At 45.8% G+C, this 107,443-nt stretch overlaps 4 pseudogenes; 1 reads left to right on the top strand and 3 right to left on the bottom strand.

Moving 5' to 3' along the window:
- The window catches only part of LOC146398941 (uncharacterized), a 5,322-nt pseudogene extending 3,442 nt beyond the window's left edge, over positions 1 to 1,880 (bottom strand).
- Positions 1,881 to 18,335: 16,455 nt separating this feature from the next.
- LOC146398939 (sushi domain-containing protein 4-like) lies at positions 18,336 to 79,215 on the bottom strand (annotated as a pseudogene).
- LOC146398940 (cyclin-dependent kinase 17 pseudogene) lies at positions 65,346 to 66,922 on the top strand (annotated as a pseudogene).
- A 1,592-nt stretch (positions 79,216 to 80,807) lies between the features above and the next one.
- LOC146398938 (mitochondrial import inner membrane translocase subunit Tim29 pseudogene) lies at positions 80,808 to 81,590 on the bottom strand (annotated as a pseudogene).
- Between the last annotated feature and the right edge of the window lie 25,853 nt (positions 81,591 to 107,443).

Here is a 107,443-nt window from a genome sequence, read left to right as displayed (position 1 = left end):
CCCCAGCTCAGACCTGTGCTAGCACAAGTTAATCTCAAAGTGGTACCAGAGAAACATTTCATGCATAGAGTTTGGTTGGTTACCTGGGTTGGGGAAACAATAGCAGGTGAAACTATTGTGGGAGAATTGGTGCTTCTGTGCCCATTGGCTTCTGGAAGAAGAGGCAGGGGGTCATGTTTCACAGCAACCACAACCACCACATCCACAGGCTCTGAGGGGTGGATACAAAGTCTTTTGGGAGAAGAGGGGCCACAGATTTCCCCAGACCCAAACACGGACTCATACAGAGCATGCTTGTGCTCAGCCTTAGATTTCATGTTGGGCCCAACCTGGCTGACTCTGGGGAGGATATAGGTGTTCCCCAGCCAGGGTGGCTGGGGGCAGTGGTGGTGGGAGGAATGAGTGGGGGTATGGTGGGAGTGGTGGCAAGCCACCCCATTCAGAGCCTCAGTATAGCAGCCTTGCTGGGCGGGCGAGCCCAGTTTACTACTGATGCCCATGATGCTGTTGAGCATGGTGATGGAGACTGCCCCGATGCAGTGGTTGGTGTAGGTCTTGGAGAGCTTGGCCACCTTGGAGAGCATCTACATCCTGGTGCCCAGCAAGTTCTTGCTGATGTCTTTGTCCTCGTACCAGGTCATATCGCCCTCGCTGCAGTGGTCACGGGGCAGCTGGAAGAATGCCTTGCAGAGGGGTCTGTGCTTCGACAGGTACTTGACGAAGCTTGTGTAAGGGCAGAACTCGGTTCCTGTCTCATACATGAGGGGCAATTTCTCCTCGTCACTGCTCTTGGCATGCTTCTTGCTCCAAGACAATGAGCACAATTTGTGGTAGGGCCCGAAGTACTTAAGGTAGACGAACTTGCCACCATCCTCATCCATCGCCAGCCCAAAGGAGTCCTTGAGCTCACGCTGGTTCTCACGGCCTCACGTGCAGAAGTACATGCACGTCTCGAACCAGACCTTGTTGAGCAGCCTGAAGGGCATGTTGGTGCTGAAGATGCTGGAGATTTAGAGCTTGCACAGGTCGGCCCCCGTGATGGATTGCTTCTGCACCTCTGGCGGGGCACCCTGTTCCTCGAGCTTGCACATGACCACAGCCAGTCAAGTTGGCGCTGCACAGCTTGGGGTCCTTGGTGAGGTCGAGCGTGCGGCAGTAAGGGGACTCATTGAGGTAGTGGTTGAGGGAGCTGTGGATGATGATGAGCAACGACATGCTGTAGAGCTGGCCACTCTTGGAGTGGGCCTCTGCATAGAATGCATAGAACAAGCACAGCACGTGGCACAGAGCCCCCTTGTCCATGGTCTCCAAGTCTGGGCTCTGCGCCTTCTTGCTCAGGTACTCCTGGAAGATGCGCAAATCATAGTGGGTTGCCAGCCGGGTGTTCTTGCTCAGCTGGGCCCGCTCGGGGTCCCATCCCCTGGGCGGCCCACCATGGGCCTGGGGCGCCAGCAGTTGCAGTGGCGCCTAGGGCTTCAGCATAGAGCTCTGGTCCATATTGATCATATGGACCAGCTCAGGCTCCAGCTCCTCCCCTGCCAAGTCCTCAGGCTCCAAGGGCTGGTCCCAGTCCAGCCCCATCTCTTCCTCCTCCTCCTCCTCCAGACCCCCACCTCCACCCTCCTCCTCCTCATCCCCTGTTATCTGCACCTCCTGGATCTCCTTCTCCTCTTCCTCTTCCTCCTCCTCCTCACCAGTGCTGCAGTAGTGCAGGTGGCAGTGGCGGCGGCTGTGGCCCCCAGCACCGTGCTCGCCCTCACCCTCCTCCCCATTGTTCTCCTTGGCAGCAGCGGCAGTGGCAGCGGTGCTGGCGCTGCGGCCCGTGCTGGTGTTACAGCCCCGGCTGCCACGCATTCTCGCCATATTGCTGTCTCTCTGCCTCCTGTAAGTTACTCACCTTCCTAGTGTCTGCCTGGAGAGGATACAACATCTAAATCACAAGAGGAGAGACCTCTGTGGGTGTGCCTGCAGCACTGCTGTCTATGGTAAACAGCCTGCTGCTGACACTTTATAAAAGGAAAACTTTATCTCTCTTCTTGATCTGAAAGTGCCAACCAATGAACACTATCTAAACAATACTAACTCATAAAATGTTACTAAATGAAAAAAAATCCTGTTACAGTTTATAGAGTAAGATCCCCATTAAAAAAAAATAACACCACACAACTGTGTCTGAAGATACACGAATATGAAAAAGTCTGAAAACTCCCAGGATACCCCATGGTGTATGCCTACTTTCACTGTTGGTACTGTCTCTAGCTTTTGGGACTTGTATAGAAAAGCAGAAAAATACAAATGAAAAGCCAAACATGGGTGTTCCCATCAACGCTTGGTGGAAACAAATCTGACTAGCATCCATGCAGACACAGGTTAAACCCCTGGCCTAGCTCAGTGGGTTAAGGATCCAGCATTGCCTCAAACAGTGGTGTATGTCACAGACATGGCTCGATCTGGCATTGCTATGGCTGTGGCTGTGGTGTAGGCTGGTGGCTACAGCTCCAGTTCAAACCCTAGCCTGGAAACCTCCATGTGGCATGAGTGAGGCCCTAAAAAGAAAAAAGAAAGAAAAAAAGAAAAGCCAAACACAGCCTAGAGAGGTGCTGAGCATAGAATAATGGTGCTCACTGGCAGGGGTTCAGGACACTGCTTTTGGTGCCTGGTAGGCCTGGGTTCAAAGTCAGATTCTGTCATTTACCAGATAAGATTCTGGGCAAGGGGCTTTATAGCTCCAAGTCTCAGTTTCTTCTTCTTTAAATTAGGGTTCATTGTGCTCACCTTACAGTGTTATCAGACCATAAAAGTGATACCATAAAGTCTTTCACAAAATGACTGCCAACAGCAAAGTAAATGGGCATTGGTTTTAACAAAAATAATCACCTTTATTGAGATCAATTGCACATAATAAAATGCAATTGAGCTACACAGTGCTGTGGCTGTAGCCTCTCCTCCCATCACCACAGATTAAATTTGCCATTTCTATAGTTTTGTGTAGATGAAATCACAAGGATATGCTTCCTTCCCTTTTTGAGATTCAGTTGGTTTGTTGTTCCAGGTATCATTAGTTTGGTTCCTAAGAGCCCCAAATGTCTACGAGCAGGTAAAGGCTGTACAGTGATGAATTATCCAAAGAAAGTTCTAACCTTCCACTTTCAGTTCCTGGGAGGTGATCTTTAGGATGCTGGAATAGCCTGCTTCATGGGACTGTTTGCCCAACAGTCCCACAACGTGATCTATGATGGATGGGTCTTTGGAACACACTCTATCAATTCCATCCTCTGGGAGAGGCTGGAGATGATCATCCATGTGGCAATAGGTGATCAAGCTCCAGTATAAACTCTGGAAACAGTGCATGAGTGATCCTCCTGAATCAGCAGTATTCTGTACACTCTGCTATGCATTGATGCCGGGAGGGGGGTGGGTAACACATCCTGAGAAAATGGAAACTTCATGTTGGAAACCCTTCCAGATTTGGCCCTATGTGGTGGGAACACTTGGTTGATTCTAATTTGTATCCCTTTGCTGTAGGAAAAACATAATTCTAAATGGAGCACTTTCCTGAGTTCTGTGAATTGTTCTAGGAAATTATGGAACCTGAGAGTGGTGGTGGAGACTCCCAAATTTGTTTCTGAAGTGAGGAGGGTGTGGGGATTCCCAGACTTGTGGCTGGTGCCTGAGCTGAGAACGTCTTGTAGGAATTCTGCCCTCAGACTTTTCAGTTTGGCAAACTCCCTGCCCATGGATAAATGCATTGTGGTATGTACCATGGAAGGGTACTCAGTGATTTGAAAAAGGACATACTATTGATGCATGCATGGGACACAGAAATGAATCTCAAAACTATTGTGTGTGTGGGTTTAATGCTGCAATTCAGCAACTGACCCAGATAACAGGTGACCACGGATGCCCTCCCCCTGGGCTTATTGCACAGAAAAATGCCATGCCAGGAAGGCAAATTGCCATGGTTTGTGGGTGAGGAGGGTGAGAGCTTCATTGGGAAGTGAAACATTGGTGGGGCCCAGAGGATAGAGTGATATGGAAGCCATGAGGGCACTTCCTTCTAACACAGATGGACAAGCCTGGCAGGAAAATGGACACTAGGGCTCAGGGAAAATAAAGCAAGGCTAGGGGTCAGTGAGAATTTGGACTCACCTGTAAGGTGTGAGGTGACCCTAGCATTTTCAGAGCTGGATGTGGGTTGCCATGTGATGAAAGTAAGGTGGTGGAGTCTCCACTGTGGCTCAGTAGAAATGAATCTGACTAGCATCCATGAAGACTCAGGTTCAATCCCTGGCCTTGTTCAGTGGGCTAAGGATACAGCATTGCCTCAAACTGTGGTGTAGGTTGCAGAATAATCTTGGATCCTGAATTGTTGTGGCTGCAGTGTAGGCAGGTGGCTAGAGCTTTGATTCAACCCCTAGCCTGGGAACCTCCATATGCCACAGGGATGCCCCCCCAAAAAAGATCAAAAAAAAGTAAGGTGGAAAGAAAAATTTGCTCCCTACTGTTGTACCAGGTTGAAGACTAATATTGTTGTACCCACTGGAGAATAATTGGAATGGTTGGGCAAAGGATATTTGCTCTGAATATAGCTGTCAGCAACCCATGCACATTTCAATACCCAGTGAAGTGCTTTTCAGACTTTTCTCAACAGCAACTGAAAAATAAATTTTGCATCAATACTCAGTATGCATACAAATGAAACAAAATTTCACCAAACAATATGTGCTCTTACAGCATGCAGTGCATTCTAAAATTTCCTTTCTATCCTGGTCTACGGTTTCTTTTCCTTGCCATTCTTTCTTTCTTTCTTTTTCTCTTGATCTTGCCCTCTTTCTTTCTTTCCTTCCTTCCTTTTGCTTTTCAGGGCCACAGCCAAGGCGTATGGAGTTTTCCAGCCTAGGGGTCAAATCAGAGCTGTAGCTGCTGGCCTACACCACAGCCACAGCAATGCAGGATCCAATCCAGGTCTGTGACCTATAACACAGCTCACCACAATGCCAGATCCTTAATCCACTGAGGGAGGCCAGGGATCAAACTGCATCCTCATGGAAAATAGTTGGAGTTGTTACCAATGAGCCACAATGGGAACTCCTAGGATTTCTTTTTAAAAAACATACTGGTGATTAAGCACTAATTTTTTTCCTGGCTAAATACATTTGACCCCTTCCACATCCTATAGTGAAACTGCTTTTCTGGGTGGATGGGGGCGGGGGGCATTGGTGTTTCTGCAGAGCTGCAGGGATGGGCTGTGGTGTGGCTCTGACAGTGAGCCTGGGATGGGGGGAGAGCAGTTATGGGGACTGGCTCTGCCTCTCAGGTCATGTGGCCATAGGCACATCTTGTCACCTCTGACCCTGACTTGCCAACTCTTCAGAGGGACTGGCCACACCTGCCCTGCCTCTGAGTGGCCCTCAGAGTTGAGACCAGGTACTTGAAAGCTTCTTGGAGCTGCTATGAGCTATTTGAGGGAAAGGAATTATGTCCCTGTTTTTGTAATGCGCCCCACACCCTTCCCACAGACACCTGGTAACCACTGCAGTGGATGCATATCACAAAGCAAGCATGGGAGTGTCACAGCATAGGTGATTTTAAAAGTCTGAGCATCCCCTCCAAGGCAGGTAGGACTACATATTTTAGATACATGGTCTGTAAACATCACTCAGGTATTCTTTGTAGGAAGTTATTATGCTCATCATATGGGTGAGGAAACAGAGGCTCAGAGAGAGGAGAATGTTGCAATGATTGCATGGGTGAGAGATTTCAAAGCCCAGAGCACTCATTAGCCCCTGTCCCCCTGCCCACTCTGCCCCACTGTGAAGTCCTTGACCTTCAACAGCCAGGCCCAGGGCATTTAGGGAAGTGTGTTAGCTGCAGACAGCCATGGATGAACACTGCAGCCCGAGGTGCCCCTCAGTGCTCTGGAGAGCTCTCATGTATATAGATATGTCTCTGTCATTGAATCTGGTTTCCCAAATTATGATCATTGCAACTGCAAACACGCAGGGCACCCAGCTCAGCTTTGTTCAGACCCTTGACTCCTTATGGCAGACATGGTTGTTACACCTGCTCTAACAAAGTTGGGAGGGTTGAGATGGCTTTCCCAAAGTCACACAGCCGATAAGGAGCTGAGCTGAAACTTGAACTCCACTTGATCCCCAGACCTCCAATTATGACAATTTCAACCACTATGTCTTGGAGATTTAAGGAACAAGAAAATGGGAAGGAATAGAGAAGGCTGATGCTCAATTCTGAGGATATCATGAGTGCTCTCAAGGAAAGCCAAAGTGCAAGAAGAGAAACATAGACTGAGAGAGCTGAGGGCCAATCAGGTCAGAGTGTACAGCATAACCCAGATTCCAGCAACCGCCCCCCAAAGCATTCTATTATTCTCTTTTTTTCTTTTTTCTTTTTTCTTGTTAGGGCTGCACTCATGGCATATGCAAGTTCCCAGGCTAGGGGTCAAATCAGAGCTGAAGCTGCCAGCCTAAGCCACAGCCATAGCATCACCAGATCCAAAGCACATCTGCAACCTACACCACAGCTCACAGCAATGATGGATCCCTGCTAGAACAGCCTTGGCTGTGGACTCTCCTCCAGGCAGGTGGATTTTTCATAAACACTTTGTTGTCAATCTCAAGAAGAGGAGAATTACAGTCTCAGGGTTCTGACAGCATGGTGCCCCAGAACACACTCTCCATGCTGCTGTCCCATGTGCATGGTGGGGTCACTGGGGGCCTGCCAGCCAGAGGAGGAGACTGGAGGGGAGGGTGGGCAGCTTCAGAGAAGGGAAAGTCTTTATAAATAACTCCATCCTCCCTCTGCCTTGAAATCACAGCACTATGACAGGCTATGAAATTAAATGAAGAGCAGCCAGGGCTACGGCATCAGTGGGGAGAGAGGGTGCAGGATGGGGATAAGCTGGAGAGGCAGGTTAATGATAACTCAGGTAAACAGGTGACCCCTGAGAGGAGTCAAGAAGCCCTGGGATGTGCACTTGTCTGAGTGTGTGTGTGTATTTGTGTGTGTGTGTGTGTGTGTGTGTGTGTGTGTGTGTAAGATATACACACAGAAAGAGAGAGAGGGAGAAGGCCATGAAATCCACTTGTATTTCATCCCTCCCTCTTTTTTTTCTTGATTTTTAGGGCCACACTGGCAACATATGGAGGTTCCAAGGTTAGGGGTTGAATTGGAGCTGTACCTTCCAGTCTACACCACAGCCACAGCAACATGGGATCCAAGCTCCGTCTATGACCTACACCACAGTTCATGGCAATGCTGGATCCTTAACTGGCTGAGCGAGGCCAGGGATTGAACACACTTCCTCATGGATAGTAGTCAGATTCATTACCCACTGAGCCACAATGGGAACTCCTGATCAGAGTATTCTGAACACACTTGGCCCAAGCACTTCCAAGCCAGCTACACAAACTCTCACGCACACAAACACAATTTTCATCCTTAAATCTTGGCAGCTAAGCTGTACAACCACATGAGATGAAGTCAAGAGAAGTGTGCAGCCTGAGTTGGTTTCTCTGGAGCTCTCAATGTGACCCTGATAAGTGGCATCCTGTGGGTTAAGCTGACTAACTAGACCAGTGGCTCCTGCCCCAGTGGCCACACAGCCACCTGGGGAAAACATTCTTGGCCTGGGAGCTTTCCATCAGTTTGATTCAGATTGAGCCCAACCTCTTTCTTAGGAAGATTTTGTCTTCTTGCTCATGGCCTTCCTTCGCTTATTTAAATAATTGCCTTATATTTTTTCTCCTAGTCTAACTGGGGACAGACTCTTGCTCACTTAAGGACAATCCTTTTAATGTTTTTGTCGTTTTGCCTTTTCTAGGGCCACTCCCATGGTATATGGAGGTTCCCAGGCTAGGGGTCTAATCAGAGCTGTAGCCACTGGCCTGCACCAGAGACACAGCAATGTGGGATCCAAGCTGCATCTGCAACCTACAGCACAGCTCACAGCAATGCCATATCCTTAACCCACTGAGCAAGGCCAGGGATCAAACCCACAACCTCATGGTTCCTAGTTGGAACCACAAACCTGTTAACCACTGAGCCACAACAGGAACTCCCAAGGGCAATCCTTGAGTGACATTTTCCACTATAGTCCCTTCTAGATATAGGACTGATGTTTTCACCAGCTCTTCTGGGATTCTCTTACAGAGAGAGACTTGATGTTAAATCCAGTTTTTCCTTCATAGGAGGGGCCAGTAGTTACAGATGCACAGAAAGCTATTCCAGAGCACAGGCTACCCATACCAAGAAATCTGCCTGGGCTACTCAGATTCAGCCAGAGTCCATTTACACAACACTAACTGAGAGTTCTCCACACAGAGAACTTAAACATCCCCAGATAAACAAGGAGAAAGTGCAAATTATGACTTAGGGCCCACATCTATTTTTGCACAGTGCATACCAATGTGGTTTTGCTCTTTAGCTAGGGCAATGCAACTACTAATTCCTTGACACAGAGCTACCCAGATGCAAGAATTTGTTTCCTGAGACTGTTACAAGAAATAAAGACCATTAGGAATTTGGTTTTCCCTTCAGAAATCCAGCAGGCATGATGGGGCTAGATGTGGAGTGTTTAAGCACTGTCTCTTAGAGCATAGTTTGAGCAGGACTGAAGAGGTTAAAGCAGGCCCAGAGAAAGGGGGCAGGCATTCAGGTGGGCTGGAATGTGCTAAGCTTGTGTCAGAGACTTTTATCATCAAGATTGTGCCATCAAGATCTTATCACAAGCACAGACTCAGCTTGGATGAGGAGCAAGTGTAAGAAATAAATCAGAACATCAAAGAATGAACTGTGAAAGGCATAAAGTACCACACACCAGCTGGCAAGAGAAGAAATTAGTCACAGAATTTGATCACTTGGAAGATACACTTGTAGGACAATATGAGCTGAGGATGTCTAGAGGAGCCACGGGATGTCAGTGGGCCCTCAGGGACAGGTGGATTCCTGAAGCTCTCAGCAAGCCTAGCCTGGCTCCATGGCATGTGTCTGGGAGGTGTGGGGGATTGAGGCAGGATAGAAGGATTGATGGATTTTAAATCATTGCCTAGTGGTTCTGCCAAGTTCAGTCAATACTTCCTCTGTCTTAAAATTAAAAAAAAAAAAGAAAAGAGATGGGTAGAAAAGAGAGCATAATAAAAAGAAGAGTAGGGGAGCAGAAAAATAAGACAAGGTAAGAAGAATGCAAAGAAGGATAAAACAGTTTAATAAGTGCAAATTATGGTCTCAGAGCCAATATTAAAAAGATTTCAGTTGGGAGCGATGGGAGTTCATGTGTTTGTGTTTACTTCTGTTTCTGGGAAGATGTAATAGATTTTTTTTTCTTTTCACCTTACTAAGGATGATTAGAAACTTTACACCATTTATATAAAGTCTACTTTTTTATATAAACAAAAGGCTGTGAAATGTGGAGGAAAGAAAGTAGATGAGCTGGGAACTGTGAGAACTGAGGATGATATGGTGGGGAGGCTCCACATATCCCAGACAAGGAGCTGAAGAAGCGACCAACAGGTGCAGACAAAATAAAGAAACAAACAAGAAAAGCCTGCTCTCGAGCCAAAGGCTGGGGAGAGAGGCAGGCTAGAAAGACACAAATCTTTTAGACAGTAACCATTCTACTCCAAATGCTACAGAGAGACAACCTGTCAACCAAGGTCTAGGGAGGAGCATGGCCTTCTGACCTCATGAGATTTGGAAGAGGTACCCCAACACCTATGCCACAGTGGTGACTGGACAGGTCAAATAGGGAGCCTGAGTTATCATCTCAAATAGCTGGTCACAAGGAATCCCTGACCCCGACCGAGGTATGAGTAGACGTCACATGTAAGTCTGCAACTCCAGCCCTCACTTGGCAGTGAGGGACACTTGCTTCAAGTCTCAGTGGGGTCTGACCTGTACCCCAACTGGCAGGAAGAAGGCAGTGACTCAAGGATCTTGCCTGACTTCTTTAAGTGACTGAGCTGACATGTAAACCCAGGTCTGTTGGCTTTCAATGCCCAGGAGTTTAAGCAGAAGCCAGGGTCCCCTCCAGGCATGTGGCACCCACTCTAGGCATGGGGCAAACCTGAAGCTGATATCTGGAAACCATTGTTAGGGGCCCATGTGGGGCTGGGGAGGCCAGAGCCCCCCAAGAGGCCAGGGATGCTCATCGGAGACAGTGTTTGGCCAAAATGGAGAAGCAGGTGCTAGGATGAGGGGACTTGTGAATTAAGGGCTGATGTTAGACAAGCATCTGGTTCAGTGACTACAAGGATGGCTTGTCAGCACTTAGACACAGAAGTGGTGGTGAATAAAAATCACTGATCCTGAGTTAACAAAGAATGAGTTATGCCAGACTGACCTCATTCCTCTCCATGGCTTTGCCCTTCTGATGATCTATGGGAGGTAGAGGGGAACTCATAGATGGCCACACTATAAATATCTGCGGTATGCCTCCTGACATTTGCAAGGACACCTTTGGAATGTGAGCTTGATGCCACCAAGGAAGGCTGCTTTCAGGTGAGTTGAGTACTTGTGCCCCAGGGGGCCCACTTAGCCACCACAAGCTCAGAGGGAGTGTCAGGAGCAAAGTGGAGATGGTTCAATAACCAATAAGGAAAATGTCACTGTGAACTGCTTGCAGAGAAAGCAAAGCACCTTGGAGCAGGCAGATTTAACTTTATATCTGGGGTGTCAGAGGGGTACCAATAGCATTGGGTGGGTGAAACCATAGCAGTAACAGCTGACACTGTGGAGTCTGCTCTAGGCCCCCCTACTCACTGTGCATAGATTAATCAGTTGCTCCTGACAAGCCTATGAAGTAGGTCCTGTTATTTGCCATGTTTTACACTTGGGGAAACTGAAGCAGTGAAAGGGGTCAAGGCCAACAGACCCCTGAGACTGAGTCCCTTCCGTTATTTATTTATCTATGCATTTATTTTTTTGGCCACCCCGAGGTACCTGGAGTTCCCAGGCCAGGGATAAAATCCAAGCCCCAGATGTGACCTAAGCTGCAGCTCTGGCAGTTCTGGAACCTCAACCCACCAATCTGGGCCAGGGATTGAACCTGTGTCTTGGTGCTCCTAAGATGCTGCTGATCCCATTGCACCACAGCAGGCACTCCAGGACTGAGTCCCTTTAGACTGAGATTGCCCTCTATGGTGGGGAAAGTGTACCTATTTTATGCACAAAAAGATGGCCCTTTACAGCAAGGGGCTCCCCATACACAGCTCTGGGAAACCCTCCCTGCCCCCCAGGCAGAGTTTGGGATCCCTCCATGTGCTGGCATGGTACCAGGGATGTGGTGCCATTGTCACACCCCACAGCTGCCCTGGTTTATCATTTCCTGTGTGTACAGGCCACGTCATCCATTTAGGGGGGACCGTCTGTGTGTACCTTAGTGATGCTTCAGAGTTTTTCATCAATGTTGGCAGGTGTTGGGGACTGAAGATGGAAGGTGTGGCAAAGCATGGAGGACAGAGAGAAGTCCTGGGGCTGTGGAGCCTGAGTGTTCACATGTGCAACAGAATCACTGGTAGAGGCCAGCTGAAGGGACAACAAATGAAGAAGTTTGTCAAATCCCCAGTGTTGTCTCAAGGGCAGCTGTGGAATGTTCTTTCCTGAGTCCTTGAATGGCCTGGGGAGAGGACCCCATAAGAGATGCCCCGGCCTCTCCCATTCTCCAGCCCACAAGCCAAGAAGCCTGCGAAGACTTTGAAGTTTCTACTTGTGAAAATCGGGCTGCTTTCCTTGTCCTTTGCACAGCTCAGAGCTCTGAAAGACACAGAGGATAACTATGTGCTTATTGCTAAGGGAAAGGAGCCATTCAGATAATGCCACATACTGTCTGATTCCAGCTATGTGACATTCAGGAAAAGGCAACATAATGGAGACCATCAAAAGGTCAGTGGCTGCGCATTCCCATTGTGGCTCAGTGGCAATGAATCCAACTAGTGTCCTTGAAGATGTGGGTTTGATCCCTGACCTCACTCAGTGGGTTAAGGATCTGGCATTGCTGTGGCTGTGGTGTAGGCTGGTAGCTACAGCTCTGATTTGACCCCTAGCCTGGAACTTCATACACCACAAATGTGGCCCTAAAAACAACAACAACAGTAACAACAACAGCAAAAACCAAAAAAAGATCGGTGCTGCCAAGTGTTCAAGGGGAGAGAGGGGTGAGCAGGTGGAGCCCAGGGCATGTTCAGGACAGGGACACAGCACTCTATGACACATGTCATTGTGCAGTTGTCTAAACCCAGAGAATGGATGACACCAACAGTGAACCTTGATGTAGAGGTTAGTTAACACTAAGTACTGGCTCATCAGTTGTAGCCAGGGTACCTCACTAAGGCAGAGGTTACTAATGGGCAAAACTGCACTGAGAGGGGGTCATATGGGAAATCTGTATTTTCTGTACAACTTTTCTATAAACCAATGACAGCTCTACAAAGAAAGCCTCTTTGAAAAACAGAGCTCTGTGTCTGACCTGGAGCATGAGCTGGAAACAGGGCCAGCCCACTGATGTGAAGTCATAGGAATGTGAGAACTCTGGGGAAGGGCAGATCCTCACTGCCCACGGTGGGTTTAAAAACAGGCAGCACCAATGTCATCATGACACTTGTCAGCTTCCTTCCTGTCTCCTGGGCCAAAGACACAATGGGCAAGCAGGCTTCATAGACCTGGAAATACTCCAGTAATACTGTGTGAGCAAAATCAATCTGATAGATTTGTTTGGGCATTTAGTTGCTTGAAGTCATCCTAGCCAAATGGACTCTGTGATGGGCACCTTTAACACCTGTTTATGGCTGAGGAGTCCAGGTAACTGCCCCAGGAGGGCAGAAGTGCTGAGGCTGGTGGTGTCTCTTGTCCCTCACCCCCATCGCAACTGATGTGGTGGCAGAGTGTTTAGAGCATGGAGCTCCCTCCTAAGGGGATGTTGGGCAGGATCTGCTCCTAAGCCCCAGATGCTCATTGGGAGGAGGAGCTGGGAGGAGTGTGGACATGGAGGGGAGGGGCAGGAGTGGGCTGCTAAGAGAGACCTCAGGCATGGGGCTGGGTGATGTTTGACTGGATCTTTTTAAAAAGCCAGGAAAGAGGAGTTCCCCTCATGGCACAGTGGAAACAAATCCAACTAGGAAACATGAGGTTTTGGGTTCGATCCTGGCCTCACTCAGTGGGTTAAGGATCCGGCATTGCCATGAGCTGTGGTCTAGGCTATCAGCTGTAGCTCTGATTTGACCCCTCTTCTGGGAATCTCCATATGCCATGGGTGCAGCCCTAAAAATAAAAAAGCCAGGAAAGAGAATTTCACCATGTAAAAGCTGAGGAATTCTTTGAGGCCATCTGTTCCCCCTTCACAGGACCACTGAGCAACCAGGGCTCAGAGGTTTCTGAGACACACAGTGGTGCCCTCAGCTGGATCAAGGTGTCCCTGACTCCTAGGCTTTGCAGGTGAGCAGACCTTCTCCTGTGCCCCCATCTCAGCCCAGCTCTTTTCTGCTTCCCACTCCCCACAGGGAACCACCATCCTCAACCTGGCACCAGCCTCCAGGTCTAGCCCTGAGTTACCTCTCCATCCCCAGCCCTCAGCTGCCCATGCACCCCACTCAGATTGCTCCAACCACACTGCTATGTCTGCTGCAGCCTCTGAGAGCCCAGGTTGGGAGACCTTGTCCTTAGCATCAGAGATCTGGGTTTGTCCTGCTTGTTTGCCCCAGTCCTCATTTCCACTGGATCAGAGATGGCAAACTCAGCCTGGCCCATAGCAGGTGCTTTATAAATATTTATTGACTGAACAGGGTTTATAAATATTTCTTATGGGCTCTAAGCAGACATTATCAGCTTCCTTCCTTCAAGCCCCATCCCCCCTCACTCCAAACTATATCTTTTCTCCTTTTTTGCTGCCCTGTTGCATAGGGAGCTCCCAGGCCACGGATCAGAACCAAGCCACAGTTGCAAGCTAAGCTGAAGCTAAGGCAGCACTGGATCCTTAACCCACTGTGCCTGGCTCAGGGATTGAACCTGTATCCCAGCACTCCCAAGATCCTGATCCTGTGGCACCATGGTGGGAACTCCACCCCAAGCTCTTCTTGCATCTGCTGGTGCTGACGTTTCTTTATCCCAGGGTCTTGAAGGACCTGGGACCAGGGTTCTGCATGCTCTGAACACACAGATGAGGCCCTGAACAGGGCCAGTTCGGCTGGTACTCAAGAAACTGGGCATGCCTCTGGCCACTTAACACTGCACACTGCAGGTGCCCAGGGACAGGTTTCCAGCCCGGTGAATGCTACCTGCCACAGCAGCTGAACATGGCCTGGCAATGCCACATGCTCTGTGTCACCTTTTACGGTTTCAGTGCAATGGTGCCCAGCATCAGCCATCCTGCTGAGCAACTGCTGCACCCGGGGGCCTGTTCTGCCTGCTGGAGCAGCATCTTTGCCTCCCACTTCCTTCTCTATCACCTTGAAATGCATGGGCATTAACTTTTATGCTCTAATTTGAAAACAGAAAATAAAATTAGGGAAGCAGGTTAGTGTTAATCTCTGGGACTGCCCATGCAGGTGACCTGAGTCCTTCAGAGTCCTTGGGGGAATTTCTAAGGTTGTCCTGTCTTCTCACCTTCACTCCCCACCCCAGCAGAACTTTCTGTAGCCCTCAGAGAGGGGCTGTGCTGGGAAGGAGAGCAAATGCCCCAAAGGCTAAGGATGACAACTTCCCTCCACAAAGAGAAGCCAGGCAGGTGCTCCTAGGAGGAGGGGCCAGAGGAAAGGGCACATTTTATCCCATCACTCTAGGGCAGCCCAGACAATCTTTGTCTGCAAGCACATTTGAAGGACCAAGGCAGAGGCACACACCTATGGACACCCACCTGAGTTAATCACCTACATGATACCCTCTCTCAACAAGGGAGAGAAGTGGACATTTATTGAACACCTCTTGTGTGCTGTGACACACCTTAGCTGTCATCCTCACAGCTCAGCATGAAGGTAGAGGTAGACCATCTCCAGAATCTTCATGGACATACTGAAGTTGGTCATGGGGGGGGGGAAGCTCAAGTCCACAGCTAGTTAGTGGCAGAAGCAGGGTTTTTTTTTTTTTTTGTATGTTTTAGGGCCACACCTATGACATATGGAGGTTGCCAGGCCTGGGGTCAAATCTGAACTGTAGCAATTGGCCTATACCACAGCCACAGCAACTCAGGATCTGAGCTGCATCTGTGACTTACAGCACAGCTCATGGCAATGCTGGATCCTTAACCCACAGAGTGAGGCCAGGGATCGAACTTGAATCCTCATGGATACTAGTCAGATTCATTTCTGCTGAGCCATGTCGGGAACTGCCAGAAGCATGTTTTGAAGCAGGTGATGGCCCATTCCAAAGCCTGTGTTCTCCCAGGATGGCACACTGGCTCTGCAGGGGATGGCTTGGGGGATGGCTTGGGACCTGGGTGTCTAGTAGGAGGGCTGTGTCACACAGCTCTGTGTGGGGGATTGGGCTGCAGGCTGTGGCCTGTGAGCCTTTGTGTGTCACTCCCAGCTGTTCTGGGCTGCTGTGTGGTTGGGGGCAAAACCCTTCTGCTGGAATAGGAGGCAGCTCTGGCTATGAGCTAGCTGCTGAGATGGGTGTAATTAGTGGGATGCAACCTTGCAATGAAATAAAATTTCCATGGGAGCTTCCCTGTGGCACAGCAGGTTAAGGACCCAGTATTGTCACTGCAGTGGCTTGGCTTGCTGCTGTGGGGCGGGTTCGACCCCTAGTCTGGGAATTTCCACAGTTCCAAGGTGTGGCCAAAAATAAATAAATAAATAAATAATGAAAGAATAGTAAAGAAAAAAAGCTACATGGAAGTGAAGTATGAATACGTCTCATGGTTAGAATGGGGAGTCAGTCAGCCGGAAAACCACTGCCCTGCAGTTCCTTCATACACGCACCTGTGCAAACCTGCCAACACCATGGGTTCTTGGCACTGGCTCCTGATCACTGTCCTGGGGGTGCCACCCTCTCCCCAAACAGAAAGAGCTTTAGGGGGAGCAGGTGGCTCTGTCACAGCACCCTTCTGCATTCCAATTCACAATCCAGCCAGGTTTGTTCTATTACCTACTAATTCCTGAGGCTGGCTGAGAGGGGTTGGTGCTGTCCATAGCCAGAGGGCCTCCGGGACTTTTACATGAACAGTCAGATTCACCACATGCTTGGGTATCATGAGGACATTTTCTTGCCACATAAACTCACTACAATGACAAAAAATCATGGGAAACAGTATTTGCGAGTGAGACTCAGATGTGGCCACACACTAAAGGACCAAGGGGATGACCCAGGTAATTTGGTTGGACAGCGTCTGATGCCATCCCTGAGCAGGTGCTTCCTTCCCACCAGCTTAGAACAATGTTGACATGGACGTGGGATGTATGTGTCACTTGTGTTGTTACCTGTCTCGCAGGTGTGCAGGCTGGACGCTTCTGATCTCTACTTTTGGAGAAAGAACATTCTCAGGAAGGAGAGGACAAGACCCAGAGACAGCCCTGTAGGCCTCTTGGGTGGGAAACAAGGCACTTACCTGGTGGTCTCTGAGACACACCCTCCACTTACGTGGGATCAGGGTAGGACAGGTGTGGCATGGGGAAGAGCTGAGACCCGCCCAACAGGGATCCTTGGAAGGCTGCTGTGGCCAGGGTGGGGGTGGGGGTAGCTACTACAGTGAACTCTGGCTCCCCCCACTCCCACACCCAGCCACCCACGCTCTCTTTGAGCTGGCCAGATGGGGTTTAAGCATGGACATGTATGAAATCCAGCTTTCATGGTGAAACACCATTATTATTACCAACCACCTTTACCCACATGCTCAGCACACTGCTGCTGCTGCTGCTGATGGTGGCACCCCCACCCATGGCACTGGGTGAGGCACAGTCTGTCTAGTCCCCTCCCTCCTTCAGCCTCTGGTTCTGGCCCTGCACTGTCTCCACCCCCCACATCACTGTCACTGCCCGCCCAACTCCACTCTGCTATTAAAGTCATGCTTCAAACTGTCATTTTCTTTTTAATTTTTAATAAGTCTGTGTTGAGAAAAAAAAATGGGGATTTGGTCAAGCTTCCAGCTCTCATGATTGTATCAGCATAGCAATTTGATGAATCAGAGTTTTGTCTGTATTTGTCTAAAACCCAGAGGAGAAAAGGAATCAGCTCCACAGATCAGCATGTATTTGAAGAGACTCCTCAGGACTCAGGGAATTCTTTTTTATCAATCACCTTCTTAGGAACAACACCCAGTGGGCACCGGGAGAGCATGCAGAGGGGAAGCTGGGTTGACAGGGAGGTGAGGCAGCCAGAGGCACCAGGAGCACAAGCAGAAATCATCTTTCTTTAGGCTGGGTGGCCAGCCTGTGGACCTGCCAGGACAAAATTAAAGGAAAAAAAATCCCACCTCACATTTTATTTGGAGCAGGAGGAAAGTGCTTTCAGAAACAATTTCTGTTTTGAAAAATTAAATATGGCTGATTTGGAAGCAAGGGCAACAACCCTAAGAGGTAACTAGACAGGGACTAAACGATTGAGATAAACTTTTGAGTAGGATCTTTTAAAAATGCCCCGACAAACATTACTGTGATAACTTCTCCACCACGAGATGTATTTGGACATATTCTGATCATGTGTAAGGTTGCAAGATTTACCCAATGCCATGGATCCCTGTGGTAGACCATGAATACAAATATGATATCTCAGCAAAGGACAGTCCAGAGGACAAGAACTCTTCTTTTTGAAGGAATTTACAGAGGCAGAGTCTGCCCGAGTCTTTCTTTTTTCACTGGAACTGCCAAATCCCACTTTAGTCTTGCATTGCACAGAACTGTCCAGTGCAAGAAGACCATCCAAGAGACATGTGAGAATCTTTCCCTCTGGGAGCCCACAGGGGGCACTCTGCTGCTCCTCCTGCCGAGGCTGATCCATAATCTGGAGTCCAGAAGACAGCTTGAAGCAGATTTTAGAAGTGATTTACATAATGTGACATGTTTTCAGAGGACGCAGGTAGTACTCATAACATAAGTCAATGGGGGATGTGGGAGCCAGGCTGAACACCTTCCTCTAGGACCATGCAGGCTTTCCCCTCATCCTTTTGTTCCTCACTCATCCTGTAGATCCTCAAGTTTCATGGAAAAGCCCTTCCCCCACCGTTTGCCAGCCTCACTGTTGAGTCCGAGGATGTATGATGTGATTAAGCTGTCCCCATGTTGATAAATCAGAAAACATCCCCCATCCCCCATGCTCTGTCCTTCCAATGCCTCAGTCCATGTACAATGTTAACATCCCCCAAGGGGCAGAAGAATCATCCAGACTTTGCCCAGTTATGGATCATCTTCCATTAGGGGGATCTCTGTAAAAGAAGAGGTGGTTATTATGTTAATCCACCAAAAAACACTGCCAAGATCTGGAATTGGGAGTTTTAGTAACATATCTACAATCAATCAATCAATTTTTAAAAAAAATTTAAGTCACACCCAGATGGGCAGTATCTCTGGAGCTCCGGGCTGCAGGTTTGATCCCTGTGGAGCACAGTGGGTTACAGGCGGATCAAGCATTGCCACAGCTGCAATGTAGGTCACAGTGTGGCTCCAATCTCATCCCTGGACCCAGAATGGCCAAAAAAGGAAAAAAAAATTCTTGAAATCAGCGAGAAGAAGAAAGAGTTAAGCACATAAACCAAGCCCTCTGCACAACATTATCCACTGGAACATCTCACACCCAGCTCATCAAAAATAAATTCTAAGGCTTCAACCATGCACCCTAACAGTCATACAAACCAAAAGGATGGTATGAAGTAGAGGAACGCTATGGGTAACCAGGAGAGACCCTGTTTCCACTCATGATTGTTGCTACTTCCTGTCAGTATCAGCTGGAATCAGTGCTTTGCTTGGCAAAGTGGGGCCGGTGCCTGCTCCCCCAGCAACAGAGCCCTAATTCACCTGATGCATTTTTACTATTTTCCCATGAGCTGCCATCTGCCTTTCCTTGCGATAGGCACATATACATCTTTCATTTTATACCTGGTACACATCACCTGTTGTATCCAGAACCTCTCCAGGGCTGGGCCCTCCTGCCTGCATCTGGGGCTTCACTTCTATCAGGTGTGTGTCTTCTGATCCTAAGCACCCCTCTCAGAAGCCCTGCCTAATTAAGTAAGAAAGGAGAAGAGCCTCCTGGCTCCCATGGATGGCCTGAGAGCCAAGTGTCTCCCACTGCAGCCTGTGGCTGGGTGCTTTTTTGTGCCTCCTGAAATTTCAGTTAATGGGCTCAGTGCTTGCAAGAGGAGGCTCATTCCTTCCTGAAGTGGCCTTGCCCATGGCCTCCACAAGCAGAGAGAGCAAGATGCCTTTATGCGAAGGTGGAAGCACTGATCTGGCTCTGAGCTCAGGTCAGGGAGGGGGCTGTTCAGGGGCAGCTCAGGCTCCTGGGCAGATGCTTACCATCGGTGATGGTGATGCCCAGGCTGGTGGATGCCACCTCCCCTGCCATACTGGGAACCATGTCAGGATTGTCAGAAGTGGGGCGGGTGCCCCCTTGACATGTGGGCTTTGACTAGACTCTGGAGAAGCTCCAAAGAGCCTAAGATGCTGTCACAGGTTTCCAACTCCCCTGGGCCAGTGTCTGTGTCCCCTGAGCTGGGGTACACTGGGGGGCTCTGGTGGTCCATGGGTAAGGGGCAGCCTGGCCCAGGGAGGCCAGGTACCCAGGGCCTAAGGCACTCAAGCTGCCACTCACAGCCTCATCATAGGACGGGAACACGACAGGCACACCATCCACCACCACAAAGTCAGGGTTGCTGCTGGAACTCCTGGGAGGCCCCCTGTGGGGAGGAAAGCAGTGTCAACCTGTCAGGGGACACAGGATCATCCCCCACTGCAAGTTGGGTCCCCAGAGGAGCCCTTCTGGGATGTGGTGCAGGAGCTTGAGCTTCCCTGGCAGGTCCCCTATGGCAGCTGGGGTCCCCCAGGCCCATGCTGCTGGCAGGAGGGGTTTTCTTTTCCTCACTCCTGCCCTCTGGCCTCCCTCTGCTCTTCCTCACCTCCTCTGGTCCCCACAGTCTCCTCATGCTTCCTTCTCCCCAATTTGGCCTCATGGCTGTAATGTCCTGGGCAAGGGACCATGTGGCCCATTCCCACACATTATCCAAAAGTGGCCCTGTAGTGTCCCTTGGAGGGCTGCTGGAAATGGAAAAGCTTGGCAAACTATGAAACCCAAGTGTCCCTTTTCAGTTACCCCTGGGCTGCTTCTGCCTCTTGTTTGTTTTCTGCTACAGTATAAAAATCACACATTTTTCATCAAGACAGAAAAACAACAAGAACAGGAACAAAAAGGAACTCGGAGCACCTGGTCAAGGTCTCTGGGCTCACGGTCGCCTCCTGACCCTGAGGGCACCTAAGCTTCACCCATGCTGCCCAGGAGTGTGGGTTACACTCATGGCTCCCAGCCTCGCCCTGGGCCTCCTGTCCCCAGAACCTGCAACACTGAGTGGCTGAGTGTGGGCATGTCTGTTGCCAAAGCCATAGCTCCAAGGACCACTCTGCTCCTGGCCCCAGAAGCACCAGGGGGGATAGTAAGTGGCCAGTGGACCTCAGATCCTTAGTCCTCTGTTTGGAACTGGTTCTGAGTGAGGTGACCAGAGGTAAAAGAGCAGAAAGAAAAGATAACCCAGCCGGGGGGCAGCCCCACACCCAGTGTGCCAGTACCAGGGGTTCCAAAACCTGAGGAACGAGACTCCAGACACTGGCATCTGAGGTGGAGGGAAGCCTCAGGCCACCTCCCTCTGATGCTTGAGTTTGAGTCCACTGGCTTTTCCCTTTTTTTCCCTCAATACATTATTTTTTTTCTTTCTACTGTACAGCATGGTGACCCAGTCACACATACATATATACATTCTTTTTTCTCACATTCTCAATCTCCCAGGACTCAGCAGGATCTCATTGCTAATCCATTCCAAAGGCAAGAGTCTGCATCTGTTAACCACAAGCTCCCAGACCATCCCACTCCCTCCCCCACCCCACTGGTCTTTTAGAGCATCTCGTTTAGGGATTCTGGTGGAGGGGGCTGGACCCACCCTTCTTAAGGCCACCCAGAGACTGGGGGAGCTTGTGGGGCCCATGCACCCCCCCAAAGGCAGGAACCCAGAGGAAAGGCAGAGTTTGCTCCAATTCTGTCTTCTCTGCTCTTTCACAGCCCTTGTTAGTAGATCCTGGACAAGCCAAGCTGCTCACCTCCCTGCCTCCGTGGCCTTATGCTGGCCTCCTTTCTCACTCTGGCATCCCTCCCTCCTCACCGTCCCTTTCACTTACAGGCCCCCTGGGTGAGCACCCCAATGCCTCTGTGCTCCCTTTTGCCTTAATAATGTCCAGCACCCAGACCCTCTGAAGTGGCAGCCCCTCCTCACCCCCCACTCCTCAGTCTGTCATCAGCATCTCTTCAGCACCTAGCCCTCTGGGACCTGGAGGAAAAAGTCATTCCTGGACCTGCCCCTGAGAATCTTCTTATCAATTTGCATTGCAGAGACCAACTTTCCTACAACCAGAGAGGAACCCAAGATGGAAAGACTCAAGGGGTTTTAAAAAAATGAAATTTTGTGAAAGAGTTTTAGGGAAGTTTTTCTTTTAGGGCTGTACCTGCAGCCTATGGAAGTTTCCAGGCTAGGAGTAAAATCAGAGCTGCAGCTGCCAACCTATACAACAGCCACATCAACTCAGGATCTGAGCTGCATCTGCAACCTCCACCACAGCTCACAGCAATGCCAGACCCTCAACCCACTGAGCGAGGCCAGGGATTGAACCTGTAACCTCATGGATACAGGTTAGTCTGCTTTGTTATGCTGAGCCACAACAGAAACTCAAACTCCCACCCCTGTACTTTCTTTTTTTGTCTTTTTGTCTTTTTAGGGCCACACCCACGGCATATGGAAGTTTCCAGCCTAGGGTTTTAATCAGAGTTACAGCCACAGCAATGCCAGATCTGAGCCACATCTGTGACCTACAACAGAGCTCACGGCACCACCCACTGAGTGACGCCAGGAATCAAACCCACTACCTCATGGTTCCTAGTCGGATTCATTTCTGCTGCACCACAAAAGGAACTCCCTCCCCTGTACTTATTAAATGACTTCTCCTTCCAGGAACAGTGATCCACCAGCAGTGGTGCTGAGTGGCTCTTGGTTAGAAGGGTGCTGCTGCGGTTTGTTCCAGACAAGCCACCAGAGGGGAAGGGGCACTGAGGGGGCCAGGCCACATCCAAGGGACCTTGACAAACTCCTCTCAAGTGGTGATGACAGGAAGGATGAAGACACTGACCGCATCTCACCTGTGCAGCACAGGAGCATGGGGACCCCCCACCCTCTGCCCATGGGTCCCCCCCCACATGCTCAGGTCCTACTTGCAGGTAGAAGCTCCTGAGTCCTGCCCTAGCTCCCCATCCAGAGCCTCTCCCCCTGCCTGGGACTTGCCACATTTCTGCACACTGGGTTTCTTCTTCTTCTTCTTCTTTTTTTTTTCTTTTTGCTTTAGAGCCACACCTGTGGCATATGGAGGTTCCCAGGCTAGGGGTCAAATTGGAGCTGTAGCCAACAGCCTATACCACAGCCACAGCAACACCAGATCCAAGCTGCGTCTGTGACCTACACCACAGCTCACAGCAACATCAGATCCTTGACACACAGAGTGAGGTCAGGGATTGAACCCATGTCCCCATGGAACCTAGTTGGTTTTGTTAACTGCTGAGCCACAACGGGAACTCCATGCACACTGGTTTGGAACCCCTGTTGAGTCACGCTCCTTGGATTTTGTCCCTAATTCATTCTGTGTATTTCTTATCCTCCTTGTGGCCTGGAAGTTCCAAGGTAGGTAACAGGCCTGCACATCGTGGACAATGGGGGTGCCCTGGGGGTGGGGGGGGGTGCAGCCCTGACTGTGCTCCCCCCCAATGATACCTGCTCAAGACCAAAAACCTGGGGCAAGAGGCAGACAGGGGCTCCTGGGGCAGGGGTGAAAAGAGGAAAATGAGTCTGTCTCCAGCTTGATGTTCTGAACTTGGACAGCCCAAAATCCCCAGGAATGTGTTTTTTCTTTCTCCCCTTTTTCCCCTTAGGAGCTTAGCTCTTCCCTCTTCAAGGCTGTATGTCCACTCTCTGTGGCTTGGGGTGGCTCAGGGTGCCAAGGGTCACCCAGGGCTGTGGCACTGACCTGGGGGGAAAGTGGGCCTTGAACTTCATCTGGAACTTCCTGGACAGGATGACGAGCAGCAACACCAGCAGCATGCTGGTGGCTGTGAGTGCCATGATCTTCCACATGGTCAGCAGCGTCTCATGGGAGCTGGGCCATGTTTGCTCTGCCAGGAGAGAAAACAAAGCAGCATGTGAGACACCTGGACCCCACTGGCATGGCTTCCCATGTGCTCATTGGCTGGACTTGACTTCTTTCTCTTCCCCAGCTCCTCTGAGCTGGTCCTCATTTGGAGGCCTCCAGATGCCTGTTAACAAGTGCTTCCTGCAGGCTGCCTTCAGGGGAAAGGCATGTGCCCAATGTGGGCAGAGCTGGGGGTGGGGGGTGCAGGGGGCATGCTCTGGCTCCCTGGTCTCCATGTGCTCACTCCCCTGGTGTGAGGAGACCAGTTCTAATGTTGGTTTGCTAGTAATTTGTTTTTGTTTTTCTTTTTTGGCCACCCAGAGGCATGTGGAGTTCCTGGGCCAGGAATCAGATCCAAGCCATAGTTGTTACCTTAGCCACAGCTGGGGCAACAAGCAACACCAGATCCTTATCCCACTGTGCTGGGGCCAGGAACTGAACGTGTGTCCCAGTGCTTCTAAGATGCCTTAAGTCTCATTGTAACACAGTGCGAACTCCAGGAATTAGTTATTAAGTATGAAGCATGGGTGGTTGCAAATAGCTTAATGTTTTTGCAGAGAGATCTGGTCTTATCCACAATAATATCATTTGTGTTCTGATAACACACCCCTGAGTGGAAGAAAAAGGTGGAGATATGCATCACTGGGTCACATCTGGGGCCTATGTCCCTGTCAGTGGAGGGGACAAGTTGGGGTGAAGGCAGAGTGCACAGAGACCAGGTCCTTTCACGGGTGATAGGGGTTTAGGGATCCTGTTCAGAGGGTCAGCATTTTAACCTGGGCCCAGGCAGGTTGATCAGGGCTTGAAATCACCAGCTGCATGCATCCTCAAAGATGAGTTTCCAGGTCTTGTTCCTAACACTGCGTGTGGGGGAAGAGGGACAGGGCTCAGGGTACAGCCACCGGCCACTCAGTGTGGTCTGGATCTGGACAGTCCGGGGGTGGCCTGGACATGCTCACCTGACTTGATGCAGTAGACTTGGTAGGAAAGAAACCACTCCCCATACTGGCAGGAGATGTACATGTAATCACTGGTGAGGCTGTAGCCGGGGTTGCAGTAAAACTCCACCACGGTTCCATGGTTGTAGCTCACACAAGGCCGTGGGTGGCAGATGAAATCACTCGGTTCACCATTGGAGGGAAGGGGCAGACTTGGGATGTGGGGGAAGATAAGAGTTTCAGAACCACATGCTCATCCTTGCCAAGCCCTCAAACCTGAGGTCAAGCCCAGATTACATGTCTCTCAGAGATGGGCTTATACGTTCATCATCAGACCTATTCATCATTGGCTTATTTACCAGCCAGCGAACATCAGCCCCCACTGTCCTTTCTGGGGAGGTCAGACAGAGCCTGTGATGAGATTCTGAGCATGCGCTGTCATCACACAGCAGACTGAAGCACATCATAAAGGCAAGGTTCATTTTACATGCAAAGGGGAAGACTAGTTAAGACAAAGTGTTAAGCTACTCCATTAAGGATGCCCACTATTATGTGCCAGACCACCTAGTAAATAAAATGAAGATGTCTATGGACCAAATCTTCACTGAAAACAACAGCTCTGCTGAGCATGTCTCTGTGGCTACAGGAGTCATTTGGGGCTGTCCAGAGCTCTGAATGTCACTAGACTGATTCTCAGATGCCCTCCAATGACACATATGAGGCTGTTCTGGTGGCTCTGCATGCAGGCCCAGGCCACAGCCTCCTGGGTGCCCTGACCAGCAGGGAGGAGCCCTGGGTCCTGGACTAGGTTCTGTCAGCAACACACTTTGTGACCTAGCAGAGGTTCCTTCACTACTTTAAGCCTTAATTTTCTCCTCTGTGAAGTGGAAGCTTATCCTACCCCCCCTTTTTTTTTGCTTTGCTTTTTAAGGCCACACCACAGCATATGGAAGTTCCCAGCCTAGGGGTCAAGTTGGAGCTTCAGCTGCCAGCCTACACCAGAGACACAGCCATGTTTGATTGGAGCCTTGTCTGTGACTTACACCACAGCTCATGGCAACACTGGATCCTTAAACCACTGAGAAGGGCCAGGTATAAAGCCCATGTCTTCATGGATATTAGTTGGTTTCATAACCTTCTGAGTCACAACAGGAACTCCCCCAGATGCATTTCTACATGGAAAAACAAAATGACACCTCAACCACCTCCGTCTGCCTGGCATTATTAGCACTCGGTCGCCCACCTGGCCAAAGATCCAGGAACTGGTTTTCCTGAGACAGGCTGCATTCCAGACCTTCTGAAGGAAAAGGCTCCTCACATTCCTGTCCCAGTATCCTTATTCTATTCTTTCCCTTGTTTCTGCATTTATTTAGCACACATTTTTTGGATGGCCACTGAAACTCGTTATTACATGGATCCCATCCCATGGGGCTTGCTAAAGTCAGATGATAAGTAAACAAGTGAATACTGATATGGCTGGATATGCCTTCTCTCTCTGCTGAATAAAACATTGACACCAACACACACACACACACACGTGGAGGTGACATGGTGACCTGCATTTCCACCCCCTGCCCCTGGCCCTGGGGGCTGGTTGGCTCCTGGGACCCAAAGGAGCCAGATGCTCTTTCATGGCCAAGAAGGTCTGAAATGTAAGCTGGCACTGGCAGTGGACAAGAGAACCAGGGCTGCAAAAGCTTCTAAAAGGCAAGGCTACCTGGCTTCCCCTGCAATGGAGATGGGCTGGGGACAGCTGATGTGTCCACCCCATGAGGGAGACACTGATGAGCCCCAGATACCAGAGCAAGGGCCCCAGGCTAGAAAGGGAGGCCAGGGTGTGCTGGGGGGTACATCCTGGGCAGAGGGGATGACACACAAGAGGGCAAGCTGTGGGCATGAAGACAGGAGGGGACTTGTGTCAGGAGGGAGGAGCAGCTGCCCACAGAGGAGGAGGGGCTGCCAGGGAGGTGAACATGCCGCTCCATGAGCCCCATGCAGGGAGCTGAGATTCTGTCCTAAGTGACAAGTACTTATAGTGGCCTAGACCTACTTTCATAAGCAGCTGCGAGAACAGGGAGCAGAGGTGATGAGGTTGGCATGGGGTGGCTTGGCAGGATAGTGGCAGTGAGTGACAAGTGAGGAGCATGATGGGACCTCTTTCAGAACCCCCTGATTCTACAACAGGCCTTGCCAAGAGACAGAATTAGGGGGACAAGGAAAGAATCAAGGATGACCCCAAGATTTCTGACATTAGTATCTGGGCGTGCCATTCATAGTATAGTATAGTATAGTGCCATTCATAGTATAGGGGTGCCATTCACCGTATCAGGTTTTTGTTGGTTTGTTTTGTGGGAAGAGAGGGGTGCCGAGCATCTGGCTTTACATTGCTCATGTCCAAGCTTCCAGTGAGACCATCATCCAAGTGTCAACCACCTGCAGAAAGTGCCATAAAGAACTCAGGAGTCATGAGCCTCAAGATAAGACTTAGGACCACTGGGCAAACTCACAGAAGGGGAGAGGGTAGAGAGAAAAGAGGAGTGGTCCCCACCCAAAGGCTGAGAAATTGGATGGATTGAAAGAGGCAGTGGCCAAGCTGAAGGGGATGTGTCACAGAAGCCAATAGATGAGCTGTTTGGAGGAGGAGGCAGTGGTTCCCAACAAGCTGAGAAAGATGGGGACAGGAGAGGGAGCCTGTGATAGGGATAGAGTAGCAGAGGTGGTTGTAGAAGCCCCAGTGGGGGATCACAGATAAGGCAGGAAACCTGGGAGAGGTTGAGGGACCACTGTAAGTTCATGAAAGCCATCAGCACAAGGCAGGCTTGCTTGACTTGTGGAGATGTAAGAACTGCCTCAGGTCATTGGGTTGGGGGTGGGAGGAGGTCTGCATTCAGATTCAGACCCAGGGCAGGAGTTTGAGGACCACCCTTCTGCTGATTTGAATACACACCCAATGGGATACTAAGGAGGATCTGCTACTCTAAGAAAGGAAGAGGCTGTCTTTTCCAAACCTCCATGTCCCTTGGATGATAAAACTGTAGCCCACTGGAGATCCTTTGTCAGAAACTTCCTTGCCTGCCAGCTTGCATCTCTCTCAAGCATCCTATCTCGATAAATCTGTTTCTTGCCTATCACTTTGTCTCTGGCTGAATTCCTTCCACATAGAGGCATGAAGAACCTGAATGTCAGTGAGTCCAGATGCAGGATGAGTGATTATAATTTTTAAAACCATGGATTCAAGGCCCAATCTGGCTTTGGGTTGGGTTCTTGTCCAAGCACATGGGTTCAAGTCCCAGTCAGTGTTCTGGCTGGGTTCAGGCCATTAGTTCTGTCAGTTCCACCTGGATTTGGCCCTGTGGGAGTTATGGTGACCTTGAGGACACAATCTGAGCAGAGCCCCAAGTGGCCAGTGGAGAAGGGGTAGCATGTTCTGAGGAGTGGGGCACAGGGAGGAGCAGTAAATGACTCATTAGAGAAGCTTTGCTGAAGGAAAGCAGCCCAAGGGCAGTGGGAGGGCCAGGAAGACCCTGCCCACCCCTACAGGAGCCTAGACCTCATTTACACATCCTCTAGGGAGCAGCCAACACAGACGACAATGCAGGTGATGTGGAATGGGAGGAGGAATGCAAGGTCATTATGAAGGTGAAAGATGTGATCCTAGGCACATAAGTAGACAGACTGGCCTCCCTTGGTGCACCCCCTGCTGGGATGCAGGTCTGTCAACATCCAGGGGAGCCAGGGTGAGAATTATGTTGCCAGAGTTTCCAGTGGGAATTTTGACCTTCCATTCAGCACTTGCTCTTCCACAGCAGTCCCTGAACCATCAGCTTTGGGATCAGTTGGGGGCTTGTTAGAAATTCACAATCACAAGCCACAGCCCAGTCCTACTGAATCAGAAACTTCATTTTAGCAAGATCCCCAGGTGCTTCAAGGTACAGTCTGAGAAGCATGGACCCAGACCACGAGGACAATGATGAGGAGGAGAAAAAACTCTCTTAAGGCTTGAATCTGGCCCTCAGCTGGCCTGGCAGCACACAAGGAGGTGGTGGGAAATCCAGCAATGAATCCAAAGGCATCACCTTCAGACCAGCAGCACGAGGCCCACACCCCTCCCAAGAGCACAGGCACTGCACTGCACACATGGGGAACCACCAAGGCTCTGCCTGCAGGAGTTCTGCTGGCTTCTTTTCATCAAAACTGCCACGGCACCTGGGAGTTCCCATCATGGCACAGTGGTTAATGAATCCAACTAGGAACCATGAGGTTGTGTGTCTGATCCCTGGCCTTGCTCAGTGATTTAAGGATCCGGCATTGCTGTGAGCTGTTGTATAGGTTGCAGATGAGGCTCAGATCATGCATTTCTATGGCTCTGGCATAGGCTGGCGGCTACAGCTCTGATTGGACCCCCAAGCTTGGGAACTTCCATATGCTGTGGGAGAAGCCCTGGAAAAGGCAAAATGACAAAAAAAAAAAAAAAAAAAAAAAAAAAAAAAAAAAAAAAAAAAAAAAACTGCCGCAGCACCATGAAGATGGCCCTGGGGTCATCTAAGTTAGGTTAATGGTTCCAGGAAGCTGCATGGCATGTTCCAAATCCGAAACCCAAGCTATTTCCAAGGCTATGTCCAAAGCTTGCTTTTGGCTCAGGGAATATATGGCACATAACACTTTCCACTTTTAGGCTCCTCTAACAACATGGAAGGCCAATGTATGTGTCCACTTAGGGAAGCAAATGATGACAAGGCTGAGGCTTTGCTTATTTCCAGGCTGGATGGAGCCTGGTGTTTACTTGCTTAGAAGTGTGCTGACAGGTGAAATTTAAGATCAATATCATGCAGCAGCCCTGGGGGAGGGGTTCTGATCTGCTTCTAGCTCAGAGTCACCACCTTAGGGTGTCCCTGACCAAAAAGGTGAGGCATCCAATGACTGTAAAATTTCAGTCCAAAAAAAAAAATGGATTTCACGTAATAAATCCAAAGTGTGTCTGGTTTGGTGACATGGTGAAGCCACAGAGGAACTCACAGTTGAGGGAGCAGGTATAAAACTGATTTTCTCTGACAGCTTTTTGCAGCAAAGACTGGCTGGTGCTGGACTCTAAAGCTGACCTGTATTTCTGGGCACTGATGAGGTGTGCTTCCTCCTTTGTAGGGACCAGAGCACCAGACCAGTCCTGCCTCACTCACCACATGGTGAAAAGAAATCACGTGACATCTGCAGCATTACCATGTTTGGAAGTCTGCGACCATCTTCCCAAACAGGATTCCTACAGTTGTGACACCTGACAGTCATTGGGCAGCTTAATTTTTTGGAAGGGAGAGAAATCAGGGGCCCAAGATTAAAGTTAACACAAATTAACACAGAAAGCACACAGGTAGGGAATTCTCATTGTGGCTCAGTGGTAATGAACCCAACTAGTATCCATGAGGACACAGTTTTGATCTCTGGCCTGGCTCAGTGGGTTAAGGATCCGGTGTTGCCTTGAGCTGTGGTGTGGGCCAGATCCCAAGTTGCTGTGGCTGTGGCATAGACTAGTATGTGCAGTTCTGATTCGACCCCTCACCAGGGAACTTCCATATGCTGTGGGTGTGGCCCTAAAAAGGAAAAAGAAAAGAGAAAAAGAAAGTTCACAGTAAAGGAGCACTTAGGGTGAGTCTCTCCTGCCTCTTCCTGCAACCAGTGAACCTTCTCACCATTAGAGATCATGCTGAATATAAAATGTGGCCAGTGTATCCTGGCAATTTTTAAGTTCCTTCCCCACAAACTGGACCAAGGCACCATACTGATGCATGAATGTGTTGATTTTCCAAACTTTTATTTTCCCTCTCATAATTTTTTTTCTTAAATTTCTCATGCCTTCTCCTTCCTATCAGCAAATCCTAGCAGATGATGGGATAAATAATTGAGCAGCAAGTTCATCAAAATGGGAAGCAATTGGTTATGCTCTGTTCCTAACTAACTGTGACTACACACACATGTGTTGTATAAGTTACATGTATGTTTATGGTCCTATATTGCACATAGAAAATAACCAGCCAGGTTTCCTGCTCACAAAAGTGCTTCTAAGGTTTACATACATATTTCTTAGTGTTCTGCTAAAAGAGAAAATGCTAGTCTGTGAAAAGTACAATGCTTTCCTGACATCTGAATGTTTTTGAAAACTGCTGTCTCCAGTGAAAATAGGATAAGAGGGGAAAATCAGCCACCAGAAGAGAAAAGGAGAGAGTGTGAGAGTGAGAATGTGAGAAAAGACTGGGGAGACATAACTCATCCATGGACTAAAGGAGCTTTGTATAGTACAGAGCTTACACTTCCCTGGGTTCAAATCTTGGCTCACACACTTAGGAGCCCTGTGACCTTAGGTATGTTATTTAACCTCTTTCTGAGATAATATTAGTTTCCATCTTCTATAAAATGGGAATGATAATACCTATACTGCAGAGCTTTTTATAACAGTTAAAAATAATAGCTGTAAGTCAGCAAGCACAGTGCCTGACACAAAAATATATGCCCAATAAATAGATAGCTACTCTTATCAGTAACTATATTATGTATAAACATAGTCGCTATATTACGAGCCAATGAAATAACATGTAAGCAGAAATGAAAATGACAACTTTTAATGAGCTCTTATGGTGAGAGCGGCAGGCACTATTCTCCTTGATCCTAACAATTTTGCACAAGAGATGTTGTTATTGTCTCATTGTAAGGGAATCGAGGCTCAAGAAAGTGATGTTACTTGTCCAAGTTCAAATAAAGGGAAGAGCTGGTATTTGACCTTGAGCGAGACTTATTCAGAGGTTGTGCTCTCCCATGGAGTCTTGCCATGGGATTTTAAGTGTGCACAGGGGCAGGGGAGAGTAGGCCACACAAAGACCAGATGTGAAAGCAATGGTTTCATGATCTTCTTGGATGTGGGCTGTGGAGTGAGGTCAGCATTTGGAAACGCCTTGGAGCCTCTAGAGGGAAACAAGGTGAGATTTCCCTCCTGTTCATCCTCAGGCATTATCAGGATGCTGTGGGTGAAGCCAGAGGAGAGGCCAGCTCAGGACAGGGCTGTGGGCAAAGTCCAAGGAGGCTGGCCTACTGGGGTTTGGGAAGCCTTGAAGACAGACCATTACACCAGATGCAAGAGGTGGAAGGAAGACAGGAGGGGCAGCTGCTGCTTCTCATGCCAAGCCAATGAGAGCATGTGGTGCCGATTGGGTTGTGTCCCCCCAAAGTTGTGTTGAAGCCCTAACACCAGGTATCCATGCATATGGCTCCCTTCGGCAACTGCAGAGGTCAGTAAGGTGAGACGAGATCATATCACAGTGGGGCAGGCCCTCCATCCAATATCATAGGTAGTCATTTTTATTTACTTATTTGTTTATTAGTATTTGTTAATAATATTAATACATAAGTATTTATTTATTTATTTTTGTCTTTTTAGACCTGCACCTGCACCATATGGAAGTTCCCATGCTAGGGGCCAAATCAGAGCTGCAGCTGCCAGCCTACACCACAGCCACAGCAGCTTGCTTCTGAGCCACATCAGTGATCTACACCACAGCTCCCAGCAATGCTGGATCCTTAACCTACTGAGTGAGGCCAGAGATTGAACCTGCATCCTCATGGATACTAGTCGGGTTTGTTACCACTAAGCCATGATGGGAACTCTGCTATTTTAAAAAAAAATTGTATTGGCATATAGGTGACTTACAATGTTGTGTTAGTCTCAGGTGTACAGAAAAGTGAACCAGTTATACCCATACATATACCCATCCTTTTTCAGAGCCTCTTCCCATAAGGTTATTACAGAGCATGACAGGTGTTCCTCTACTAGGAGGAGAACCACATGGAAAGCAGATGGCCACATGAAGATAAGGTCTCATAGGGACAATGACACAAGACAACAGAGACAGAGAATGGGAGGGTATAGCCATAAGCCAAGGAAGGCCAAGGCCACTCAGAAAGAAAGGAACATTGTGGCTCAGGGGGAATGAGACCAACTAGCATCCATGAGGATGAGGGTTCGATCCCTGGCCTCACTCAGTGGGTTTAGGATCCAGTGCTGCTGTGAGCTGTGGTGTAGGTCACAGACTCAGCTTGGAACCTGCATTGCTGTAGCTGTGGTATAGACTTGCAGCTTCAGCTCCGATTCTACCCCTAGTCTGGGAACTTCCTAAAAACCCATAAAAAGCAAAAAGCAAAAAAAAAAAAAAAAAGCAAAAAAAAAAAAAAAAAAAAAGGAAGGGCTCTACCCTGGGTCTCAGGAACATGATCCTGTTGACACATGGACTTCTAGCCTCCAGAACTGTGAGAGGACATTTCTCTTGTTTTAAGTCACCCACTTGTGGTATTTGGTGATGGTAGCCCTGGGAATCGAGGACCACCTGTGTCTATCCCTGGCTGGGGAAAAAATGGCCAAGCCCTTAAGACAGGTGCACAGGGAAACAACTAGGAACCAGGAGGCCTCCTGGCTCATGTCAGAAGGACTCACTGGAGTAACTAGACACAGAGATTTCCTCAAAGGGATGTAAAACACACAGAGAGATTTGTACAAGGGAGTGGTTATGTCCTGAGATACGCTTTAGTGGACAGAGCAGAGTAAAGGTGATGTGAGATGACTGCAGCCCATGCCTTCAACCTTAAGGACCCCTCGGGGAGGTAGGAGGCTCTCCTATTGGGAAGCAGCAGAAGGAACAAGGCTGAGGAGAGAGTCACTCACAGTTAACTCAACGGGCCACCAGATATTTAAAGGTTGACTACTATGAGCAGGATGTTCCTCTTGCATGCTATTTTAGTCATGGCTGTCTATAGAAGTCTTGTCTTCTCAGCTTCCTATATATTTACATTTCTTCCCAATTCAAAAAAAAATTTTGGGATTAAGATTTTTATGGTGTGAAAATACAGATTAATGTTTGCACCATTGTAGGGACTAGTTTTAAAATCTGAATTCCAATATAATTGGCTTCATCTTAGTAGTAGTAGTAGTTTTTTTTTTTTTTTTTTTTTTTTTTTTTTTTTTTTTTTTTTTTTTTGCTTTTTAGGGCCACCCCTGCCCCTGTGGTGTATGTAAATTCCCAGGCCAGGGACTGAATTGGAGCTACAGCTACTGGCCTACACCACAGCCACAGCAATGTGTCAGATCCAAGCTTTGTCTGCAACCTACACCACAGTTCACAGAAATGCCAGATTCTTCACCCACTGAGTGAGACCAGGGATCGATCCCACATCCTCATGGATACTAGTTGGATTCATTTCCACTGAGCTATGATGGGAACTCCTTCTTTTTTTTTTTTTTTTTTTTTTTTTTTTTTTTAATGGCTGCACCTGTGGCATAGGGAAATTCCCCGGCCAGGTATCAAATCCAAGCCATAGTTGTGGCAACACTGGATCTTTTAAACCACTGTGCAAGGCCAGGGATAGAATCCACACCTCTGCAGCATCCAAGCCACTGCAGTCAGATTCTTAACCCACTGCACCACAGTAGGATATCCCAGCTTCTTTTTAAAATTCCAGCTGTTTCCACCTCCTTAAAGCCTGGACCAATTACCTCCCTTCCCAGAAGTGGGAGAGATGGTGTTATAAAATGAATTTGGTTCTCACCCACCGAAGAACAAACAGGCCAGCATGTGAGCAAAGTCCCAGACTTTTCTGCAGGAGTCCCTGGTGCTGGGAGGAGGAGGTGGAACAATCAGATGCAGGGCCATGTCCACCAAGTGCATAAAATTTAAAGACATCTGGGCACATTTAGAGTCAGGCACCAGCTCTTTACAATGATGAAACCCCAAACCACAAAAAACCCTCCTGTACAAAAAAGAAAATTACAGTGAATATGGGTGTTATGTTACAGGTCCTATGAACAAAACGAATGAACGGCACAAGGCACACAGCTGGACATGGAAAGGTGTGACTATTTCACCTGCCCATCATCCCCAATGTCTACTCACTTTGAGGAAAAAGGGGAATCGTCACTGCTTGTGAAGAGAAGGAATGAGCCCCAAATGCCCCTGCCAAATACTTCTGTGGGCCTCTTGGCCTGCAAATGCCAGGACTGACTGGAGCGACTTATTACTTTCTGTGTTGCACCTGTTTGCAAGCAGTTTTATTACCACAAAATACCAGTCATATGAGTTTCCAGAGAGGGAAGAAGGAAATAAATCCTGCCTGGAGCTGCAATGGAGAAGATATTATACAGTTGAAGGCCAAACACCCTCATTTTCCTATTTGCCCTGGCCATCTATTTTCTGAGTGTAATGAAGTCCCCCTCTTGGCACAAGCTAGTTGCTCAAACCACTGGCCACAGCTCTGTGGTGGCTTGGCTGTGCAGTCCTTTCCCTGACCTGACATTTAAACATCCAACATCAAAAAATAAAGACTTCTGCTTGCACTCCTGTGAGATTTTCAAAAACATGACACTACAAGGCAAAGCAGAAATACATTTTTGTAAGAGCCATGAGTGCAGCAGCAGAAAGGGACTGCTCCACCCCCTGCCCCCCAACCATGAATCCGCCTCAGCCTGTGAAAAAAGGGGTAAAAGATCTCTCTGCCATGAAAGTTGTGGAATACAAATGAATTCAGAACAGTTTCCCCAGGAGAAGCGTGTGTGTAGGATTCCTGTTTTGTATGAGTGGCTTTGATGGCAGAAAACATGCAGCATCCACAGTGACACAATCTGAAAGGGGCTTTGACAAAGCCACAGCACCAGGGCTTCCAACCTACTCCGTGACCTATGATTCAACCCAGCCCTGCATGCCTGCACCTGAGGTCTTTCCATAAAGACACGAGGGTTGGTGCCTGGCTCCAGATCCACTGTTCCCAACAGGCTGCCTTCCCTAGCTGATAGCTGATGGGTTGGGGGTGGGGGTGCTTGGGGGAGACTGGGTCCGAATCTGGTGGGACCTAAGTGTGAGTATGCAGTGGGAGAGGGGGTTAGCCAAGTCCCCCTTTGAAATACTCTTCTTTCCTTGATTTGGTGGGATTTGGTCCAGAGTTCTGCCACCTCTTTTCCCCTTTGGTGGGAAAGAGGAATCACTTCCCTTCTTTGACATCAATTCAAAAATATCTGTAATTGACTGAAGTGAAAAAAAAAAAAAAGAATTACAGGAGACCAAAGAAGCTAGAGGGTTGATGGTGGTCAGGTGATTCCACAAAGGCTAAAAGGAAGGCAAGGGACCTGTCAAAGGATGAAGGTGAACAGAGGGCCTGGGGACAGAGGAGGAGGGAGAGTTCAGGGCTTTCCATCAGGTCAGGGGTCATAGAGTTCAAGAGAAAAATAGCCTACAATGTCATAGTCCAGAAGCCCGGGAACTTGGTTCCACTTGAAAAATAAGAACAAAATCTCTTGGTTTTCCTGTGACAGAAAGTTCAGTGTCTCTGGATTCAATATAGAAGAGAAAAAAAAAGAATAATGAAGCTTCTTAATGCCATGCACAATCCATTCTTGAGCACAAGAGAGTCATGTGCCTGAGAAGAGGAAGATGAGACAGTGGCAATTATTTATTGTATATAAAAGAGAAATTAAGCATGGGGATCCCCGAGAAATGCTGGCATGACATGCAACAGCTGTTTTCTGGTAAGCACTCTGCTGTAATGTACACACGGTTCATGGAAGTGCTATTAGAATAATTTACTATTGCTTGAAAATAATAAATTAACAAGGTTGCTTGCTATCTTGCATTTCCCTATAATAAAAAGCCCCATTAGTGTCACAGGCAAGGTGGCTGTTGGACAAACAGGACCGGATACAGGAATTATCACTGCCTATAGGATGTGATACAGTAATAGAGGTGCCAAGGTTGCAGCACGCATTTTGAGTTTGAAAAGCACCCTCTGCATTGTTGCAGGCAGGACTTCTCCCTGGCTAGTGTCACTGATGTGAGAGGGAAGAGCCTGAGACTTCTGCCTTCCCAGGCCCAGGGAACACACCTGTCTTCACAGGGAAACAGAGAGCCTTTTGTTTTTGAGAATAAGATGGGAAATGCCCTGAGACATTGAGAGATGGCAGCAGGGTCCCTGATGGGCGATCCACTCACACACTTGAAGGCAGGCATTGGAGGACATGGGAGAATTTCCATGTGATCTGGCCAATCATTTCATTTTGCAAGTTTCTAAAGAGGCAGAACTAGAGAAAGAAGTTTCGTACTTGACACCAGCAAGCTCACTGTCCAAATCAATCTTAGGAACACAATCTTGGGAATTCAAGATGTGAATACATAAAACAGAGCCACTGGGGTAGGGGTAGCTGGAACCAAGCTACCTTGGACCACCCCTCCCTGGCTTCTCAGGGAACTCCTGGGCCTCAGGGCCTTGAGGACAGGGCCAAACCACATGATCAATGGTTTCTGCACCTTGTATAATCCTCTTACATTGGGGAAGAAGAGGGGAGGGTATAGGATCAGATAAGCAGATAAAGCAAACCCCCTTTCTCTCCCTTCCTGTGGATAGAGGCCCTGTTGCTACACTAAGCACAGAGAGAGATAAAGGTCTTTCATTGCTCTTTTCTTCATTTTCTGCAGATTCTGTCTCATATGGATTAAGCACTGGAAGGATCACGGGCAAGGGTGCAGGGAGCATGAGAACCCAGGTGAGGTGGGTGGAGACCTGGCCCTGGCTGGCTGGTCTCCTCTGAACCGTGTGAGGCCTGGGTGGCCATGGGTGAACAGATGGTCAGTGCTATTATCATTCCAGTTGGGGTGAGCAGCATGTGAATTCCTGATAGCAATGACCCCATGACAGAGTACACTTGGTATGAGAGGGAGGGGAAGGGAGGAAAGGAGGAAGGAAAGAAGAGAGGGAAGGAGGGAGGAAGGAAGGAAGAGAGAGAGAGAGAGAGAGTCAGGGAGGAAGGAGGGGAGGGACAGAAGGAGGGAGGAGCAAAATTCCCACATTATCCATCATTATAGGCAGCATGGCTTGGGCCAAATTGTATAGCATATCTTCTTCTTCCTTCCCAAACTTCTCACATGGTAAAAGTCCCGGTTACAAGGAACATTAGCAGAGAAAGAAGTGGCTCATGAATGTTCATTGCAGCACTATTCACAATAGCCAGGACATGGAAACAATCCAAATGTCCATCGACAGATGATTGGATTCGGAAGATGTGGTATATATACACGATGGAATACTACTCAGCCATAAAAAAGGATGACATCATGCCATATGCAGCAACATGGATGGAACTAGAGAATCTCATACTGAGTGAAATGAGCCAGAAAGACAAAGACAAATACCATATGACATCACTTATAACTGGAATCTAATATCCAGCACAAATGAACATCTCCTCAGAAAAGAAAATCAATCATGGACTTGGAGAAGAGACTTGTGGTTGCCTGATGGGAGGGGGAGGGAGTGGGAGGGATCGGGAGCTTGGGCTTATCAGTCACAACGTAGAATAGATTTACAAGGAGATCCCGCTGAATAGCATTGAGAACTATGTCTAGATACTCATGTTGCAACAGAAGAAATGGTGGGGGAAAAACTGTAATTGTAATGTGTACATGTAAGGATAACCTGACCCCCTTGCTGTACAGTGGGAAAATAAAATTTAAAAAAAAAAAAAAAAGTGGCTCATGGGCAGCTGAGTAGAGGCAGAATGCATGGATCTGGCCTCTCTCACAGGATCCAGTAGGGAAGGAGAAGGAGCATAGCCCAGGAGTCAGGTCAGGGTTGGATCTCTAGAACCTTTTGATTTCTGGCTCTGCAACTTACTCCCTGAGGCCACATTCCCAACTTACCTGCTGAGGTCTGTCAGGGAAGAGGGCATAATAATACCCAGAGTTGTTCTGAGGCTACATAAAGACAAGAGAAGTACTCAGTGCCAAGAGGACCACCCGCCAGCCTCAATTTCCTCTCTGGCCAGTCTATTGGTGATGAGTTGATGGTGTGAATACGAGTCTCAGGAAAAATGTGAGCAGTCATCCAGGGGAGGAACTCTTTATCACCCAGCCCTTTGTTTGCTCCCAGAGCCATCGGAGGATGGGATGGCCTCTCTGGAACCATGGGTTCTGATTCAGAGAAGTCAAGCAATGAGTCAGCTAGGAAAGACCCTCAGAAAGCAGCTCTTCCTGTTCCCTCACTTCCCATCCTGATGAAGTGAACCCCCCAGCCCACCCAGCAAGTAACACAGTGAGGATTTGAGCCCAGGCCCTAATCTTCAACAGGTAGTCTGGGTCCTAGAAGTACCTAGATGAGCAGTGTAGGTAGATGGTGTGGGCTCAAGTGCCCCATGCCTAGGCTGCTGGTGAGCAGGGTGACCTTGGAAGAGCCAGGAGGCTCTCTGAGCTTCTTCCTCTGCTGTTAGCACCACACTTACTTCTCATGATGCTTGTTAGGACAAGAGGTCATGTAATAAATGTTCCTGAGCAATGTCTGGCATGAAGCGGGCATCTCAAACTTTTGAAGGGACCAGAGGACATTTTAGTTATGATGGCTACAGGTTTTTTTGTTTTTTTGGCTGGCCCAAGGCATATGGAGTTCCTGGGCCAGGGATCAGATCCAAGCTGGGGATTGAACCTGCCTCCCAGGTCTCCCAAAATGCTGATGATCCTGTTGCACCACAGCAAGAACTCCAATGATAGCTACAGGTTGATGAGCTCATATATCACATGCCAGGGAAGGAAGGAACAAGGCTCTGCTTGAAGTTGCTCCTAGGAATTTGAACTTCTGATTGTTCTCCTCTCAATTCAAGAATGTAGATGCAGAGGGAAGAGGAGGAGGTGAGTGGCCTGGGTCCCCCATGTAGAGGCAGCAAGGTGGTGCCAGAGCTGGGGTACCAGGGTGGGAAGATTGCTGGTACTTCCAGCCCCGAGGCCTTGCATAACCATGCTACCAATTCATTTCTGAAAAGGGGGTTCCAGGGTGCAGAAGGTGCCTTTTCCAGGGGAAAGGCAAACCAGTGATGCCTAAGGATTTCTTTCTTTCTTTTTTTTTGTTCTTTTTTCTTTTTGTTTTTTGTTTTGTTTTGTTATGTCTTGTTTTGCTTCTTAGAGCAACACCTGTGGCATTTGGAAGTTCCCACAGGCGAGGGGTCAAATCAGAGCTGCAGCTGCCTTCCTACACCACAGCCACTGTGACACCAGATCTGAGCCGTGTCTGCGACCTAAAACATAGCCCACCACAATACATCCTTAACCTGCTGAGCGAGGCCAGGGATGGAACCTGCATCCTCATGGATACTAGAGTTTGTTTCTGCTGTGCCACAGTGGGAAATCCCTCTAAGGCTCTCCAAGCTCTGAATTCCATGATAAGTGATCCCAAACCAACACTAACAAATCCTGCTGTGACTCAGTTCTGTCATTTCCCTTGATCGACTTAACATTCAACACAGAAGTTTCCAGCTAGTTAAGGGATCCCACTTGCCACTTTCTGACTGAGGATGGGTGGGCAGGAAGGTGCAAGAGACCCAACTCTCCCTTGTTTGTCAGGCTGTCAAGGCAGCAGGAGGCACACAGCTCCATGGGAAGGTGTCGGACTCTAGTTTAGGGATGGCACAGTGACACGTGTCCTCACCATGAACGATAATTTACAGCAGTCTTTTTCAGACAAGGCCTGGCCTCCTTTCTGTGCTTTGAACTTTCCTTTTGTAAAATGGGAACCTCCTTGCCACAGGGTGGACTTTGATGATACTGCAGGGTGTTATTCACCAAGGGTAAAATGCAGGGCAGCTCTTAGCAGAGGAAGCCTGGATTTCTCCACTGTCTTTTCTGTTCCTACACAGGATTCACTTTGAGGTCACAAGTCACTTCTGCACAAGGCAGGCTTCCTGGATGGAGAGATGATACGGGCTCCTCTTGTAACAGAATGAGTTTTGTCATGGGAATAAGTCACACTGCAAAGGCAGCTCGGTGGCTGGGATCCCTCCCTGTCCAAACTGGCTTTGAGTTCTCATCCCAAATTGGAAAATTTCAAGTGATTTTACATTTGGCCAAAGTTTCTTATTTTTCCTTCTTTTCTTATATAAGGATGCAGATTTAAGAGGACCCCTGGGGGCTAGAGGGTTCTTAGGCAATCACATGGCTGTATTGCCTATTAGCAAATCAAAACTGATTCAACTTGCATCTGTGTCCATGTGGGCTGGGAATGAGTGGGAAGGGCCAGGGGGTGGGAACACAGTGGGCTTTCTGAGTTTGGGGACTGGCTGGATTTAAAAACAAAAAGTTCTGTGTGTTCCCATCATTGCACAGCAGAAACAAATCCAACTAGGAACCATGAGGTTGTTGGTTTGATCCCTGGCCTCACTCAGTGGGTTAAGGATCTGGTGTTGCCATGAGCTGTGGTGTAGGTCACAGATGTGGCTCAGATCTGGCATTGCAGTGGCTCTGGTGTAGGCCAGCAGCTATAGCTTCCTATTTGACCTCCTAACCTGGGAACCTCCATGTGCTTCAGGTGCGGCCCTAAAAAAGCAAAAGACAAAAAAAAAAAAAAAAGTTTTGGATGTTCAGCTTCTAATGAGGTCAGGTTTGCTTGTTCCTGGGAGCAATGCCTGCCACAAGGCTGAAAAAGCCCATGGATAGCTGAGTGATGAAGGAACCATCACCCATAACATGGGGAAAAAAACTGAAGGCTCCGACAGTTCCTGGGAAGATTTAGTCCTCTGATTGGGGAAAGCAAACACACAAGTGCAGCAAAACCTCCTGGGGCCCTGGGTTCACACTCTCAGTCTTCCTGGGAAGTCCAAGTCCCTGCTGTCTTGAGGGCAGAGCCCAGGCATCAGGTGGCAGAGCCAATCCAGTCAGAGCAAAAGGTGACCCACCATGTCCACCCCCATGCCCCCAGTTCCTTCAAAACCAGAGACCCTTTGAGAACCCCTTCAATGGGGCCTCAGAGTAGGTGACAAGCTTCTCTACCACTAGGGGCCCAGAGAAACTTACAAAGGGAATGTTGCAAATGGAGCCCCACCTGTGCAGAGAGTGAAATTCCACTGACCACAGGTGGGATGAGCCAACCTGGGGGCAGAGATCTTGTGTCACATCTGCCTCTGTGTTCTCCATGCCTTGCAAAATGCTCAGCACATGCACACAAAAGAGTTTGCTGAATGCATAAGTGAATCTAAGAGGCATTTATTTAAAATAGCATATACCACTGATTTGGGTAACTTTCTATTCAAACTCTGATCCCATTAAATGTTTAACTTGTCCTTTTTTTCTAGATTTGAGCCCATATTTTCCCCTAGAGGATACTGAAAGAAGGATGTGTGGTTTAAGGACCTAGCCCTCTAATTTAATGGTTGGGAAACAGATAGGTCTTTATGTGGGGAGTTCACAAGCAAGGACTCAAAAGTCCAAGCTCTAGGAGTTCCCACTTTGGCACAGCAGAAATGAATTCAACTGGTATCCATGAGGACTGGGGTTTGATCCTTGGCCTTGCTCAGTGGGTTAAGGATCTGGCATTGCCATGAGCTGTGGTGCAGGTCACAGATGTGGCTCAGATGTCACGTCAGTGTGAATGTGGTGTAGAGTGGAAGCTACTAGAATTCCTCAGCCCCTAGACTTCCATATGCCACAAGTGCAGCCCTAAAACACACACAAAAAAAAAATTCCAAGCTCTGGCATCAACCAGCTGTCTTCCCAGCCCTCAGAAAGATGCAGTGGCGTGATCTCAGCCATTGTTAACCTGCCCCCAGGAATTCCTGCCAATAGGCACCCAGCACCTGTGTTACTTCCAGGGCATTCGAAAACCTGAATGTGAACAGTATGTTCTGAATACTTAAGGCTGTTGGATGGTCCTTCCCCGTGCAGACCATGTTTTTCTGCAGCCACGGCTAGCCAGCATCCTCTGCAGCCCCAACATCATAGCATCAATGGGACTCTGATCATTTAGTACTGCTTCTGAGATGTGTGTATTTGCAGCCCTACCTATAACCATTTGTTGCAGGCTTGGCTCACATGCTTATTTTTATGCCCCTCAATAACCTCCTATAATCCACCTTCACACCACTGGGCTGGCATGCCTCACACAGACTGAGGCTTGTTGCTTTGGCCAATGAGCTCTTCAGAGCCTCAAAATGCACTGTCCTCCTGAATGAGTGAGACGGTTAGACTCTCTTTCCCCAAATTCCTAAGCAGAGACAAAAACTAAACAAACAAATACAAAAACAAAACAAGCAAAAAAACCTCAAGCATGCTTCTGTTTGGTTTCCAGGGAAAAGAAACCAACAACTCATAAATTCCTAGATAGAATTTTTCATTTCCTGATTGTGATACCATTTACCAGAACCTTCGCTCTACATCATCCAGATGCAGAAGCAGGCATGTGGTCCTTGGTAAGGGTGGACACAGGCACCATGCAGGAGGATGCTCATCTCTGGGATCTGTCATCTTGTTCTCCCCATAAGGGTGTAAGCTCTTCAAAGGAGGGAAGGATGTCTATTTCTTCCTTTCTGTCCCAGAGCCCAACATTTGTATTGCTCTGTGCCTAGAAGGGGTCCTGTAACCACAGCTGACAACCTAGACCAAGTTCTTAGTGCTTACAAATTAGAAACTGCCCACATTCACTATCAAAGCCCTTTAAAAAAATTCTTGAATTGTGTGGGGATTGGTGTGAGAAAGAGAGAGAGCTGAGAACCTTAGAGATGAAGATGGCCTGAGAATCAAAAACATTAAGATACATAGAAATATCCCACTCCTGGGCATCTACCCAGAGAAAACCATGACTCAAAAAGACACACATACTCCAACGTTCATTGCAGCAGCACTTGCAATAGCCAAGACATGGAAACAACCTAAATGTCCATTGACAGAGGAGTGGATCAAGAAGATATGGTACATATACAGAATGGAATATTATTCAGCAATAAAAAGAGAGTAATAACGGCATTAATAGCCACACAGTTGGACCTAGAGATTATCATGCTAAGTGAAGTCAGTCAGACAATGAGACACCAACATCAAATGCTATCACTTACATATGGAATCTAAAAAAAGGACACAATGAACTACTTTGCAGAATGGATCCTGACTCACAGATTTTGAAAAACTTATGTTTTCCAAATGAGATGGGTTTGGGGGTGGGGGGGGAATGCACTGAGGGTTTGGGGTGGAAATGCTGTAAAATTTGGTTGTGATGATTGTTTTACAACTATGCATGTAATAAAATGCATTAAGTAATAAAAAAAAAGATACAGAGAAATAAGGAAAAGCACTCAGGCCTACTGTGAGAACAGACCCACCAAACAGAAACCTACTGGGCCCTTTGCAGGCTCAAATTTATACATTCATGGATTTTAAAATGATGGAGCTGACATTCTGGTTCAAGATTCTGTGATTTGATGTGTTTTATCCCCACAAATCAGCATTGGGAAAACAGACATAAGATAGGTGTCCTGCCACTTGGTTGGATGGGTGCAATAACACGGGCCCCTGAACCCATCACCCACACTCCTGTGCCTTGGAAATCCTGCCACCTATGGTGGAGCTGCCAGAGCTCTCCCTGCCAAATTATAATCTCCTTCGTGAAGCCAGGCCCCAATCACAGGACTGTTGACATTGAGTGTGACAGGTGTCTCTTGACACTGGAGCCAGTGAGGCTGGCACTGTTACATCAGGGAGAGGAAGCACAATGTGGTGGGAAAAGCCATGGCCAAAAGTTGGAGGTGTAGACAAGTCAAATCACCCTGCGAAGTGTCAGTCTCCAGGCTTGTGAAAGGAGATGCAATACCCAAGCAGCCCAGCTGGCTGAGGTGAGGCTCCACTGTGATGGGGGCAGTAATGAGCCCTTGGGGACAGTGGTCAGGGCTCTCTGCCACCCAGTGGGCAGCAGGGCCTCCTCTGGACTCTGGCCCCCTGAAGCTGGGATTTCCACTGGGAGGAAAACTGGACCCAAAGAACACATCCTTTCCTATGAAATAACTCTTTTACATTTTTTGAAAAATGGCCATAAAGGTATCAAATGGTGAAGAAAGCCAAGCAAATTAGATAATCCATCCCTAGCTAATGCATCTGGGTGATGAAGAGAATGGGCTTTGAAATGGCAAAGACCTGTTTGAGTCCCCACTCCCCCATGTACTATCTTGTGACTCTGGGTGAGTTACTGACCCTTTAGAAACTTGGGTTTGCTCATCAGTAACATGCAGTTAAAAATAGTCTCCAGTTCACAAAGGCAGCAAGGGGACTAAATGAAATATTGTGTCAAACATTCTGACACACAGGAAGCTCTCAAGATTAATGGCAATTATTCCTATTGTTCAGTATTTCCTCCCATGTTTGGGGATTTGTCTTATACAAACACACTTAAAAGTATGTGAATAACCAAAACTGCAGCTGGCAAAATAATGTCATGATGTAATGCATAAAAGCCTGACACTGGAGTTCCCAGTGTGGCTCAGTGGTTATTGAACCTGACTAGAATCCATGAGGATGCGGGTTTGATCCCTGGCCCCTCTCAGTGGGTTGAGGATCTGGCCTTGCCCTGAACTGTGGTATAGGTCACAGACACAGCTCACATCCCGTGTTGCTGTGGCTGTGGTGTAGGCTGGCAGCTATAGCTCTGATTAGACCCCTAGCCTGAGAACCTCCATTTGCCATGGGTGCAGCCCTCAAATACAAAAAAAGACTGAAAAAACAAAAAGCCCAGCACTTTACTCATACAGTCACCTCCAGATTCTCATTTATTATGCCTCTGTTCACAATTCTCAGAGCAGTAAAAATGGTAGATGCTTGATTGACCACCTACTATGTGCTGGGCACATCACTGAATGCATTACATGCATTGCCACACTGGATACTCACAGCCCCATGAGGTAAGTATCCTCATCTTCCCATTTTACAGACGAGGATGTGGAGGCCAAGAGAAGTTAAGTGACTTGCCCCAGGTTGAAAGGATACATTAGGAAAGTGCGGATGTAAACCCACACTTGAATCAGTACACTGCAGCACCCCAACCATCACCTGGGGCTCATAGCAGGTGAGAAAAAGCATTGGGGCATGGTACAATCTGCAGTGACAGGTATACTGACAGCTGATGGACTGATGGATAGGAAGCTCACAGAGACAGGCTTCCAGAGCTTTCCTGCTGTAGCTCAGCAGGTTAAGAACACAACGTGTATCCATGAGGATGTGAATTTGATCCCTGGCCTTGCCCAGTGGGTTAAGGATCCCATGCTGCTGTGGCTTGTGGCATAGGCCAGCAGCTGAAGCTCCAATTGGACCTCTAGCCCTGGAACTTCCAAATGCAGCAGGTGTAGCCATGAGAGAGAGAGAAAGGTTCCCACAGCTCAACCATCTGGCCATTCACCAGCCATCTGACTGCTGGGGTCAGAACACCCTCATATATTTCAAAGCCCTGAATAGCAGCATGATCCAAATTACAGCACACTAACTGTCACCCTGCCAACAAGAAAAGTCAAACTGTATGCTCAGGAAGACAGGAAATTGAGGGGAGGGGAAGTGTGGGTGACACAGGAAAGGGGCAGGTACTTTCCTTGTGGACAGCGTATCTGTGTGGTCTACTCATGGTCTACTTGCATAAGGCACCACCTTTGAAAAAGACACAATTCAAGAGTTAAAGAAATACAAACACCCAAGCACATCTGGATACATTGTTGAGAATCCTTATGTCTTCTTTTAACTCACTGCTTAGTTGAACCCAGTTTCTATCAAGATTTTTTTTTCTTTTTAGGGCCATACTCATGCCATATGGAGATTCCCAGGCTAGGGGTCAAATCTGAGCTCCTGCTGCCAGCCTACACTGCAGCCACAGCAATGTGGGATCCAAGTGGCATCTGTGACCCACACCATAGCACATAGCAATGCCAGATTGATCCCTGACCCACTGAGTGAGGCCAGGGAGCGAACCTGCATCCTCATGGATACAAGTCCCATTGGTTTCCGCTGTGCCATAATGGGAACCCCCAGTTTCTCTCAAGTTTTGAGACAAAATCCCCTTCAGACTTCTCTGTGCCTCTCAGTTTGGAATCATGCCTTTGGTAGCATTTAAAGCTCTCACAAACTAATTGCAACAGATAATTGCAAGGAACATGTATTTTGAAGGTAAAGACATAAAAATTATTTTTTAAAAACCGAAGAAAGAAGGTATCAGGTGGCCGTCTAAGTACAGGCAGCCATCGCCTGAGTTTCACCATCTCTCTGGGGCCCAGCCCAGGCTGGCAAAGCAAAAGGGACTCATGTCAAAGCTTGAGACCCATTTCCAATTAGAAGCAGCTGCAGCCTCTTGTCCAGAATCTTAGCTTGTTTCTCCTTGAAGTGAGGTTTTGTTTTACCCCTCTTCCCATCATATCCCCTTAGCTCCAAGAAAACCACTTATGAAGTCCCAAAATGAAGCTCATCAGAATATAAGTCCACAAAAGGCATTTAAACCAATTCCAAAAGATTTTAAAGTAGGCCTTTCAAATTGATAGGACCTTTAACTGATCCTCTATTTCTGGTTGTCTAAGTAGGGAGAAACCTCAAGGAACCAGAAAAGCCCCCATTCATCAGCAGCTACACTCATCTCACCTGCCAGTGGCATCGGGACAGCAGAAAAGCTGTTCCTAGGGGAGATGGGGCAGGGTGTGGGGTGCCCTGGGCCCTCCAGACAAGGGTTGCTAGATTTGGTAAATGAAAATACAGGCCATGGAAGTTCCCATCATGGTGCAGTGGAAATGAATCCGACTAGGAACCATGAGGTTGTGGGTTTGATCCCTGGCCTCGCTCAGTAGATTAACAATCCAGCATTGTGGTGAGCTGTAGTGTAGGTTTCAGACATGGCTAGGATCTGGCATTGCTCTCACTCTGGCATAGGCCAGCAGCTGTAGCTCCGATTAGACCCCTCACCTGGGAACCTCCATATGCCACAAGTGTGGCCCCCAAAAGACAAAAAAAGACCAACAAAAAGAAAAGAAAACACAGGACACTCACATATGGCCAAAGTTCAGATAAACAAAGAATAATTTTTGACCATTAAGTCCCATCCAATAGTTAAGACATGTTCATAATAAAAAGTTACTTGTTTATAGAGTTCCCATTATGGTTCAGTGTGTTATGAATCTGACTAGTATCCATGAGGATGAAGGTTCAATCCTTGACCTCCCTCAGTGGGTTAAGGATCTGGTGCTGCTGTGAGCTGTGGTCTAGGTTGCAGATATGGCTTGGAGCTGGCACTATGCCAGCTGTGGCATAGGCTGATGGCTGCAACTCTGATTCAACCCCAAGCCTGGGAACTTCCATATGCTGTGGGTGCAGCCCTAAAAAGAAGAAAAAAAATATTTGTTGGTTTTTCTGAAATTCAGATTTAACTGGGTGATCTGTATTTTATGTGACATCTCGACTGTAGGCTCTGGTTCTCTAGGGGTTTCTGGATGGGTGGGCTCCACCCTCCAGCCCAGGTGAAGAGCAAGTGCCACTCATGCCCCTGCTGCCATTCTCACTTCTTCGGGCACCAAGCTCCGTTCTCTTCCCCTCCTTCCCCTCCTTCTCTCAAAGGGGGCTCCATGGCTCCAGCCAACCCACTCCAATCCATGGTCTCCCTTAGGAGACCCCTTCCCTGATCCTCTCGCTGTCACCCCTGACAACACACCTGCTACTCTGACCCCACCCCTCACTGAGATGCATGCATGCAGACAGGGCTTGTAGGAATTTGGTGGTTTCTACATTCTAGTGGGTCTTGTTCTGTTTCCCAAGAAAATCTGCAAATGGGCTATGGTTGAAGGTTCCTTTCATTGTTTCTCTCATATACAGTTCCTCCTGTCTGCTGTATTCAGATGCCAAGAAGAAAATCAGGGTTTGTTTCATTTGATCATAACTTCAAGACCTGAACTGAAGCGAGGGCCACTCCAGCATACCCAACTTGCCTAGGAGAACTTTCTATAGACTCTACACACAGACACTGGCCTGATTCTGCAGTGGACACTCTGACCCCCACGAGACTTTAAACTGTTGATTAGTGCTCCTCAGGGTACCATACTCAAAAAGAATCACATACATTTAACAAAAACAGGAAAGAATGATCTAGTTGTTTCAGGCTTCCAAGTGTGTGCTTATAGCAAACTTTTACAGCTAAGCCATAAAATGCATGGAAATAGGAAGAAGCATTGACACAACAATAAAACAAGGGGTGAGATTAATGATGCCATGATACAATCTGTTTTCATTTGGTGCAGAGACAATTAATTTTTGAAGACATTTCATTTAACTTGGCAAGATTTTTCAGTTCAACCTTTGATGCTTGAAACACTTCTCTTTCATTCACTGTAAGCCTAAGAACCAAGGAAGAACAGTTTTATGTCTGGTTGTAAGTACTGCTTCACAGCAGATGGCCAGGCTTGCTGCCTCTGCTCAAGACAGAGGCAAGCAATGTGTACTCAGGGAATGAAAGTCATTGCTGACCATAAGTCTCAGCTCTTTATCTCCTAGCAACACATCCAATTTAATAAGCCACAATTCAGTTTCCAAAAGAATGAGATGTGTTAGCTTCCAGAGCAAGGCACCAGGGTAGGCTGGATGACCAGATAAGGCTGTATAAGCACTTGAGATCCTCAGACCCTTCAAGTTTGAATCCAGGGAAGCCTTGATGGGAGGTCACAGTGCCCACTGGGAAGGAGGTCTGGAACTCAGAGATGTTCACATAGCCATTAGAAGAGGTGAGTGGTCTCAGTCAGCCTGTGATGCAGGAGAAAAAAAGGGAAGAGTCTCATGAGGGTATCTTGGCACACCAGAAAGACAAAGCACTATACTTCTTTCAGAGTCCCCCACTGTAAATGGGGTATGGCTTCTGAGGACTGCCCAGCTTGTTCTTAAATGCTCAGACTTCCTAATGTCCAAACCTATTTTATTCATAAAGCAACAATTTGCTTTTATATTTGCAAGTGACATCAAGAGGGTCAGACAAGTAGGGAGGTAGTGATGGAGGGTTGCAGATCAGGACACCACTACCAGGGGGGCCCAGGCCTGACTACATATCAGAATCACCTTAGCAACTTCTTGTTTCTTTTTAGGGCTGCACCTGTGGCATATGAAAGTTCCCAGTCTAGGAGTTGAATCAGAGCTACAGCTTCCAGCCTATGCCACAGCCACAGCAATGCAGGATCCAAGCTGCTTCTGTGACCTAGACCACAGCTCATGGCAATGGAGCTCCTCAACCCATTAAGCCAGGGATGAAACCTGCATCCTCAGGGTACTATCACATTCCTAACCCACTGAGCCACAATGGGAACTCCTGGAAATTCTTAAAAACACCAATGCCCAGCCCTGTTCCCTGGGTCAGTGTATCTCCTGGAACCCCTATATTTCTCTTTCTTTCTTTCTGTTTTGCTTTTTAGGGCAGCACCTGCAGCATAGGTACATTCCCAGGCTAGGTGTTGGGAACTGGAGCTGTAGCTGCCTATCACAGCCACAGCCACAGCCATAGCTACAGACACATGGGATCTGAGCCACACCTGTGAACTACACCGTGGCTCACAGCAATGCCAGATCCTTAACCCATTGATAGAGGTGACGGATCAACCCCCAATCCTCCTGGATATTACTTGGGTGTGTAACCTGCTAAGCTGCAAAGGGAACTCCCAACCCCTATCTTTTATTATGATTAATATTATTAATATTATTATGATTATCTTGTCTTTTTAGGACCACACCCATGGCATAAGGAGGTTCCCAGGCTAGGGTTTGAATCAGAGCTGCAGCCACAGCAACACCAGATCTGAGCTGCATCTGTGACCTAAACCACAGCTCATGGCAATGCCAGATCCTTAACCCCCTGAATGAGGCCAGGGATCAAGTCTGCATCCTTATGAAAGTTAGTCACATTTTATTTCCTCTGAGCCACAAAAGGAACTCCCACCCCTATCATATTCTTAAGCTCCCCAAGTAACCTTACAGTGCCACCAGGTCTGAGAACCACTGAAGTGCCAGAGAGGAAAGAGACACTCCAGCTGTTTCAGTGGGGGCGGTGGTAGTGGGGCAGATGAGCAGGCTGGATACAAACTGGCTTCCATGGCAGCAGATAACAGAACAAACACCTGCCTGACATGATGTGATTAAAGGTTTGAAAATCTAGTTGGGCTTTAGGTGCAAGAGGCAAGTAACATGCAGCAAAGTGGTTCTCACACTGAGAGTCACCCAGAGAGAGGGCTTATAGAACTCACCACTGCCCCCCAAGCAGCCCCCTGAGCTTCTGATTCAGTAGGTCTGGGTGAGATCCAAGCATGTGCACCATCAAAGGCTTCCAGGTGCTGCTGCTCTCACTGCAGGCCTGGGTCCCAGTGTTTGAGCAGCCCTGCTGTTGTGAGTCTGCACCAGGCACACCATTCTGAGTGAGCCTGAGACCTGGACCCCAGCTTCTGCAAAACAGCAACCACCTTTTTGTCCTGTTCCCTGTGCAGTCCAGTGGAACATTCCCAGTTGTTTGGCATCCCCCTCTGTGCAGTATCCACTGTGATCACAGCATGGCATACTGGCTTTGGCAGTCTTACTGGAGGGAATAATGACCCAGCAGAGCTGTTGCTCTTCCTGGGGAGAATAAATTGTGTGTGAAGGAAATAATGTATAATGGAAATACCCACTTTCCCTTCTAATCACCAAGTACAAAGTATATTGGAGAAGCTGCAGCAGAATCAGCTCTTCTTCTAAGCTGACTCTGTTACAGATCATGAGCCTGGGAGAGCTCTGGGTTTAGCACATCATTTGGGTCAGTGCCGAGTTAGATGGTGTCCGTATTGGGGCAAGCCCAGGGCAGTAAGTTGTGCAGAACACAAGGGGTATATACATGGGGCTGTGTAAGTGCCAAACTGGTGTCCTGGAGCCCTGCAGATCCCACAGACCCTGAAGATCCCTCAGGATGGGCCAGATAAGAAAGGCATGGTGCCCAGCCATCTTTCTGAGCAGTTCCAATGTCCTACAATGCCTTTTTCTTTTCCCCCAGAGCTGAAAACTGACAATGTTCATGGTAAAAGTGAAGTGTGTGTGGGTGGGGGGAGGTTGGCCATCAGGAATAAACTAGATCAATAATGGAGAAGAAATGGTAACCAAATTAACAGGAAGAAGGAAATGTGCTAGAAGCCTAGGCAGGGCTCCAATGAGTGGACCTCCTTGGAAGGAAGGTAGTCCTAAGCTACCCACAAAGATAAACTGCATCCTCTAGAGAAACACTAATTCTGACCCACAGGGAGAAGGAGGTATTGGAACATGGCTCTCCACAACACAAAGTTCCCTGGGGGAAAATGGCCTTGGAACAGTGCCCCCCACCCTCAAAAGGAGACAGAAAGGGGCTGTAACATGTGCAGCTAATCAAGAGGAAAAGCTAGGCTCACCCTTGGTTGGAGACAGCCTGTCCTAAAATACAGGGGAAAACTGGCTTCCACTCAATAGTTCAATGTGATTTCTATTTGCACTTCTAGATAATAGAGAGAAGGCTCCTCAGAATTTAGTCCCTGGATCTATAGGTGCAAATAATAGTTACAGGATGAACTGTCACTCCAAGGGCCAATTATATTCCCCCCTGGGGACTCAAGAGCTGTGTCAGGCTGTCTAAAGCAACCCCTGCATGTGTTTGATGCCTGAGCAGGCAGATGGCAAGGTGCTAGGGTTGGAGAGGATTAGGGCCCAGACCAGGGGCACCTCCTTGGTGGAGCTTGAGGGGTCTGGGGAGGGATGAAGGTGGGCTTTGGGGTGTATGGCTGTTTGGAGAAGCACACCTCTCAAGAGCAGCTGGCCAGCTCTTCTCTTGTTGCAGAAAACATCCAAGCTGTGTTTTGACCAGGATTTAGTAAGGGGGGAGAGTCAGGAGGGGCCAGAAAGATCCAGCAGAAGCCCAATTCCGAACTCTGGACAATGACACCCCAAGACATCTATTGCCACAAGGCATTTCAAAAACATCATTGGGGGCAAAAATAACTCCTAAAGAAGCATGTTGTGTTTAAGGACATAAAGGGAAACCAAAAGAGTGGGAGAACCAAAAGATAAATGGAAAATATTAATGCAAGAAGTGGCTGGAGTCCAAAATAATTTTCCTGGCTGATACTCAGATAGTGGGGCAGGACCGGAAGGAATCAGTGGTTCAGCAAGTTCATTTGAATAAAGCACCCCACCTAAAAGCTGGCTGCTGATTCTGTGAACAGTCTCCCAGAATGTAAATACAACATGCATCTCCTTTAAAAATGTAACACACAATGTGCTAAACAACACAGGAGGTTTATGGGGGGCGGTGGGAGAAAGCAGGCAGATGAGACCCTGGGCTGCCACTGCCCCCTAATCCTGAAGCTTTTGTTTCTTCAAGGGGCCATGATGCCTCAGCTCTCGCATAAGGAAATGATTTATTTCCAACTCTGGGGCATGAAAAGTAATAACAGAGTCTGCCAGTTGTTTCCCAGCCTCAACATCCCGATTTTAACATGCCAGTGCTTTTGGTGCAAAGAAGATTGCTCGCCCTCTCCCTTGCATTATGAATTATGCATGGACTTTTTCGTCCTTTGGTCCATGTCCCACATCAAAAAAAATAAAATAAAATAAAATTGGAATTAGTGCAATCTCGAGGGCTTATTTTCACAAACAGGGTCCTCTGGTTCCACCAGGCAAATTTAAAAAATGCAAGAGGATAAATATTCACTTTATGGTCTGGATGAAATTTGAATTTGATTACTTTTCTGCTCCTCATGCATTATAAAAAAGGATAACATTAGTAAGAGAAAATAGTCTCTGTAAGATTGGCTTTACATATATTTGCACCACTATGGAAATTGGTATAAAGGCTCTGTTATTCCAATTAAATATATAATTGTTCATCATACCCTTCCCAGCCCAGTTACAAGGCTCCTAATTCAGCAACTACATTTGGTTTCATAGTGAATGGAGACATCTGACATGCTGGAGAATAAGACATTTCCCATTTAAACTTTAAAGCTGGATCTTCAGAGCTGCAAAGAACCCAAGGGACAATGTGGAGATGCTGAGAACAGAGCTTTGGCGATCAGAGTGCAGTAGGGCTGAACCATGGGTTGTGTGTGGCTTTGCATTTCTCTCTGGCATCTTACTGGAGAAGCGAGTCCACACTCTACAATCACGTCTGCCAAAAGAAGAGCAGAAAAGCACAGCCTCCGCCCAGTACCTTGGCAAATGGGCAGATTGTCCCACGTTCCATCATCATGACACAGTAAAACCACATTGTACATGTCAGGGTAACGGATCTTGAATCCTTTGTGACAAGTGATTATTAACTTGTCTCCATGTCTGTATGTCTTGTTATGAATCTCAGCATCTTCAATTTGTGGGATATGGCAATCTACATTTGGGTAAAGGGATACATTATTTTTGGAGTTTAAACCATTTTGTGCTTCATGGCTTCACAAGAAAGCTCTTATTTTCAGACCTGGTCTCTACCTACATGGCAATCTGAGAAGTGATTCCTTATGTATCACAAGGCTTGGGTCACAGTGCTGAGTAAAAGAACTGGTTTCATGGGAAAACAGAGAGAGGGACCAATGGGGGGTGGTCCAGACCCAAAAGGAGCTCTCTTTCCTGCCTGGGATAGGTCACACCCTACAGATGAACTTATAATTTTAGAAATGAGTGAACAAAGATAGAGGATGGGGCTTCACCTGAAATCTCTATCTGTCTGTGCGCTTGGCCATGAGTGTGGGCAAGCATGGTGTGATGCAGCCTGCCTGGCTGGTCTCCTATGCCTCTGCCTGTGGGGTAAAGGGCTGGGCATGATAAGAAAATGTGCTTGTAGAACCACAGGGGGCTGAGCCATCAGTGTATCTGCTGTTGGCCTTTCCCATCCTCCTTATATGTGTCTAAAAAGATAATAAATGGAGTGGCACATCCTACTGCCAGTATGCCAGTATTTCAAAGGCTCAGAGGAAGCAAAGATGGGGTCAGAACAGAACGCAGGGCCTGGGAGGCAAGAGGCAATGCAGGAGTCAGGAAAAGGGTGGTGGGGGAAGGATGAGCCCACACAACAAAATGGTTAAAAGATAAAAGTAACTCTACAATTGATTCATTCTAATTCTACTTCCAGTTTACCCTACAGGCCAAGTCACTCTTCTGCCAAGTTGGATCCAGTTCACCCTGCCCCCATCCCTGCCCAAAACACCCACCTTTAAAATCCCATGTGGTGCAAGCGGCCTTGGTGTCACCAACTCCTATGGGCACATTCTGTTGAAGGTCTCTGATTTTACGTGCATATATGCTATAAGCCTGAGCCATTTATTTCTACCTTTATTTTTTTTTTCTCTTTTTAGGGCCACACCATGGCAAATGGAGGTTCCCAGGCTAGGAGTCTAATCTGAGCTACAGCTGTCAGCCTACACCACAGCCACAGCAACAAGGGATCCAAGCCACGTCTGCAACCTCCACCACAGCTCAAGGCAACACCAGCTCCTTAACCTACTGAGTGATGCTTGGGACCAAACCCACAACCTCATGGTTCCTAGTCTGATTTGTTTCCACTAAGCCATGACAGGAACTGTCTATTCTTACCTGTAGAGTCGGGTAGATGAGATGTGTTCCCAGTTTGTTGCTTCTTACTTTTTTTTTGAAGCAAGGAAACATTTTAAAATAGCACTTTGAGGATCAGAGAAACCTACAGAAATTTCTCAGTGGGTTTCTCAGCCATTCCCTAAAGGCTATGGAATCCAGAAGAGCCTGGTACCATCTTAATAGGAAGCCTGGTTCTCAAGTTCCTCTAAGCTTTGAAGAGTCAGCTGTAAGGTACTAAGCCCTTAGATTCAGGGGGCTGACTGGTGGATGATTCAGGGTGGGGGGTCGAATCTGGGTGGCTTTACAAAGAGCATGTCCAAGGAATTTTTTTTTTTGGCTGCCCCACAGCATATGGAATTCCCAGGCCAGGGATCAGATCTGAGACACAGTCATGACCTGAGCCACAGGTGCAGCATCACCAGATCCTTAACCCACTGCACCAGGCCAGGGATCAAACCTGAATCCCAGTGGTCCCAAGATGCTGCCAATCCTGTCATGCCACAGTGGGAGCTCTGTCCCAGGAGCTTTGATGTGGGGCTGGGGCTGGGTTTACTGGGAGCACTCTGACAATGGCCTCTGGAAACTAGGCCATCAGTGACAGGAAAGCCTGGGGCAGAAAAGGGCCCCCAAGGCAGAGGAGAGCCCTGACAGCTGGAGTGAATTGGTGGTGGCCATTCACCATCTCCTATGGGTCCTCCAGGTCCAAGCCCCTGCAAGCCCAGCTCTGCCTTTATCTCAGCCCTCATTAGCACCCTTAGCTTGAGAGCAGGGACTGTGTTGCCACTGCCTCTGACACTCTGCCTGTGTCACCAGACCTTTGTATATACCTGGCAGAGAATAAATCCATGTGGACCTTTGCCCAGGAAACCTGTGAGCCCATAGCCCCCACATGAGACTGATTGACAGGCTTTCAGGGTGGCTCCGGCAGCTAAGCCGTCCCCAGAGGAAATCCATCACCAGCCCTTCCATGTGCCTATGGATGTCAACAGAGTCTTGGATGGTGAACTGGGTTCTGGTTTCAATTTTACCTCTCATTTTTGCATTTCAGGCTATGGAAAGAGGTCTTCTAGCTGTTCCTCTTTAACAAACAGTTTCTCTACCAGAATAGCTGAATCCCTCCCAAAACAATGCCAGAATAATCCTGACTGGAGTCACAGAAAACTGAGAGCTCTTGGCATACCACTGCTGCTTTCTTCTTAGGGGAAAATGGGAATGACATTTTTTTCAATATCACTACGCAGAAATTACTCACAGCAAATAAAAATGCATTTATCAAGTCACCTATCTGTAAAATCTGGGCTGTAAATAGAGCCTGTGGCAGTCATTTATATGACTAAACAACTATTTTAATGACTGATTCAAAACTTGTTCATGAATTAACTAACATACTCAGAGGGTGGCCAGCAAGAGACAGTGAATTCAATGGACAGAAATGTCCATTTAGATTGTGACATATGGGTTGTGGCTGACCAGGAGCAGAAGCATCCAAGCTTTGTTTCCAAGGGTGGTTTCTCTGCATAGGGCTCTGTAGGAAGAACATGTCAAACTTCTCATTAGAACTTCATAGAGTTCCTGCTTCAGCTCAATGGGTTATGAACCCAACTAGTATCCATGAGGATGTGGGTTTGATCCCTGGCCTCACTCAGTGGATTAGGGATCCAGCATTGCCATGAGTTGCAGTGTAGGTTGTAGATGTGGTTCAGATCTGGTGTTGCTGTGACTGTGGTGTAGGCCCCTAGCCTGGGAACTTCCATATGTCACAGGTGGAGCCCTAAAAAGAACAAAAATCCAAAATACTTCATGTGACCATAAGTAGAAGTTGGGGGCTATGTGTTCAAAGGGAATCCACAGCCCCCCCCCAATCCCAGTAATTATGTACTCTACTCAAGGAAGACTTAGCGTAGCAGAGTTCCCATCATGGTGAAGCAGAAATGAATCTGACTAGTATCCATGAGGTTGCAGGTTTGATACCTAGCCTTGTTCATCAGGTTAAAGATCTTGCATTGCCATTAGCTGTGGTGTAGATCTCAGATGTGGCTCAGATCTGATGTTGATGTAGCTGTGGTGTAAGATGGGAGTTGTAGCTCCAATTGGACCCCTAGCCTAGGAACCTCAATATGTGGTCATGGCCCTAAAATGCAAAAAAAAAAAAAAAGAACCAATTTACTGTGTTCTGTGTGAGAGGATCCCTATGTCACCTGAGGAGTCAGAAGCTGGAGTTCACACTCTACCAAGGCAGAGCTGCCAGGAAGGCCTGTGCCCTTGAATTTAAGAACAAAACTCAGACAGACCAGCCCTAACAAAGCCTAAACTAAACCATGACAGCAGAATATACCACCCAGAGACTTTAGATATATATTTTTAAACCCACCATGTCTGGAACCAAATCCCCCCAGTAAGGAGGGTCATGAAGAAAGAAGAAAGCAGCTGAAACAGGCAGACGTCTCAACCAGGTTATCAGTAGCAGTAAACAACTCTGAATCTTATATCCATGAAAATAAATAAACCAGGATCCTTAGTATCTGAAAATACACCTATAATATTCATTGCTTCTAAAGTTTCAAACAGAAATAACATGATTTTTCTATAGCACAAATGCATCCAGCCACCAGAAATAATTTGTAAAAGGAATTTCAGAAATAGTGTTACCAAGGACTATGAGAAACAGTTTACCATAACTGATTTTGTCAGGTAGACTCAGGTCAACAGTCAAAACAGCTCTTGTTTGCAGGGCATAAATGTGCAGTTTGGAGCTCTAACTAGAGGCATATCAAAAGCCTCCATTCCAGAAATTCCCTTTCACTAGCCTACCACTAGGGTTGTTTCTGTATCCTGTCTCTAGTAACAATGAGGATTTAATATAATAAATAAACAAGTGAGGAGTTCCTGACAGAGCACAGCAGAGGTGAGTCCAACTGGGGACCATGAGGCTGTGGCTTTGATCCCCAGCCTCGCTCAGTGAGTCAGGGATCTGGCATTGCCATGGGTTGTGTTGTGGGTTGAGGATGCAGTTTGGATCTAATGTTGCTGTGGCTGTGGTGTAGGCTGGCAGCTACAGCTTGGATTGGCCCCTTTGCCTGGGAACCTCCATGTGCCATGAGTGCAGCCCTAGAGAGACAAAAGCCAAAAATTAAAAAATAAAAAAAATAAAAAAAATAAATGAGTGGAACAGAGGCCCTAAGGCAGTACTACGCATCTGTACCTACATACAAATCAACTGCTCAGATTAGCTGCAGAGAACAGAGTCCTAAAGGATGGAGCAGGAAAGAGCAAAGGACATTTTATTTGGTCTCATTTATTTGTTTGTTTATTTATTTATTTTATTCTTAGGGCCACACCTATGGTAAATGGAAGTTCCGAGACTGGGGATCAAATCAGAGCCACAGCTGCCAGCCTACACCACAGGCAGGGCAACATGGGATCTGAGCCACATCTGTGACCTATGCTGCAACTTACGGCATTGCTAGATTCTTAACCCACTGAATGAGACCAGGGATTGAAATGACATCCTCAGGGATGTCATGTAAAGTTCTCATCCTGCTGAGCCACAGGAAATCTTAAATACTTTTTAAAGAATATGTGCCATCTGTTAGATATCCTACTCTTTAAAATATTAGCTATGCATGAAAAGAAATCTGATTCCTCAAAAATGCCAAATTTCAAAATCAATACGCTCCCCTCCAATTGTTCCTAGGAATGTGAATACATGATACTAAAATTCACAATTCATATTGGTATGCTAAAGGCTCTGAAAGTCTTGCTGTCAAGAATTCTACTGACCAGAGTTCTCACTGTGGCTCAGTGGAAATGAATCTAACTAGTATCCATGAGGATGCAGGTTCAAACCCTGGCCTTGCTCAGTGGGTTAAGGATCCAGTGTTGCTGTGAACTGTGGTATAGGTCACAGATGTGGCTCAGATCTGGCAGTGCTGTGGCTGTGGTGAAGGCAGGCAGCTGTAGCTCCAAGTCAAAACTTAGCTTGGGAACTTCCATATGCCACAAGTGGTGCGGCCTAAAAAATCCAAAAAAAAAAAAAAAAAAAAAAAAAAAAGAATTCTACTGATCTTGTTCAAGCCAGCATTTGTGAAGAGCATTATGCATCTGCCCACTGGTTCATTCATTCACTGAGTTACTGAGCACCTCTTCTAGGTCCATGGCATTGCAGGGGCTGGGGATGGAGAAAAAGTCAAGAATCCCATGCTTATAGCTTTTGCATAGAGGGAGACTGCTAACAGTCAGATTATCAGGTGAGTGAGTTCACAAATAACAGGCATTGATCTCTTTGATGATGAACACACAACAAGGTAATATGATAGGGACTGACCCAGGGACAGGAAAGGAGCCTCTCAGGAAATGACATTTATTAATCTGAGACCTAATGACAAGAAGAATTCAATCATGTGTGGATCAGGGAAAAGAGTATTTCAGGTGGAAGGAACAGAAACTACGAAGGCCAGGAAAGAGCTTGGGGTCTTTAAAATCACAAAAGAAGATCAGTGTGTCTGGAGGAGAGTAAGAAAGGAGGAGATGGAAAAGCCAGATCATCCAGGGCCTTCAAGAGGAGGGCAATGGATCCTCTTTCATTTTAGAGTGACGGGAACTCCTGGAGATTCTAAAGTATGGGCCATGACATGCTCGGTGTCGCGTGAGTATGTGCAGCAAAGGGCTAGCCTTACACAGAGGGAGTTTTTGTCTTTGCCCTCAGCTCCTGGGAAGTTCCCTCAAAGCCCTTGGTATGTCCTGAGATGAGTATTTTTGTTTATCTGGGGCTTCCAGGCCATGCCAGATGTGTATGCTAACAATGGGATTTGGGCCAGGGAACACTGACTTCAGGAAGTATTGGCTCCACTCTTGGAAGAATAGGAGACACAAAAGTGGCCACAACAATGCCTATGTGCCAATGCCCCAAATAAAACATTGGACACCAAGTCTCAGGTAAGCCTCACTGCATGTCAGTACTCTATGTGTGTTGACACACATAGTGGCTGGGAGAAAAGTCACTGTGTGTATGAATCCATTCAGAGGACAACTGGAAGCTGGTGACTCTTGGACCCATGTCAGTCTCTCTCTTTTGCTGATTTCAATCTGTGTCCTTTCACTGTAATAAACCATAATCATGAGTCTCATCAGTGCTTCTAGGGAACTGCTGAACCTGAGGATGGGCTTGGAGACTTCCAAACTTGTAGCTGGAATCAGAAGTGACAGTCTGGGGGCTCCCATACTTGCAGTTGGTTTCAGAGGTGATGGTGGGTTTTGAGGATCCTCAAACTTTGCACCACAGAATGTTTTTTTTTTCACTTATTATCTACTACCATCCCTCAGAATCACTGTTCTGTGTTGGTGCTGTTCCACACACTACTGTTCCCTGAAGTAGTTCCCAGAGAACATGGTCCTGATCACCACTGTCTACTCAGGATCAGGGTGAAGATGCTGAATGGAATCAACAGTGGCCAATGATGTCAAAATAAACAAGCAACATAAGGCAGAGAAAAGCAGAGGCAAGAGTGATGCTCTTCAGAAAGGATACAACTGGATAGAGTGGGTGTTTTATAGCAAAAGAGCCACCAACACATGGGTAGTTTTGCTTTGGGAACAGGACTAGTTCAGGCTGTTTCTTTCTTTTTTATAGGATATTGACTCTCATGGAACCTGAAGAACAGGATGTTCAAGACGTCATGGCTCTTAGCTCAATGTTTACAAGAAACTATCTCCAGGTCATGCTTAAACCACTGAGAAGTAGCCATGTGGCAGAGAGGGGGACACAGTAAAGTTACTATAAGCAAGCATGTTTCTTATACTTAGCATTTTTCTTTGACTTATAGATTGCTGTATTTTATTTATTTGTGGTTGACAAAGGCATCTAGCATCTGTGTTTTGCTAAAGTATTTCCTTATAGTTAACACTTGAAGAGTAATTCTTCATGCATTCTTGGCTGTCTACTCTCATACATTTCTTTTAAGCATACATAGAACATTTATAAAAATTGGCCATACTGGGGCATAAAGAAAGTCTCCATACATTTCAAAAGACTGAAATTATACTGCATGTTTCCTGGCCATGGTGAAATGAAAATAGAAATACATACAGTCATCCCTAAGTATCCACGGGGTACTCGTTCCAATTAGGAACTCCTCCCACCCCATGGATGCCAAAATCTATGGATGCTGAAGTCCCTTACATAAAATGGCAATGTATTTGCACATACCATATTCATATCCTCCTGTACTTTAAATCATCTCTCAATTACTTGTAGTACCTAATACAATGTAGGTGCTATGTAAATAGTTGCAAATAATAATATAAATGCTAGGTAAATCATTGCCAGTGTGCAGCAAATTCAATTTTGCTTTTTGGAACTTTCTAGAATTTTTCTCTGTGTGTGGGTGAATATTTTCAATCTGAGGTTGGTTGAATCTTCAGTGGAATCCTAGCAGAACATGTGGATACAGAAGGGAGACTTTGAAAATTTAGTAAAATCCCCAAATGTTTGGAAATTAAGTAATACCTTTCTAAATAATCCATGGGCCCCAAAAGAAATCATGGTTAAAAAGAAAAATGCTTTGAATCAAATAACAATGAAAATGCTACATATTAAAATGTATGCCCACAGATAAAACTATGGCTCTAAATTTCCCTCTAATCATAAATGCACATATTAGAAAAAGAGAAATATCTGAAAATCAGGAGTATATATCTCACAGTTGGTTAGAGTTTGCTAGTAACATTGTTTTCTATACATAGTAGATTGTTCTATAAATTTCTAAGAGAGAAACATTAAAAACTTTCATTGTGATTGTGGACTTGTCCTTAAAGTTCCATGAACTTTTGCTTTATGTATTTTGAGGTATAGTACTAGGAACACAAAAATTTAGAATCCATTATTAAGTACCCAAATTAAGAATTCCTCTAGAAAAGTTAGAAAAATGGCAGCTGAACCTAAAGAAAGTACAAGGAAGTAAATAATAATGAAAAGAGCAAAAGCATTAATGAAATGGGAAAAGAAACATACATAAGAGAAAATCCACAAATGCAAAAGCTGGTTCTTTGAAATCAAAAAAATAAAAAAAGAGAGGTCACACACAACCATAAAAGAATAAAGCAGGGACACCATTACAAATCCTGATTTGAAAAATTTAAAAAAAAGTTATGGAAAACTTTACACCAAGAAATTAGAAATGTTAGATTCAACTGAATTCCTAAAACAATTGAACAATAACTGTATAATTTACCAAAACTGACACAAGAAAAAACTGAAAGTGGTTATAATCCTAAAAAATATAGAACAAACTGAATTCAAAACTAAAAAACCTTCCCACAAAGGAAACTCTAGGTGGCTTCCCATGAATTACACTAAATATTTAAGGAAGAAATAGCACCTGTCTTATTCAAACTCTTTTAAGACTTCTATTCAGAAAGACAACAATCCCTCATTTTATGAGTGTAGCATGACCTTGATGGTAAAAACTGACAAGAACACTACAAAGAAATAAAGACTGAGGCAGGCCAATCCATCTTATCAACATAGATGCCAAATTATTTTCCAGATGGCTATTTGACCTCATATGTAAATTTAGAGGTTGTTGGAGAAACTGGGTTTGGTTTAGAAGGTTTCACCCTAGGAGACAAAATGACCTAATTTCTTGCTTTTCTCTTAATAAACAGAATTTTAAATACTTTATTAAAAAAAGAAAACATGGAGGTCTCTTTCCACCTTGTGGAAAGTAACTTTCATTTTCAACAAGGAGGTGATAGAAGCATTTGGTTGCCAGAATTGAGCCCACAAGAAAAATCAGAGAAGGCCATTACCAAGGTTCTATCCTCTGTCTTCATGTTCCACTTTGGCGCACCTATGGCAAGTATCACAAGCCATGCTCTGAGGCCTGCCAGCACGAGAATCTCCTGGAGGTGCCTGCCAAATTCAGATTCCTAGTGCAGAAAAACCTCTCAGAGTAGGCCTGGAAATGTGCATTTTTAACACGCTCCTAGGGCAATTCCCATGAAGTAAAACATGGAGAACCACTGATGGATGGATATGCAAGGTGACCAACTAGGTGAAAGACAGCAGTTCAAACACAAAGGTTGGCTCAGGGTTAACAAGCCCCCTGGCCCAGCCCTGAGGACTATGACCTGGAGTAAAGAACAAGTTCTTATCTGAGCAGCTGGGAGGCAGCACTGTAGCTGAGCCTCTCATTCTGCCTCCAGGGTGGCCTTCTAAGATCTGCATTATTTTATTTATTTATTATTTTTACTGCCACACCTGTGGCATATGGAAGTTCCCAGGCTAGGGGTCAGATTGGAGCTGTAGCTGCTTGCCTTCACCACAACCACAGCAATGCCAGATCAAAGCCACATCTGCAAACTATGCCACAGCTCACAGAAATGATAGACCCTTAACACACTGAGTGAGGCCAGGGATCAAGCCTGAGTTTTCATGGATACTAGTTGGGTTCTTAACCCTCTGGGCCACAAGAGGAATGCCAAGATCTTCACTCTAACAGGACTCTCAAGATGCAGACTGGGGAGCCACAGTCGGCCCTAAACTGCTCAAGACTGGCTTAAGGGAAAAAGAACTTCATCTGTGATAGGTTTGGAAGGATACCCTGCATTTTCCATAAGTGGCCAACCTAATTCTGGGTCATTTTAGTTCTGAGCTTGTGAAAAACTGCTTTCTGGGGGAATCTCCATGATCAGCTTGGTGCAACACCTTTCTAACACTCATTTTGTGACCTTTGTACACAATCCGACAAGGATATGGAATGTGGGGATGTTCCGCCATTGCCTAATAATTCTGTGACTTAAAGCAACTCAACTCCCTACCTCCATGGTCCCTGTAGAGAAAGGGCAAGTCTCAGCACTCACAGACCATGGGAGATGACAGGAGGCAGCTGGTAAAGGCTGCTAGGATTGGGATTTTCCTCTGCACTACAGGGGGCTCAGTTGTGCAGGCTTGTGAACCCTTGTCTGAGGTGGTCCAGCTGTCATCTTGCAACAATGATAACTGATCATTTCTGTCATTTATCTTTACTGCATCTGCCCCCATCTGACCTGATCTTATTTCCTCCGTTTTTTTTTTTTTTCCTTTCAAGTCTTACCAGAGTTAAGTGAAAGACATCATTTTAAGAACAAAAACCCAAACTCACACAGAAGCCACAAGGGAAGGAGAGGAGGAAAGCAGTGACTTCTGTTACCAGAAGCACAAATAAATGGCAGTGCTCCTGAAGACAGGGAGAGGCACTCCCTTCCCCTTCCCATCTTAGAGGATGGAAAATGAGAAGAGTATGTTAGGCAAAAACATGTAAATATTTGCCCCTGTGGGCACAGGCTGCTATTTCTGATAACCCACATCTAAGGTAAGAAGAAAGAAATTTTAAAGGATAGAAAATGCATATGAGAAGAAAACTATCCTGAATAAAACATTTTTAAAGCATCCATCTGTATTGGTGCAGTTTCTGGAGCTGGAAGACAACTCACCTTAATATAGGAGGAACTGTAAAAAAGAAGTACGGCTGCCTTGCTTTTGACAAATATCTGCCCCCACCCCCAGTTTCACTGAATAAAAGAGTTATCTGCCATCTTTTTTTGCTCCTGAGTCAAGTTGAATTTTTCAATTAAAAATTTATAATGTAATAATCACACTGAAACTCACATTGCACCTTCTCTCCAGGAAACTTAAAGAATCTTCTTCCCATCATATTACTCATATTTTATAGCCATCCTGGTCAGGTCTATGAGAATCAAAATATTTTAGGAAGTACTTAAAAATAATGCTTGCTGAATGATTTCATTTCCTCCCCTGGTGCATTCTGCAAGGAACTGGAGCAGAGAGGGGTTCAGCATGGAGACATGGCAGGTTTGGGCAAAGACAGGGACTGCTCTCCTGTGCTCTATGTGACCTTTGGCCACAGGCAGATGATGAGGTGGAGACAAAGTGCAGCTGGCAGCAGTAACTGCAAGGACACTGGAAGCTTTCAGAAATACCATGGTTGAATTCCCACTGCCCAGAACAACTAAAATAGGAGGTCTTGGAGAAAGCTCCTGGCACCGTTATTTCTAAAAGTACCCCAGCCCTGCCACCCCAGGGGGGACAGGTGGTGGCATCAATCTGCAGCCTCAGAGTGAGAAAGTGAGGCACATGCAGTGAGCAAGAGTGGCTGCCCTCAGTGTCCTCAGCTCCTCATGATCTGGCACCAGAAAAGAAGGAGCCCACGTCTAGCCAGGCAGCCTCAGCTGGGTTTCAGCACTTCCCAGGCTGCCTGGCTCCTGCTCTGCTCCTCAAAGGGGATACGTGCATGGCCTGCGTGGCCCCGCAGCTTGAAAGCCATGTTATCTGGGGGGCTTGGCAACACATGAGGAACATGTGGCCCCTCTTGGAGGCTCAGACCCTCAGCTTGAACTGGAAGGTGGTGGCTGCGGTGGAGGCCTGTGCCTCGGAGGCCCCTCAGGTCTGCTGGCCACTGGGACCCAGACCTGCATCCAGTCTCTGTGGGTGTCAGCAGAGCTTCTTTCAGTCTGCACACTGCCTCGCTTTGCCTGGGCTCAGGACGTGGCCCCCACACTTGCTGCCTTCCGTGAATTGTAATCTTTTCCTGGAGGATTGCTGCTGACTGATCAGAATGGTGCTAGCTCTGGCAGTTTCTTAAGAATTTTTTAAATCACATTCAATTTGATAGGATGAACAAATTTAAGAGAAGGCTATCCCTCAGCCTTCGAAGAAGCCAGACTATTGATGAATCATTGTCTGAATTGGCTGAACAAATGACTATTGAAGAAAACAGCAGCAAGGATAATGAGCCTATTGTGAAGAATGGCAGGCCTCCAACCTCTCACAGTATGCATTCCTTCCTCCACCAGTACACGCGGTCCTTCAGGAAGCCCCTCTTCAGAGACCACATAGCGTTATTGGAGGAGGCGTTGGTTCCTTCATGGCAATGCCCAGAAATGGAAGCAGATTAGATATGGTTCATGAAAATCTAAAAATGGGATCAGATGTTGAGAGTGACCAAGCTTCAGGGACATCATCTGATGAAGTCCAGTCACCTATGGGTGTTTGTCTTAGAAATCATATACATAGACGCATCTCCATGGAGGATTTAAATAAGCAGTTATCACTGTCTGCAGATATCAGAATACCTGATGGGCATCTTGAAAAGTTGCAGATGAACCGTCCACCATTTGCTCAACCAATGAGCCAAAGGTCTTGGAGAGTTTCCTTATCAGAAAATGGGTTTGGAAAAATGGAAACCTACATCAAGTTAGAAAAGCTTGGAGAGGGTACATATGCAACAGTATATAAAGGAAGAAGTAAATTGACAGAGAATTTTGTGGCATTGAAAGAGATCCAATTGGAACATGAAGAAGGTGCGCCCTACACAGCAATAAGAGAAGTTTCACTATTAAAGGATCTAAAACATGCAAATATTGTAACCTTACATGACATTGTTCACACAGATAAGTCTTTGACCCTCGTCTTTGAGTATCTGGATAAAGATCTAAACAGTACATGGATGACTGTGGCAACATCATGGGTATGCCCAATGTAAAGCTGTTCCTATACCAGATTCTATGTGATTTGGCATATTGCCACAGAAGAAAGTTCTTGTACCAAGACTTAAAACCACAGAACCTCCTCATTAATGAAAGAGAATTAAAGCTAGCAGATTTTGGACAAGCCAGAGCCAAGTCAGTTCCCACAAAGACCTACTCAAATGAAGTTGTCATGCTGTGGTGCCAGCCACCTGATGTGCTTCTCGGTTCCTCAGAGTACTCAACACAGATTGACATGTGGGGTGTTGGTTGCATTTTCTTTGAAATGGTTTCTGGAAGACCTCTGTTTCCAGGATCAACTGTGGAAGATGAACTACACTTAATCTTCTGACTGCTAGGAACTCCATCTCAGGAAACTTGGCCAGGTGTTTCTTCAAATGATGAGTTCAAGAACTACAGCTTTCCAAAATATAAACCACAGCCTCTAATTAACCATCCACCCAGATTAGACTCTGAAGGAATTGAATTGATAACAAAATTTCTTCAGTATGAATCTAAGAAAAGGGTTTCAGCAGAAGAGGACATGAAACATGTGTACTTTTGAAGAATACATGCTTTACCTGAAAGTGTGTCAATATTCAGTTTGAAAGAGATTCAGTTGCAAAAGGACCTGGGTTTTTGAAATTCTTCCTATCCAGAGAAAGGTGTGTTTGTCATAAACCATTTCATGTGTCAATCATAAAATTTTGTGTGGAATCAAGTGTTTGGTTTATAAATTGATGAATAAAATTGTCAATGTAAAAGCCAATGTACAGTGCATTCCAAAACTGTGTACATTTAGCATTGCATGCACTCACTTTTCTGTTGATGTGGGCAGCTCAGTAATCCTTAAGAAAGAAATCTGACTCAGTCAAAGGAGGGATCCTGAAAGCTGCAAATGGCACAAAGACCTTTTACAAGTGACCTGACTTGATCAGTGTACATGCTATCCCTGGCACCTGAGGCAGAAGATGCATCTTGTGCTTCCCTAGTCATCAGGTTCATCACTTCGAAGCACAGATGCTATAGACTGACCCCATCAACAAGAGGGTCATTTAAGACAATGCTGATCACTCTTGCCATGGTGTATTAGCTTTTGCTGGTGGGAACATTAGCTTCATAGAGTCACCAAATACTGTATGTGGGATAAACCTGAACCTTGAACTGCCTCATAAAATGACTTTCTATTTAAGACATGGGAATAACAGAAGACAGAGCATGCTTTTTAAGTCTGATGAAATGGTTTCAAGCCCAGCCCCCAGCCTTTCTTATCAATCAAGGACTCAGATCTGAAGGCAGTTATTTATTTTGGTGGACGTGGAATGTTCATTTGTCTACACTGTCCTCTTCACAGTGGAGTCATTTTATTTCATACCTACAAATTGTTTTTGTATTTGTTGTCACAGTGTGACAATTTTTTGGTACATTTGGTTTTAAGGTCTTCTCTGCCGTTAGAGCCAATAGGTTACAGCTATTGATGTAACTGTAGCTGCAATTTTTGTGCAGGACTGAGAAACACAGTGCATTATGTATTGCAGAATCATTGCTGCTAAATAACTCCTGTCTGTTTATTTAACACAACAGTTGAATGCCTGAAGAAGTTGCAGTGGCTTTATTATATGTGAATGCATCTGTTTCTCCTCACAAAGTGTTTTACTGCTGCATTTTTTGTTTGTTTGTTTTTAAAATTAAACTGCAGTGTTTCCTGGAATGTAAATTTAGCTTTGCTTGACAGTAAAATAAGTGAGCCATCTTGAACACTCTTAAGATCATGCTATGTGTTTTTTTCTGAACATTGGCAAATAGAGTAGCTAAGAAATTGATAAGCACCTTATGTTTAGGAAACCATGTGATGCAGAAGTTGACTCAAGCAAGTGAATACCTGATATTTTGGGAATCTCGCATTAGACACCAGTAAATTAAGTCACCAAAAGTATTTATTTTTAACTTTCCTCATTTTAGAAATATTTACTGCCTATTATTGGATATTTGTATACTAATACACTTGGTGATACATTGTGCTTGAATTTAATTAAAACTAAGCTCTTCAAGTCTAGTTGAACATGAGAAGTCTTGTTTTTGACTGTTTTAAATACAGTTGTTTTATTCGAAAGGATGATACTTCATTGGGGAACAAGTTATTTCATTTGGGAGCTGTGTGTATGTGTGTGTTTTAATAATATTCACTTGGAATCAGCTGAAAGCTGTAATATGCCTTTGAAATGAGCCATGATAAATACAAAAGAGAGCAATGAGGACTTAGAGGATTTTTTGAAAAGCATTATGGGTATTATCTGTTTACCAGAGAGAGTAAATATTACAGTTTTAATTATGAATCTTTGAACATCATAAACACACCTTGGTGTTGTTACAGTGTTTTAATGAAGCATTTGTGTTCACCTTTAAGGACTGTTTGTTTAGTGCATCTTACAAATGATAAATCTTAATTGGTATATTTTGAAATGGTCATGTAAATTTTGGGCTTATATATCATGAAAATAAGTCATAACTTAATCCTTTTCCTGACATTCACTGTAAAACATTCAGGGGCCCTACCGTTTCTGTTCTGGAAATCTTGTAGTTTATTGTTATTTGACAGTATTAAGTGAAATTTTGTATATTTCATTTTAACTTTATTTGTGAATAGTGATTGTGGCATGTTTGGGGTGTTATTTTAATATTTCGTCATAGTGAAATTTTAATTTTTTTAAAATTTTTTTTCTGGAAGAAATGGATTCATGTGTAATGGTGAATATTGAACCATTACTGTTTTTCATATTTGTAAACTGGTTTTATGCTAAACTCTGTAGCCTAACATACTGCTGTTATTTCTAACTAATGGACACGTATTAATATTGTACTTTGAAGGTTATAAATATTATGTGGAAATTCCTCAATTTTGTTTTGAAATTTATAATAACAAAATCTTCATGTTGTTAAAATGTGAAAAAAAAATTGAAAAAAATAAATAAAAGTCCCCCAGGTGAATCTGACCTGCAGCTTGTTTTGCACAACATCAGTATGATGGAAAGAGCACTGAACTAGGAGTCAGGATGCAGGTCTTTTTTTTTTTCTTGTCTTTTTTGTCTTTTTAGGGCCACACCCAAGGCATATGGAGGTTCCCAGGCTAGGGGTTGAATCAGAGCCATTTCTTCCAACCTACTCCAGAGCCACAGCAATGCCAGATCCAAGCCAACTCTGCAACCTACACCACAGCTCATGAGAATGCTGGATCCTTAACCCACTAAGTAAGGCCAGAGATCAAACCCACAACCTCATGGTTCCTAGTTGGATTTGTTTCTGCTGCACCACAATGGAAACTCCAGGATGCAGGTCCTAATCCTGGTTTTGTTGTCAAGTGAATTTACACAGAGTTAATCTAATTTTACGTATACCTTTTCTTCCAAAATGCGGGGAAGGGGTTGTATTTTCCCAGAGAAAGTGGCCCCCAGGACACTAGTTGAGTGATCTTGGAAAGGAAGAGCCCAAGATGGTGGCTTTGTTCACTGTACTTACTATGTCAGCAGCCCTGTGCACACAGGGAATATTTCAATCCTTTTCCAACTACATGGTCCCCTCTCCATCATACTGGTCATGTCCCTGCTCCCTGGACCATAAGCATCCTCACCCCTGCTTAGGGATATGTAGATTCTAGTCTTAACAGAAGTTGCTTGGAATAATAGTGGCACCTCTTAAGCTGCAGGCTTTGGGTACCAGGAAATTAATATTTGTAAGTCCAAACTCTTATAAGTGAGATTACTTGGAATAAACTATTTGGAATGGAGTGAAGGGAGAGAGGGCTGGTTCATGTAGCAGTGCAAAGTGAGGAGGAGAAGAAAGGGAATCTGTGTGAATGCACAAAAAATCATCTGCCTTAATACCACCTTGCTTCTGGAGAGCACATTCCTGCTATCAAAGCATTTGAAGGGAGTTCCCACTGTGGCTCAGTGAGTTAAGCATCTGAGGTTGTCTCTGTGAGGATGTGGGTTCAATCCAAGGCCTGGCTCAGTGGGTTAAGGATCTGGTATTAATGCAAGCTGCACATAGGTCGAGATGTGGCTCAGATCCAGTTTGGCTGTGGCTGTGGTGTAGCCAGCAGCCACAGCTCTGGTTTGTCCCCCAGCCTGGGAAATTCCATATGCTGCAGTGATAAAAAGAAAAATGTCAAAGCATTTATTGCAAATGAACTTTTTTCTTTTTTACATTTGTACCTCTCAAAGTTCCCTGAAGTCTCAGTAGGGTAAGGATCCAGCATTGTCTCTGCTGTGGCATGGGTTCAATCCCTAGCCTGAAACCTTCTGTATGCTGCAGGCATAAACAAAAACAAATAAATAAGTAAAAATATAATAAAATCCGTGTGTCGGGCAGAACTGCCTGACAGCAGGGAAATCTGGAAGGAGTCCAGGTCACACTGACAGGACCTGAGCTAGAACAGATTTGTCCCTAAATCACCAGTTAAGTCTGAGAAGGCTCTTACCTTCTCTGAGACTCAGTTTCCCTACTGATCAAACAAAAACTAAATGCAAACAAGGGCCTGAATTATCTGATTACGGAGTCCCTTCAACTCTGAATGTTGATGATCCTTTTTGGCATAACACTGGGTTGTGTAACTGATGACAATTGGGATTTTGTGACACCAAGAAGAAAATCAGACCTAATGCTGGAGAGGAAAAAGTGCTGGCTGAGAACTAGTCACAGATCCACTGCTTACTCCTCAGCTGTGTGACTTGGACAAAGAAGATGAATGTCGCTGAGCCTCAGTTTCCTAATCAGGAAATGAGGACAATAGGACTTGCCTTGTAGGGTTCAATGAGATAGTGAATCTGACTGTACTTTTAAACTCTAGTGACCTATAAAGATGTGAGTATTTATTATTGTTATCAGGCTTATCACCATGCCAAAAAAATCCATTAGCCTTCCAAGAATTACCTGACAAGGGAAATAAATGAATTCAGCAGCCCTTACCATTTGGCCAGTATAAATCTTAATCAAGGAATAAAGACAATTTATAAATCAGGGGACAAAAGAATTTAGCTTTGTCCCTACTATACAACACGTGTGGAGTAGACAAGTACCCTCCCCTCACCCCTGTGAGCCACGTCCAGAGGCTCAGACTGTGATGGTTTTCTCCACTGCAAGGGTAACAGATTAATGTCTTTATACAAACTTTTCAAAGACCAACAAAGTCACCATTTTATTTCTTTTTTATGGCTGCACTTGCAGCATATGGAAGGTCCCCACCAAGGGGTTGAATCTGAGCTGCCATCTAAGCCACAGCCACAGCAATGCCAGATCTGAGCTGCATCTGCGACCTACACTGTAGTTCACAGCAATGCTGGATCCTTAACTCATTGATCAAGGCCAGGGATCAAACCTGCATCCTCATGGATGTGAGTAGTCAGGTTCTTAACCTGCTGAGTCACAGCAGGAACTCCAAAATCACCATTTTGATTCAAAATAATTATACCATCATGCTGAGAAAGGCAATACCTGTTATTCCAAACTTCCTAAAATGATGCTTCCAGCACAACATTGTGACTGGAAATGAGGAGGCCTGTGCCATCGATCAGAAGCACCTTGCTTAATCCAAAAAGCTGACTCTCTACTGCCTTCCCCACACATCTGGAGCCAAGTGTTAAGAATTGTGCTGACAGACCAGTACAAGAGAAGCCTCTACTCCCAGGTGGTTTTGCACTCCCCTTTTTGGAATTGCTATGCAAGACATAGTTACCTACAAAGGTGGAAAGATGCTTACCTAAATAGGCCTAAGCCTTTTTTTCCCCCCTAGGATGACAAAGAAACAGAAGACCCTCATCTTGGGCAATAGTGAGGAAGCTCATTGGTTTCCTTTGTTCTCTGATGTTTTTGAGCTTATCTGTCTTTTAGGCACTGGGTGGGTACCTTGGTTCATAGGTTTCAGCAAGTAAGTTTTAAGATGCAAATGAAATAAAATTTTAGTTTCTATAACTTAAGGAAATAATAGCTTGCTTGGACTGCATGTAAGAGGAAAAAGTAAATTTATTTTTAAAAACCTAAATTCTTTGTATAAATTTTGACTTTAAAAAATACCTTGGAAATAAAAGCAAAGATATCAAGTCCTTTAAGGGTTAACACATAAATTACCCATCCTTCATAATTTCCATAAGGAGGAGCAAATTTGATGTTTGATAAATGTATGTCAAATCAAATTATCTTAAAAGTGTCATAAAGAAGACAGACACTAAATCAGAACAAGAGTTCACATAGCATTATTATAAAAGCTCCATCCTCCAAATCAATAATGGTGTTAAGAGAAAGTGAAACCCCTTCTAATGATATTGATGAAATATAAATTCTATGCCTATTGGCAGTTCAGGGCTAGAATTATTTCCTGATTCACAGTTTTTCCTATTTCAGCCTTGTCAATCATGAGAGATATGTCATGAACAATTTGGCATTGCAATTAAACTCAGTGACTTCTTTTAAACTCTAAAAGTATATCCAAAGAGTAAACACAAACAAGCAAAATATATACACACACACATATAGATACACACACCTACATATAAAGTTGTTTCAACCAACATACTTAGAGATAATTAGTAGAAGTAAATGAATATTTTGTCATGACCAATAAATTTAGGAATAATTGCTAGAAATAAACATATACCTTATCAATCAATCATTACTTGCCACAGTTCTTTCTTTCCTTAAATGAATCATGTCTAACACAGAACTTGATAAGGTGTAATTGATTTATTCCTCTAACACATGCATCTTCCATATCATTAGACACAGTTTGGGGCCAATATATTTCCTGCACATTTTATTGAGGAACATAAGTGCTGAGTTGGCAGTGCACTATTAAATAGCCCCAATGTTATCTGAGTTGCTCTCTTGCATTGACAAAAATGGTGATAAATCAGATGATAATTGAGACAGAGAAGGAGGATGATTATTTGTAATGTCCAGATGCATTTCTCCCCTGCCCCAGCCCTGACCTCACACACAGGCTCCTCCATCAGGCTGCAGGATCAGCTTTGAAGCAGAGTGCATCCCAAGGTACCAGCCAGTCTGGCACCCAGCCCTGTACCCCAGTGGCCACATGCCCATCATGTGAGTGGCTTCCATGTGGTAGAGTGGGGGTGGGGGAGCACTTTACCTTCCTGCACACACATGGGCTTATCACTTGGGACTCAGCCGAGGGTTCATTTCAGGTGTTTCATACACAATCTCATTGTAGAGCCCTTCAGCATGAATCTGTCTTGGCAGTGCAACTGAGTGACAGAGCTTTCAAAGAAAACCCCTCCGCTGGGCATCCTGAAGCCATTCTTGGGGATGCCTGGGTCAGTGCACACCTGAAGGTCATCGAACCCTACATGGACAGAGAGAAGAAAAAGTGCCTCTGAGTGTTCTCCTCAGATGCCAAGGGTCTTCCAGTATCCACGGCAGACATTGTCCACTTTCTAACTCTGTGGGCCACTCAACTACACCAACAAAAGAGCCAAGGTCATAAACATCCCAGTGCACTCAGTTGCTCTGCTTTTTTTGCCCTTTGCTTAGTCAAGGGCCCATAAGTGATTGAAGTTCCATGGCCCCATCAGTCCTTCAAGGAAATCCTAGGAGTAGGGAGATGGGGAAAGTAAATGACAAAAGGTACAAAACAGGAAACGTCATGGCCAAAATAGAAAGTGCAGAAGGGATCCAAGGAAGGTGAAATACTAGGAAAGGGGGAGATGGGTAAGATGCCAAGGATAGAACCAACTTTGCAGAAGAAGGTACTGGGGGATGGCATGAGTGATGGCTGGGCTGGGAGACATCAGGAGTGTCTTGGGAGCAACAGGTGGCTGAGAGCACTCTAAGGCATGCGAGGGAGGAGGTATGCTGCCCACTGCCCTCACCCCCAGCTGCCAGGCCTGGTCCATGTTCCTCCTCCTCTGAGGGGCCTTCCTTGAGCCTGCCCTCCCCCACCCAACTCCTTTCTCCACCACTGAAACACAAACGCAGCCCTATATGGATGACCAGTAGGCACATGAAAAAATGCTCAACATCACTAATTATTAGAGAATTGCCAATCAAAACTACAATGAGGTACCACATCACACCAATCAGAATGGCCATCATTAATAAGTTAAGAAATAACAAATGCTGGAGAGGGTGTGGAAAGATGGGAACCCTCTTGCATTGTTGGTGGGAGTGTAAATTGGTACAACCACTATGGAAAACAGTATGGAGGTACCTCAGAAAATTAAATATAGAACTACCATATGACCCAGCAATCCTACTCCTCAGCACATTTCCAGATAAAACTTTCATTCAAAAAGACACATGCACCCCTATGTTCATTGTGGCACTATTCACAATAGCCAAGACGTGGAAACAACCTAAATGTCCATTGACAGGTGAGTGGATAATGATATGGTACATATACACAATGGAATACTACTCAGCCATAAAAAAGAACAGAATATTGCCATTTGCACAACATGGATGCAACTAGAGATTCTCATATTCAGTGAAGTAAGATAGAAAGAGAAAGACAAACACCATATGTTATCACTTACATGCAGAATCTAAAATATAGTGTACACAGACACACGCATACACATACACAGATATAAAATAAAATATAACACAAATGGACCTATCTACAAAACAGAAACAGACTCACAGGCACAGAGAACAGACTTGTGGTTGCCAAGGGGGAGGAGGAGGGAGTGTGAGGGACTGGGAGTTTGGGGTTAGTAGAGGCAAACTATTAAATTTAGGATGGACAATCAATGAGGTCCTGCTGTACAGAACAGGGAACTTATCCAGTGTCTTGGGATAGAACATGATGGGTGATAATATGAGACAAAGAATGTATGGGTCAAAGAATGACTGGGTCACTTTGCTGTACAGCAGAAACTGGCACAACATTGTAAACCAACTATACTTAAAAAAATCATTTGGAGAATGGCCACCTCTCATTCTGGGTTATGAGCCCCTCAGGACTGGTGCTCAGACTTTTTTACTTTTGTACCCACAGAATCTATCACAATCCTGCACAGAATGTGCTCCCTCGGTGTCTGATGAGTGAACAAAGAGAGTTGGCAAAGGGAGTGGGAGACCTACTGGGGTGACCCTCAAGGGCCAGCTAAGTGTGGAGCCCAGCGTGGAGCCATGGAGCAGGATGGTAGGGACCACGAGGTCAATGGAATGCAGCTTGTGGGATTCAGTGGAGGTGGGCCCTGAGCTTGGCTTGGAGATCCATGTCTGGCTGAGATGTGGTGGACTTGAGAGCACAGGGCTGCCAGAGACAGTAAAGAGGGCACTAGAGTATGAGACATCCTGGTCCAATTTTTTTTTTTTTGACCACATCTGCAGCATAAGGAAGTTCCTGGGCCAGGATTGAACCCATGCCACAGGTGCAGCCTGAGCCACAGCAGTGACAATGCCAGATCCCTAACCTGCTGTGCCACTAGGGAACTCTAAGGTGATCTTGAAGCAAAGAGGATGTCGAGAGCTGACAGGGGAGGCCAAGGATAAGGAGGGGGTCCACTGTGGGCACAAGGCTCCAATGTACCATGCGAGGCAAAGGATGGAGGCATTCCAGAGAACCTTAAGCCCCTGCACACCATCAAGTCCTCTACTCCACTTTCTTACAAATCAACCAACAAGGAGTTCCCATCATGCCTCAGGGGTTAACTAGCCTGACTAATATCCATGAGGACATGGGTTCGATCCCTTGCCTCACTCAGTGGGTTAAGGATCCCACATTGCTATGACTGTGGTGTAGGCTGGCGGCTACAGCTTGGATTGGACCCTTAGCCTGGGAACCTCCATATGCTGTGGGTGCAGCTCTAAAAAGACCAATGCCAAAAAAATATATAATCAACCAAGTCCTTACTGAATAAATGCCAAGAACAAACATGCGTGACTCCAACTGGACATGGTTGGTGAGCCCACCCACCCCACCCCCAGTGCAGCTGCTGGTAGCAGGTCAGGACATGGCTGCCTTAGAAAATCTCAGTCCAGACCCAGAGGCAGCATTCCTGGGGCTCATGGCAGATTTACTTGGTTTCCAGGTGATGCCAAGATTCCGGGCTCATGAGACACCTGATCCCCTGTACCACACTGGGCTTGCAAGGCAGTTGATTTCCCACCCCAATGTTCATGGGCTCAGTCACCACTCTCCCCGGCTGACCTCATGACCCCACATTCTGCCAGCACTGCTGCACTGCAAGTCACACACTGCACGTGACACCATGGTGGCAGGAGGTCCAGCAGTTGTAATGTGCTCTGTCCACTGAGGACACCAGGCTACAGACTGGGTGGAAAGCAAAGGTGGGAAGCAGGGAAGTAGACAGTGAACACCTCTGACTCTCCTACACCTTTAAATGGGAGCGGGTCTGCTGTTTTATCAAACAGAATATGCTTTGACAAAGGAGACACTGCCCAGGCCCCCCCTTACCTGCAGTCACCTGCCTGCCACACCATGAGCAGCCCAACAGCACAGAATGCATTCAAGCCCCATGGAGGGTGAAGGATGCCCATCTGGGGGAGGGCAATAAAGCACTGGCAATCTGTTAAGTGATGGCTTCATGTTTGTATTCCAAGGGAAGGTACTGGAGAGTGTCAGCTGCTTTCAAGTTATGAAGGTCAAGGATTTCTTTCCAAATCAGGTCATCTCAGGGCGACCCCTACAAATGTATTTGCATTATGGTATTGAGGTGGAATGAGCAGAAAATGCATTCTGATCCACCCCAGCCTAGACAGGGCATGAGCAGAAACACACAGATCTCTTCAGGCAGTCTGTGGGAGAAAGCTGTCACACATACACCCTATGTCCAACAGAGCCTCTCTGTTCCAACAGCACTGGGCAGGGGACACTGATCAGGCAGTGGGTGGCCACAGAAGGGTAACCAAGGGTAAGAGGAGGGGACAGGGTTCTGGAAGGTGAATCCTCACAGCTGGGCAGACACCAGCCAGGCAGGGGGACGGAAGGCACTGTGGGGAGAGGTTGGGGGCATGGGAGTGGGCTGAGCACCTTTCAGGAAAGAGGTAGCTCTGCCAGGCTGGGGGCAGGTGTGAGCTAAGGGTTTGGAGTCAATGAGGAGGCGGGGTGGGGGTTGTGCCAAATACTGAGAGCTTTGAACAAAGACATGACCAGGGTCAGATGTGTATTTTTGAATGATCTTTCTTGAACCCACACAGACAACTGACTGATATAGACTAAGCAGGAGGCAGGAAGCTCATCATAAGTGCTTCTCAGGCCTCCAGCTGCACCTCAGGAGCACAGGGACACCTTTGTACATGGACAACCACTGGTCCAGGCTCTCTAGCTGAGGTGGGGCCCAGAAGCCCCACATTTTAGAAAGCTCTCCCATTGACTCTGAGGCAGCTGGTCCCACACCTGCCCAAGGACAAGTATCTGAGAATGTGGGATCTCAAGGATGGATGGATAGAGAGACAGCTGGGTGGATGGATAGAGGATAGGTGGGTGGAAGGGTAGGTGGATAGAAGATAAGTGGGTGGGTGAGTGGATGGATGGATAGAGGATGGATGGATGGATGTAGATGGATGGATGGATGGATAAATATGGATGGATGCAGAGAGGATAGGAGGGTGGATGGATGGACAGAGGATCAGTAGATAGATGGATAAGAGGATAAGTGTGTGAGTGGCTGGATAGATGGAGGATAGGAGGGTGGATGGATAGAGGATAGATGGATGGATAGAGGATAAGAGGGTGGATGGATGGATGGATGGATAGATGGATGGAAAAATGATAGATGGATAGATGGATGGATGGAGAATAGATGGATGGACAGAGGATAAGAGGGTGGATGGATGAACAGATGGACAGAAGATGAATGGCTGAAGGGTGGGTGGGTGGATGAGTAGATGGCGCCACATGCTCTGCTGGGCTCATCAGGCTACCATTCCTACCTCATCCCAACAAAGATTCACAACTATGGCTCTGATATTCCCAGAAGCTGATGTGCGCCACAGACAAAGAGGGTGTGAACACTCTCCCCCATCACAAACACACTCTCTCCTAATGACCTCTCACCTTCCTCTCTTCTCTCAGCCTCAGTAGACTGTGTTTCTTATATTTTTATAACCTTCCAATCCATATCCTCAAACACCCAGTCCTCCTCCTCCCTCTCCACTCAGGGAAGCACCCAAGGCAGGTTGATGCTAAGGATTTGGCCAGGACATCTGTTCCTTTCCAACCAGCACACAGGCACCTCTTGGACAGCTGCACCCTGCTCACAGAGGAGCCATGCTGACTGCAGGGGCCCAGGCTCCACCCCTCTTCTTGTTACATCTCTCTGTCCCCAGCGAGAGATGTTCTCTGTCAGAGGAGGGCAGACATTCAAGAAAGTGCTGAAGATGCAGCCCTGAATCCATCAGAAAATTGCCTCCAGCTCTCATAAATAAATGATGACAGTGTCATAGAAATGACTATGGGAGAGCAGCAGAATTTCCTGACAAGCCCAAATCTGTACTCCTTCTTTGCTTATTCTTTTCTTTTCTTTTTGTAATTTTTATTTTTTTAAAGTATAACTGATTTTCAGTTCTGCCAATTTCTGCTGTACAGCACAGTGACCCAGTCATATAGATAGATAGATTGATAGATAGATAGATAGATAGATAGATAGATAGATAATAGATAGATAGATAGATAGATAGATAGATAGATAGATAGATAGATAATAGATAGATAGATAGATAGATAGATAGATAGATAGATAGATAGATAGATGTTCTTATTCTCATAATATCTTCTATCATGTTCATCTCAAGAAACTGGATAAAGATCTCTGTGCTGTACAGTAGGACCTCATTGCTTATCCATTGTAAATGTAATAGTTTGCATCTATCAACCCCCAACTCCTGTCCATCCTACTCTCTCCCTTCCTTTTCAAAAGAGCAACCAACCCCTTTCTCTGCTTTCACAACACCATAGCTGGCCGTTGGATCTCTTCCTGTGCCCAGGACAGTGCTGATGATCAGGATGCTGCCAGCCATGGAGGCCAGCCCCTGGCTCAGAAGAGAGAAATAATAACAAGCAGTAAAAAGAGAGCAATCAGAAAATGGGATGGTACAAGAAGAAAATATTCTTCATTTTGGACAACTAATCCCATTGAGCAAGGTAGTAATTTTCTAGGGCCTGCCACAGTCTCAGACTCCACTTTTCAAATCACCCCCTGGTGGATCAGCTCCCAGCACGGGTCCTTTTTCTGTAGGTCTGTTCTCTTAATGTCTTTCTGTAATGTGGATGATCAGCCCCATCAGATAACACATCCATTAAGGAGGTGGGCTGCTTTAGGTGTTAGGGAAGAGGATGGAAAATAATGCGGACTGCCCAAATAAACTTTATTTTCCTTTTTTCTTTTTGGTTATTTCATGTCTTGGTTTATTAACTAGCTATAGGTCACATAGGTGACAGAGGTAGTGACATTCCTTTTAGTATTTTAGTTTTAAAAGTATGATTACCATAACCCAGCTCTGAATACCAACATATCCTTTCCATAGAATTCTGTGTTTTCAGGGTTATTGAAGTAAAACATAACCAGAAGCTATGATTCCATATTGATTTCCAGATCAGAAAATGCTTTGTCCCTCCAAGTCATTTAACATCAGTATCCGTACATGCATGGTAAAAGCAGCTTGGTTTTGAGTGGTTTTTCTGGCCACACCTGTGGAATCTGGAAGGTCCCTGGCCAAGGATCAAATCCACACCAATGTTATGTGTCACAGCTATGGCAATGCCAGATCATTAACCCACTGTGCCACATGGGAACTTCCAAAGCAGGTTGTTTTGAGGGTTCCTGTTGTGGCTCAATGGGTTAAGAATCTAACTGGTATCCATGATGATGAGAGTTCAATCCCTGGCTTCACTCAGTGGGTTAAAGGATCTGGCATTGCAGCAAGCTGCAGTAGAGATCACAAGATGCTGCTTGGATCCTGCATTGCTGTGGCTGCAGCAATCCCTAGACTGTGAGACTTCCATCTGTCATGGGTGTAGCCCTAAAAAATAGGGGTGGGGGAGGTTGTTTTTGCAAAATGTTTTGTCATAAAATCCAAATAATCATACCAATATTAACTTCCTGGGTTGGGAATGATTACATAAGTTATGATTTGGGGGAGGCTGGGTGAAGATACACAGGATGCCTATTTTTCCAGTCTCCTCTGAAACCATAATTATTTTAAAATTACTTTTTAAAAAACATGCTAGTCATGGAAACAGGGGATAAACATTTCAGTTCAAATTTTAAAATGAAAATCTAAAAGTTCTTAGGAGAGCTTGGGAGTCACCTAACAATTGTGATACTTTAGTAGGGGGGGGAGGGGGAAATAAGCCCAGTGCAAAGGCTTATTTCCATCTAAGGCTCCTCCCTACTTCCGGCAGTGATAAGTGTTACAAGGCATGTTGCTCTGCTCTTCCCAACTCTGAGACCAAGGAGGCTCTGAATTAGCATCAACTCAAAAGGAGCAGGCGAGAGAGAGGCCCTCAATTTTTGAAAACCCACGGAGAGATCACCGTACACAATTTATTTCCATCGCTCTACATTTGAGGCTGATTCTCACCAACCACACAATCCTGGGTTGGCAGGGTTTCATCTAGCGACTTCCAGGGGCGCCAGTGGGTTGGCTTGGCTCAGGGCGAGCTGGTCCTTCTTCTGCTTCTGCAGGACCTGCTCCTCCCACAGTGCCTGCTCCACCTGATCCACGGTGAGTGCTACAGGCCTGTACTTCTCATGGAAGAGCCGCTCCTTGGCCTCTGAGTGCAGCTGGTGGGGCCCGACAACACGCAGATGTGCTGGCAGGTGCAGGAACTCGTCATCCTTGATGTCACAGTCGTGCATCCGGATCCCCAGCACCCACCAGTGGCCCAGGAAGCCCACATCCAAGATCAGGTCAGGGAAGTCCGCCCAGTGGGGATGCAGGGAGCAGCAGCGGGTCTGGTAGGGCTGAACTGGGCGTCAAAGGGTGCCTCGTACACCAGTGAGCAGAGGCCCATGTTCACGTGGCACAGGCAGCCGCGACCCCGCAGCCAGAGCAGCCGCCGCACAAATGCTTTGGAGTCCCAGCTGCGTGTGGCAAGCGCCAGCAGCAGGAGAGGCCCTGGCGCAGCCGCAGTGCCTCCTCAAAAGTTGCCCCGCTTGGCGCTAGGTCGCCGCAGGCTGCCGCACCGCCCAGCAGCCCCACGTACAGGGCTTCCTGCCTGGGCCATGCTCCTGCGCTGCCGCTGCCTCGTCCCTTCAGGCCTCTGCATAGTCTTGGAGCAGCACACAGGTCCTGGCTCCCAACAGTGCCCACACGCCAGGCTTTCTGGCCTCAGCGTCACCCGCCTCCCCAGGGTTTTGGGACAAAAACCTCTTCAGTGCAGCCGCCGCCATCCTCTTCCAGCTTGGAGTCCTGCTCAAATACTCTTATCCTAGGAACCAGAGTCCTGAGGTGCTGATTGCTGTCTTTCTTTTTGCTTTTTAGGCCATACCTGGAGCATATGGAAGTTCCCAGGCCAAGGGCTGAATCACAGCCGCAGCTGCCAGCCCACACCACGGCCAGGGCATGGCCATGGTTCTGAGCCACCGACCCTATAGCTTGTGGCAACGCTAGATTGTTAATGCAGTGAGCGAGTCCAGGGATTGAACCCACATCCTCACAGACACTATGTCAGGTTCTTAACTCTCTAAGCCACAGCAGGAACTCCTCTCAATTGCTTTCACTCCAATTCTTCAAATTCTACATATGCTTTAGAGCTTAGTAGCCATGGCTTGGAGAAAAGAGAATTCTTTTCTTATTTCTGCCAATTTCTGCTGTACAGCACAGTGACCCAGCCATATATATATATACACACACATTCTTATTCTCATATTACCTTCTATCATGTTCTATCTCAAGAGACTGGATATAGATCCCTGTGCTGTACACCAGGACCTCATTGCTCTCATTGCTTATCCATTCTAAATGTATTTATCCAGAATTATTTCCAATATGTTTCTGGGAAAGGGAACATTCCACCTCACACCAGTCAGAATGGCCATCATTAATAAGTTCACAAGTAACAAATGCTAGAGATGGTGTGGAGAAAAGGGAACCCTCTTACACTGCTGTGGGAATATAAATTGATACAACCTCTATGGAAAACAGTATGGCAGTACCTCAGAAAACTAAATATAGAACTACCATAGGACCCAGCAATCCCACTCTTCAGCACATATCCAGAAAAAACGTTCCTTGAAAAACACACATGCAACTGTATGTTCACTGCAGCACCATTCGCAATAGCCAAGACATGGAAACAACCATCAAGAGATGAATAAATGAAGAAGTGGTATATATACCAATGGAATACTACTCAGTCATAAAAAAAGAACAAAATAATGTCATTCGCAGCAACATGGTTGGAACTAGAGACTCTCATACTAAGTGAAGTAAGTCAGACAGAGAAAGACAAATACCATATGATATCACTTATATCTGGAATCTAACATACAGCACAAATAAACGTTTCCACAGAAAAGAAAACCATGGACTTGGAGAATAGACTTCTAGTTCTCAAAGGGGGAGGGGAAGGGAGGGTGGTGGACTGGGAATCTGGGGTTCATAGATGCAAACTATTGCCCTTGGAATGGATAAGCAATGAGGTCCTGCTGTACAGCACTGGGAAGTATATCTAGTCACTTATGATGGAGCATGATAATGTGAGAAAAAGAATGTATATATGTATGTGTGACTGGGTCACTTGGCTGTATAGTAGAAAATTGACAGAACATTGTAAATGAACTATAATGGAAAAAATAAAAATCATTTAAAAAAATGAAAAGGGAACATTCCATTTTAATAAGCCCTTGCAAGCAGGATCCCCTAACAGTTCCCACAAAGTTCACTGCAGAGTGCAACATCTGTATACATGATGGTTCATTTTATGTGTCCCATGGACTAGGACATGGGAAGATATTTGGTCAAAGCTTTAGTCTGGCTGTGTTGGTGGGGGTGTTCCTGGAAGAGATGTACTTGGGAGTGGGCAGATGGAGTAAAGTGGATTGCCCTCCCTAATGTGGTGAGCCTCACCCAATCAGTCGATGGACTGCCTGACTCTAAAAGGGAAGTAGAAAGAATTCTTGCTCTCTCCTGTCTTTGAGAGGGCACTTTGATCTTCTCCTGCCTTCAGACTCAGGAGGGACTTACACCATCGGCTTTCCTGGTCCTCAGGCCTTTGGACTTTGACCGGACTGACATCCTTGGCTCTCTTGGGTCTCCAGGCTGGAGATCTCGGACTGCCTGGCCTCTGTAATTGTGTTGGCCCATTCCCTATAGCACATGCAAGTGGCCTATGTCCTGTTGGTTTTGTTTTCTCTGGGGAACCCAGACTAATACAGTCTTCCTAATTCATGCATTTTTTAACATGTTTATATTGTTCATTCCTGAATCTCTTTCCAATCACTTTATATTTTAGGTATATGTACTTGAGCAATTATTGCAAAGGGTTTTTTTTTCTTGTTTTTACCTATTAAATATTTAAAACTTTTTTTCAGGGCCACACCTGCTAGGGTCCCAGGCTAGGAGTCAAATCTAAGCAGTAGCCTCTGGCCTATGACACAGCCACGCCAATGCCAGATCCAAGCCGCATCTTCAACCTACACCACAGCTCATGGCCATGCTGGATCCTTAACCCTCTGAGTGAGGCCAGGGATCAAACCTACAACCTCATGGATGCTAGTTAGATTCGTTTCCACTGAGCCACGTTGGCACTCCATATTTTTTAATTTTTTATTAAAGTTTAGTTGATTGATAATGTTCAACTTCTGTTGCACAGCAAAGTGATCCAGTCATACCTATATGTAAATTCTTTTCTTTTTCATGCTATCTTCCATCATGTTCTAGCTGAAGAGATTGGACATAGCTACCTGTGCTGTACATTAGGACCTCATTGCTTATCCAAACACTTTATAAATATGATGTGAGGGAGTTCCCTTTGTGGCTCAGTGGTTAACAAACCCAACTAGGATACATGAGGATGCGGGTTTGATCCTTGGCCAGTGTAGATGTGGTGTAGCTCACAGATGCAGCTTAGATCTGGTGTTGCTGTGGCTGTGGTGTAGGCTGGTAGCTGTAGCTCTGATTTGACCCCTAGCCTGGGAACCTCCCTATGCTGCAGGTGTGGCCATAAAAAGAAAAAAAATGTGATGTAAACAGTGACTGTCCCCATACTCAAGAGGATGCTATTTCTCTCTGGACCCTTGAGTTCAGGTAAGAAGCGCACTGAGGCAGCAGGCTGAGGCAGAGGGGGTTGTGGGGTGGGTGGGTGGGGCAGTGACTGGGCCCTGTGTTCTGAGCAGCCTGGTGTGGAGTCCCAGCTAAAGTCCCCTCTGGTGCATTCTCAGCATGTGTCACCCTCCTACGTGCTGGCCTCCCCGTCACTGGCATTGATTTTCCTGCCCAGTGTTTATGAGCCCAGGAATGAGTCAAAGGTAGGCTTGGAATATGCACTAGTCCTCAGTGGGGCTGAGAATCCCTGTCTTCACACACAGAGAAATGCACACGCCTCAGTCTCCTTATGAGGTCCTGACACTTCTGCTTTGATGACTTCTGAGGTTGCTGAAACACACCAGCCAGTTTTACTGTGAGCAACATAAGAAGTCTTTTCAAAGAATCATAAAAATGAAAGAGGTGTGAAAAGCGATCTTTTGGCTTATTATAACTGAAAAGTAATATCCTCGAAAGGAAGAGTGTATCAAATGTAGCCAAATCAATTTAGAACTAGAGCTGGCTTTCCGTCTCTCTGTAAACTGCTATATGAATATTTTTGGGGAAGAAACAGAATATAGATACACATAATTGATTTTTTATGCATTAACTTAGTGAGAGGGTCCCGGGGCTAGTGAGGAAAGGGAGCCCCTGCTGAAGTTGAAACAGCCACACTGGCTGATTTTAACTGGAATTTAGAGCAAGCCCTAAGCCTCCCCCCACCTCTCCTGAGAGAACCCCTGTCAGTTCCTCCCACAGCACCCCTGTCTCACACCATTGGAGTCCAGCTTAGAGGTCCCTGGTCTGACCTCTTTGTCTCCCAGTGGAGGAAGTGGAGGCCTGTAGAGGTCAAATGTGAGTCCGGCCAGTCCTATGGCTAATCACAGAGCTGGAACCAAAGCCTGGGACTCCCACTCACAATCTGGTGCTCCTACCCCTGACCACATTGTCCCACTTTGCTTTTTTCTGTCCTACTTCATGTCTGTGACTCAAATCATCATGACATCACAGTCTCTTTGAGGGAAAGAAGATCTGCAAATACGCTTGAGACCCCATATCCATTAAAACAGGACTGAGCCAATAGCAATGACGAAATAGTTAATGATCTTCATGGTTCCCCCAATGCTCATTCTCAGCATCAAGGGGCTGGGGAAACTTTCTTGTCCACAGAATGTTCAAGAATCCAGGCAGTCAGACACGAGACATCCACTGACCATAGTGGGGATCTGCAGAGCATTTCTGGTGATGGAAGACACTTTGAGGAGTTCTGGTGTGGCCCAGTGGGTTAAGAACCCAACTAGTATCCATGAGGATGTGAGTTCAATCCCTGGCCTCACTCAGTGGGTTACAGATCCAGCGTTGCCATGAGCTGGGGTGTAGGTCACAGATGTGGTTTGGATCCTGTGTTGCTATGGCTGTGTTGTAGCCCAGTGGCTACAGTTCTGATTCAGTCCCTAGCCTTGGACCTTCCATGTGCCACAGGTGTGGCCCTAAAGATAAAAAATTTAAAAATATGCTCTTGAGGAGGTCACAACCTAACCCCAGGTATCAGTGCCATGAAATGGAATTAGTCCTGGAGAGCAGAGTGTGTATTGCCCTCAAGGGTAAAAGAACAGAGAGAGAAGCAGGCAGAAAACTTGAGTAAGTCCCTCTTGACCCCACTAAAAGTGAACATCCAATTCCAGCTGCCTTAGGCTGAAATCTATCTTTTTCTCATCACCAGCAATACAGACCAAGTTTCTTTCCAACCACCTAACCACTAAAATATCTCTATTCCTCAACAAGCCTTCATACCAGAAAGGGAACTATTCTCTTGGATGAGAGAATAATCTTCCAAAAAATATTTCCTATTTGGAAAGATTCTAAAAGTTTCATCCTCTGGGCTTGTTAAATTAGCACCAACTAAAAAGCATTGGGAAGGTCCTGAGAGGCTGATGACTCGGGGCCCCTTGACCATCTCCTTTCTGCCAACACACACCACACCTCAACCTCCCCCACCATCTCAAAAACCCCTTGCTCTTACTACTATCTTAACTTATTCTTTATTATTTCTACTTTTTTTTTCTTTTTAGGGCCACACCTGCAGCACATAGACGTTCCCAGGCTAGGGGTAGAATCAGAGCTGCAGCTGCCAACCTACACCACAGCCACAGCAACACTGGATCTGAGCTACAAGTGCCACCGACACCACAGCTTATGGCAATGCCAGATCCTTAACTCACTGAGCAAGGCCAGGGGTAGAACCCGTGTCCTCATGGATACTAGTCAGATTCAATTTCTGCTGAGCCACATCGGGAACCCCAATTTATTCCTTTAATGAGTGCACACATTAATATTATCATTCCAGAAATGGTGTGAGCTGGTATTGTATCTGTCACAAGGTATCAGCAACAAGAAGAAGAGACAGAAAGAGGTAATATTAAAGAAATTACATTAGGCAAAACCTATTTGGCAAAGAGTCAATTCTCTAATATTGGTATTTAAAACACAATGGTTCTGGCTGTGGGTGACTTGATAACATAGAACTACTTGACATGCCAGAAGTTTCTGGCTGCCTTGCAGCCAACCACACTTTGGGGCTGGTCCACAGTAACTTGTCAGCCCACCGGAGGCTCCTGACATGACTTCAGGATGATGTCATACTGTAGTGTTGTTTCTGAGCCTGAGACTGTTGAGAAGTTCTATTCTGCAGGTCTGTCCTAAGGTAACATCAGGCTCAAACATTCAGAGGATCCCCTACTCCATGATAGACAGTTTAAGGGCTGCCAAAAAATTTCCAAGAAATTCCAGAAAGACTGAGTGAACTGGGCCCCTAGACTGCCTGGAATGCCTCAACTCTCATGGAGATGGAAGAGTAGGGAAGCTCATTCCAAATGAACCCACCTGGAGAAGAAAACCCAAAGTGGGCCAAAGAAGGCCCTCACTGGAAGAAGAGGTGGTCCCAGAGTCAGAATGCAGTGGAGACATCAATTTAACAATTGCACACTATGAAAATGAACATCAGAATCAATGGGAGGAGTTCCAATTGTGGCCCATCAGGTTCAGAACCTGACTAGTATCCATGAGGACACAGGTTCCATCCCTGGCCTTGCTCAGTGGGTTAGGGATCCGGTGTTGCCATGAGCTCTGGTGTGGGTCATAGACACGGCTTGGGTCATAGACACAGGGGTTGTAGAGACAGTTTGGTTCTGGTATCACTGTGGCTGTGCTGTAGGCCGGCAGCTGTAGCTCTGATTCAACCCCTAGCCTGGGAACTTCCATATGCTGCAGGTGCACCCCAAAAAATAAATAAATAAACAAATAAAATGGGAAAAAGTGATGTGCTTTACAAAGATTCATTTGTAACCTGGGTCTCCACATCAAGATCATTAGTCAGCGTTTCTTGGCCGTCTCTGTTCCACGCTAAATCATCACCAGCTTTGGTAAAATTACAGCTTTTTGTTTTCAAAAAAGGAAAAGGAATAAAGGGAGAGGATATCTGAAAATAGTAGAGTTGGGGAAAGGAAAATTACAATCTGTGTCTATATTCAGTCCATCCACAAACAGTGCTATCACTTCGGGGAGGAGCTAAGGGGCACTGACTCAGAGGATGCTATGACCTCAGGCTTCCTGCTGAGCTGCCTACATCCAGGTCCTGGAAAGTTTGATCTGCAAGCTGTGGCCTTATATTAGGTCAGAAAATCAATTTTCAGGGTCCCCAGCAGCACTTTTTAGAAATGAAATAGAAAGGAAAAGTCAGAGGGCATCCTCTGTGGCAAGGGTGAGTGCTCTTTTGTGTGGTTTTATGAGTTTTTTTTTGTGCACACATGCTAGTCAGCAATGTACTTCTTTCCATGGTCCATCAAAAAGATTTGAAAACCACTGCTTTAAATATACTTCCCTGTTGGTCTGTGTGAAAATATACATTTACTGCAAATAACCCAGTGGGTGCTTAAGGGCTGAGACTGTGTGCTTTGAGTCCTGACTTTCCCACTGCCTAGCTGTGTAAACTTGGGTAAGTTTCTCAACCTCTCTGTGTTGTGTTAGATCTAAAATGGGTCTTCTAAAGATACTGCCTACATCTAGGGCTATTATGAAAGTCAAGTGAGATGTAAATAAAAGTAAACAAATGGTTAGCTCATGGTAAGTGCATCATAAATATATGTAAGCTGTTATGTTATTATATTCAAACAGCTCCTTAAAGAATGAATACATACAACTTCATAAAGAGGCAATCTCCTAATTTCTTAGAGCCACCTTAATATTCCCAAACATTCCAGCTCATTTTTTATCCTAACTTTCCCTAGAATTAAGTATCTTTGAAAATGACTGCTAAACAAGGAAGCAACATCAAATCTGTCTAGAGTCCTTCTCTTGGCCAAACAGTTAAGACGTAAAACAGTCAATAGTAGCACACAAACACCCAGAGAACCGAACTCTGATTTCTTTAAAGTAAGAGCCAAGCTTGACTGGGAATCTGGGGTGAATAGATGCCAACTATTGCCTTTGGAATGGATAAGCAAGGAGATCCTGCATATGGCACTGGGAACTCTATCTAGTCACTTGTGATGGAGCATGATAATGTGAGAATGAGAATGTATGTATGTATGTGTGACTGGGTCACTTGGCTGTAGAGTAGAAAATTGACAGGACACTGTATACCAGCTATAATGGAAAAAATAAAAATCATTAAAACAAACAAAGACCCAAGCTTGGAGGAGAAATGGGAGGGCTGTCTGCTTTCAGTACCCTGACAGCTCTGGCCTTTGTTTTAAGGCCAGGAGCCCAGCCTGTTCCTGGAGGAAACCTCTCCAGGGCACACTCTGAGTGAGCAATCAGGCACCCCCTGATCCGGGCACAAGGATGTGAACATTCCTGGGCACCAATGCATCAAACCAGAGCCAAGCAGAAAATACTGAGGATTCTAAGATTTATGGAGTCAGGATGCAGAGCCAAATAACAGGTTTCAGATGGATTTTCCAGTAAGAGACAACCCACCAAAAAAATCCAACAAAGGAAATCAAAGGTTTCTCAGTTTTGTCTGTGAATTTAGTGCTATGTCATTCCATAATTCAGTGCATTATCACTTGGCATATTTAAGAGGTATTGGGGGGGGAAGGGAAGCTGACTACTGTTACCATTTATTAGGCTAAACAGATTTTTCAATGAAAGCACGGTATCTCCTGGGAAATACAGTAAAGAAACTGTACTTTCTTTACAGTAAGACTAGGCTAGTTACTATAGTAATATTTACTATATTACTAGAGGAATATTTATGTTACTATGTTACTATAGTGATATTCCTGCTATACCAATAGTATGCCATACTATTTGTCACAGCAAATTTATACTAACAAGATACCCCTTAAACCTAGTTTTCTGAAGACACAACAAGTTGGGGCAACACAGGATTTATCTAGCTGGCTTGAAAACTCAGCATTCTGGATTCCATTATCCAGAATCTACAGGAGAACATTGCATACACACTTATAAATACAACAGCAACTTGGCATATTTGGATAGTAATCAGGCTAGGAAACATTTCCCTAGAAACAGGGAGAATGTTTTAATGTTTCAAGAAATAACCAGAGATGAATATAAAGTCTGCTATGTCTGAGCAAGTAAACACAGCAAGAATAAGTCTTAATAGCATAATTTTGACTTGATTAAAATGGATAAAGACCACAGATGTGGCAGTCATAGCACTCCCCATTTGATGCCAGAACTGATATTTTTCCCCTCTTTATTTAATTCACTTTGATTACCCAATTATTCCTAAATCCTTTCACTCAGTTTCAGCTCCAATAAAACTGATAACAATGTGAACTCATAATGCGATTTCACTCCAGTCTCATGCTACTGCTCTATAAAAGCATGCCCAGCCACATAATAAAACTATTCCAGATTGTGATATTATAACAGGGGGAAACAGAATAAACCTTTATCTATTGAAAATAAAGTAAGCCCAGAAAACCATCAGAAAAAATTGAGGATTTCTTCCATCAATGGGGAAGGAGAAGGGAAGATGGTGGCATGGAAATTTCACAGTTGATATAAACTTTAGGATTATCAGTTGAGAAAAGATTTGAAGAAGCTGTGGATAAGTGTAAAAACTCATTGATACATTGAAAATGTGGCTCTTTTCAAGCGCAAAGTCTTATCGAGTATAACGACATTCCCTGTCAAGCTAGTTCTGTGACCCTAGATGGGTAACTCCATCTTTCCAGATTTTAACATCTTATCACTGAATGAGACAGCTAGATGATTTATCAGATCTCTTCCAAATCCCATAATTTCTACTCTCTTTTTGGTAAAAATCAGTAGCAACCACTCAAAGCACAAGCACTCAGACTGAAGTGGCCCAGAAGACAACTCATGATTAAATTTTAAAAATTCCAAGAACATATTTTCAAAATACTTGTGATTATTTGTTGTTGTTGTTGTTTTAAAAAAATCAAATGTCTTTCACATCACCAATTATTAGAAAAATGCAATCAAAACTGCAGCGCAGTATTACCTCATTCCAGTAAGAATAGCCATTATTAACAATTCCACACAAAATAAATGACGGCGACGGTGTGGAAAAAATGGGACCCTCCTATACTGTTGGTGGAAATGTAAAATGGTGCAGCCACTATGCAAAACAGTAGGGAGAGTCCTTACCAAACTCAAAATATGATTACATATGATCTAGCAATCCCACTCCTGGGCAAATATCTGGAGAAAACTGTAATTTGAAAAGATACATGCACCCCTATGCTCACAGCAGAACTATTTATAATAGCCAAGACATGGAAGCAACCTAAATGTCCATCGACAGATGAAGAGATAAAGATGTGGTACATAAACACACACACACACACACACACACACACACACACACACACACACACACACACACACACACACACTGGAATACTATGTCACTGCCATAAAAAAGAATGAGAAAATGCCATTCTCAGCAAAATGTATGCAACTAGAGATATCACACAATAAGTCAGAAAGAGAAAGACAAATACCATATGATAACATATGTGTGGGATCTAAAAAACTGATATGAACAGAGTTCTGGTCATGGCTAAGAGTAACGAACCCAACTAGTATCCATGAGGACCTGGGTTTGATCCCTGGCCTTGCTCAGTGGGTTAAGGTTCTGGCACTGCCATGAGCTATGGTGTACGTCACAGATGCAGCTCAAATCTGGCATGGCTGTGGCTGTGGTATAGGTTCCCAACCCCTAGCCTTGGAACTTCCATATGCCACAGGTGGGGCCCCAAAAAAGACAAAAAACACATAAAATTTTACAATGATACAAATGAACGTATTGACAAAACAGAATTAGACTTACAGACATAGAAAACCAACTTACAGTTATCAAAAGGGAAAGGTAGGGGCAAGAATAAATAGGAGTTTGGGATTAACAGAAACATACTATTATAAATAAATAGATAAAAAATAAGGACCTAGAGTATAGCACAGGGAACCAGATTCAATATCTTGTAATAACCTACAACATAAAAGAATCTGAAACAGTATGTGTGTGATTCATATATATATGAATCACTTTACTGTCACCAGAAACTAACACATATATAGCAATATTTATCATGTAGGTATAATATACATATATTAATATGTTTGATATCTATATATATAATGTTGTATATATATATATATATATCTGAATCACTTTACTGTCACCAGAAACTCACACATTATAAATCAGCTATCCTTCAATTTTAAAAAAAATTTAAAGAGTTAATCAAAAATCAACTTCCCTTGCCTTTCTATCATCAACAGCTTTAGAGCAACATCAAAACTGTTTCCCCATATAGAGAACTGCACCATTTACAGAGTGTTTAACATTCGAGGTCGCTTTGCACCCACACCGTGAGATCAGGATAGCAGTTCGGTGGAATTCATTTTCACGGTCACTTTATGAACATCCAATGTTAGCAGAAGTAACTTGAAAACAATCTTTTCAGAAACACTGCATAGTCCATTCACCTCCACCCCCCTGCTGTGGCTCAATCACAATCTGGAGTCCAGATCATCTGTGTGGACTAATCTTCACTTACATTCTCAAAGGCCCTTGGGACTTTTTCAGCATTTGGGGACAGAGAGGAAGAGCCAGGTACTAAGTGAAGCAGAAGATGGAGAAGAGGCTGCTGGCTGAGTGAGGTCAGGACAGTGCAAGAGGACTATCTTCTTTTACCAGCAATATGATCTTTAGTCCTATGAAGAAGTGAACCTCAGTCCAGGCAAGGAACAAGGAATAAAGAGAGGAGGGCTCTGTTTTGGGGGTTCTGCTTGTTTCTCTGTTTTGAAGATGATTAGCTAAAGGAAAATCTTGCTTTCATCAACTTTATAAAGTCACCATAAAAAATGTGTCTGGATAACCACTATTTCATTTTGATCCCCCTTGTATTCAGCTATCTTTGGTCAAAGCCACATTACTTCTCATCTTAGGGAATTTGTGCCAGCAGGTTCTAGGTCTGAATGTGTCAGGAGCACGTATTTGAATAGCAACATATTTTATTTTACTTTATTACTTTTATTTTTTATTTTTTTATGGCCATGCCCATGGCATATGTAAGTTCCCAGGCCAGGGCTCAAATCAGAGTTGCAGCTGAGGCCTGTGTCACAGCCGCAGCAACACTGGATCAGACCCACATATGTGAGCTACACCATAGCTCATGGAAAAGCTGGATTCTTAGCTCACAGAGGAAGGCCAGGGATCAAACCTGCATCCTCATAGATACTAGTCCAGTTTATAACTCACTGAGCCACAATGGGCACTCCCAGCAATGTATTTTCAATACAAAGTTTAATCACCTATCTCCCTTACAAAAAAAAATTTAAATCAAATGGGATCTTTATAAAATTATGTTGAAAACTACCAAACAATATGCAAAGATGTAGAAGCTGGAACTTTTCAGTGAAACAGAAATTTCAGAATGGCTATTGCTGGAGGGACTCTTTGAAGTTACCTAAATAATTTCCCCCTCATTTTATAGCTGAGAAATTTGAGATCAAAACATTTAAATGACCATGCAGGCTCCCGCAACTCTACATGAGAGATAAGAACACCTGGTCCAGATTCCTGATCCAGGCTCCTTCTGACTTGGAGGTCAGAAAAGCAAACTTCAAAAGGGGCTTCCCTTATTTGCCCTCTGCTTGAATTGCATCCTGATGTGATGGAAACCTATATCTCAGACCCGTACCAAAATTTCCCACTAGGAAAGCAAAAAGGACTTCCTCTAAATTAGGAGGATGATAGGAATTCATTCAACAGGACTGTATAGAGTTTGTGCTTCTCTGACTGTAAAAATTGTGGGTCCATTGCTCTCCTGATGCATAGAGCTGATTTGTTTTGTCTTCTAACAACCATCTCAGAATCTCAGAGCACAGCAGGCTAAGACCTTATGAAAACCTCCCACACTGGCCAAAAGGGCTTCAGAGTGAAACTGCAAAAGGCAGCCTCATATGTGCGTATTCACATCCATCTCACAGATGGCCACAACCACAACATGTGGATTGGCCTCCTGCATGGCTGAAGCCCACTCCCTGTATTATCAGTTATTGTCTGTCTACCTACTCATTATCAGTTATTTTTGTTACAGAAGGCAGCTCAGTAAGGAAAGGGCTAGGGTTTGGGAGACATAGGCTCTGGAGGAGATCAGGAGCTCCACAGGTGCTACTCAAAGACCTGGAGTCCTGCTCAGCATTGAGGGGTACAGTCTGAGCCCTCCTGGAAGTGAAGGACCTGAGACCCTAGCCAGAGCTGCCCAAAACAGCCACATAGCAGTGGCCACATGCTTTCCCTGCCTGACACCACAGCAGCTCAGGATTCTCGTGGGATCTAATGAACATGGACATGGAGGAGCCTCCCACTTCCCCCATCACATGCACACACATACACACACACACACACACACACATCTGAACTTCTCATCAGCCAGGCAGGCAGTTAGGGAGTCAAAGCAAATTACATTTGGAGGACACAGGAATGTCTTCTCAGTCTCCACAGGAAACCTTGCTTCTGGTCCATTAAGTTTGGTGCCAACAGGGAGGGACCACCCCAGGGGCAGCTATTCTAAAATGCATGAGGCCTGGGTAAAGTCACCCCTGAAAATAAGATATATTTTGCCAAAGGACTGGTCTTTGGGGATAATCCTGTGCCATGTCTTTGATTGACAGTTTTGAGATCTTTTTGCCCCATTCACAAAGCACAGGTTTCCCCATGTGACCTCTGTGGCTGATAAAGTGTCCCACCAAGGTCACCAGCATCCTGTGTCTGAGTGGTAACATCTGGTGTACACGTTAACTCTCACATCAAGGCATGTCTGGGATACCTGGGATGATGAGTTGGCCCCGCTTGTGGCTCATTGGTAACTAGTTAGAGGTGGACCTGCAGCTTGAAAAGGCTGCACTTCTTATCTTTTACTGCATCCTGTGGTCCTGCAAGGGCAGCGCTGTCTTTAGGGTGGATAATGCCCTTAGCCTAGCAGAGAGGGCAGTGACTACAGCTGGGACTCTGGAATCAGAGCCACCTCTGCCTTGGTGTCTAACCCACGATGTTTGTAGATGTTTATATGAGCACAATAGCGATGCTGTGGCCTCAGGCTGCTGCAAGGATCCACACTCTTTGCATTCTATTGGGAACCCAGGTATAAAATTTCATAGCGCACTGATCTGCAAACCTGTGGGTCACACAGCACTTTCTCAGGAGCACCTGTAGATTAGGTGCCTGGACCAAAATAACTGCTAGTATCTAGTCGTAGGATCAAACACAATGAACCCATTAAAATGACTTTGAAGACTTCCTGGTCATTAAATGTTCATGACTATGGGACAATTCCCCACATATATAGTTAACTAAAAAAACACACACAAAAAAGTGTATACTGCATGAAGAATTTTTTGAATATACAAAAAGGATGTAAGTGCATGGAAAAAAAAAGAAATATTCCAATTTATTAACTGCATTATTTAGGCACTGAAAGCTGATGTATGATTTTTCCCTTCTTCTTTACACATTTCTGTACTTTCCAACTTCTATGCAATGAACAATTATAATCTAGAACAAGTATTATTTTTTTTAATGAACACTCACACAGCCATTCAAGGTGGGTGTCGATCTTTCTACAGACACGCCTGGTCTCAAAGATGCAAAGCAGAACAAAAGAGTGAGGTTCTTCTAGAGGACCATGTACTGAGGATGAGTGCTGCTTTGATGGGTATTAAATTCCACAGAGGTGCCTGCAAATAACATAACGTTCCTTTAGTGGTTCCTCTAAGTCATCTCCCTGCCCGAGGAATGGCATTAACTCTGAGCGCCCAAGACTGTGAAAGTCTGTGGTGAATGACTAAGGGCTGTTGACATCTATGCTGCTGGTGTGGTTTATAGCTCTGCTCCTCAAGAGGGGTGACTGCATCCTGAAAATAAATGGTGCTCACTCTGGGCAGGCACCAGAACACCAGGAGAGAAGCACCACAGATGGATGCCGAGGATAAAGTGGCTATCTGGTCAGCATTGATAATGAACCGTCACATCCTATCTGAAACTGCTTAATTTCTGAAATGCTGATTTATATATATAGATGCTGTCAAAGGAGTTAGTGGGTGAGTGAGGAAAGGAGGTGAATCAGAAGTGGTTTGATGAAATTCCCCTGGTTACCCAAATGAATACTCTTCCCCCCTCTGATCTTGGCCTTCACACTACCTGGAGGATAAAGGGAAACCTACCAATGATGTAAGATATTCCCAGCTAGCCTTGGGCTGCTTATGAGCAGCTCTGCTTCCAAAAAAAAAAAAAAAACACCAAAAAGTTACTAAAAGGCATTGAAAAGATGGCCCTTTTTTAGCTTCAGATTTCTACCCTAATTTATGGTTTAAAATGTCATGTTATAGGAGCTCCATGTTACAGAAGTGGCACAATGGGTTCAGTGATGTCTCTGGAGCACTGGGACACAGGTTCAATCATGGGGTCCAGAACAATGGGTTAAAGTTCTGGTGGTTCTGCAGCTGCAATGTAGGTCACCAGCTATGGCTCGGATCTGATTCCTGGCCCAAGAATTTCCATAGGCCTTGATGTGGCCAAAAAAGAAATAATATGGTATAAAATAAAATAAAATGTTACAGTCTTACAGTTGCGATGGAAGAGGGTGTTTACTGAATAGAGGACTAAGTTAATTTAACATGAATGCAAAGACAAAACTATCAACAGATACCTGTTTATTTAGAAGTTGGCTCAGGTTTTGGATATTAGTTATTTTTCTTGCAAAATTTATAAAATCCCAGCCTTCTCTAACATAGAAGCCAGTAAGTCTTCCTTTCTCAAATGTAAAAATGCAGTCTGTATTATTATTGGCCAGAAAACAAAACAAAATAGGAAAATATGCACTTGGGACTCAGATAAAACTGAGGCTTACATGCTATCACATGTCTGCTGCTTCTTACAACTGGAAGATCAACCTAGAACTCTGTGCTCCAGGATCCAGAAGTTTGCTAATTTTCTCCAGGTGCCAATTAATTTTCTAATTTCATCTTTTGCTATGATTTCAGCAGGAAGCTGCAGGGAGGGCTCCTACATTCAGGTGTTATTAGTTAACAGCTAACAAAGGTGAGCCAGAATCCTATGCCTCATTTGCCTGGCTAAATGTTTGGTTCATTTTGATACTCAAAATCTTTGATACCAACCAATCTGCAAAAAACATGATTCTGGTTGCATGTAAGGATTCTTGGATCCTGCTGGCCCAGACAGTCATAACTTGAGTGGCCATGCAGATGAGACTGTTGGATAACTTCAAAGTTGGATAGGAAGAAAATGAACCAGGTGCCATTTAATTCCTTTCATGGAGACTAAAATCTGATCCATTAGCAGACAGACAGGATAGGCTAGGAACAACACCAGCTCTGGCCTCAACTCTGCGTGAGAGAAAAAAAGTGGCCCATTAGCCAATTACTCCTCAGGTGCGTCTAGGTCTCAATCACAGCTGGGTCCATCACGGCAGTGACCCAGGACCTTCAGGAAATTACAAGAGATTCCAGAGCTTTGATCCCTTATCTATAAACAGAGGGGGGTTATTAATTAAATTTTATTAATGTATAGTTGATTTGCATTTTTTCACTTTTTTTTTTTAGGGCCACACCTGTGGCATGTGGAGGTTCACAGGCTAGGAGTTGAGTCAGAGCTGCAGCCACCAGCCTATACCACAGCCACAGAAACATGGGATCTGAGCCATGCCTGTGACCTACACCACAACTCATGGCAATGCCAGATCCCTAACCCACTGAACAAGGCCAGGGATCAACCCACATCATGATGGATACTAGTCAGGTTTCTAAAGTGCTGAGCCTTGAAGGGAACTCCTAGTTGATTTAAAATATTGTGTTAGTTTCAGGTGTCCAGCAATATCCATCAGTTATACATACACATATATGTATCCCTTGTCATATTCTTTTCCCATATAGGTCACTACAGGGTATTGAGTGGATTTCCCTGTGCTTTGCAGCAGGTCCTTGGTACTCATCCTTCCATATATAGCAGTGTGTGTATGTCAATCCCAAACTCCCATTTTATCCCAAAGAAGAGGGTTTTGAAATAATCCTGTCCATCTCTCAGAGCTGGGGGGCACCCAGGGAGGCAAAAGGATTCCTAAGTGCTTTGAAGAGTCCAGAAGGCTATTTGAATGCAGTTTGTAAATGACCCGATTGGTAAGCTGAGAACCAAGAGCAGCAGATTTGATGGAACTCACAGGGTTTGTTGAGTGAGAGGCTGGGCTCCCTTTCCAGAGACTCAAGGAACACCCCTATATTTCCCCTGTCTCTACTCACAGTGCTACCCCTTGGTCAGGGGGGCAGTGGGAGAAAGAGAGGATGGAAGCCAATAGGTATATAAGTCACTTCCAACTCAGGAACAGGTCATGTTACCTGGTGACAAGTTGTGGTAGCTTGTTGCTAAGAGTCTAAAGACCAAGCAGCTTAAGTGGAATGGGGCAGGCGGGCAGGAAGCAAAGAGGGAACAGAGCCCTGCTGGATAATAAAGACTCCAGCCGGCCTTTGTCCCCAGTTCCTAGCAGGAACCCTCTAAACTCTGAGAATGTCCTTGGTGATAAGTAGGCCCCAGATACTCCATGCTAATGAGATGACTTGGAATATGGACAGGCCACATCAGGAAGACCAACCATGTGATTAGAGGTTTGGGACGTGGGATGGGGTGATGTCAGCTCAACCTCTGACCTCTGTGGATGGGTTGAGCATTGGAGGTGGAGTTCAGCCACATGGCCAGCAGTTCCATCAGCCATACCTATGGTGATGAAACACCAGTAAGACACTGGCCTGTGGATCTCAGGTGAGTGTCCCTGGCTGATGAAATACTCTGATACAGCAGCAGTGTGACTTTTCCTGATGACAAGGGCACTTGGTCATGGGGACCCTCTCATGCCTTACCCTCTTCATCTGTTTGTGTCTATTTTCCTGTTTTTGTTTTTTGCCTTTGAGGGTCAGAGCCATGGCACATGGAGGTTCCCAGGCTAGGGGTTGAATTGGAGCTGCAGCTGCTGGCCTACACCATAGCCACAGCAATGCAGGATCCAAGACAAGTTTGAGACCTACACCAGAGTTCATGGCAACACTAGACCCTTAACCCACAAAGAGAGGCCAGGGATTGAACCTGACTCCTCATGGATGCTAGTCAGAGTCATTCCTGCTGAGCCAAGATGGGAATACCTCTTCGTCTATTTTCCAACTGGTCCTCACTTGATTTCTTTAGAACACAACCATAACCATGAGCATAGCACTTTCCTGAGTTCTGTGAGTCATTCTAGTGAATTATCAGACCTGAGCAGATAGTGAAATCCTCTAGTTTGCAGCCAGTGGGTAAGAAATGTGGGTGGCCTGGATGGTGTAACCACGCAGGACCCTGGGAGGCCTTTCCAGAGTAGACCCCACTCATGTCCTTCACTCCACCTTTTTTATCTAGAGAAAAACTTCAGTCAAAGAATAAATTAATCAGAGAAGTGAGAAAATACAGAAAGGAAAGCTGTCAAGCAAGATAGAATAATGATAGTTTAGCCATTCAACAAAGTCAGGGACATTTAGTTCTTCCTCCAGGACTATAGATAATATTCTAAGCCATGTCCTTGGGGCTATTTTGCAAGTACTGAAGCCCCCACCAGGTGGAGGAAGTCAACTGGATGCTGCCCACAAGCACGCAGACCCCAGACCAGTTGGAACCAGGAGGTTGATGATGCTGACTCCCAATGACCTCACCACCCGCCAATCAAGGAAATGTCCATGAGGTGACTGTGCCTGCTCCTTGACACTAGGACTCCTCCCTACCCCATCCAAGGGGGAGGGGTGCACAGTCCTTCAGGTACTAGTCTGCTGTGGTCCCTCTCTGCCTGGTAATTAAGGCTATTTTTTTCTGTTTCTTCCAACTGTGTCTCTGAGTTTCTACTTAGCATTGGTGTACAAAGGCAGCCAAGATTTCAGCAACAGTGGCTGGTATCTGAAGTGGGGGCAGGCTTGTTTGGGACCATGCCCTTCACTTCCAGAGACTGTGCTGAGTCTGGTAACTGGTATCAGGATTGTACTTCAGGCCTTGTTGGCCCAAGGTGCCAGGAAGATAGTGAGAGACCTGACAAATGATCTTGATCTGGATTTCAATAAGAAAACCTGGGGCTGAATTTCTTACTTTATCATCACTCTGTGATTTTATGCAGGTTTCTAAACCTGTTAATCTCCCCCAAATGTAGTCTCTGGACTGGTAAGATGGGGAAAAATCACACCTGCCACGTGGGGTTCTAAGGACTGAAAGAAATTCACACCAAGCCCTGAACACCCAGGGAGTGGAGGTCTGATCTCAACAGAGCAGTGGGGAAGAGCCAGGAACTGCAAATAGCAACAACTTAGTTCAAGTCCTGAGTCTCAGGGTGGGGGGTGGGGCATGATGTTGCCTTGACCTGCAGGCCTGGGGGGGAATGAGTGGGGCAGATAGATTCTGAGAGGAGGAAGATGTCCAGATGTGCTCAGAGAAGGGGGTTTTCAGAAAAACCCCCTTCTCTGAGCAGAGTATCTGACAAGTGATTCCCCCAAGAACAATCTCTCCAAGAACACAGGTGGTTCCAGGTTCAGCCTGGAAGCAAAAGGAGAGGCTGGGGGAGTGGGACTATTGGGCCACCACTTACTTTCTGTTTCCTATACAGGGGCTAAAGATAAACAATCATTTGAAAAAAAAAAGTTTCTGCTGCTTTTTTTTTTTTTTTTTTTTTAGGGTCACCCCTGCAGCATATGGAGGTTCCCAGGTTAGGGGTTTAATTAGAGCTGTAGCTGCTGGCCTATATCACAGTCTCAGAAATGTCAGATCCAAGCCACATCTGCAACCTACACCACAGCTCACAGCAATGCTGTATCCTTAACCCACTGAGTGAGGCCAGGGATTGAACCCGCAGCCTTGTGGTTCCTAGTCAGATTCATTTGTCCTGTGCCACAACAGGAACTCCCTCTGCTGCCATTTAAAAAAATTGTTTTAGAGAATAGATATGATGAATAGGGTGGCTGCTTTCCCCAGGACCTTACCCTGAGTTTCGAGAATCAGAGAACAAAATTAATAGGACCAAGCCTGAGAGGGGAGAGAGTGCTGATCAGAAGTTCTGATTGCACAGAAGGAGATGTTAGATTCACACAGTCTTTCTTAAAATCTTGCATTTACCATGGTAGGTTTTAAAAAAAGTCAAAATAAAAATAGGGCTGATGGCATAGTTAGACTCTAGATGAAAAGGTGCCTCAAAAGTATTGAGATATGGGGTTCCCATAGTGGCTCAGCAGTTAACAAACCTGACTAGCAACCATGAAGGTTTAATCTCTGGCCTTGATCAGTGGGTTAAGGATCCATCATTGCCATGAGAGGTGGTAGAGGTCGCAGACACAACTTGCAACTGGCATTGCTGTGGCTGTAGTGTAGGCTGGCAACATCGACTTCAATTCACTTCCTAGCCTGGGAACATCCATATGCCATAAGTGTGGCCCTAAAAAGAAAGAAAAAAGGTTGAGATGCTTTTCTTCTGTTCTTGGCCTCAAGGAAATTGGCTTCAGTGGTTAAGGCCCGTGTACAAATCCCGGAAGGAAGAGCACCATGGATGCACAGAAAGGCATAGGCTTGCAAGAAACATGATAGGAAAGTGTGGTGGATGAAATTTAAGATGACTTGCAAAAAAAAACTTAAGGACCCTAAAACACTAGGGGTGGAGATGGAGGGTGACTCTATTCATGTACTTATCCAGTATCCAGTAGCCAGACACAAGGCCAAGTGCTTCTGGGAAGCAGAGAGGAGGAACGCCTCTCCATTTTCCATCAGTTGGCTGTGGATGCCAAAAGAACACTGCTGATACTCAGCAGCTTGCAGAATTCTCACTAACAGCTCCTTCAGTCTTAGTGCTCTCTCTGCCTCCTCTTCCTCATCCTCCTCCATGCCCTGGTGAAGGGGGATGAGGGAGGCCCCATGCTGGGACCCTCTCCTTGCCCTGATAACTGCCACTGGTTATCTAACTTTTTCTTCCCTGAGTGTGAGCCTGTGCTTCATCCATCCCTCATTCAAACAGACCTATGCCAGGTCAGTGCTGTGCAAGGTGGTGTAGGTTGAAGACATGGCTTGGATCTGGCATTGCTGTGGCTGTGGCATAGGCCAGTGGCTCCAGCTCTGATTCAACCCCTAGTCTGGAAACCTCCAGATGTCTCAGGTGCAGCTCCAAAAAGACTAAAAAAAAAAAGTCAAGAGAGGAGAGGCAGGCAGAGCCCCTGTGGGCCAGGCCTCCTTTCCCCTCCTCACAGCTTCCACCATGTATCTTTGCTCTCTGAGGCAGGTTCATCATGGTGTCTGGCTTCAGGTCGTTCTTGTTCTTCTAGCAGAGCATGGCAGTGATGATAATGATGATGATCCTGACCACAGTGATGGGCACCAGCACCTCGGCATTGATCCACAGGTTGTCGGGTGGGTTCTTAAACAGGGCTGTGGGGAAGAACCAGGGGGAAGCATGTGATGAGGAGCATGGGGAAGGCAAAAGCCACCTGTCCCCTATGGACTTCCCTATGATTAAGAGGAGGATGAGGAAGATGGATTGGCGTCCATGTTCCCCACTGGCGATGTCCATGAGTCAAAAGAGAAGAAATTTGAGGATTAGCGTGGTACTGCAGTCAGGAGGCAAAGGCCACTGAGATGACTCTAAATATTGTAGTGGAGTCACCCTCTGAGTGGGCAATGAATGAAGCATACCTGAGTGGAGGGATCTGCCCTGCTCCCTAGGGGCTGGCTGGGGAGGCTTGGAAATGGCTGGTTCTAATCAAAATGATCAGGCTGTTCTCAGGGCCAGAGGAGAGCAAAGTAACCAAAGAGACTATCAGTAGGAAGAATGTGTTATTAGAACAGTAGGTGCCTCCAGTTGGGGTGGGGCTGTAATTAATTTACTTGCAAAGGGCAGCAGGATGATGGTCATGTTCTATATTGTGATGGGGGTTGGGGTTACATGGGTATAAGAATTTGTCAAAACTCATCACATGGTAGAGTTAAGAAGTGTGCATTTCATGGCATGTTAATTTTATCTAAAACATCATGAATATTGCCCTCTAGGCCATGATATGCATGCTAAAGTGTTTTGGGTGGAATTCTACAGATGTTAGCAACTTACTTTGAAATACATCAAAAAATATTAATGGATTAATGGATGATTGGATAGAGGAGCAGGTATGTGAAAATAAAAAGAATAAAATGCGTGTTGTAGAATTGAGGTAGCAGGAGCATAGTGGTTATTGAACAGTTCTTTCAACTTTTTGGTAAGCTAGCTAGGAAAAGGGTAGAAAAAGAGAAAGCCTTCAATATGAGATGAAGGAGTTCCCCCCTCCCATGATCCTTGGTGGGGAAGCCTTGAAAATACTTCAATCCAATCAAAAGAACTGGAGTAAAGAAAACAGTAACTAAAACAACTGGAGTCTGTAGAATATCCAGATAAAAGAAAACCAAGGACTTATCCACGCCAGAGGAGGTGCTGTGTATGGCAGACATCTGGCCAGAGAGAGGGTCTGTCTGCTAGGCCAGGTGGCTGTGACTGGCTGTTTGAGCTTAGTGATACTGTCTGTCAGTACCATGCAAGATCTCTTTTCTCCCACTCCCAGATGATCTCATAGCCTCATGGTTTTTTAAATACCATCTATGCTGCTGATGTTCCTTTATGTATCTCCAACCAGGATCACTACCCTGAACTTCAGATTCCTACATCCAACTGCCCACTCAAAACTCCAGTTGGATACTTGAGATATCTGAAACTTAATATACCTAGAACCCAACTATCAATCTCCCTCACAAAACCTGTTCTAGTGATATTCTCCATGCCAATAAATGACAACTCCTTCTTTCCAGTTGCTTAGGTCAGAAACACGGCCATCAATGTCGACCCTTCTTGTTTACTCTCAGCCAACATCCTATTTATCCACAAACCCTGTCACCTCCATCTTCAAATTATATCACATCTCTCTATCACTGTGGTCCAAGCTGCCAACATCTCTCACCTGAATTACTGCCAGTCTCCTCCCTTATCTCATATAGTCTATTTGCAACACAGCAGCTGGAGTGATTCTTTAAAAATTTAGATCCCAGCATTCCTCTGCTCAAACCCTCCACAGGCTCACATCCCATTCAGAGTAAAAGCCAGGGTCCTTATAATTTCTCTAAGACCTTAAGTGATCTGCCCCTCCAACCTCCCTGTACAGCCCTTACACCTCTTCTCTTAACTCTGCTCCAGTCCACCTCCCTCCTACTGTTCCTCAAATAGGCTGGACGTATTCCTGCCTCAGGGCCTTTGCACAAGTTGAATCCTCCACCTAGAACACTCTGCACTTAGATATCCACATGGCTCCCTCCCTTGCTCCTTCAGGGCTCTGATCAAGTGTCCCCACATCTATGAAGCTTCCCCTGTATTCTATAAAAATAACAAAGAGGTCCCTAGTGGCCTAGTGTTTAAGGAGTCAGCAATGTCACAGATGTGGCTAAGATTTGAACTCTGGCCTGGGAAATTCTACATCCTGCAGGTAAGGCAAAAAAATAAATTCCCTGTCCCTAACACTCCCCATGCTCCTCTTGCTACTTAGTTTTTCTTGAAATCAGTACTTCTCAAACTTTAATGTGCAGGCCAATACCTGGGAATCTTGTTTAAATGTGGATTCTGATTCTTTGGGTTGGGATGGGTCTGCCAGCATTAGGGAAGGAACTTCATATTCTTTTTGCTTTTTAGGGCCACACCTGTGACATATGGAGGTTCCAAGGCTAGGGACTGAATCACAGCTACAGCTGCTGGCCTACACCACAGCCACAGCCATGCCAGACCCAAGCCATGTCTGCAACCTACACCACAACTCATGGCAATGCTGGATCCTTAACCCACTGAGTGAGGCCAGGGATCAAACCCACAACAACCTGGTTCCTAGTCATATTTGTTACCAATGCACCCTGATGGGAACTCTGAAACTTTGTATTCTATTTCAAGCTTATCACTAAAGGGATGTTGCCTATAAGCTTACATTATACATAATGGTCCTTCTCTGGGACTCTTGTGTTCCAGGTAATGAGTATTAAGCTAAAATACATTTGTTTAGCTCCCAGGAAACATCCAACCAGGCCCACCTGTGAATGAACATCCCCCTCCAGAGGCTGACTGGAACCGGGAAAAATGTGACTTTACTCCCTCCCCTTTTTGTATAAAAGGAGCCTGAATTCTAACTCAGTCAAGGTGGTTCTTTGGGACACTAGTCCACCATCTTCTCAGTCTGCTAGTTTTCCACATAAAAATAAACTCACTATTTCTTGTCCCAATAACTCATCTGTTTGTTGTCCTGTCCTGCAGCCAACAGTACGAGCTTGGACTCAGTAACTTGCCTAAGAAGCTCCCAGGTGGTACCACAAGGCAGGCCCCAGGCCATACACGGAGTGATGAGGCTTTTATGTATGAATCACTCTCTGCCATGATATGTATGGATTTGGTCACTATCTGCCACCCCCCACTCCTCCATTAGAATGTACACTTGAAGAGAGCAAGCAGGCTTTTTGTCTCTTGTTTCCTGCAGCATCCCTAGGACATATAACAGGGCCTTGCACAGAGTAGGAGCTCAGTTAAAAATTGAATGAATGTATAGCTGAACTACCAGTATTCCTGCAGCAATTTGGGTTCCCATACAGATTTCCACGAAGGATAGAATAATAGCCAGTCTAAGGAAAAATTCCCTCTCCTCAGTAGTTCCCGTCTATAGTTTATTTTTTTTTAAGTGAGAGTTGCAATGTTTATTTCAGGTTTCTCCTTCTCTCTCTCTCTCTCTCTCTCTCTCTCTCTCTCTCTCTCTCTCTCTCTCTCTCTCTCTCTTTTTCTCTTTTGCCATACCCACAGCCTGTGGAAATTCCTGGCCAGGGATTGAATCTGTGCTACATCAGTGACAGGAACCACAGTAGTGACAACACAGGAGCCTTAACCCAATAGGCCATCAGAGAACTCCCCCAGCCTGTGTTTTAAATTAGAGACTTCCAATCTGGTTTATACATCAATCTCTTGTATGTCCGGTCAGCATAAGTTGGTCCTCCCGATCCTGCTGAATTCTGGGGGCTGCTAGACCCACAAAGCTGAGGGTTGAACTCTGGAATATAAAGACCCCACCAGTAAGTGCCACATAGTGACGACCAGCCTGAGGAGCCAGCTGGCCTTTCTCTGACTTCAACCACCCCCTGACTTCAATCAGCACCTCATTAGCCATGATCTGCCTCTCCTCAGGCACCACTTGTCTCTGGAGTGCTATTAATACAAAAAAAATTGTATTCCACGTTTTTTGTCAATCGGTGATTAATCACATTATTAACGTCTGAAAACAGCACATTAGATAATGTGCTTCTGTTGATATTAAACATGTAATTGCTACTACTTTTAGTAATTCAGTATTTATATGTGAGTTTTAGGCCATTAACATTTTTTAAAGATTAGTGCTTCTGTGAAAAACATCAGTATGCCTCTTTATGGCTCTGCTATCCTATCATGAAGGAGAATGATGTACAGTGTATCAGAACCTGATACCCTAAATATATATATATATATTTTTTTTTCATTAACAAGAATGAAATATTTATGCATGTTCTAATTCTACTCAGCTTTATTATTTTGATGGATGTGTGCCTTTTTGGTGCAGTATGGAAAACCTTTTCATCTCTCTTTAAATGGGGAGAGAATAAATCTATGTTATGTACATTAATAAATTCATTTAACAGTCAAAGTGATAGTAAAGTCAACTGAAGTCATCCAGACCCAAAATATTCATGAGCACGATGACCTAAAACTACAAAGTCATGCATAGAAGTGAAAAGGAACAAATGGTTCTTTACTTTCTGAGAATGTCAGAAGGATAGGAAAATGACACAACACATGATGAGCTTCTACTGTGCAATAGGCATGGGGATATGCTCTTTGTCATGGCGCTAGTCTTATAACCATTTTGCAGATGAAGAAACTGAGCCCCAGGGAGGTTAGAATTTTTTAGCAAAAAAAAAGTTCATTTCTCTGAAATCTACAATTTAAGTCAGTTCTGACTTGATGCACCTGAATGGAAGTGTGTGAGTGTGCATGTACACACACACACACACACAAACACACACGAAGTATTTGTCAGAGGGAAAGAAGAACTCAAAGGGCCCACATAACCTAAACACAGAAGGAATTATTTTCCTGTGGAGCAAATGTTGAAAGGAGAAGGAATCCACTAAAAAAGTTCTCAGCTTGTTTTTGTGGATGTCAACATCAGCATTCATAATTGCTGTGAGTGGATGCAGGGGAGAAGCCAGCAGCTGCTGAGAGCTCACACCCATCACACCACCACCCCCACATCCCACTTGGGTGCAGCCCATGGGGCTCCAGTGGTAGTGGCCCCTTTTCTGCACCTCTGTCCTCATCGCTGCTGCTCTCCTCCTTTGGGACCTACTCACTGGCTCTCA

This window comes from Sus scrofa, chromosome 10, assembly GCF_054392235.1.
Source record: "Sus scrofa isolate SSC_HxYL_T2T_F1_AM1 chromosome 10, Sscrofa_HxYL_maternal_Yorkshire_Landrace_v2.0, whole genome shotgun sequence".
In the NCBI taxonomy this organism is placed as follows: domain Eukaryota; kingdom Metazoa; phylum Chordata; class Mammalia; order Artiodactyla; family Suidae; genus Sus; species Sus scrofa.
This window is presented reverse-complemented; position numbering and strand designations above follow the sequence as displayed.